Source organism: Syngnathoides biaculeatus, chromosome 20 (genome assembly GCF_019802595.1).
Source record: "Syngnathoides biaculeatus isolate LvHL_M chromosome 20, ASM1980259v1, whole genome shotgun sequence".
NCBI classification, from domain to species: Eukaryota; Metazoa; Chordata; class Actinopteri; order Syngnathiformes; family Syngnathidae; genus Syngnathoides; species Syngnathoides biaculeatus.
In genome coordinates, this window is record NC_084659.1 from 976,049 (window position 1) to 1,120,227 (window position 144,179).

At 43.2% G+C, this 144,179-nt stretch overlaps 5 protein-coding genes and 1 non-coding gene across 32 annotated transcripts in view; 4 read left to right on the forward strand and 2 right to left on the reverse strand.

The window, feature by feature from the left end:
• Positions 1–16,953: 16,953 nt before the first annotated feature.
• On the reverse strand, positions 16,954–70,262 carry LOC133493838 (uncharacterized). 18 transcript variants are annotated; one of them, XM_061807743.1, is made up of 5 exons: positions 20,176–20,545; positions 18,539–18,604; positions 18,367–18,394; positions 17,658–17,689; positions 16,954–17,561 (listed from the first exon to the last, which is right to left on the reverse strand). In XM_061807743.1, the coding sequence occupies exons 1-5, from the start codon at positions 20,543–20,545 to the stop codon at positions 17,434–17,436; spliced, it is 624 nt and encodes a 207-aa protein (XP_061663727.1). In that variant the 3' UTR covers positions 16,954–17,433. The 18 variants fall into 18 exon arrangements, 3 of the variants coding, with proteins under 3 accessions (XP_061663727.1, XP_061663729.1, XP_061663728.1); XM_061807745.1 differs by adding an exon at positions 17,890–18,120 and having other exon boundaries at positions 16,954–17,792; positions 18,313–18,394; positions 20,176–20,296; XR_009793185.1 differs by lacking the exon at positions 20,176–20,545 and adding an exon at positions 70,126–70,262 and having other exon boundaries at positions 16,954–17,792; positions 17,890–18,394.
• On the forward strand, positions 20,412–42,356 carry LOC133493817 (gastrula zinc finger protein XlCGF57.1-like). 2 transcript variants are annotated; one of them, XM_061807696.1, is made up of 4 exons: positions 20,412–20,565; positions 20,657–20,699; positions 27,521–27,666; positions 39,185–42,355. In XM_061807696.1, the coding sequence occupies exons 3-4, from the start codon at positions 27,540–27,542 to the stop codon at positions 40,558–40,560; spliced, it is 1,503 nt and encodes a 500-aa protein (XP_061663680.1). In that variant the 5' UTR covers positions 20,412–20,565; positions 20,657–20,699; positions 27,521–27,539; the 3' UTR covers positions 40,561–42,355. The 2 variants fall into 2 exon arrangements, with proteins under 2 accessions (XP_061663680.1, XP_061663681.1); XM_061807697.1 differs by lacking the exons at positions 20,412–20,565; positions 20,657–20,699 and adding an exon at positions 20,715–21,501 and having other exon boundaries at positions 39,185–42,356.
• trnad-guc (transfer RNA aspartic acid (anticodon GUC)) lies at positions 69,919–69,990 on the forward strand. Its single transcript has one exon. It is a non-coding gene; the product is annotated as a tRNA-Asp (tRNA).
• Positions 70,263–92,247: 21,985 nt separating the features above from the next.
• On the forward strand, positions 92,248–113,363 carry LOC133493821 (zinc finger protein OZF-like). The gene is made up of 4 exons (XM_061807719.1): positions 92,248–92,475; positions 95,143–95,299; positions 108,884–109,780; positions 113,141–113,363. Exons 1-4 carry the CDS (start codon positions 92,248–92,250, stop codon positions 113,173–113,175), a joined length of 1,317 nt encoding a protein of 438 aa, XP_061663703.1. The 3' UTR covers positions 113,176–113,363.
• A 3,306-nt stretch (positions 113,364–116,669) lies between these two features.
• The window catches only part of LOC133493833 (zinc finger protein 37-like), a 53,558-nt gene continuing 26,048 nt past the window's right edge, over positions 116,670–144,179 (forward strand). The window contains exons 1-2 of one of the 5 annotated variants that reach the window (XR_009793170.1): positions 116,670–117,127; positions 137,683–137,769. The gene's annotated coding sequence lies outside the window, so the exon portion shown is untranslated. The remainder of the gene's footprint in view (positions 117,128–137,682; positions 137,770–144,179) is intronic. The other 4 variants (XR_009793166.1, XR_009793163.1, XR_009793167.1 and 1 more) reach the window with 4 other exon arrangements.
• The window catches only part of LOC133493808 (gastrula zinc finger protein XlCGF57.1-like), a 25,603-nt gene continuing 12,905 nt past the window's right edge, over positions 131,482–144,179 (reverse strand). For 4 of the 5 annotated variants that reach the window (XM_061807650.1, XM_061807649.1, XM_061807651.1 and 1 more), the window contains exon 3: positions 131,482–134,932. In XM_061807650.1, the coding sequence (XP_061663634.1) occupies positions 133,533–134,932 (1,400 nt within the window). In that variant the 3' untranslated portion in view covers positions 131,482–133,532. Of the gene's footprint in view, positions 134,933–135,960; positions 136,181–144,179 lie in introns of all 5 variants that reach the window. The other variant, XM_061807647.1, reaches the window with a different exon arrangement.

Genomic DNA, 144,179 nt, shown 5'->3' on the forward strand with positions numbered 1-144,179 from the left:
TATTCCATAGAATGATTGAACTATCTTGTCTATTGTGACAACCAACAGCACAAAAGGTCTCGGGCATTGTGACAAAAATCTGCTCCGGTTCACCGACTCTCATATTGCTGAGCAGCCTTGTTTGACCGGCAATATGCCACAGTAAAAACAGTGACATCATGTGCACGATCTCTATATAATGCATGTGTTCACTTTCCATAGAATAACGTGTTACTTACTATTGTACAGTGTTCCCTCGTTTAATGTGGGCTTACGTTACAGAAAATACACGTGTTAAGTGAAATCCATCCATCCATCTTCTTCCGCTTATCCATGGTCAGGTCACAAGGGTAGTAGCTTTAGCAGGGACCCCCAGACCTCTGTTTCCCCAGCCACTACCCCGAGGCTTTCCCAGGCCAGCCAAGAGACTCATTCTCTCCAGCCTGTCCTAAGTCGCCCCTGGGGTCTCCTTCCTGTGTGAAGTGCCTGGAACACTTCACCAGGGAAGCGTCCAGGAGGAATCCAGATCAAATGCCCCAGCCACCTCATCTGGCTCCTCTCAGTGCGTACAGGGCACTTAACCACGCCTCCTGAAGTGACGTCACGCCACGTGCGCTGACGTAAGACAAACAGTAAAAATGGCAAATACAATACAATACATTCTGAACTGAGACAGACTCCATGCTTCTGATTTCATTCAAATCAACGATATATTATAGATTCTAAATACAATACATTCTGAACTGAGAGAGCTTCTGATTTCATTCAATCATTCACACGTAGCAATGTTATGCTAGCGGAGAACGTCTCATTCATTTATACTGGACGTGTATTAAAAATGAAATTTAGGGCATATCTTCATGCAAACACAGTCTGGTTAACTTTCGGCCGCGAGCCAGCAAGAAATCAATACGTTTGTGCAGTCCCATCATTGCTAAATATCGCTCAACAAAGAATAAGTGTGTCAATCGTTCACACGTAGCGGTGTTATGCTAGCGGAGAACGTCAATTGACCCCTACATACAGGGCACTTAACCATGTCTCCTGAAGTTACGTCACCCCACGTGTGCTAACTTCAGACAAATAATTAGCAAAAATGGCGGCGCAAGAAGAAAAGCCTAGAGCGAAATTGTCCGATTTACCAGCTGATTTCTCACTCACATTCTTAGTGAACAGTGAAATATCGTTGAGAAGCAGACAGCAGGGCTTCAAGTATTTGAGCGAGGGGTATTTGAATAGTATGTCCATGCATATCGACGTATAAACCATTGATATTAGCACAAAATCTTTCCGGAGTCAGAGGAAGACCGAGATGCCACATAATATAATATATTATAACCCAAAGACAAATTCGTCATTGACAGTTTCCTATTTTCATGTTACCTATCACACTTGTGTGCAGAATCTGTATGTGTATCTGTATAGCCGTTTGTGAACCGCCGTATGAAGCAAAAGAAGGCGAGGCTTGATTTACGAGTTGTTTCTTTTGTTTTGTTTGTGTAACATCACACGCTCTCCTCAATAATTATTCTTGAATTAGTGCCGAACCTACGTAAGTCCCGACAGAGTACGACAATCACTACTTTAGTGTCCTCAAACATCCATCCTTCAGTCTTGGTGTCTCGGTGCACGTCGAAGGCTTTTAGGACTGCTCGTCCGGTTTAGCTTAGCTCACCGCCAACAAAGAGACACGTTTGTGCAGTCAGATCATCGCAAAGTATCGCTCAACACAGATCAAGTGTGTCAATCATTCACACGTAGCTATGTTATGCAAGCGAAGAACTGCTAATTCATTTATATGAGACATGTATTGAAAATCAAATATAGGGCATACCTTCGTGCAAACAAACTAAGTCCGGTTTAGCTTAGCTCGGGAGCGCCGAACAGAGACACGTTTGTGCAGTCAGATCATCGCAAAATATCGCTCAACACAGATCAAGTGTGTCAATCATTCACACGTAGCTATGTTAATGCAAGCGAAGAACTGCTAATTCATTTATATGAGAGATGTATTGAAAATCAAATATCGGGCTTACCTTCGTGCAAACATATCTGTTCCGGTTGATGGATTCAGTTGATCATGTGGTCTTCCACAAAGTTTTATCCATCGAAGACATTTTTCGTACTAGGTCTTCGGTTTTGGAAAGGGTATGAGTTGAACTCCACCAACGGGCCTTTCAGGATACCTGTCGTCACTATTACAAAGTCCGTGACTACACCTCTTAACCATATCTATTGTTAAAGAACCCAAATGCGCGATAAAACGCTAACAAAAGCTATACTGGACCATGCAACGTTCTCTGAGGGAACGGCGGGTGCAAAAAGGGGCGTGGTTTATGCAGAGCTCTGGCCTCTGATAGGTCAGCAACGCGGATGACGCAATTTCTACGGAGGGGTCAATTCCTCTAGGGAGGTCCCAAGCCTGGATAAATGCAGAGGGTTGTGGCAGGAAGGTCATCCGGCATAAAACTGTGTCAAACATATATGAGCGTTCATCAAATGACTTCCATAACTCATAGGTCGTGGCCCGGGCTAACTCCGCCCGCCTCCGGCACTGTTAATTTGCAAGGCGTGGATAGAAATTCAGGTAATGTAGGTCGAAGACAAAAAAGAGGAGGAAAGTGACTTAGTCGGCAGAAGAAAAAGTGGCCTGCACAGTCCCTACAACTGTGTGTTGGGACTTTGAATGTTGGGACTATGACAGGAAAAGCTCAGGAGTTAGTTGACATGATGATAAGGAGAAAGGTTGATGAATTCTGCATCCAAGAGAGGAAGTGGAAAGGGAGTAAGGCAAGAAGCTTAGGAGCAGGGTTTAAATTCTTTTACCATGGAGTAGATGGGGAGAGAAATGGAGTAGGGTTTATTTTAAAGGAAGAGCTGGCTAAGAATGTCTTGGAGGTGAAAAGAGTATCAGATTGAGTGATGTGGCTGAAATTTGAAATTGAGGGTATTGTGTATAATGTGATTAGCGGCTATGCCCCACAAGTAGGATGTGACCTTGAGTTGAAAGAAATTTTGGAAGGAACTTTACGAAGTCGTCCTGAGCATCCCAGAGAGGGAGAGAGAGAGGGAAAGAGACTTGTGATTGGTGCAGATTTCAATGGACATGTTGCCGAAGGAAACGGGTGATGAAGAAGTGATGGGTAAGTACGGCATTCAGCAAAGGATCTTTCATGGTCAGATGGTGGTGGACTTTGCAAAAAGGATGGAATTGGCAGTGGTTAACACTTATTTCCAGAAAAGACAGGAACATAGAGTAACCTACAAGAGCGGAGGTAGGAGCAGACAGGTGGATTATATTTTGTGCAGACGATGTAATTTGAAGGAGGTTACTGACTGTAAAGTAGTGGTAGGGGAGAGTGTAGCTCGACAGCATAGGATGGTAGTGTGTAGGGTGACTCTGGTGGTGGGTAGGAAGATTAAGAAGACAAAGGTAGAGCAGAGAACCATGTGGTGGAAGCTGAGAAAGGAAGAATGTTGTGCGGCCTTCCGGAAAGAGGTGAGACAGGCTCTCGATGGACAACCGAAGCTCCCGGAAGACTGGACGACGACAGCCAAGGTACTGAGAGAGGCAGGCAGGAGAGTACTATTATTTGTGCTTTAAATTCTGAATCTGACTTCCTTACGTGAATTAAAATTTTAAAATACCTGTAATGTCATTTACTACAATAAATTAAAACATTTTATGTACGTGTAATGAACTGAGTCTGAAATTTTCCACAAACAGGTCACGTAGACCTTCATACGATCAGTGCTCACGAAGTAGCCCTCAGCCTCAAAAAGGTTGCTGAGCCCTGCTATACAGGATGCCATTCAAAACTCTGTTTAACCCACTGTTTAAGGATTCTCAGAGTTAGTTGACCCTCATTTGTAACGTTCACGTCTGGAGGGCCTGCCTTTTCTGTCATAATGAGCGACTCTCCAAATGACAAAATCCCGTTGCTGGTGTAACTGGAGGTCGCCAACGGACAAGGAAGGCAGCACATCTTGACCAGGTGGTTCCAGGGTGGAAATAAGAGTCATAAAGAGAGGCTGCACGATTCCTCAGGGCAGGATCCCAATCATTCACAGACAACAAGAGCGAGGAGTCCTCATCTTCAGACAGAGAATCCCCAACAGCTGAGAGACTGCCTGGGGACTGTGGTTGGCAAGTCAGGCGAAAAGTGTCCTGCACACATTCATTGTCGACTTCATCAGCCTGGTTGAGTAGCTCAGACTCAGACTAGCACAGCAGCCGCTCCCTCAATGGCTTCACAAAGGGGTCCCTACTCAGAGTATCTGCAACCACATTCAACCTGCTGGGGATCTGTTTGATATCGAATGAATATGAAGCCAGTTTTGAGACCCAATGCTGCTCGCAAGCATCAAGTTTGGGCTTGGTCAGGATGTATGCAAGATGGTTGTTGTCTGACCAAACAGTTAACTTGTGATCTTTAAGCCCACTTGATGCCTGATGCTGTATACTTTCACAAGGCACTGTATGGCTTTCTCCAGCGCCTGAACCCTGACCAGGGTGCAAACTTTGAAAGCGAATTAAGTGCTGAGGTTTTGGCGCTGACTGGAGTTGGCAAGTCGCGCACTTCATCTTCCTATCCGATGGGGAATGGCAGTACAGAGTGGTTCAATTGCACCCTGGGCAACATGATGAGGTCTTTGCCACTTCGCTCTAAACAGAAATGGCAACAAATGGTCCAGACCATGACCTTCGTGTACAACTGCACTGTCCATGAGACCACAGGGTTTGCACCTTTCTATCTGATGTTTGGTCAGGTGCCTAGATTGCCAGTCGACCTCCTCTTCAAGAACGTTCTCCATGATGAGACTGTGTTTCACTATAATGTCTATGTGAAACTTCAAGTTGGTGAGCAGGATGCTTTGCTTGGCCGTGAGTCAGGGATTTGCATGTAAATGCGATGGGTTTGGCTCTATCTCTTTCATCAGGCACTTGAGACAAGACAGCACCCAGACCATTATGGGAAGCATCAGGGGAGAGGATGAAAGGCTTGTCAAAGTCCGGGTGCGCCAACACCATACTGTTGAGGAGTGTAGATTTAAGATCCTCAAACGCCCTCTCACAGACAGGATTCCAATCCTGAGGAGTCAGTTCTCTGAAGGTGGCAGCACCTCTTCTGTTAGAAGAAGTTAAAGTGTAAAGTGGCTTTGCAATGAAAGAACAGCGAGCGATAAAGTGTTGGTAAAAAAGCACCATCCCAAGGAAAGATTTGACCTTCCGCTGAGAAGGAGTGCAGTATCTCGCATAGCACAGCAGACACCTTGTGCAGGCTGTTCCAACCTGCTTGGACCCGTTTTTTTTCACTTCCTTACCACACTCACCATTGCTCTGGATTGGTGACCCCATGTATTCGAAGTTATCCACCCTTGCTATCTCTTGCTATTGAAAACAAACTGTGCCACCTGCGATGGGTGATGAACAAGAGAGTTTGTGATTTTTCTGACTCCCCTTCTGAGACTGAAGCTCATTTCGAAGAAGAAAAAAATCTAAGAATCGAGTGAAGTGACCAGGGCAATGTTACCCTATTGTTACGAGCCATATTTAGATGATATGCGGATCACTTCTAATTAACAACAGACTTCCCAACAGACGGACAAGAAACCTGATGAAATATTAAAAACGACAGGCCTATAATTGTTCGATTTCCTAACTCTTTTACAAGTCTTGTGTATGTAGCGTAATCAGGAGGACCTATGCCAGGCTAAGTAACTACTTCAGTGGAGCCCAGACCCCAGTGGCCGGTGAGGGGGGAAAGCTCCTTTCTCCTCTCTGCACACGGCCAAACCACCTCCCCGCCTGATTCACCTCGCCGGAACCAACGCCGGCCGCCAGCAAAAAACAAAAACACCCGGCTGGCAGCGGACGACAACAACAATGCCTGGCCGCCAGTGGACAGAATGTTTTTGCAGCACTTCGGGACCTCCACTGGAATAGCATCTTAGCCTGGGGCTTTGCCAGTGGATAGGGAGTCCAGGGCTCTTGCAGTTCTTAGAACACTGGTTCACTGTCCAGCTCCTCCAGCATTGGCAGATACTCAAAAGCGTTGAGGGCATCTTCTCTCTGGTGTAGAGCTCGACCCAACGTTCCATTTGTTTTGCTCGGTCCTTGAGGATGTCCCCAAAAGAGGAGGGGGTGTTTTCATTTGTGTTGGTCCGAGAGCCTGCTTAATGCCATCATACATCCCCTTGATGTTGTCAGTGTCAACTGCAGTCTGGATCTTGGAGCAGAGCTGAAGCCAATAGTTATTGGCACACCACCGTGCAATCTGCTGGTCTTTGCTGCGGGCTTCCCGGAGGGTCAGCACGTTCTGTTCACTGAGGCTAGTTTTATTAGCAGACATTGCAGCCTTCTTCGCTTCTACTGCAGGTCTTATATCCAGGGCGTAAATTTCAAACTAGTTTGCTGATTTGTTGATTTGCTTTCTGAATGCTGACATTGCTGAGGTGTACATGATGTCCCTTAGGTTTTCCCATCTTTCCTGTTTTTTTTTTTTCCTCTCTGATGGCCTGGTAGATATTTTACCAGCATTTTGGCAAATTCTGCTACCTTAATTTGATTTCCTTTGTTGCTGGTGTTGATGCAGGGTCTGTCAGCTTTCTTTGAGCGAAAGATTCTTCTGGTCTGCAGTTTCACCTTGATGCACACTAATAAGTGGTCTGTATTGCAGTCAGCCCGCTGTTCCCTGCGGGTGGGCTTGGCTCGTGGTAGGCTGCGATGTCTGGTGAGACTCAGATCAAGTTTTGTGGCAGTGCTTTGACCTGGGGTTTCTCCTGGAGAGTCCTTGTTGTGGCCTGGTGTTGAAAAAGGTGTTCATAATGCTGAGGTCAAGCAGAGACTTTCCGTTTTCATTTGTGCATTCAACACCAAAGTGACCCAGACCAGGAGGGCAGGGTCGTGTGCAAAGCTGGAGTGTCCTCCCCAGTATGCAAGTCCCTGGGTAGAAGTGTATGGAGAACAGACTGTTACCCGCGCAGTAGCTCCCCCATCCACACATGCCAGAATGATCCACTGGAAAAGCAGATGCCAATACACATGGTTCCTGTGCCGTCGCAGGAGTTACCGGAATGGGCTGAGAACAACGGTGAATCGTTAAAGACTGCAGCTCCGTATTTTTTGTCAGGGTTTGCTCTCTTAACCTTCTTCTCTCCTGAGATTCCTACAGGCAGGAGAGGTATTTTCCCATCACTGGGGGTTTACTTTGTGAGGCGCCAGGGCGTACCCACACGCCAATGGTTCTGCATGCCGCACATCTGGGGGCCAAACCTCCAAGACTTTGGCAGTTCTGGTTGAGTCCACGAGATACTCAGTCGCCCAGGTGACGGTGGGCTGGACCTACTGAAGCATAAGTAGTGTGGTGGTGTGGTTATGTACTGGCAGAGGAATACTTAGACACTCTGCTCCCCTTTTCACAGAAATGCTAGCCACCAGTGTAAGGTGGTGTCAGACTCCGCTTATCCGCAGGACTAATCGGGAGAAATGTCCTGACTGACTCTCCAGTTAAAGGGTTAAGCTACCCCTTAACCCCAGCCGACTCTAACACCGTGCGTGCAGGAGGACGGGAGCTTCTTAAGTCGGTGTCGAGATGAATTCGCCTAGGTGTACTAACTGCCTTTTAGTTTTGCAGAGCCAATCCGGTCTGCCCCCACTTATTGGCCTTGTCGAGTAACCTTTCAGAGAAACAAGGTAACAAAGTGTTCGCTCTGCTTTTACAGCAGCTCCATCTCTTATGAATCGATTGCACTTGTGATTGACCTAGTAAATTTTAACAATCCTAATTAGGATCGTACGGATTTGTTTGATCTTAAGCCGGAGATTATCAATCAGTGACTGATTTAAAATATAATTTTTACTACTAAATGATGTTAATGTCGATGATGTTCGATCTTTAATGAGGTAGAATGGTAATAATGAGATAACTCAATATGAGAATGACAAAGATAGATGAAGATGGAAATGTTAAGAATTTAATAAAATGATAAAAATTGTTCAGATAACATTCATTACTACAGTCATTCCCGCCAGACGCGAATATGGTTGCGATGTCAAGGTAAAAATCAATGATAATTGAAGGTAAATCAAAAGTAAAAATGGTTAAAATGATAAAAATTGTTCAGATAACATTTATTCTACAGTCATCCCCGCCAGACGCGGGGTATGGTTGGGATGTCAAGGCAAAATTCAATGTTAATTGACCCCTCCATACAGAGCACTTAACCACGCCTCCTGTAGTGACGTCATGCCACGTGCACTGACGTAAGACAAACGATTCGTAAAAATGGCAAATACAATACAATACATTCTTAACTGAGACAGACACTGTAAGATAAGCTTACACATTTCACAGAGGCCTGTGAAATGTATCACCTCATGTGTCATAAATCTCTTTTAATAACTCTGTTACTGTGCAAAGATGCGTGTGTGTACTGTTTATCTATGGGAAGTTTAAGAGTTCAAAGTGACTGCAAATTTATGATAGCTGCATTCTTGTGGGTTTTTGTAACAGGAAGAACTATGTCTAATCAGAGGACACCCGGCCTTGAGAAGATTAACTGTCTCTGCAAAACAACTTTACTTGTCTTGTGAAACCTGCTCTCCCCCACCCTATGTGTGAAGCTCAATAAAATGTGTGGTTTTGGAAAAGCTTGGAGAGAGTCTTACGGGCGGGCGTGGAGGATATGTTCTTCTTCCCCAGAGCTTTCCCCAAACTGCAGTTTGGTAAAAAAACAACTCTGCCTCTGTCTCATCATTTTATCCTGGTGCCGGAGCCTCTGGGTCCACATTGAGCGAGAAGTCCGTGCTTTGGACCTAACATTTCTCTGGTGCCGAAACCCGGGACCCAACAGCTTGACGCCTGGAACGACGCGGGATCAACGAGACCAAGAATCTGGTACCAGTGTCCTCCATTGAAGGATTGGTCGCATCGCTGATCCAGCGCCGGACCAGGTGACGGGTCCCAACGGACCAGGGCCACGGCACTGAGGTAGGATAAAACTTATTTGGTCTCATAGGATGGTTATATGGTATAACTTAACATCTAAAAATAAAATAGAGCGGAAATAAACCCAGATTTAACAAGTAGTAAAATTACGTTAGAATAGGAGACTAAAAGTGGTGTGTGAGGACCGCTCCGATACTTCCTGCCTTTTAAACTTGTCTCTAGATGAGACACAGACAGAATAGGTTTCTGTAAAGAGTAAAATACGTGTAAGTCTCTAGGTGAGACCAAGCAGAATAGGTTTCTGCATACGCGAAGTTTCTAGGTGAAACTAAAATAGAGTAAAATACGTGTAAGTCTCTAGGTGAGACCAAGCAGAATAGGTTTCTGCATACGCGAAGTTTCTAGGTGAAACTAAAATAGAGTAAACGCTGCAGGACGCTGCACAAGTGAGCAGAGGAGGAGGAGGTTCGTGAGCCCCAACCACACCCGTCAAAATTCAGAATTTTCTAAAATAAATCTCGCCTTAGGAGCAACAAAGGACAAAAAATGGGACAAGCAGAGACAAAAGAGGTGGCTGAACCTCCTGATGTGAAATTTATGCAGAGACATCATCCGGGTAGTTGTGAGTATTTGAGAAAATGAGTCAATAAATATGATTTCCGACCCGATCTTAAAGATCCGGAGGAAATTAAGAGGTTAAAAGCATGCATGAAAACTCGATGGGAAGAGAAGGTGAGAAAGCGAAAGAAGACAGGGAAAGTTGAAGATGGAATTAAGTAAGTTGAAAATTTGGGAAGACCAGTGTGTTAAAAGGCAGAGAGATATAAAAGAAAAAGAACAGAAAAAAAAGAGAGACGAGAAAGACAAACAGGGGGGTTGATTGCCACCCTTGGCATCAAGCCAGATGAAGAAACAACCGCGCCACAGAGAAGATCAGCAACAGGAAACGCACACCAGCAAGCTGCAAGAGCAAGAGGAAGTGAAACCACCCAAGCAGTGGGCCAGAGCCCAGCAGAAGGCGGGGCTGAAGAGGAAAAAGAAGATTGGAGAGAAGCAACAGATCCTGCAGCCCCTGCATTCTCGCCGATCACCACCAGAGGGGGACGCCGGAGGGCTGATGAGACAAAAGTGAAGATCTACCCCAGCTTATCTGATTGGCAGGAGCAGACCCCAGCAAGGACACAACGCCACCCAGCGGGGCCAAGTGGAACTACAAGTGGAGCTGCAGAGATGTATCCACTGTATGCTGTTGCCAATCCTCATTATGGGATGGATGGAGATAACGAACCCACCATCCTAGTGCCAAGACCATGGACAGCAACTGAATGTTCTGAAGCCTGTACAGGCCTGGGGGATCCAGAGACAGACCCAGCTTCGTGGTGTTCCAATTTCAGAGAACTAAAAAGCTCTTTTCACTTTAATGGGACTGAAATGGAGACAGCATTCAAGACAGCGCTGAAACATCGTTGGGGAAGAGTGAGAGGAAATTTTAACCCCTGTGGAGGAAACAATGGACCAATCCTACGCCCAGATGACCCCCTCCTGACTACCAGGATGAATGAAGTACTGGAGCGAGTAATGACAGCTTACCAGAAGCCACCAGATTACAGCAAAATCAGACAGAGCCGCCAGAAACCAGAAGAATCAGTCCATGATTTCAAGATCAGACTGGAAGGAATATTCAAAACCAACAGTGGGCTGCCTGAAGATGCTAACGACAATGGTCCCTACCACAGCCAGCTAAGACAATGCCTTATGGATGGTTTCCAACCACACATCAGCGGGTTCATCCAAAAACACTGTGTGACTCACAGAACTTTGAACACCAACCAATTGATGGACTGGGCCAGTCATGCAGAGGAGAACCATAGAAGAAAGAAGGGAATGGACAGCACAACAGCCATGGCAGCGCTGACTGCAGCCATAAGAGGAATGGGGACGTCTACTGAGACACACGAGTCCTCTGAGGTGTACGCTATGCAAAGAGGAGAAGAAAGGAGAGGTCAAAGAAGAGGTCAAGGTCAACAAAAAGGGGGACCAAGCCTGAAGTGCTACAACTGTGGGAAACCAGGACACCTGACTAGAGAATGCAGGAGTCCCAAGAAGTGTTTCAACTGCCAGAAAGAGGGACACATGGCACGTGAATGCCCCCTCCCGGACAGCCGGAAGGGAGGGAGCGACCAAGAACCACCAAGAGACCCCCCATTCAATCCACAATATGATCAATGACTATTAGAGGGAGAAGAAGATGAGGGTGATGAGCCAGAAGAACCACCAGACCCGGAGGAAGCATCATCAATCCAAGTTTTTGACCTCTCCATCTTAAATCTGGAAGACCGCTTAAGACCCAAACCATTTCGGTGGCTCAAAGTTGGGCCATTTAAAAAACCAACAAAACTTTTATGTGACACTGGAGCAGACCATTCGGTCCTGATAGATCCAGTTAAGGGAGTAAAAGCTTCCAGAAGACAAATCATAGTGATAGGAGCTGGAGGCCTAGCACAACGCGAACTATGGTCTCACCCAGTGTTGGTAGAGGATGAAGATGGCCAACAAATTGAAACCAGGTTTGTTATGAGCAACACCTGCCCTGTGAATCTAATGGGCAGAGCCCTATTGACAGCACTGAGAATAAACCTGATTGCCACGGAAGATGGGATCAAACCAATCAAAACTATGGAACAGATGGACGCCTGTGTCAGCCAAGGAAACGGACCACCGGATGAATTTTATTCACTGGACCTTGACAACGTTGGTCCAACCTCAGTTGTCCGTGACCTAGAAAGAACTGCAACACTCTCAACCCTGCAACCCTGTTGCCAACTCCAGAAGATGGAGACCCGCACAGCTGCACAGACAAAACTGAAGTCTGCTGCAAGCCACGCCCAGATCTCAGAGACACTCCATTGCGAGTAGGTCACGTCGTCTATGTTGATGGGTCCTCATCCAGGACACCTGATGGAAAGAACAATACAGGCTATGCAGTGGTAACAGAAGAGGCAATACTCAAAGCGGGAAAGCTCCCTGGCAACTGGTCAGCGCAGGCAGCAGAAATCGTGGCACTCACAGAAGCATGCAAACTCTTCCAAGGTCAAGAGGTCACGATATATACGGACAGCCAATATGCCTATTCAACGCTCCACGTCTTTGCTGCACAATGGGCCAGGAGAGGCATGCAAACATCAAGTGGAAAACCAGTCCAGCATGCTGACCTGCTCAAAGCCTTACTCCAAGCAGTTCTACTCCCAAGGAGAATTGCTGTCTGTAAGTGCAAAGCCCACACGAAAGCCACAGATCCAGTCTCCCAAGGGAATGCTAAAGCTGACCAAGCAGCAAAACAAGCAGCGATGGGAACCAGCCACACCCATGTTCAAGAAGAAGCAGACAGCACAGATGAAGATAAGTGTGAACGAACGACACATCCTTCGGAGAAGCAAGACATCATCCCTCTCCAAGTTCTGAAGGACATGCAGGACAATGCCCCGCCGAATGAAAAGCAACAGTGGACTGCAGCAGGAGCAAAAATGGACGGCCTGGGCATTTACAGAGTTTTGGACAAACCCTGCCTCCCTCGGAGTCTTTTTCAAGCAGTGGCTAAATTGAGTCATGGGCCAAGCCATGTCTCAACAGGTGGGATGGTGGGGATAGTAGAAAATAACTTCTACTGTACCAAAGGCCTCATTACCTATTTTAAAAATTTTTGCAGATCGTGCCTCACATGCTGCAAACACAATGCTCAGGGAAATGTCAGACCTACAAGAGGGAAGTGCCCACAAGGGTCTTACCCATTTGAAATCATCCACATGGATTTCATAGAACTGAACAGATCCGGTCCACACAAATACTGCTTAGTAATAGTGGACTCATTCTCAAAATGGGTAGAAATCTTCCCAGCAAAAAAGCCAGATGCACTGACAGTAGCAAAAGCTATATGGAAAAACATCATCCCAGATCACGGTATTCCAAGAGTTATTTGGAGTGACAATGGGTCACATTTTGTTAACCAAATTATTGGAGAAATGGCCCAACATCTAGGGATCAGCCTAAAACATCACTGTGCTTATCATCCACAGAGTGCAGGACTAGTGGAGAGAACTAATGGCACTATCAAACTTAGACTCAAAAAGACCATGGAAGAAACAGGGAAACCATGGCCAGAGTGTTTGCCCTTAGTCAAAACATACATGAGAATAGTTCCAACAGTAACAGGCATCACACCTTTTGAAGCAGTAAAAGGAAGACTTTTTCATCTTCCATTATGGGAAGCGTCAGGAGTACAGGAGGAAAAAGGGGAACTTGACCCCATGACAGACTGGCTGCTTAGACTTTTCCAAAATGACAATGTGAAAAGAGCAAATGATCTGCCAAGTCCTTCTCTCCCTTCCACACAGGAATCGCTGACTCCAGGAGACCAGGTGCTGATAAAGGTCATCAAGAGGAAGTGCTGGTCCAGCCCGAGGTGGGAAGGCCCATTCACAGTGCTCCTGACCACACCCACAGCTGTCAAAATCGCGGAGAGAGACACGTGGATTCACCAGTCCCACACCAAAAAGGTCCATCCTGTCACTTAAAGCAGCTACTATGGGTTCCAGTGCGAGAGTTACAGTTGCAGCTGTAGCAACCGTCCTCCTGACCAGTGTAGGGACACTGATCTGGTTTAGTGGGGAAGGCCCCGAAGCATCGCATGACGAGACTACCATGGCCCTGACGGCCCTGGAGAGGAAGGCTCTCCACGAACCTGACGACCCGGTATAAATACTGACTGATTTCCTACTGTCTACGGGTGCGGTACTGAGAACCAAACCCCACCGGTGAGGACATGTGCTAGTAACCTCTGTCCTCCGCTTTCTTTCCCTCTTTATTTAGGTTTACTGTGTTCTCTGCCATATTTTATTTGATTCCCTTCTCAGCCAGGCCATATGAGGCTGTCGCTCCAAGCAGAGGGCAGGGGAGGAATTTTTCCCTATTAAGAGGGTTTTCGCCTCCCCCTGACTGGGTACCTATGTTGTGCATTATTATGATGTTGTGCTCTAAAACCTGTTATAGGACTGAGCTCAATTGATGTTCCAAAAATCCACAACAGGGGGGAAATGTAAGATAAGCTTACACATTTCACAGAGGCCTGTGAAATGTATCACCTCATGTGTCATAAATCTCTTTTAATAACTCTGTTACTGTGCAAAGATGCGTGTGTGTACTGTTTATCTATGGGAAGTTTAAGAGCTCAAAGTGACTGCAAATTTATGATAGCTGCATTCTTGTAAGCTTAAGAGCTCAAAGTGACTGCAAATTTATGATAGCTGCATTCTTGTGGGTTTTTGTAACAGGAAGAACTGTGTCTAATCAGAGGACACCCGGCCTTGAGAAGATTAACTGTCTCTGCAAAACAACTTTACTTGTCTAGTGAAACCTGCTCTCCCCCACCCTATGTGTGAAGCTCAATAAAATGTGTGGTTTTGGAAAAGCTCGGAAAGAGTCTTACGGGCGGGCGTGGAGGATATGTTCTTCTTCCCCTGAGCTTTCCCCAAACTGCAATTTGGTAAAAAAACAACTCTGCCTCTGTCTCATCATTTTATCCTGGTGCCGGAGCCTCTGGGTCCACATTGAGCGAGAAGTCCGTGCTTTGGACCTAACAGATACCATGCTTCTGATTTCATTCAAATCAACGATATATTTTACATTCTAAATACAATACATTCTTAACTGAGAGAGACGCCATGCTTCTGATTTCATTCAATCATTCACATGTAGCAATGTTATGCTAGCGAAGAACGTCTCATTCATTTATACGAGACGTGTATTGAAAATCAAATATAGGGCATATCTTCGTGGAAACACAGTCTAGTTAAGCTTCGGGCGCGAGCCGGCAAGAAAGAGACCCATTTGTGCAGTCGGATCATCAGTAAATATCTCTCAACAAAGAATAAGTGTGTCAATCGTTCACACGTAGCAATGTTATGCTCGCGAAGAACTTCGAATTCATTTATACGAGACGTGTATTGAAAATCAAATTTAAGGCATACCTTCGTGCAAATATCTGTTCCGGTTGATATTAGATGGATTTAGTTGATGATGCGGTCTTCCACAAAGTTTGATCCATCGAAGGCATTTTTCGTACTGGGTCTTCGGTTTTGGAAAGGGTACGAATCGAACTCCACCAACTAGCCTTTCAGGATACCTGTCGTCACTATTACAAAGTCCATGACTCCACATCTTAACCATATCTATTGTTAAAGAACCCAAATACACGATAAAACGCTAACTAAACCTATACTGGACCATGCAATGTTGTCTGAGAAAATGGGGGGAGCAAAAACGGGCTTTGGTTTATGCAGATCTCTGGCCTCTGATTGGTCAGTGACGCGGATTGCGCAATATCCATGGAGGGGTCAATTGAACATAAAATCAATAAAAGTAAAAATGGTTAAAATTATAAAAATTGTTCAGATAACATTCATTACTCGACAGTCATACCCGCCAGACGCGGTTGCGATGTTAAGGAAAAATTCAATGTTAATTGAAGTTAAATCAATAAAAGTGAAAATGGTTAAAATGATAAAACTGATGGTAAGAAGGATGAGATAAATGATAAAAATAGCAAAAAGCAATATAAATGAAGTGAGATTCAAAGGGTCTAAAAGCATCACAAATTAGGGAAAATAGACATTTTTGAGTGTGCCTGTTAGGGTTGATCTAGTCCTAAGTAGCTCGAAGCCTAACTTAATAGTAAGGGTTTTCGGGATTAAGGATAAATTGTCAAGCCAACTTGGCCTTCATAGGTAACCACATACTATATATTTTGGTGGAACATTCTGGAAAATGCTGGCTGAATCCACACCTAGTGGGAAGGGCCTCCCTTGGTTCATCCTATCGAGCCCCATTCACCATTCCTGGCTTGACTTGTCATGCCCTTCCTTAGCTTCACTCAATTTTGTCATTCTCCCTTTAATTAATAAATTTCTCTTTAAAAAATATAACCACAACTCTTGTTCGGTTTCACCCTAGTTTTGAACAATAGCATAAATGTATCAACATTCTTGTGAATACAATTCTCTCATGCATTCTCAGGCTTGTTTTAGTTGTTTGCTCATCATGTGTTGCGTTGTCTGAGAGAGACAGCCATACACAGGTTATATTCTTTTCACAAAGCTGTTTCAAAGCATCTTATTTTCTGCTAGAAGTTTAATGGAAAAATAGTTGAAATCTATTTCTGCTTGCAGACATCCTGCATGGTGATTCGAGTGTGACGGGCTTCCTGTTCGGTAACTTGATGTTGCAACCGTCTTGAAAAAACGTTGGGTGTGACCCAACAGCTGCATCCTGTTGCCGTCTTTATGTCAGAAATAAGATGTGAATACAAAGATATAACAATAATTGGGTTCTTAAGGTTGCTAACCCCGATATATGTAATACAAAGATATGAAAATTAATCAGGTTTATATAAGATTACTGACTTTGGTATACGTATGCAATGCAATGAGAAGCTAAGCAAGTAGGCTACGTCTATCAGAGAGATCTTTGCCGTGTTAGTGACCCAATCGAGTGTAATTTTGTTTGGCGACATCTGGTGTCCAATTTGAGAATTGGTGCTAGGGCTCAGCTCAACACATGAACCTAAGCCATACACCCCAAATGTTATCAATTCGCTCTATTGCTATTTGTGGTATGGCAACCTATATGACAGTGGAAACGAGAAGTCACAAGCACTACGTTACAAGGACACTAGGCTCATCACACCACCTTTGCCACGCAAGAGACGCTATATGTCATATCCAGTATTTTGATGTGAAAATAATTTCAAAAACATTGAATATTCCTTGCCACATAACTGAAAAATAGGAATAGGCAAGTCTTTGTGAGTGACAAATTGTAGCCCTCTGCCTAAAAAAAAACAAAAAAAAAACACGATTAAAAATAATCATTAATCATGTACATTACACATTTTTTTTCTTAGTCATTTTACCCATTATAGTCATGGATAGAGGTAAGTGCATAATTGATAGTCACACACACTTGAGCAAAGGACAGTTCAGATTTGAACTTTATTTTACACTTTTCATCTTGTTCTTGACCTTCACAGTTTTATTATTTCTAACACGTCATAGTCATCTGGCTTTCATATTAGCCTTAATTGTCAATATATATCATTTTAGACTTGAGATTCTGTGAGTTCCTGGATCCACCTGTCATCAAAACATGAATCCCAACCCGGGAACAATGAGTCCCTGGAACTGATCAAGAAAAAAAGATTTGGAAATCTTAAGTTAGACCATGGTTCTTTCTTCATGGTCTCATTGTTTTGCAGTTTTATAACTCTTTATAACTAATTGTATGCTTAGCACAGAGTGCAATGCATACAATTAGTTACCATATCACAAGATCTGAGGTTGCGAACCCAAGGTGACCAGAGAGTCCAAAAGTGTTCAGCTTCGAGCCAACCACTGGAGTCAATATCCACTCTTGCCAGTAGATGTCGGGAGTGGCGCATGCCACAGGGCATTCTTCAACAAGCGGGAACTGGGAGGTGGCACCGGATGCGCAGAGCAGCAGTAAGTGTTACCATCTGGAAATTCCAGGATGAGTCCATCAGGGCTGCATTTGATGAGAGGGCTTGTGGCGATGAAGAGATCTCTGCCCAAAAGATTGACTGGACAGTTAGATGCAAACACAAAAGAAGGCAAAAGAGTCTGTGACTGTTGGTTTGACTCTCTTGGAGTTGGTTGTAACCTCCTTGATTGTAGCCACATGCTCCATTCAGACACTTGAGGTCGCTGTCTGCACTCGTGGCCGCAATGACCAGGCTGTCCACAATTGAAGCACATGTTACAGCCACCAGGGGCGCACCTCGACCCATGAATGAACCTGCTTGATACATCATGCATTCAGAACCGACAGAGGGAGATGAGATCAGAGCAAGAGCTGTTTCTTCCTGCTTTTTCAGACTTTAGTGTTTGTCAACCTTGGAATCTTTTTCTTTAGCATGTCTCCTCAAATGATGTTTACCACCAGTCAACCTCAGCACCAGGAAGGTCCGGATTGGTCTCCATGGCTTGCACCACAGACTTGGGAACGCCCTTCAAAATGGCTGCTTGGAACACTTGCGAATGCAAAGCAGAGGCTGTAGGGGCGTGTCCTGTTTTCAGAGTGTGATCACTGAGGGCTTGGTCAAAAAAAGCTGCGGCCTCCTCATCTGCTTTGGGAGCAACCAAATCTGGAATGACACACTCGGGGCGGGAATAAAGTATCTAACGCTGTAGACAAGGTCAAATTATTTTCTCATGAAGAGCCTAATGACCGGGGAGAAAAGAAAAACCAGAATTTTGCATCAAAGTGTTCAACTGTGAAAGCGGACATGATTGTGTAAGGAGAACACAGATGTCACCTGCTGTTAACATTAGTCCCGTAACCGCTCTCTGCACTGCTTGAAGCCAATTGGCACCACCAGATTCCATGGGTGGAAGTTTCTGCAGCAACACACTCACATCAGTGGGAGAGAAAGATTTGTAAAACATAGCAGAGTTACCAGTAGCCGGGCCAACTTTGGCTTAACATGGGTGCCTGCAAGATTTGGGAACGAGTCACACGCTGATGAGGAGGAAAAGCTGGACCTTTGAAAGATTCCTCTGGGTTTTCAGGACCTCTGGTTCGATCCAAAATGGAGTCAGGGTGGGCACCTGAAAGATTGTAGACATGAGACTTTAATTCTGCTAATTCATTATAATTGAGCAACATACAACCCTGTTTTCTGCTTCCCCGTTCGAAGAGGCTCTAGCTGCGTGTTCCGCAGCATAGACAGCAACTCTCTGTTACTTCTTTCAGTCGGGCTGCTTGTTGTTTAGCGCGAAAGGGGCGGTCTTGCTTTTCCGATTCAGCGTTCGCTCTATCTTCATGTTCAGTAGTGGTTCTCTTAAAATTTATTTCTGATATTTTATGGAACCTCTTGGTGTCTATTTAATTCTGCCTTCTGCAGTCCTCGCTGAGTCAAACGTGTGAATGGGTCAACTCTCAAATTGGCCACTTTTTCCAATCTGCCTTCAAATTCTCTAATGGGGGCGGTCACTCCAAAGCCAAAGTTTCCGCAACTGTATTCATGTTCGATGTCTGTTGTGCATGAGTGAGAGACGTTTGATCTTCTACATTCGCAATTACATTAAATATTGGACCCTGAAATTCATTTAAAGCTTTCCTGGTTTATGGTAAGGTGACGGTACAAATGGGTTGGTGATGAACAACGCCAGATAAGGAGTGGAAAGTTACCATCCTGGCCCAGGACCAGACTGCGAGGGGGGGCAGCCACTTCTACCATGGACCAATACATATAAAAACCCTGTGTTACCGGGCAACCCTTGTCTTCTACTTGGGTCATTTTGTCAGAAGACACACGTCTCGTGTGCAGCAGATGCCTAGATAAGACCCGGACGTCTGTATTGCACATTTCTTTGTAATAAATCCATTTGCTGTTAACTTTGTATAATCATTGGTCATCTCTTCCTCAATCATCAAACACGCATAGGGTGCAAACTCACAAATACCTACACAAGAAACTTGTTGGACTCATTGTTCTCACTAAGTAAGAAGCACTTTAAATCTACGCTAACCCCAATGACATAGATTTGTTTGTTCATTTTTTTGTGTTCGTCAATGTTGGGTACAACAACAAAACCTACAGGATTGATGACATTGCTTCGGATCAAACTCCCTGCAGCATATTTTAAAGAGAGGACACAGATATCTCCTTCAAGTACAGTACTCTGGGGTGTCCATGGCTGAGACAACGTCGCAATAACGTACAGTATCATCTGAGATACCGTGAAGGGCGAATCAAGCCTCCGTCTGCGCGAACCATGCTGTCGCGGATGTCTCCGAAAACTCCGCCAATTTGAGGATGGCGGTTGCCATGTTCGGTTCAGTCTCGGAAACGCCGTGACTGACGTCGGGGTCACCTGTGTGGCTCGTACTCTACTGTGTTGTCATGTCAATTCTGCACTAAATTGCTCCTTAAACACTATTATTTCAGTCATCGGTTCATGTTGATGTAACTATAAATTACGTGGCGTAGATTACCAAGCAATGGATATTGGTTTTTTTTTTTTTTTTTTTTTTTTTGAGCGTTGGGGTAGTCGAGAAGTGAAATTCCTGCTACTTGGCAGCTGCTGTTCTGTGAATTTCCACAACTAAACCAAGACCAAACTTTAACGCACTGGCTAAATAAATAAATGAATAAGATAAATAAACGTTCCAAGACCGTCTTGATAGGATTGTGGTGATGATTTTGATCTCTCACTACCGCCGCCTGAGTTCGTGTCCGGGTCAGGGAAGTCTGTTTGGTAAAGTGTTGTTCGACATTGATCATGCTGTGGTTTGACTTCCTGTGTGGGCTCCAATCCTAACTCCAGCACCCCACCTAGAGTCAAAAGATAGGTTTTTATTTTGAAGGGGCAGCAGCGGTGAACTGTTGCCCTAAATATTTGGAGCGCAAGCGATTTATTTTTCCTTCTCGCCACGCTGTAGGAGACTCGATCGGTTTTCGTAAATCTTCCTGAATTTGGACCGAATGTTGTGAATCCTCGACGTGGGACGCCCCTGATAACTACTTCAGTGGACCAAAACAACATTCATGCAATCTTCGTGTCCGGTTGGAGTCGTCTCGTGCACGTTGAAGCTTCTCGACATAGCTTAGCTTGCTAACAAAAAGACACGTTTGTGATCAACACTTCTCTCATCAGAAATCAAGCCTGAAGTAAAGTGTTCTTCTTTCGTAACCGACTGGTAAGGATTGCCAAGACTGACACTTAAGTGTGCATACCCCTAGAGAACCCATGGGGTCACATATGACCCAGTGAAATGAAGGCTCACAACGCACCACAATTACACTTTTTACCCTTAAAGCCCAACGTCTCACATGTGTCTGCAATAAATGCATATTTATTTCGTCCACTGGGTCTTATGTGACCCATTATTCAAACCGGAAGTAAATTAGTATTTTTTCCCCCAAATGTGACGTTTTTGTGTTCCTTCAATGCTTATTGATTAATTTGGTTAGTACATGCAATTTTAAAAGAGGATTTAGATGTCTTCGGTTCTCTAGCGTTAAAAAACACACACCAACAACTAAATTCTTTCAGCTATTTTTGAGAGAAATAGGTCACTTGCACAGCTTCAGAGCAAGTGCATTGTGGGAAAGAATTTTTTGTGTGTCGGCCATTTTGGGAGGTTGTAAACAGTTCTTAAAGTTTGTCTACATAACAGCTTTGCGTTCATTGTATCAGAACTTTCTATGGCGTTTTCCAAGTATTTCGAGGATCTGAAACCCTACTACAGGCAGAAAATCAGTTTATGTGAGGATCTGGATCCGTATAGTCTATCGAAGGCTGATTTTGCGACTGAAAAATGTTGGCCAAGAGTGGAATACCCCGACATTGTGAACTACTTGGTGCTTACAACCAACTGTCTTACTAGCTAACAGATGAAGGCTTCCAAGTCCTTGGAGGCTTTCAATTACTTTGTAAGCGGGTGGATTCAGAGTGTCCTCTGCAAAACGTCTGAAGAAAAGGTTTTAATTGTTGCCCAAGTAAGTAACTTGTAATCACCCGGGACAGAGTGCGTAACTCACTGTTGTTGTTGTTGTTTCTGCTTAGCCATTATGCCCTTTTCAGGTCCGACAAATCAGACCGATTAGGGAAAAAGATCTATGACAAATAAATATTACACCATATTTTAAATTTATTTGAAGGAGCATTAAGTAATGTGACAATAATTAAAATGTTCAAGGTGTAAATTACTAAGTACTAACAAATTATAGCATCAATGTCTGAATGTAGCCCTAATAGTAATACTAGTCCTAATACAACAGTAGCGGCTTTCTATTTGCCTTACTCAAATGTCAGCATATAGAAAGCCGCTACTGTTGTATTAGGGCTAGCATGAATGATGCCCTGGTAGGTGGTCGGTGCTACATGCATACTCGTGTTGTTTTTAATATATTTACGGTATATTTCCTTCTTAAAAATAATTTGACTGTTTACAGACAGCAAACTCACAACACACATCCATACGTTTGTATCCTAAACTGGAGATGAAAAGCCTGTCACTGGCGACCGATTTCGATCGGCGGCCGAGTTGGATGTACATGTACATGTAGACCTATCAAACGCTGTTAGTCTTGTAATATAAAACACAGCAAACAACACTTACATGTAAAAATAGCGGTAGAAGGATATGGTCAAAGTGCAATACTAGGCTTAAACTTACCACTTATGAAGTGATCGCTGCACACATGACTTCAAACTGTGGGATGAGTGAGATCTGAACGCGAGATATTATTGAATCACTTCGCTTGCCGTTTGCTCGACATTTCTTCTGTTTGGGGTCCTTGGTGCGTAATTATTTTCGGAAATCGGAAAAAGCGTCTGTTCCCTTCTTTGCTGAACTTGTTATAGCAGCCAATAACACAACACGTGTGCACCATCGTCTCAGAAGTCAAAAAGCGTCTTATGTAATCTAATGTAACCAGCGAAATGAGACCTCCCAATATGGCGGCCAGAAAAAATTCAAAACGGATGTGACGTCACCTGCAAGTCACCTATATGTTCTCGATTGTCTGAGTCGTTCATTTTTGTTATTACCGTTTTCTGGCAGTTCTGAGCACCGGGGTTCAAATCCCTTCCTTGCCCGTGTAGCGTTTGGGTGTTCTCCTTGTGCCTGTGTATACTTTCTCCTAAAAACTAGGTTTAACACGATAAACAAATTAAAAAAAGAAAAACAAAACGATATGATCATAAGATGAAGCAATTATTATATTTAAATGACCTGTTCATTTACGATATACACTTATGGACTTAATTGCCTAAAAATATATGTATATTTACACAAAATAATGCATCTTTGTTCATTTATTTATGCCAATGAGGTAAGGTTACCGACAGAAATAATTCATGGTCTTACATTTGACAGCAATAAATTATTACAGCAATTAAGGCATCTACTTCTTATGATATTCTTGTATGTTGGTGTGTTGTGAGATTTTTGAACTGTAAAATATGTACCTTGAGTTAAAAAAGTTTGAATGTACTGTTCTGTGTTCTTCAGATAAAATCAAGATTACAACAAGACAGAAATAATGGGCACTAACCTACTGCATTGATGAAAGTCCTTTCATGAACGTAGCCATGTTGAGGCACTAACTCAAGTAACTGTAACGCCCCTCCCCTCGCATTCTCTCAAGACGTTGCTTATTTTGTGTAGTCTTGACATTAATTTACATGTTTATTTAATCAACGTTGTTAACTAAACAAGCTTGCCCTAAAACAACCAGTATTCACCCGGAAACAGGAAATTCAAGTTAACCGCGAGCACATTTACATGGAAAGTCATCAACATCTTGAGCCATATCAAAGGAAATTCAGTTGCACCAGGGGTGTTCTTTGCGTCGATCATGACGCAGTGTGACGGCGTACAAAACAAAACCAAAAAAAAAAAAACGCTACACTGTCATCAACCACGTCACTTGATTCAGGTGTGGCCAATACGTCGAGCGCATGCACATAAAGGAGTGTTCTTGCAAGCCGGCCACCTATTTACGGCAATCGCGGCGATGTGTGCTTCCCCCGACCCCCTCTCCCACAACAACACATCATGACTGGCGACAGAAATGTTTGTTCCAATGTATCGCTAGCTTATTGCCACGAACGCCAATTATGTTGAAATAAACTTTCAGCCTTTTCAAAACATTGTGGGTATAGACCATTCATCTTTATTGCTTGACAGGCCAGTGCATTGAACATTTCTTCAGATAAAGTTTGTCAGATCAAGAATTTTTATTGATGAAAAAATTTAAATACCATTTTATATCATGTTCTACAAATATCAGTTGAAATTGGAAATTATCATTTCTGACTTTGAAAATGTAGATTTCTATTTTAGTTATATCTTGATTTTATTTTTACTTTACAGTTATATTATAGTAATCCAGTAAGTTATTTTAAGGCCATCCCTAATCACACCCGCAACTTTATCTGCGAGCATGAATGACCACACGCGTACATTTTTCAAATGTGTGTGTGTGTGTGTGTGTGTGTGTGTGTATATATCCATCCATTTTCTTTGCCAGTTATCCTTCACAAGGGTCGCGGGGAGTTCTGGAGCCTATCCCAGCTGTCAACGTGCAGGAGGCGGGGTACACCCTGAACTGGTTGCAATCGCAGGGCTCATGGAGACAAACAGACACACTCACACCTCGGGGCAATTTAGAGTGTCCAATTAATATTGCATGTTTTTTGGAATGTGGGAGGAAACCGGAGTCCCCGGAGGAAACCCACTCAGTCACGGGGAGAACACGCAAACTCCACACAGGCGGGTCTGGGGTTGGTATATCTAAGGTAGTGAGCAATTTGGTCGAGTGTATCAGTACAACACGACGTAACAAGTTTGAGATTTAAACGTTAATAGTAATTACTACAGATCAACTTCTTTAACATGTTTTGCTGTACGGTGTTAAAATTCTAGGATATATTTTCGTGTATATTCTATATCTATACTATTATATGTATATGTATTTTTACTGAATAGTTCACTTAATTCATTTGTCTTGAGATAAGCTGTCATATTTTAAGCATATTTTAATGACAAATGTGATTTTGTGCTATACAGTGATAGGGGATGGGGGGGGGCTAAAAAATCTGGTCTTGGGGAACTTCTGCCCAATTTTTTTTTTTTTGTCAGGACTTCAAAATTTTACCTTCAATTTTCGTCTAGGTTGTTTCACAGAATTCGTCAGAATGCACCACAGCCATCCATTTTTTTCCAAAAAATTCAAGGGGGGCATGACCCCGGACCCCCCTAGCAGGACTTCACACATTCAGTGCTCGCATTTGTATTTTCAGGAATATTCATGAAAGTCCACTTTCATCTCTACTACTGTAATTAAATGACTTTATTGTAATTAAGGCTTTTCCCCACACCAAAACTTGAGAGCATGACTGGACAGTGCGGCAGCATGTTTACATACAACCGCTAGAAAGAGCGATAGCAATAGTTTGCTAGGCTACTTAACCTTTTGTTGCCTGCTTGTGAGCAATATCATATTAAAAGTACGTGAACATACCTTAAGCAAGACTTACACGAATGTGCTCCTCTGTCCTCAGCACCGATGGCCACCAATATGTTTTTTTTCTCCCATTTTCTTCTTATCCAGTCAGATTGCTCCACTTGGGTTGTCACCCCCATGTTAAGGAGTAACATTTGAGTTGACAAGGTAATGCCTAATGATGGTAAAAAACAGATGGTGGTGGTATTGGAATACAAGATTTTATTGCAGTAGTGTCACAGTACAGTCACCAAAGAGATAATTTGTCGCCTGATCCGCACAATACGTGTCATCTGTCAGCCACCTCATCTCTTCCATGTTGTCAGTTTTTTTAAACATTGGCTGTCAGATATTTACAGTACAAAATCAAAAGATACGGAAAAAAAACTATACACGAGACTTTATGATGATTTATTCGGTTTTAGTGTCATAATTCACAGATCTGATCAATGACATCATTCATGGATACTTTTCACTGTCGTCATGTCGACCACGTGTTTGTTCGTTTTGGACGGCAAGATCGTGTCTACATATAGTGGCTAGGAAGTGATAAATGTATCTTTGACAAACACTGTAACCAGAAGTGACTGAGCCAGTTGTGCTAGCATAAGGAATAAAGAAAGAAAGAAAGAAGCTTCACATGAAACTCGAGAGCATTGTGTCGACGTCTGCGGGAGAGATTGGAGGGAGAGAGGGGGGAGGAGAAGTGTCACGAGAAGGTGAAGGTAGCTGAGTCATTTGAGCACTTTGTGACAGAACTCAAGCTGTTGCTTAAAGACTGTCTGATTACCTCACTCTGAAAGCAAACCCCATTTTTCCTCGATATACTGTAAGTTTCACAAAAAGGCGCAGGATAACTGAGTTATCTGAACACTTTGTGACAGAATTCAAACTGTTGGTTAAAGACTGTACCTACACAAACATCGATGAGATGGTCAGAGACCGCATACTTTTTGCTACCAACTCACTGAGTGGGCGCGAAAAGTTACTCGGCCAAGGGCTGGCCCTCACGCTTGAAAAAAGTGATTAACACAGCCAGCTCCCAAGAGTTATCAAAAGTGCAGCTAAAGGCTATGCCTAGCGACAGCCATGAGGTTCACGTTATCCACTGCAAACCTGGAAAGCAGACTTTCACTGCGGGTGCAAGTAGGCATATGGACAGCCCAAAGACCTCCATAAAGATATGTAAAAAGTGTGGAGGATACTTCAGCAAATTAGCTGAATGCCCAGCAAAAGGTAAACAATGCCTAAAGTGTCAGACCCCTTTTTCTGTCTGTTCTTACAACCATAAGTGACATGAAATACCATGATGAAAAAGCCGTAGGACGCTTATAAGCAAGCCAATATTCACCAAAAGATCACTAAAACACGCGAGTTGTATTGTAGTTTTGCCATCCACTGGGCGTGGTAAACAAAAGTCATGTGACTCATGACATCATGTGGAAAAGTATCTATTGGCTCCGAGAAAGACATTTACTCTGCATCACCATCATGCACAGTATATCGCAATCTTAAAGCAATTTTATTTTTATATAGTAGAATTTATATAGTTTTTTACACGTTGTTTGACGCAGTACTTTAAATATCTGATGGCCAATAGAATAAAACAAATGATGCGAGAGATGAGGCACATGCGAGACGGCACATAATGCGCAGATCAGAATACAAGACAAATTTGCTCTTTCACGATTGCACGATGTCAGACTACTGCAATAAAATCTTGCATTCCGATACCACTGCATCCATTTTTTTACGAACTGTGGGTTTTTATCTTGTCAACTCAAATGCGACTTTATACACTCCTTTCCGTAGCGACAACAACAAGAGTGGCTTACGTCAACTGTATTATCAAAGAAAAGGGGAGGAGGAATTGTGTTGGTGGATCCTGATCTTGTAAAGCCAAATAAATAGTACTACATAAAAATAAACTGGGTTTTGAATTCAGATATAGTGTCCAAGATGTCGATGACAAATGTCTTTTACAGACATGACATGAAAACTGAGTGGCTGATCAGCTGAAAATGCTAATTATTGGCCGATTCCAAACTGGCTGATACAATTGGTATAAATTCTAAAAACATGTATGGTAGGCTAATTGAAGACCCTAAATTCCCCATAGGTGTGAATGTGAGTGTGAATTGTTGTTTGTCTCTATGTACCCTGCGATTGGCTGGCAACCAGTTCAGGTGTACCCTGCCTCCTTCCCGTTGACAGCTGGAATAGGCTCCAGCACTCACCGCGTCCCTCGTGAGGATAAGCCGCAAAGAAAATGGATGAATGGATTCCAAGTGCTTTTGTTGAATAATGTCTGTTTCATCACAAACTGTCTCTCCCAGAGTAGAAGAAAAAAAAGCTTTATCTCTATCTTTTTGGGTTTCCTTTTATTGACTTTTTGGTGCTTTACCATTTTCACTAATGTACTGTTTAACACACAATGTCCAAATCTAAATCTTGATACAATTAAGGTGTCCGATTTTCACTTGATGTTCTCATCCCTCTTATGTAGCGCGAAAAGTGTTGTGAAAATGTGTGCAATAAGGACTGGAGAGTACAAGGAGGAAGTTCGTCGACCAAAAAAGGAGGAGGAGCTACAACGTCAACTACTGGACACAGTGTTCAATCTGCAGCCTCGGCTTGTCCTACGCAGAGCAGGTTGGTTCACTTGTTGTATGCAATCTAATTTGAATGTTATTCTTCTTTACAGACCTTGTTTGATTATGCATTTTACGTAACATATTATTCACATCCCGCCCTGTGACTGACTGGCGACCAGTTCAGGGCGAAGTCCGCCGTTCGCCCAAGTCTACTGGGATAGGCTCCCTCACTCATTTGACCCTTGTGAGTTTAAGCCAGGGGTGTCAAACATACGGCCCGCAGGCCGGATCCGGCCCGTCTGGTGGTTTGGTACGGCCCGGGGAAGAAAGCTGCATTGTATAAAAAAAATATGAATTTTCTTTAAAATTTGTAGTTCTTGTATTATCCGCTAGGGGGCGCAGTGTTTTAGTACGTGCAGACAACATGAAAGCAACACTGCGGCGGAACTAGGACCACCTTGACCTGGTAAAATTGAACGTCTGTACAGCGTCTATTGGCGACAATTGCATTATCTACTTTTCCGTTTGCCTCGCACCCTCATCAAAAAGGAGAAAAGTAGACACAGAGTGTCGGACTTTTCAAGAAAAATGGACATGTTCTTATATGTTCACGGAGGTGAATGGAAACCCGTGTGCCTGGTGTGCCAGCAGCAAGTTTCGGTGCTTAAAGAATAAAATATTCTGCGCCATTACGAAACTCAGCATGGTGAAAAATACAACAGTTTGCATGGAGAATTGAGAAAACAGAAGGTAAATGAAATGATGGCGCGTCTGAAGAAACAGCAATCTGTTTTCACCCGGAGCCGAGAAGCCAGTGATGCTGCGGTGAAAGCCAGCTACCTAATTGCGAGCCAAATAGCAATGGCATCAAAGCCGTACAGTGATGGAGTGTTCATCAAAAACTGCTTGCTGACGGCTGCTGAAATTGCGTGTCCTGAGAAGAGACATGCTTTCGCCAATATAAGCTTGACAAGAAATACCGTGGCAGACAGGATTTCGGAACTCTCTGCAGATTTGGACCACCAACTAAAACGCAAAGTGGGGTCATTTGTGGCATTTTCTGTTGCGATCGATGAGAGTACTGATATCACGGACGTCGCTCAACTGGCCATATTCATTCGTGGAGTTGACAAGACTTTGAATGTCACAGAGGAGTTTCTCGAGCTGGTGCCGATGATCGACACCACAACAGCTGAGGACATTTTCAGCTCCGTCGTTGGAGCGCTGGACAGAGTCGGAGCGGACTGGTCACGCGCCGTAAGCCTGGCTACTGATGGTGCGCCGTCAATGATCGGTAAAAAGGCAGGTTTTGTGACAAAGTTCAGAGATAAAGTACAAGCCGCAAATGGGGGAGGTAATTTTTGGACATTTCATTGCATTTTGCATCAGGAGGCATTATGCAGCAAATCGCTAAGAATGGATCACGTCATGGAGGTCGTTAATTTCGAACTGTTAATTTCATCCGAGCCAGAGGTCTCAATCATCGTCAATTTGACAGATTTCTCAGTGACTGTGACATTATCCATGGTGTGCCTTATCACACGAACGTGCGATTGTTAAGCAGAGGTGCTGTGCTAAAGCGCTTCTTTGATTTACGTGATGAAATCAGACAATTCATGGAGAAAAAAGGTAAACCTGTTAAGGAATTACAGTGCCATCTGTGGCTGCAGGACCTTGCGTTTATGGTTGACATCACTGAGCACTTGAATATTCTTAACAAAATGTTCCAGGGACGCAAAATAATCGTAACACAGTATTGTGACAGCATACGTGCATTCAAGTTAAAGCTCGGGTTATGGGAGACGCAGGTGGCAAGCGGTGACCCTGCTCATTTTCCCTGTTTAAAAGATATGTGCGCAGCAAGCGTTAATTCTGACGTGAAACGGTACAAAGAGAAGATTTCAGGGCTGTTGATGGAGTTTGAGAAAAGATTTCAGGTTTTTAGCGAACTCGAAACAGATGTTGCAGTTTTTCGCGCACCATTCACAGTCAAAGCTTCTGATTTGCCCGTTGCCATGCAACTTGAAATCATTGATTTGCAGTGTGGAACTGAAGGACAGATTTGCCTCTGTAAGCTTGGACACATTTTACAAGTACCTCCTACCAGGCTATCCCGGATTAACAGCACTAGCTGCTAAAACATTGTCCATGTTTGGGACAACCTACCTTTGTGAGCAAGTTTTCTCACTAATGAACATTAATAAAACAAAGCTGCGCTCAAAGCTCACACATAAGCATTTGAATGAGATTCTGAAATTGGCTTCTTCTCAGGACATGATGCCTCATATTGATGCACTTGTGCAGGATAAACGATGTCAAGTTTCAAGGGCAAATTCCAAGCAAGACGAATAATTGCTGTGAAAGTTATTCATTTGTTCTAATTGCTTTCCAGATGTTGAAAAACAGTGTTTTTAAGTTCCACAAGGCTGGTACTAAATGTTTTTGGAACATTGTTACTATTTCTGTGATCAGTTTTATGTACAACACACTTAAATATATGTTTAACTGTGTAAAAGTGTTGTTAAAATTGCACATACTTTATTTATGTTCTTATGTTATTCTCTTGTTCATAATGTAAAAGGAAAATTCTGTTAATAAACATTTTGATAATTTACTCATTCTTTGCACTAATTATTAGTATTAGTGACTAATACAAAGGAAAAAAGTGGGCTTATTGTTAGTTCTATGTAATTTTGCAATGAGTTTACTGGTCCGGCCCGCTTGATCTCAAATTAAGCTGTATTCGGCCCGCAGACCAAAGGGAGTTTGACACCCCTGGTTTAAGCTTTTAAGAAAATGAATGGATGGATGTATATTTATGCGTGTGTGTGTGTGTGTGTGTGTGTGTTTGTCCTGTTCAGTTGTTACAGTAGATCAAGCAGAATAGGAATCAGTATTCCTTATATGCCAAAACAATTTTACTGTGTCACAGTGGAGTTTTTGAACTTCCTCTGTGATTTCTTCCCATTTTAAATGAGGTTTTGTTGAGCAATTCGACCAGAATTTCCAGTGGCCTGAGAGAGAAAATAATGATAAGTGCCAACTATAAACAGAATGACAATAGCAAATCATTCCATGTATGCAACAAAGAAACATTCAATATGGATGTTGCATGAGACCAAAGTGCTCCACTCTGGGAAGAAAGAACAGGACAAGATAGGACAGGACAAGGACAGGAGAAGAAGGATGCAAGACTAGGATCGTGAACAGGCATATGCAACTGGAATGTGGTGGGACTGACTAAGCAAATTGGCAAAGTCTATAGAACGAGAATATAAGTGAGGTGGTAAATAAGCTCTTCATGTATATATGAGTTGTCTGTTTCAATAAGTGAGTAGTCCCACACCGAATGAAAGAATCCCAGGGGTGTCAGCCTCTGGACGCATGCAAGTGAATTCAGACCATTGTGCATGCAAAAAGACTGACAGAAATGTCCTGTGATTTCTGTGATTGCAACACGTAGGATGAAAACCCCTTATTAATTGAAGACAGGGCCAGGACCAGGGGTCCACTCCAGAAAAATCCTAGGGCAGGACATATTCCACACCAAGGGACCCTTGGTGGTCCCCCAAGGTGCCCCAACAACTTGGCAGCGCAGCTATATTGCATGCACAGCTTGCATGCGTACATCTATCCATCCTCTAACCCACCTATTGTCATGAGGGTCATGGAGTGCTGGAGCCAATCCCAGCTGTCATCGGGCAGGAGGCAGGGTACACCTTGAACTGATTGCAAGCAATGTTGCCTCTGAGCTGTGCAACTGTGCATTTGTGCACTTGTCGCACACTCTCACCGCAGAGGAAAACGGATCCAGTGCGGTGGACTACAGCCTGATGTGTATTTTTTTTTTTAATTTTTTTTTAACGGTAGCACGCTGCCTCTCACAAAGAGCTGCTGCTTGGCCACAACAGGCCACACACTCTACTTCCTGGTTTACCTGACACCGCCCCCCTCCATTTTAAAGGGGTACACTGTCAGATTCCGCTTATCCGCAGGACTAATCGGGAGAAATGTCCTGACCAACTCTCCAGTTAAAGGGCTAAGCTACCCCTTTACCCCAGCCAGACGAAGATAGATGAAGATGGAAATTTTAAGAATTTAATACAATGACAAAGATTGTTCAGATAACATTCATTCTACAGTTATCCCCGCCAGACGCGAGGTAAGGTTGCGATGTTAAGGCAAAATTAAATGTTAATTGAACATAAATCAATAAAAGTAAAAATGGTTAAAATGTAAAAAATTGTTCAGATAACATTCATTCTACTGTTATCCCCGCCAGACGCGAGGTAAGGTTGCGATGTTAAGGCAAAATTCAATGTTAATTGAACATAAATCAATAAAAGTAAAAATGGTTAAAATGTAAAAAATTGTTCAGATAACATTCATTCTACTGTTATCCCCGCCAGACCCGAGGTAGGGTTGCGATGTTAAGGCAAAATTCAATGTTAATTGAACGTAAATCGATAAAAGTAAAAATTATTAAAATGATAAAACTGATGGTAAGAAGGATAAGATAAACGATAAAAATAGCAAAAAGCAATATAAGTGAAGTGAGATTTAAAGTGTCTAAAAGCATCAGAAATTAGGGATAATAGACATTTTTGAGTGTGCTAGGGTTGATCTAGTCCTAAGTAGCTCGAAGCCTAACTTAATAGTAAGGGTTTTTGGGATTAAGGATAAATTGTCAAGCCAACTTGTCCTTCATAGGTAACCACGTAATATCGCTGGTATTATCCTGCCATTACCTTATTATAGTTGTTTTACTTGCGCCCAATCTCAAAAAGAGTCGTCAATTTAAGCATCCCAAGTTGCCAAATTCCTTCTCCCCGCCAGCTTGCCACACGACTATTACACCTATAGAAAGACCTTGTCTCTTTGTCAGCGAAAACTGAACAAAAAGCCCCGAACTTCCGTATCCAAGGTTTTTATAGCTTTTTGGTGGAACATTCTGGAAAATGTTGGCTGAATCTACGCCTAGTGGGAAGGGCCTCCTTTGGTTCATCCTATTGGGCCCCATTTGCCATTCCTGGCTTGACTTGTCATGCCCTTCCTTAGCTTCACTCAATTTTGTCATTCTCCCTTTAACTAATAAATGCATCTTTTTAAAAAATATAACCACAACTCGTGTTCGGTTTCACCCTAATTTTGAACAATAGCATAAATGTATCAACATTCTTGTGAATACAATTCTCTCATGCATTCTCAGGCTTGTTTTAGTTGTTTGCTCATCATGTGTTGCGTTGTCTGAGAGAGACAGCCATACACAGGTTATATTCTTTTCACAAAGCTGTTTCAAAGCATCTTATTTTCTGCTAAACGTTTAATGAAAAAATAGTTGAAATCTATTTCTGCTTGCAGACATCCTGCGTGGTGATTCTAGTGTGACGGGCTTCCTGTTCAGTAACTTGATGCTGCAACCGTCTTGAAAAAACATTGGGTTTGACCCAACAGCTGCATCCTGTTGCGTTCTTTATGTCAGAAATAAGATGTGAATACAAAGATATAACAATAATTGGGTTCTTAAGGTTGCGAACCCCGATATATGTAATACAAAGATATGAAAAATAATCAGGTTTATATAAGGTTACTGACTTTGGTATACGTATGCAATGCAATGAGAAGCTAAGCAAGTAGGCTACGTCTATCAGAGAGATCTTTGCCGTGTTAGTGACCCAATCGAGTGTAATTTTGTTTGGCGACATCTGGTGTCCAATTTGAGAGTTGGTGGCTCAGCTCAAAACATGAACCTTAAGCCATACACCCCAATTATTATCAATTCGCTCCATTGCTATTTGTGGTATGCCAACCTATCTGACAACACTCATAATTACAAACACTGGGGTATGGGAATCATAGAAGAAAAAGTGGTGAAACAGGATGAGATTTTCTCTTTTTTCTTTTCTTTGAGTGAGAGTTGTCTGGTCTGAATCCAAAGTGGACAGTGCAGGATGAGATGGTGTGTAATGTTCAAATTCCACCTTGGGGCAGCCTGATTGAGGATGAAAGCAGACGATACATTGCCCAAAAAGCTAATTCTGTATTTTAAATATAGGAGGCAACATAACATTAACCTTAAAACAGTTTTGGAGCATCATTCAGCTTTCAACATGCATTGCCAAAGATATTCTGGGATGTAACGCAAATAATTCAGTTTTACACCAAGAAAAAAAGACGGGGATATCATTGCGGGTTAAAAAAAAAAAAAAAAAAAAGTTGGAAGCTACATTTGCAATTTATAGTTAATAGTTCGCTTGGTATGTATTTGTATTGTAATGTATTTTTTTGTTTGTTGACATTTTCAGTGTAAGTTTGCAAAAACACAAAATTGTTCTTAAAAATGTTCTGATGGCAATGCAATCTTAATCTTTAAATGAGGCATGTAACTTCAATGGATGACACTGATTGACCGCAGTGCATACGTCTGTTAGTCACAGTGGTCAAAAGGAGCGCTCATGGCCTTAGTGTGTTTGCTCAGACACATAAGAAATTAAAGGGAACATTGGTTGCCAGCCAACGGCAGGGCACACGGAGACAGACAGCTGTTGTACTCACAATCACACTTAGAGACAATTTAGATGGTCCAATGAATGCATATTTTTGGGATGTGGGAGAAAACCGTTGTGCCCAGACAAAACCCGCACAGGGAGAACATGCAAACACAAGAGAGGTGGGGCCAAGATTGAACCTCAGCCCTCAGAACTGTGAGGCCAATGCAATACAGCTGCACAACTGTGCCACTGAATGGCATACATAATTTTCTTTTTAATCTAATTTATGATCTGCTTTACTCGGGCTAGCCATAGTCATCCATCGGGCCGAATGTGGCCCATGCCTTGGAGAATGCCCAGGTCTAAGTGAAACTCTACTCACACTGGCCACTCATGTGCCTGAGGAGCATGTGCAACATTTGCACATTTGACATTGTCCCAAATTATTGCACTACTAATCACTTTAAAGTGCATCCATTTCTTGATTTCTCAGTGCACTTTGCACAATGGTCTTTGCAATGGACGATTTTTCATTGAGTCATTTCCCACTCGTGTCATCGCTGAAGGACTGCATCTTTTTGTACAATTGTCCCAAAAAAGCGGCATGACCACGTTACTGCCAAACTTTTATTGGTCAGTGGCTATTATTTTATTTTATTTTTTTTTTTTTTTTTTACCCCTTCCCTCATTGTCTCAAAAGTACTTTTGTCAATTGACTGTCTTGTTGCAATTGAGTGGCTCCTACTAGCAGAGACAAATTCCTTGTGTGTTCTTCACATACCTGGAAAATAAACATGATTCAGGTTGTGTACAAAAGAAAACTAAATAATTTGGTGGGAGAGTAGGGAAGGAAGTTATTTGTTGTGGTTTTCCTGTATGTTTTGAGTGCATTGATAGAAGGTCCGATGCCCGGATGTGTTTTTCTTCCCATGACAGAAACAGGAAGTTGTTTTCTTGGGTAATGGTGAAGGAGTGAAGAACTAAAACAAAGATACACAAAGACAATTGACCCCTCCGTACAGGGCACTTAACCACGCCTCCTGAAGTGACATCACGCCACGTGCGCTCACATAAGACAAACAGTAAAAATGGCAAATACAATACAATACATTCTGAACTGAGACAGACTCCATGCTTCTGATTTCATTCAAATCAACGATATATTATAGATTCTAGATAAAATACATTCTTAACTGAGAGAGACGCCATGCTTCTGATTTCATTCAATCATTCATACGTAGCAATGTTATGCTAGCGGAGTACGTCTCATTCATTTATACGAGACTTGTATTAAAAATCAAATACAGGGCATATCTTCGTGCAAACAGTATGGTTAAGCTTCGGTCGCGAGCCAGCAAGAAATCAATACGTTTGTGCAGTCCGATCATCGCTAAATATCGCTCAACAAAGAATAAGTGTGTCAATCGTTCACACACAGCAATGTTATGCTAGCGGAGAACGTCTCATTCATTTATACGAGACTTGTATTAAAAATCAAATTTAGGGCATATCTTCGTGAAAACACAGTCTGGTTAACTTTTGGCCGCGAGCCAGCAAGAAATCAATACGTTTGTGCAGTCCGATCATCGCTAAATATCGCTCAACAAAGAATAAGTGTGTCAATCGTTCACACGCAGCAATGTTATGCTAGCGGAGAACGTCTCATTCATTTATACGAGACTTGTATTAAAAATCAAATTTAGGGCATATCTTCGTGGAAACACAGTCTGGTTAAGCTTCGGTCGCGAGCCAGCAAGAAATCAATACGTTTGTGCAGTCCGATCATCGCTAAATATCGCTCAACAAAGAATAAGTGTGTCAATCGTTCACACGCAGCAATGTTATGCTAGCGGAGAAGGTCTCATTCATTTATACAAGACTTGTATTAAAAATCAAATTTAGGGCATATCTTCGTGCAAACACAGTCTGGTTAACTTTTGGCGCGAGCCAGCAAGAAATCAATACGTTTGTGCAGTCCGATCATCGCTAAATATCGCTCAACAAAGAATAAGTGTGTCAATCGTTCACACGCAGCAATGTTATGCTAGCGGAGAAGGTCTCATTCATTTATACAAGACTTGTATTAAAAATCAAATTTAGGGCATATCTTCGTGCAAACACAGTCTGGTTAAGCTTCGGTCGCGAGCCAGCAAGAAATCAATACGTTTGTGCAGTCCGATCATCGCGAAATATCGCTCAACAAAGAATAACTCTGTCAATAGTTCACAAGCAGCAATGTTATGCTAGCGGAGAACGTCTCATTCATTTATACGAGACGTGTATTAAAAATCTAATTTAGGGCATATCTTCGTGCAAACATTGTCTGGTTAACTTTCGGCCGCGAGCCAGCAAGAAATCAATACGTTTGTGCAGTCCGATCATCGCTAAATATCGCTCAACAAAGAATAAGTGTGTCAATCGTTCACACGTAGCAGTTTTATGCTCGTGGAGAACATCTTATTCATTTATACGAGACGTGTATTGAAAATCAAATATAAGGCATACCTTCGTGCAAACATATCTGTTCCGGTTGATATTAGATGGATTTAGTTGATGATGCGGTCTTTCACAAAGTTTGATCCATCAAATGCATTTTTCGTACTGGGTCTTCGGTTTTGGAAAGGGTACGAATCGAACTCCACCAACTAGCCTTTCAGGATACCTGTCGTCACTATTACAAAGTCCGTGACTACACCTCTTAACCATATTTTTTGTTAAATAACCCAAATACTTGATAAAACGCTAACAAAACCTATACTGGATCATGCAATGCTGACTGAGAAAATGGCGGGAGCAAAAACAGGCTTTGGTCTATGCAGATCTCTGGCCTCTGGTCAGTGACGCGGATTGCGCAATATCCACGGAGGGGTCAATTGTTTAAGATAAAGGAAAGAACTGTTATTAAATGATTATAGTGTTGGTTGAGATGGGAGACAAGAAAGGAGAGAAGTCCTCATGTTGGTCATAGGAATGGCAGATATTCAAGTCCATTTGGTAATGTGGGTGTGCAACGGTATATGATAGCAATGTAAAGTATCACACCAACTGGAACAAAGCGATGAAACTCGAGCAAGATAATTTTTTTTTTCCTTCCCCCTAAAACTGGTCAAATTGGAGGTGGGCAGATCCTGCCCGAGAGTGACTTTACAGAAAGTATGAGTATACTCAGCTGGTAAAGCGTTGGCCTCACAGTTCTGAGGTTCCGGGTTCAATCCTGCACCCACCTGTATGGTGTTTCAATGTTCTCCCTGTACCCACGTGGGTTTCCTCCGGGCACTCCGGTTTCCTCCCACGTCCCATAATCATGCAACATTAATTGGACACTCTAAATTGCCCCGAGGTGTGATTGTGAGTGCGGCTGTTTGTCTCTGTGCTCTGCGATTGGATGGCCACCAGTTCAGGGTGTATCCCGCCTCCTGCCCATTGACAGCTGGGATAGGCTACAGCACTCCCCGTGATACTCATGAGAATAAGCGGCGAAGAAAATGCATGCATGGATGGATGAGTTAATACTGCCACTTGAGTAAATTGTATTTTTTTTCTACCCTAGCTATGCAGTGAATATGGCCTCCACTTCTGCCACTGATGTTGCAAAAAGAAGGCCCGATGAAAAGGGGGCAAGTTTTCAAGTACAATTAGCGATTGACAAAACTGATTGAAACTAATTTTTTATGTGTCTGAGCAAACACACTAAGGCCCTGAGCGCACCCTTGGATCACCGTGAGCAACTTAAGATGTATGCACTGTGGTCAGATCAGTGTCATCCATTGAAGTCACTTGCCTCATTCAAAGATTCAGATTATAGCATTTACATTCCCATCAGAGTATTTTTAAGAACAATTTTGTGTTTTTGCAAACTTACAATAAAAATGCCAACAAACAAAAAAATACATCGCTAACCAAACCAAGCCAACTTTGAACTGTAAATTTGAAATGTCGCATCCAACTTTGTTGACAATGACAATGATATCCCCGTCTGTTTTCCTTCGTGTAAAACTGAATTATTGCTTGCAGAATATCTGTAGCAATGCATGTTGAAAGTTTAATGATGCGACCAAACAGTTTTAAGATTAATGTATGTTGGAAGGGCATCCAGCGTAAAACTGTGCCAAATATGTGTTCATCTAAGATGACACACTGTGGTGACTCCTAACAGGACAAGCCGAAAGGAAAAGAAGTTATGAGTTCTATTTTTAAAATACAGAATTAGCTTTTTTTGCACTGTATTGTCTGTGCTTTCATCCTCGATCAGGCTGAGCCAAGGTGGAATTTTAACGTTATACACCATTCCGTCCTGCACTTTGTACTTTGGCTTCTGACCAGACCTTTCTCACTCAAAAAAGAGAAAATCTCGTCGAGTTTCGCCACTTTTTCTTCATTATTATTATTATTATTATTATTATTATTATTAACATACGCCGACATTCATTGAAGCAACTGTTTCTTTTTTTTTTTTGCCATTATTATCTACAGTAGACATAAGCAGCATGTCTAACTTGTCTTTGCTCTACGTCTAACTAAAGCACCGGTGATGGTTGGTGTTTGTAATTATGAGTGTACCCCTTTAAGAGCGGGAGGTGGGCAGTGTCAGGTAAACAAGGAAGTAGAGTGTGGGGCATGGTGTGGCCGAGCAGCAGTTTGTTAGAGACCGCGTGCTGCCGTGTTAAAAAAAAAGTCAGGCTATGGTGAACTGCGCTGGATCGGTTTTCATGTGCGCTGGATGTGCCCTACAAGTGCGCAATTGCGCAGGTGCGCATCTTAGAGGGAACATTGGCATTGAAAATGATTGACAATTTCATTGTCTTAAGCGAAAAACAAAATTTTTAGCCTCATTATGGTCCATGTAAACTCCTTCCCCATTTCAGTTCTTTATTATTTTTTTTTTTTATTGGTGGCTAAAACTGAGCCTCTTTGTCCTCGATCACTCCATTTTATTTTACAATTTTATCAGTGGCTATCTGCCACAATTGTGAGTTACTTAGTAATAATAACAGCCCATTTCTTCTACTAAAGTATGCAGTTACATTTGCTGTTAAATATTGCTAACAAATTAGACCTGACCCCTTTGTGTTATTTGTCTTGCAGATGTCAGTGAAAATCTTCATCCAGAGCAACAGCAGTCAGTGTCGTGTCACATCAAAGAGGAAGGGGAAGTGGTTCAACACATCAAAGAAGAGAAGGAAGAGTTTTTACACTTGAAAGAGGAAGAGCAGGAGGAATTCATCCAGGTTCCAGCCACCGGTGTCCATTTGAAGAGTGAAGATGAAGGTCAAAGTGAAGCGAGACGAGGGGCGGCACTTCCAAGCAGGAACTGCTCAAGTGATGGAGAGTGCCACAGGCGAGGATTACAAACAGACGGTCATGATAATGATGAGGAACAGTCGGAAGGTGGTTTGACATGTCAAAGTCCCAACAAAACCTGGAAATGTTCTCAGTGTAGGAAAGCTTTTGCTACTATGAGCAATTTCAAACGACACATGAAAATACACACAGGTGAGAAGCCTTTTAGATGCTCAGTTTGTGGTCAAAGATTGTCTCAGAAGGGACACTTAAAATCACACACAAGAACCCACACTGGTGAGAAACCTTTTTCGTGCTCAGTTTGTGGTAAACGATTCAGTCAGAAAGGACATTTAAAAAGACACACAAGAACACACACTGGTGAGAAACTTTTTTCCTGCCAAGTTTGTGGTCAAAATTTCTCTCAGAAGGAAAACTTAAAAAGCCACACAAGAACTCACACTGGGGAGAGACTTTTTTCCTGCTCAGTTTGTGGTCAAAGATTCACTCAGAAGGGAGCTTTAAAAATGCACACAAGAACGCACACTGGTGAGAAGCCTTTTTCCTGCACCGTGTGTGGTCAAAGATTCTCTCGGAATGGAGACTTAAAATCTCACACAAGAACACACACTGGTGAGAAACCTTTTTCCTGCTCAATTTGTGGTCAAAGATTCTCTCAGAAGGGACCCTTAAAATTACACACAAGAACCCATACTGGTGAGAAACCATTTTCCTGCTTGGCTTGCAATCAAAGATTCACTCAGAAGGGACATTTAAAAAGACACACAAGAACACACACTGGTGAGAAACCATTTTCCTGCTCAATTTGTGGTCAAAGATTCGCTCAGAAGGAAAACTTAAAAAGCCACACAAGAACGCACACTGGTGAGAAGCCTTTTTCCTGCGCAGTTTGTGGTCAAAGATTCTCTCGGGAGGGACATTTAAAAAGACACACAAGAACACACAGTGGTGAGAAATGTTTTTCCTGCTCAATTTGTGGTCAAAGATTCGCTCTGAAGGAAAACTTAAAAAGCCACACAAGAACACACACTGGTGAGAAATGTTTTTCCTGCTTAGTTTGTCGCCAAAGATTTTCTTATAAATACCAGGCTCAGACACACAAGTGTGCTGGTGAGAATAGCAGTGACCAAGAAGGTTTTAATGAATGTTTGAAGATTTAAAAAAATAGTTACTATGTTACTGACTTGGGTAAGATTACATTCTTCTGTGTACGAACTTCTGAAAAGTTTTAATTTTGAAGGTGAGCAGATTACACTTGACAACTACACAATGTAAAATGTGACTAATTATTAACACTTTATTGGAGAGTGCGTACATTTTGCCATACCTGCTATGCCAGTAGTTTTTAATTTTCAATTTTAAAATGAACCTGTTTGTGAAATACGAACCATGAAAATCCATACTTGCTTTAAGCAATGTATGCATTTTGTCAGTTTTTATGATGTTTGTATCAAAGAATTGATTGATTGAACTCAGACTGTCAGGAAACTTGGACTTTGACCTGAAATGGTTGTGTATATGTGATCTTGAATGAAATACACTCCCTAAAACAATGAGGTTGACTTTGTGTATCAAATCTATTTCCCCCCAATTTAAAAGTTATTGAAATGTCTTTTATCAATTGGATAAACTCGAACAAGAAATGCTCACACCTTAAAGCAAAACATGGTACAAGCAACAAGACTGATGTTGAAAAACAGCAAAGCTGGTTACTGTGACAAATGAGGAGTAAAAAGAAAAAGTCCAGGGATAAAATGACATCTCACACAAACAAACAATGGAAATGTTCTCAGTCTGGGAAAATGTTTGCTTGTAAAAGCAAATACCACATGAGAAGACACACAGGAGAGAAAACTTTTAATTCCTCAGTTTTTGGTCAAAGATTCTCCTATTAATATTAGGCGCCACAGTGATGAGGTGCAAAGCATTGGCCTCACAGTTCTAGTGACCTGGGTTCGATCCCAGCCCTCCCTGTGTGAAATGTGCTTGTTCTCTCCGTACCTGTGTGGGTTTTCTCCGGGCACTCCGGTTTCCTGCCACATCCCACAAAAATGCACCGGATGGATGGATTTAAAAAAAAAAAAAAAAAAAAAAAAGAATTACAGTGATACCTCGGTTTTCCAACGTCTTGATTTTCATACAAATCGGTTTTCAAAAGAAAATTTTGAGATTTTTTTTTATTTCGTTTTCGAACGAAAATCGGTATTCGATCACCTTGACCTGACCCATGACGATTTGTTATTGTGCTTTCCAACGCACCCCCCCAAAAAACGGAAAAGAGTATTAGGGCGCATTGTAACGCACATTCTTCTGCTTGTGGACGTTTCCCTGTACTGTAGTGACATTTATTCTTCAAATTGAGCAACATTAACCCTCGATCATGGCTCCAAAGAAGGCAAGTGGAAATGGCAGTTGCTGAAAAAAGGAAAGAGGTCCGTAAAACTGTCGCCTTCAAGAAGGATTTGATACCCGAGGATGAATCTGGTGTGCGTGTTTCTGAGTTATCGAAGAAGTATGGCATGGCGAAAACGACGATCAGCACCATTCTGAAACTTAAGGATGCCCTCAAAGCAAGTGATGTTGCTAAAGGAGCAACCGTGTTGACCAAGCAGAGGCCACAGATCTTGGAGAAAGTCGAAAAGTTGCTTCTTGCTTTCGTGAAAGAGGCGCAGTTAGCTGGGGATAGTAATGACGAGGAAGGGAGGAGATGTCGTCTGATGAGGCTGAAGGTAGGAAGGATGTCTCAAGTGCTGATATTAAAGCTATCTGCGCTAAATGGAACGGCATCCATAATTTTGTAAAACTTCATCACCAGAACAAAGCTGAATGTTGCAGAGCACTGTAAAATGTTAATGTTATGAGCCACTTCAGAAAAGTCCTTACAAGACGGCACAAACAAAGAGATTCATTCTTTGTGAAAAAGGGGTGAGCCACCCCCACCGAAGACATCTGAAACTGTTTTAAATTGTTTTTTTTTCTTGTTCCATTAACCAGAGCTCTTGTTGCAAGTTGTTTTTTTTTACGTTACATACTTGCTGTGCAAATAAAAAAAAAATTTCCCCCCTCCCTATTGCTTGTTTAAATTTATTCTGCACTTTTGTTGATTAAAAATAAAAGGTTTATAAGGCTGGGGCCTGAGTTGCTAAAGATACAGCAATGCACTCCCAGCCTAGCATACTCTACTAGGCTAAAGCATACATTTTAAGCAAAAAATAAATATATTTCTTAAATGATTTAATTATATAAAGTATTTAAACTGTAAATGTATTTCTACTGTGCTGTTTATTATCAGGAAAAGCTAAAGAAAAATTGCTTAAATATTTTTAGGCTTGGAACGCATTATTTCATTTTCCATTTATTGTAATGGGAAAATGTGCTTCAGTTTTCAAATGTTTTGGTTTTCAACCAGCATGCTGGAACGGATTGTGTTTGAGAACCAAGGCACCTCTGTATTACAAAACTGTGAAATTCAAATTTTAAATGACAAAAGACTGTCAAATCCCTTCAAGACACAGTTGCTTTGCAGCAGTTTATAAAGCAGCTTTGTTTTTGCCTGATACAAATACATGTTATAGCTTTTTGGGGCAGGGGGGGGGGGGATCTTTCAACCTGATCCACATTTGAAGCTGAAAATGAAAAAGTCTTAAAGCGATACTTCAGAATGTTCACTCAAAATATTGCCTTTGAGCACTTTCATGTACCACACATTTTCTTTTTTAGGGTTAGAGCGCAGCAGGAGACAGCGCTTGAGTATAAAGAGCGACTTGTTCAAACAATCCAATCTTTTGAGTGAATGTACTGAAGTATCACTTATTAAATTAATTCCTTCCTTCCTCACTTTAGTTGAGCAGAGCCGCAAGTCTGTGGCACTTGTGAAAGTTACCCACAAACGGCGCTAAATTCACTGAAGCCAACAGAAGCTGAGTGTTCACACTGAATGGTGCCATAGAGGGTTTTGTGGGGCTTGCAGGTGTCTGAATTTTCCTGGACAGCAGCTGTGACGCTTCGTCAAAATGTCTTTCCGTGAAAACTGACCTGGTTATCAAAATGTTCAGGGTTACAGTTCTAGAAAAGTGCGAAAAATCAGTTAACCACATTGTCCTGTACTGCAAGTCAGAGGCTGTGGTAGCTTGAATTGGACCCTGTGAGAGACCGCTTGATGCCTCAGGCTATGGTTTCTATTAATCAGGACTACCGTCAAATTTGTGGCCATTTATTCTGATGGTAACAAGGAGATAAAGGGACTACGGCGTGACTTGATTCTTGGTGCCTGTCATATTTGTCAAGGGACAGATTTCCTCAATGATTTTAGCAATGTGAGACAAATGGTCAGTTTATGAGCATCGTATATGCAATTTTATACATTTTCAGTCAAGTGGTGTTGGTGAAAAAATGTTTTGTGTTTCCTTTCAAGCAGTCTTGTCATCATTGTTGTTCTGATGTAAGCTTATAAATGTACAGCCACAAATGCCTTTTTTTTTTTTTTTTACAATCACCATTCACCATTTTTTACAATCAAGACCACCTGGTGGTCAGTTGGCTCCGATGGTGGGGGAAGATGTAAGTAAGACGTGGCAGGCCCAAACTTATTGTGAGGATCTGCTGGGAACGGCTGGCAGATTCCCCTGTCAGAAAAATTTTTAACTCCCACCTCCGAAACAACTTTGCTCTTGTCCCAGAGGAGGCGGGACACATTGAATCCGAGTGGACGATGTTCCGCACCACCATTGCTGAGGGGCCAACCGGAGCTGTGGCCATAATGTTCCTGCGTGGTGGCAACCCACAAACACGTTGGTGGACACCAACAGTGAGGGATGCTGTCAAGCTGAAGAAGGACTCCTGAGGCAGCTGATAGGTATCGGCTGGCCAAGCGGAATGCAGCTTCGGTGGTTGCCGAGGCAAAAACCCGGGTGTGGGAGGAGTTCACTGAGGCCATAGAGAAAGACTCCAGTACGGCTTCGAGGAAATTCTGGTCCACCGTCCGGTGTCTCAGAAGGGGGAAGCATTCCAACATCAACACTGTGTATAGTGGGGACAGGGTGCTGCTGACCTCAACTCGGGATGTTGTGAGTCGGTGGGGAGAATACTTCAAAGACCTCCTCAATTGACCCCTCCGTAGAAATTGTGTCATCCGCGTCGCTGACCAATCAGAGGCCAGAGATCTGCATAAACCACGCCCCTGTTTTGCACTCGCCGTTCCCTCAGACAATGTTGCATGGTCCAGTATAGCTTTTGTGAGCGTTTTATCGCGTATTTGGGTTCTTTAAGAATAGATAAGGATAAGAGGTGTTGTCACGGACTTTGTAATAGTGACGACAGGTATCCTGAAAGGCTAGTTGGTGGAGTTCAATTCGTACCCTTTCCAAAACCGAAGACCCAGTACGAAAAATGTCTTTGATGGATCAAACTTTGTGGAAGACCGCACGATCAACTGAATCCATCAACCGGAACAGATATGTTTGCACGAAGGTAAGCCCTATATTTGATTTTCAATACATGTCTCATATAAATGAATAAGCAGTTCTTCGCTTGCATAACATAGCTACGTGTGAATGATTGACACACTTGATCTGTGTTGAGCGATATTTTGCGATGATCTGACTGCACAAACGTCTCTGTTCGGCGCTCCCGAGCTAAGCTAAACCGGACTTAGTTTGTTTGGACGAAGGTATGCCCTATATTTGATTTTCAATCCATGTCTCATATAAATTAATTAGCAGTTCTTCGCTTGCATAACATAGCTATGTGTGAATGATTGACACACTTGATCTGTGTTGAGCGATACTTTGCGATGATCTGACTGCACAAATGTGTCTCTGTTCAGCGGCTACAGAGCTACGGTAAACCATACTATGTTTGCATGAAGGTATACCCTATATTTGATTTTCAATACATGTCTCATATAAATGAATTAGCAGTTCTTCGCTTGCATAACATAGTTACGTGTGAATGATTGACACACTTGATCTGTGTTGCGCGATACTTTGCGATGATCTGACTGCACAAACGTGTCTCTTTGTTGGCGGTGAGAGATGCTAAACCGGACTAGCAGTCCTAAAAGCCTTCGACGTGCACCGAGACACCAAGACTGAAGGAAGGATGTTTGAGGACACTAAAGTAGTGATTGTCGTACTTGGTCGGGACTTATGTAGGTTCGGCACTAATTCAAGAATAATTATTGAGGGGAGCGCGTGACGTTACACAAAGAAAACGAGAGAAACAACTCGTAAATCAAGCCTGGCCTTCTTTTCCTTCATACGGTGGTTCACAAACGGCTATACAGATACATATACAGATTCTGCACACAAGTGTGATATGTAACAAGAAAATAGGAAACTGTCAATGACGAATTCGTCTTTGGGTTATAATATATTATATTATGTGGCTTCTCGGTCTTCCTCTGACTCTGGAAAGATCTTGCGCTAATATCAATGGATTCTCCGTCGATATGCATGTAAATACCATTGAAATACCGCTCACTGAAATACTTGAAGCCCTGCTGTCTGCTTTTCAACGATATTTCACTGTTAGCTAAGAATGCGAGTGAGAAATCAGCCGGTAAATCGGACAGTTTCGCTCTAGTCTTTTCTTCCTGCGCCGCCATTTTTGGTAATTGTTTGTCTGAGGTTAGCACACGTGGGGTGACGTAACTTCAGGAGGCGTGGTTAAGTGCCCTGTACAAAGGGGTCAATTCCACCAACATGCCTTTCCACGAAGAAGCTGAGGCTGGGTCCTCTGAGACGGGCTCTTCTATCTCTGGGGTTGAGGTCACTGAGGTGGTTAAAAAGCCCCTTGGTTGCAGGGATCCGGATGTGGATGAGATTCGTCCGGAGATCATAAAGGCTCGCGTTGACATTGGATTGGCAGACTGGGGTGGTGGTCCCCTTTTTCAAGGAGCGTGACCGCAGGGTGTGTTCCAACTATAGAGGGATCCCACTCCTCAGCCTCCCTGGTAAGGTCTACTCAGGGGTACTGGAGAGGAGGGTCTGTCACGAAGTCAAGTCTATGATTCAGGAGGAGTATGGTTTTCATCCTGGCTGTGGAACAGTGGACTGGATCCTCGAGGGTGCATGGGAGTTCGCCCAACCAGTCTACATGTGTTTTGTGGACTTGGAGAAGGCATTCGTCTTGTGGGGGGTTCTTCGGGAGTATGGGGAACCGAATCCCCAGATACGAGCTATTTGGTCCCTGTACGACCGCTGTCAGAGTTTGGTCTGCATTGCTGGCAATATGTCGGACTCCTTTCTGGTGAGAGTTGGACTCCGCCAAGGCTACCCTTTGTAACCGATTTTGTTCATAATTTTTATGGACAGAATTTCTAGGCGCAGCCGAGGCATAGAGGGTGTCCGGTTTGGTGGCCTCAGCATCACATCTCTACTCTTTGCAGATGATGTGGTTCTGTTGGTTTCATCAAGCGGTGATCTTCAGCTCTCACTGGAGCGATTTGCAGCAGAGTGTGAAGCGGCTGGGATGAGAATCAGCACCTCCGAATCCGAGACCATGGTCCTCAGTTGGAAAAGGGTGGAGTGCCCTCTCCAGGTTGGGGATGAGATCCTTCCCCAAGTGGAGGAGTTCAATTACCTTGGGGTCTTGTTAACGAGTGAGGGAAGAATGGAGCGGGAGATTAACAGACGGATAGGTGCACCATCGCAGTGATGTGGAGTTTGTATCAGTCCATTGTGGTAAAGAGGGAGCTAAGTCAAAAGGTGAAGCTCTCAATTTACCAGTCGATTTACGTTCCTACCCTCACCTACGGGCATGAGCTGTGGGTCGTGACCGAAAGAACAAGATCCCGGATACAAGCGGCTGAAATGAGTTTTCTCTGCAGGGGGTCCGGGATCTCCCTTAGAGATAGGGTGAGAAGCTCGGTCATCTGGGAGGAGCTTCGTGTTCAGCCGCTACTCCTCCGCATTGAGAGGAGCCAGATGAAATGGCTGGGGCATCTGATTTAGATGCTTCCTGGACGCCTCCCTGGTGAGGTGTTCTGAGCATGTCCCACAGGAAAGAAAACCCATGGACGACGCAGGACACGCTGGAGAGACGACATTTCTCAGCTGACTTGGGAATGGCGTGAGATCCCTCCGGAAGAGCTGGAAGAAATGGCTGGGGAAAGGGAGGTCTGGATATCCCTGCTGAAGCTACTTCTCCCGAGACCCAACCTGGAATTATTATGGATGGATGGATGAATGAATATCCACATGTCAACTTCATGTTCCAACTTTGTCATCATTCAAAATTTCACCATTGATGTTTGTTTTCGTGAAGCAATTGCTGAAAATAGCTGAGAAATGTTCCCATTGCTCAGTCAAGGCATAAAGACCTGAGACTGGTTCTTTTTTGGGGACCGGTATAATGGTGGAGTGATGGAAGCAGGCTGGTAATTCACACAGTTCTAGAGACCTGTTGAAGATTTTTGCGAAGACAGAAGCAAGTTGGCCTGCGCAGACTTTGAGGCAGGATGGGGACACAAGGTCTGGGTCCGGTGCTTTATTGATCTTTTGTTGTTTGAAGATCTGTCTAACATTCCTTTTATGGATGCTAAATGATGGAAAAGGAAGGTGGAGTGGACGATGATGCAGCTTGGTGAGTGTGTAGTGTGGAAGTGTCAATTTCGAATCTGCAGTAAAAGCTATTTAGGTCGTCGGCGAGCCCGCTTCAGTTTTTCTACCGGGGGTGAACGTCGCTTGTCGTCAGTGAGCAATTTTAGACCGTGCCAAACTGATTTGGAGTCATTAGCGCCGAGATGTTTTTCCAGTTGAACTGCAAAGTCTCTCTTTGCAATGTCATCTGATTTCTAGTGCGATTGTAGAGGGCTCTGTCCCCACTACGAAATGCAATCTCTACACCTCCTCACAAAAACTGACATACGCGGTAACAATATGCGTGTATTCATCTAGGCTGCACGCTGAATTTTCAAAGACACGCCAGTCTGTACAGTCAAAGTTTTAATTTGGCCTCGTGAGTCCACTTTTGAACTGATTTTATTAAAGGCTGCGCACATTTAAGTGCTTGCTCGTATGTAGGTATTAAGTACAGCAAGCAATGATCAAAGGAGGCAATGGGTGCGCGAGGGATTGCACGATATGCGTTTTTTGATGGATGTATAAGAATGATCGCGGGTGTTATTTGCCCACGTTTGACATTTAGCGTGCTTCTTATATATAGGGAGTTTGTGGTTAAGTTGAGCTGTGTTAAAATCTCCTCGGATAATGATCAGCCAATCTGGGTGTTTTTTTTTCTCAATCTCGTTTATCTCCTCGACGGGTTTTTGCAGTGCTGCGTTCATGCTAGCTTGAGGTGGAAAGTAAACACCGACTAAGATGAAAGATGTGAACTCACGTGGCGAATAAAATGGCTTACAGTTCAAAACCAGCAACTCGAAAAGCAGGCTGCAGTGTGTGCTGAGCTGTGTAACGTCTATTCACCATTTCTCGTTGACATAAAAGCATATTCCACCATCTATTGTTTTCCATGTTAGCTCAGCGACACGGTTCACAGACAGACACTCATCCACAAAGCCAAGTCTCCAAAAAGCAGAGAGCTGCAGAAAGTCCAAAGTTTTGTTCATAGACTGGATGAATTCGGGGTTTTGATCATCTCATGGGCAAAAAAAATCTCCCCTCAAAATGTGAGAAAATTGCCCACTCCTGACTTGAAAGACAAATACTGTGCAATCTTTTTTGACAGTAATTCACCAGTCGGGCATGTCAGTGACTTGTATTGGTTGCCAACGATATTCCCTCGTTTTGAGCTTGCACCTTTACAGAAATCCCATTTCATAGGCTCTGTGGTGCAACGGTAGTGTATCTGACTCCGAAACAGAAGGTTTTGTGTTCAAATCACATCAGGGTCATTTCTTTGGCATTCTGGTGGATATCAAAGGTTCTGCTTTAAATTCACATACCATTCCACTGGACAAGACATACCATGGGTTTGGAGCTGACTCCTCGTGCAATTGACTGTCTTCTGCTTTTGTCAGGAATGTTTCATTTGTCACTGAGGTGTAAACTTCAATTTATTGGGTGAAAATCCAAATGTCCACTTGTTCCAAGTTTGTCGACGTGCAAAATTTCACCGTTGATGTTTGTATTCATGAAGGAACTGCTGAAAATAGCTGAGAAACGTTACCATTTTTCAGTCTTCACCACTTTGAGTGTGTTTACTATGGTCACAACTGACATCATTTTGACTTTCACCAATGTTCGTCTGTAACGGAAACGACCCCATCGTGAACTTAGAAACTTGAGGGTCTGACATGCACCACAGAGGTGACTTTTCAATAGCTTTGTCCAGGGACCAAGAACAGAGGAAGGGTCCTAAAGCAGATCAACAGGAGACGTGAGTGTCAGAAGTAAAACATTACTCACAATCAGGGATTAAACTAAAATGATCTTTTGCAGCGGTTAGGCACAAATCCTTTGATCCTAACAGTTCTCAATCATATACATTTCACAACTGGAACGAATGATGAATATTGTCTACAGAACTAAGAGGTAGCAGGAAGACATGGGAGTGTAGCTCAGTGGCAGAGCATTTGACTGCAGATCAAGAGGCTTCCAGTTCAACTCTGGATGGCCCCTTCCTGCTGTTTTATTCAGAGACTGCATGAATTGAGGGTTTTGATCTCATGAGCAAAAAAAGCCTCCCCTCAAAGATGGGAGAAAATTGCCCACTGCTGACTTCAATGACAAATACAGTGCAAACTTTTTTGACACTGATTCGCTGGTCGGGCATGTCAGAGACTTATATACCCTACTATTGACTTCATGTAATGGTGTGATGTTATTGTGCTATCATCGGGACAGGATGTGGAAGCGCACTTTTATTTCGAAAGGCAGCACTTTCTCTGTCATTTATTCTTTTTCATTCTTTTCAACATCATTGATGGTGTAAGAAATTGTGTGTTTAAAAATGTTCATTGTAGGGAGGAAAAAGCCGTTGAATTGTTGGTGGAAGATCTGAGGAACACAGGAAGTGGACTGCATGCTTTATTTTGAAGCCACACTTATTGTGAAATAGAAATATTTTGTCTCGTTTGTGAGATTCCTGGTGGAAGGTACACATTTTTGTTCTCCTCATTGTTTTGTTGTAGAATGTGAATATCAATTTGTTGAAAACGTTTGTAAAGCGGGTGTAGTGCAGAGGCACGGTGTTGCATGCGTTTCATTAATTTCAAACATAAACTCGTGAGCTGGAGAAGTGGAGACGTTGTCGAGGTCCGTGTGCGTCGTTGGGCGACCATGTGATCTGTGCGGTTTGAATGAGTGTTAGCAGAAGCCGCGTGGTGACCGTGTTCTTGACGTTGCAGAGTTTGAGAGTAATTGTGAAGAGAAATCTATGAACATCCATGAATGTGTCTCCTTTATAATACAGGTATGTGAGTTTATGCAAGTTTTTTATATTCTTTTCATCTGTTGCAATGTAAATCATATGTTATTTGTTATTGTGATATATTTCCTCTTGTTTGTGAGATTCCTGAGTGTAAGAGTTTTGAGGGTAATTGTGAAGAGAAATCTGTGAACAACTGTGAATCTCTCTTTTATAACATAGAGGAGATTAAACCAGGTTGAGACCAGCCAACGTGTGTGTCTTCTCATTCATCATCCGTAAAAACACACAACGCAGAGTTAGACCCAAGACAAACTGGTGCCGTGACCCGTCGACTGGTCGGTTGCTGCAGCACACATCTCTTCTGGGCCCAGTGCTTTGCTGACTGATGTGTGGGGATGGATTATCACAGCTGCTGTTCTGTCTGTTTGAGAGTCGCCTGGTGTTGTCTGCTGGCAATCGGGAGTGACCCATCACTGCATGCTGATTCCTTTGCCGGCGGTTGAGGAGCAGCCTTCGGACGTTGCAGCGCTACTCAACTCTCATCCTGTTGTCAGCTGGTTGAAAAAGCCTTATTCTTTTCAGTGACTGTCAGTAACTAAATTTTTAAGTTAGTGTGCACTGTTATGTATGGATGTTTTTGTAAGAGTTTGTCAACCGGGAATGAAAGGAGAGTGTAAATGAAGCGTGCAGTCCTGTACATGACTGGCTTTAATGATGAAACCGGAAATGAAAGAATATCTAGAAAATATTCAACTCAGTCCCTTAAATGCTGAAACAGAAATGGACACAATTTTCAAATGATCCTACTTTGTTCCCTGCCTGACGATGGCAGTTGGGGGTCTTCAGGATGAGACTTGAGACGTGAGGTGGGGGATGGGGGAGGTGTCTGTGAGGTGAGGCCTGCAGCCAGACTCTCTCAAGTGCAAGAGGACCAGGAAACCGAGAGAAAGGAAAGGAAAAGCAAATTGAGCGTCCAGGCGGCTTTCTGCCACTAATATTTTGTTGTTTTTGTCTCAACACTAATTTCTCTAGAGTGTTGTTTTGATTTCTGTTTTTCGCTTGAACTTAAATTTCCAAGGAAAGTCAGACCTGAAAACTTTTTTTCCCCTGAATGAGAATGAAAGGATTTTTTTCTGAAATAGTTTCATGTTTTTTTTTTTTTTGCAGTCAAACAACATGGTGGTTACCAATGTAGTGGTTATCTCGTTTGCCTCGTCCTTTCTTCATTCATTGGTTCCTCCAATCCTTGTTTTCTTTGTTCTTTCCTTTCTTTTTTCCATCATTTTATCCTTGTTTTTCTTCCTCAATTCATTATTTGCTTCCTTCCTTCGCTGTTTTTCCTGTCTTTGTCAGTTCCTGTTCCCTTCCTTCCTCATTTTGTTGTGTTCCCTCCTTCTTTTCTTTCTTCCTCCAACAGCTCCCTTACAAGCAAGCAACAAAACGATGCCTGTTTCCTCCCGGGGACCATTCGCATGTGAGGCGAACATGATAACCACTACACTATGGAAATAACAGCGCTGGTTGATAGCCTCTCCTGCGGATGACCTCTGCCATACCGAAATTATCCCCGAAAATCATGTCCCAGCCTCGTAGGCCTGCATTTGGGTCCTATCCCTTGCCGCATGCTCGTGACACCTTTGTACTTCGGGGACAAAGCAACAACGCAGTCTACATCTTGTTGTTTACGTGTGTTGCTTTCTGATCTCGACTCAAGTCCAACTCAATCATTGTCAAGTTTTTTTTTCCCTGTAAGATACAAAATAAGCATGTTTAATTGTACAAATTTGTTTTTAATTGATAGTCATGCTCTGATTTAAAGAAAAAGACGTTACTCACTCGCCTGTGCACCTTAATTGGTAAATGACCTGGCCCTGGAGATTACCAGGAGGTTGTAACCTTTGTATAATAGTTTTATGCATTTATTTATGACTTGTGTTCATGCAGTTTAGTATCTAGGTTTGGTCAGAGATACACAATGATGTTAAAATGTAATCAAAGGAAATGTACAAGTTCCTTCAGACTAGAAAAATGTAAAAGAGCCCTTTTCATGTCATGTCATGATCCTGCCGCTCCAGCCCGGGCTGTGCGGGTGCTTGCGCTAATTGGGAGGCACACACCTGCGCCTCATGCGGGCTGATTATCCCGTGTATATATAGGACCCCGATGACGACTGGTGCCCGCCAGATTGTTGAGCTTCATCCCCCGTTCGAGTACTCACGTATCCCTGATCGACAACCCGTGTATACCGGCCTGATCTCCGACCGACCCCGTAAGCCTGACTCCCTTGACACTTCTGCCTTCCTTGATCGATCTCCCGTGTACCGACTCCTGTCTGCCTGCTCACCTGCTCTCTTCGCCCGACGTCCCAACTACCGCTGCTGCACCTGACGGCCTGCCCGATCCCCGACCATTTAATAATAAACGTTTTTCTCCGAACTACCTTGCATCTGCATTTGGGTCCTACCTCCGTTCCGATGGGTCGTGACAGCGGGGGCATCTTGTCATTGATCTCATGGATTCAACAATCCTTGTTAGGATCGTACGGATTTGTTTATCAAGTGTAGTTTCTCAATGAGTTACTTCTTAGAATGGAATTTACAACTAGGTGTTATTAATGTCATCGATGATCAATCATTAATGAGGTAGTATGGTAAAAGATGAGACGACTCATTATAAGAATGAAAACGATGGATGAAAATGGAAATTTAAGTATTTAAAAAAATGATAAAAATTGTTCAGATAACATTCATTACGTGACAGTTACTCCTGCCAGATGCGGGGTACAATTACAATGTTGAGGCAAAATTGATGTTAATTGAACATAAATCAATAAAAGAAAATAATGATTTAATATCATGGCACTGATGGTAAGTAGGATTGAGTAAATGATGAAGGTAATAAAAAGCAATAAAAATGAAGTCCGGTTAAAAGTATTCAAAAGCATTAGGTTATCAGGAAAGTATACATTTTGGAGTGAATCTTTTCGGGGTGATCAAGTCCTATGGAGCTCGAAGCCTCATTCAGTAATAAGGAATCTTGAGACGAAGGATTAATTGTAAAGACAACTTGTCCTCCAGGGTGACCATGTAATATCAATGGTATCGCCCCGTAATTACCTTATTATAGTAGTTGTTAGACTCGTGCCCAATCAAAGAAGAAGTAAAAAATAAACATCCTAAATTGCTCAAAGACTTCTTCCCGTGAGCTTGTTCTTCTGATATTACTCCCTAGAGAGGACCTTTTGTCTCCCTGCCTGTGTGAAACAAACAGAGAGCTTCGTATTTCCGTGTCTAAAGCTTTTATAGCTTTTTGGTAGAACATTCTGGAAGATTTTGGCTTGCTTACGCCCAGTGGGAAGTACCTTTTGTTCTTCTGTCAAATACCTTTCGCCATCCCTGGGTTGTCTTGTCATGCCCTTCTCAGCTCACTCAAAGTAGGGCATGGCGCCCGAAAATGCAATCATTACTTCCCTTAACATTAATAAGCAATAATTGTATCTCGTAGATATAGTCACTATCTCTCTTTTTCGCTTCACTCTAGTTTTGAACCAATACCAATAAATGTATCAACATTCTTGTGAATACAATTCTCTCATCTATTCAACAGGCTTGTTCTCGTTGGTAGCAAATCATGTGTTGCCTTGTCTGAGAGAGACAAGTCATACACAGGTTAGATTCTTTACACTAAGCATTATCAAGCATCAAAGCATTATCTTCCGTCATGTTCCTGCCAGTCCAGCCCTGGTTGGGCGGGTCCCAGCACACCAGCGCTGATTAGGAGGCGCACACCTGCGCCTCATCCTCGTTGATGATTCCCTGTATTTATAGGACCCAGGGGACGACTGGTCTTGGCCAGATCGTCGCAACTCATGCCCCGGTCCTGCACTCCCATATCTCTGATCGTAAACCCTTGTGTACCGACCTCTGCCTGTTCTCCGACCGACCCCGTAAGCCTGACACCTTTGGCACTCCTGCTATCTCTGATTGATCTCCCGTGTACCGACCCCTTCCTGCCTGCGGACCTGCTCTCTCCGCCCAACGTCCTGACTACCGCTGCTGCACTTGACTGTCTGCCTGATCCCCGACTGTGGGCCGAATAAACACTTTTCCCGAACTACCTTTGCGTCTCCGGAGGCCTGCATGTGGGTCCTCCCTCCCTACCGATGGGTCGTGACATCTTCCTCAATATAAGCGAGATACAAAGACTATCAAAACAGCAAGTTAAAACTGCATTAAAAAAAGTGAGATCAGTGCTTGCAAACATCCTGTCTGGTAATTCAAGGGTGTCGCACGCTTCCTGTTCAGCAACTCGCCGATGTTGAAACATCCTGTTTGTCGCTTGCATACAGCTTTGCGTCGCCTTTGAAAACCGCAGGGTGTGAACAGCTGCTGAAATTTATCCTGTTGATGTGTTTGTTTTAAAAACAAAGGTGTGAATACAAAGATGTAAAATCAATTGGGTTTTTAAGGTTACTGACTTTGGTATATATATATGTAAAGTGGTAAAATGATAAGTGGGAAGGCTATGTTTATTTGAGAGACTTTTGCTGTGCTGGCGATCCGCTCAAAGTATAATTTGGTTTGGCGACATCTAGTGTTCAAATTGAGAGTTGGGTCTTGGGCTCAGCTCAACACATGAACCTTAGCCACACAAGCCAATTGACCCCTCCGTGGATATTGCGCAATCCGCGTCACTGACCAATCAGAGGCCAGAGATCTGCATAAACCAAAGCCCGTTTTTGCTCCCGCCATTTTCTCTGACAACATTGAATGGTCCAGTATAGGTTTAGTTAGCGTTTTATCGCGTATTTGGGTTATTTAACAAAAAATATGGTTAAGAGGTGTAGTGACGGATTTTGTAATAGTGACGACAGGTATCCTGAAAGGCTAGTTGGTGGAGTTCGATTCGTACCCTTTCCAAAACCGAAGACCCAGTACGAAAAATGCCTTCGATGGATCAAACTTTGTGGAAGACCGCATCATCAACTAAATCCATCTAATATCAACCGGAACACATGTTTGCACGAAGGTATGCCCTATATTTGATTTTCAATACATGTCTCGTATAAATGAATTTGAAGTTCTTCGGTAGCATAACACTGCTGCGTGTGAACGATTGCCACACTTATTCTTTGTTGAGCGATATTTAGCAATGATCGGACTGCACAAACGTATTGATTTCTTGCTGGCTGGCGGCCGAAGCTTAACCAGACTGTGTTTGCACGAAGATATGCCCTAAATTTGATTTTTAATCCACGTCTCATATAAATGAATGAGACGTTCTCCGCTAGCATAACACTGCTACGTGTGAACGATTGACACACTTATTCTTTGTTGAGCGATATTTAGCGATGATCGGACTGCACAAACGTATTGATTTCTTGCTGGCTCGCGACCGAAGCTTAACCAGACTGTGTTTGCACGAAGATATGCCCTAAATTTGATTTTTAATCCACGTCTCGTATAAATGAATGAGACGTTCTCCGCTAGCATAACACTGCTACGTGTGAACGATTGACACACTTATTCTTTGTTGAGCGATATTTAGCGATTATCGGACTGCACAAACGTATTGATTTCTTGCTGGCTCGCGGCCGAAGCTTAACCAGACGAAGATATGCCCTAAATTTGATTTTTAATACACGTCTCGTATAAATGAATGAGACGTTCTCCGCTAGCATAACATTGCTACATGTGGATGATTGAATGAAATCAGAAGCATGGCGTCTCAGTTAAGAATGTATTGTATTTAGAATCTATAATATATCGTTGATTTGAATGAAATCAGAAGCATGGAGTCTGTCTCAGTTCGGAATGTATTGTATTGTACTTGCCATTTTTACTGTTTGTCTTACGTCAGAGCACGTGGGGTGACGTCACTTCAGGAGGCCTGGTTAAGTGCCCTGTACGGAGGGGTCAATTGACTTCGATGGATCAAACTTTGTGGAAGACCGCATGATCAACTGAATCCATCAACCGGAACAGATATGTTTGCACGAAGGTAAGCCCTATATTTGATTTTCAATACATGTCTCATATAAATGAATTAGCCGTTCTTCGCTTGCATAACATAGCTAAGTGTGAATGATTGACACTCGTGATCTGTGTTGAGCGATATTTTGCGATGATCTGACTGCACAAACGTGTCTCTGTTCGGCGGCTAGGGAGCTAAGCTAAACTGGACTTTGTTTGTTTGCACGAAGGTATGCCCTATATTTGATTTTCAATACACGTATCATATAAATGAATTAGCAGTTCTTCGCTTGCATAACATAGCTACGTGTGAATGATTGACACACTTGATCTGTGTTGAGCGATATTTTGCGATGATCTGACTGCACAAACGTGTCCCTTTGTTCGCGGCTAATGAGCTAAGCTAAACCGGACTAGCAGTCCTAAAAGCCTTCGACGTGCATCGAGACACCAAGACTGAAGGAAGGATGTTTGAGGACACTAAAGTTGTGATTGTCGTACTCGGTCAAGACTTACGTAGGTTCGGCACTAATTCAAGAATAATTATTGAGGGGAGCGCGTGACGTTACACAAAGAAAACAAGAGAAACAACTCGTAAATCAAGCCTCGCCTTCTTTTTTTCCTTCATATGGCGGTTCACAAGCGGCTATACAGATACACATACAGATTCTGCACACAAGTGTGATAGGTAACACGAAAATGGGAAACTGTCAATGACGAATTCGTCTTTGGGTTATAATATATTATATTATGTGGCTTCTCGGTCTTCCTCTGACTCCGGAAAGATCTTGCGCTAATATCAATTGTTTCTCCGCCGATATACATGTAAATACCATTGTAATACCGCCCGCTGAAATACTTGAAGCCCTGCTGTCTGCTTTTCAACGATATTTCACTGTTAGCTAAGAATGCGAGTGAGAAATCAGCCGGTAAATCGGACAGTTTCACTCTATTCTTCTCTTGCTGCGCCACCATTTTTGCTAATTGTTTGTCTGACGTTAGCGCACGTGGCGTGACGTTACTTCAGGAGGCGTGGTTAAGTGCCCTGTACGGAGGGGTCAATTACTATCAATTTGCTCCATTGCTTTACGTGGCATGGCAACCTATTTGACATCCTTCACAACATCCATCAACCTTTTCTTTGGTCTTTCTCTCGCTCTTTTGCCTGGCAGCTCCATCCTCACCACCCTTCTACCAATATACGAGGACACAAGGACATGACCAGTGGTGTAATTAGTGCTTGAAAAGTGTAGCGCTGTGTGGCACATTCGGAAACCAGGGACCTTTTAATATTCAGTCTCACACTCTCCCAACTAAGCTATTTCAGCATTGAGTCTTCGGGACCATTTCCTGGTTGTAACTCATTCAAAGGGCCTAAAAAGTCAAAGATAATCAGACATGACCAGTGATAAAATAACAACAAAAAGAAATCTGCCAAAAACTTTGCATCATAAGGGAAGGTAATATGTGCTATCACAACAATATGAGGAGAAGTGGCGTGAGTCAGGACAATTTGATCTTACATTTACCTGGTTGAAACTCTTTCAGAGAACCGATACATAAACACCGCAAAACACAACCAGATGTTTAACCATCCATCCAATTTCTTTGCCCCTTACCTCACGAGGGTCGCGGGGAGGGCTGGAGCCTATCCCAGCTGGCAATGGGCAGGAGGCGGGGTACACCCCGAACAAGTTGCCAGGCAATCGCAAGTCACATGGCGACAGTCGCACTGAGGTTCTTGGTATTCTCTGGCTTCAAACTACAGGAACCCCAATAGATGGTACTGATTTAACTATCACTGGATGGAGTCCTCACAGTCATTCCCATTGCCTCCTTTCTGCTGCTCCAAAGACGCTCCACCTGTAGCCCCCCCTCCAGTCGAGGTCTCTTAAGTTCCACAAGAATATCGTGACCTCTCACCAGTCCCCCACTTTCCCGCACATCATTCATGATTCCAGATTTATTGAATAAGTGTCTGTATAGGCCTTTTAAAGTATAAGCATTTGCCCATGGGAGGCAAAGATAAATCACATGAAGAAGAAGATACAATAAGAACTGGTCCACAAAATACAAGAATGTATATTTTTGTAAGTCAGTAATATATCAGCGGTGTCCCACGTTGAGGGTTCACAACATTCGGTCCAAATTCTGCAAGAGTTAGTGAAGCCCGACCGTCCCTCCGCCAACATCGGAAGAAGGGACAGGAGATGTATTACTCATGATCCTCTACAGCAGAAATATATTAAGCGATAGCCACCCACTCGAGAGGACTGTCAAACCAAAGCGCTTCTCCTCACCACCACCACCTCACATCTCAAGTCCCATCCTGCAGCCCTCAACCGTCACCATCAGGCAGGGAACGAAGTAGAATATTTTTGTGTAATATTTCTCCTTCCACAGAAACCATATTAAAACCAAAAATGTTTTTTCCTCCCCTATTTTTTTCCAATTTCATCAATTTCTGAAAAACCACTCACTTGTCATGCTGGCCACTCTGTGACAATGACAAAGGATTCCTGGCTGTTGACATTTCCAAAGAGAGCTTGTCGTGAATTTCAACCCCGGGACTTCTGTTAAAGAAATCATTCATATGTTCTCATTTTGTACATACTGTAGTTGGTTACACATCACCAAGCTTGTACCTTTGAACTCACTGTCTTGGAAACAGATGTCATCAATATAACTTGATGTAATCAATCTAACAGATGTAAACAATCCCCCCCCCCACATCTCTCAAGTTCCACAAGAATATCATGATGACCTCTCACCAGTATTCAGTAACGATTTAGCAGTCGCTCTCATTAATATGCTCACTGCCGAGTATGTGGTTCCTCTGGGAAACTAATGACTCATCGTACTAGTTCTAGTACAAATACAAGTACATCATTAGTCAGTTCACTGAAGTCTTCTCCTCTTCAGGATATAAACGAGGGATGATGCCATTTTCGAATGTTAACAAACATTCTACAAGCTTCGATAATGGTCCATCTCAATAAATTTCAATGATGTCAAAGGTTTTATTTCAATTCAAAAAGGGAAACTCAAAGAAATGCACTCCACATTGAATTATTTCCTGATTTTTTTTTTTTAAACATGTATAATTTTGATGATTATAGCTTACAGCAAATGACAACTCCAGATGCACCTCCCCTAGAAAGAAAAATCTAACCTAAACCGGGGGTGCCCAGACTTTTCTACCCCAAGATCTACTTTTCAAGCAGCCAGACTCTCGCGATCGACCAGGGGGGTGAAGTGTTTTCTTTTTTTAAAATGACCAATGATGAAATAGAATGCCCAAGTCACAAAGATCTACCCACTACAAAAATGCAAAACATTTATTTTAAAGTATATTGAGAATTCTTTACGTGTAAATTTATGTTTGTGTGCCTTGCATCACCATCTGAGCCAATATTGCACAAAACAACATTATTAACTAAAAATATTTTTTGTAACTGTCTGAGTTCATGTGGTGGCACAGTGGGTCAGCTGGTAAAGTGTTGGCCTCACAGTTTTGAGGACCCCGGTTCAATCCCGGCCCCGCCCGTGTGGAGTTTGCATGTTCTTCCCATCCCTATGTGGGTTTTTCTCCGCGCACTCTGGTTTCCTCCCACATCCCAAAAACATGCAACATTAATTGGAGACTCCTAGGTGTGATTATGAGTGTGGCTGTTTGTCTCGATGTGTCCTGCGATTGGCTGGCAACCAATCCAGCCTCCTGCCCATTGACAGCTGGGATATACTCCACCACTCCCTGTGACCCTCGTGAGGATAAGCGGCTAACAAAATGGATGGACGGAAGTACTTAAAGCTTTCCCAAACAGGAATTTTCCATGGTTTGTTGTCAGTGTGACATGTCAAATCCCCTTCAGACTTTTTATCATCTCTTCATCAGTGGGGAGAGTACGACATCATGTCGTCACTCATAGTGGAGCTCAGAGGCCGTCTGCTGGTGACCCTCCACAGTGCCCCAGATTTGCAGATTTTTTTCACTTGGGCCACATTTGTGTGAAGTTGAGGGCATTTTGTTCACGGAAGCTTCCCATTAACTGAAAGACATTCATTTCTTTTTAATGGGGAAAATGGCTTTGATATACTGGACAAGCAAATAGAGTCATACTCACTGCTTTAACAAGCGTCATTTTTTCAAGATCACAAATACATTTGGCAGTCTACCACCCCATATTCTCATCAATCATTTGCTCATTTGATGTTGACATCACTACAACATTGGACAAAATCCATACAGTATTCAAAGTATGGGTTTTCATTGTTTATACTTTTTTTGTTGTTGTTTTTGTATTTTGGCTCAAGAACCTATCTGGAAATTTAAAAAGAAAACAACTTGGTTGAGTTTCCAAACACGGCTTTGTTCAAATTGGCATGACAGTATATCATACATTGCTGTCATCTATCATTGCACCACATGAATAACAGCTAGCACCCAAAAAATATGTAAATCACTTATTTAGTATGTGAACAAATCTATTTATTTGGGTGTAATCATTAAAATCATAAAAACTTGGCGGGCAAGTGCCACATCCTCTCAGGCCTCATGCATGAACCCAAAAACTGTCAACAATCATCAACAAAACTTATGCAGACATCTCGGCTCTTGGCAACTTCAGTCTCTGAAAATTATACAACAATCAGCCGGATATTTCAGTTTCTATGGATCAAATAAGATCAGCTGCAGTTTCGGGACATTAAGTGACACAACGAGGTCAATCCCCGTCGTGGGTCATGCGACGTTATGACAGCCAGCCAAAGTATTTCTGTCACAAAATGAAATTGACAGAAAAGTTTTTGTATTCTATATAGTACATACACACACACACACACGCACACACACACACACACACAAAACAGTATATTTGTGGTGCAGTCAATTAAAAATTGAACTGAGGTATGTGGAAATCAATCAGCTAGAATTCCTGTTTTACCTTTTTGAATTACTAAAGACATGTTTGTCTTCTTTCCTCCATGAGACATTTCACTGCTCTTTTTTTTTTTTTTAAATAAGTGCTCTAACAGATTTTTCTATCACTATTTTTACTCAAAACTACCCCCCACTATAAAAAAAAGTTAATCATAAAACTTTCAACATGGAAAGAATTACACTTTAGACACACGACTGCATCTATCTTGCTGGGCTTTCCCCTCCTCCTCCCGCAGACATCATTCATGATTCCAGCTTTATTGAAGTATCTATATAGGACTTTTAAAGTGTCAACATTTGCCCAGGGGAGGCAATGACAAAATACATGAACAAGAAGATACAATAATTGCTGGTCCACAAAATACAAGAATGTATAATTTTGGACTTCATTAACATATCAGTGGCATCCCACGTTGAGGTTTCATTCAGTCCAAATTCAGCAAGATTGACTGAAGTGTGATCGTCCCTCCACCAACGTTGGCAGAAGGGAGAGTGGTTGTATTACCCATGATCCTCTACGGCAGAAATACCACCACCCCGAGTATCTCAGCTGGTTGGTAAGAAGTGACAGATCTATTGTCTAATTCAAGGTCAAGATGTTCAAGCTTGGTGGGACTCTGGCTCATAAGTGACAATTATTGATGAGGTTTGGAAATAAATATACCTGGCAGACACAAAACTCAGAGATATTTCAGAAATTTTGGACAGAGTGGGCCCTTTAGTCACAGTTGCAGCCAATGAAGAGAACATGTCGTACGTGGGGTGGATAGAAGGAACCTTTAGTTTAGCTTCAGGGGACGCTCCCACCACGTCAGTGAAAGTCCATAGTCTCGGAATGGAAGGTGACAAGCTTGGCCGACCAATCATTGGATCAAATGTTATTGAGCTGATCATAGACAACAAACTAAAACAATCTAATGTCACTGACAGAAAATGTCCAAGACAAATGCTGAGAACAGCATTTCCCAATCTTGAACTCAAACAAGCACAGTTGGCTGGAAGAACTGTCATTGTCCAAAACATTCAAGCTTTATATCCTGCCTCCTCTTGTTTGCTTGAGCCACGTCCGACTCGAAGAAAACAAAACAACTGACCAATGGGACCCATCAGTCAGTTTGAGTCACCTCAGTCACCGGAGTGCCCAGAGAAAACCCACGCAGGCACGGGGAGAACATGCAAACTCTACACAGATGTGGCCAGGATCAAACCCGTGTCCTCAGAACTGTGAGTCCAACGCTTTACCAGGTGAACCACCCATCCACCTACACACCATCCTATAACAGAAATCTGTATTTTTCAATTTCATGTCATCATATTTCATATTAATTGTTTTAGATACCGAGGTCTTTGAACCTGGGACCTCTTGCAACCTCAGCAAGAATCATGCCCCCGACCAATGGACCACAAGATGACACCTTTGCTTTCATGTCGCATGCAACTTTTTGGCACCTTCAAAGTGAAAATGATGAACAAAAATAAATGTTTTCTTTTTTCTACATGGATCAATATCTTTCTTTTGCCCTTTCTTCAATGATTACAAGAATAACATTAAAGTACCCCTTACGTACAATGTTATGCAGTGTGGGGGGCTCTGGGTGAGTGTTTTTTTTTTATTTTTATTATTTATTTTTATATCTTTATTTATTGTTTTTTTTTTCTCTGTCACAGAAAACCATTGAAAGTCACTGCACAAAAACAAGTAGCCAAAGTATTAACCATTTTGACACATAGTATACCAAGTGACAAGTGGAAATTCTCAAGGCAGAGCTTTTACAAGGGATCGTCCGGGAACCCGGAACCTCTCGCACCCTATGCGAGAATCAAACCCCTAGACCAATGAGCCACAGACCTTGAACCTTGAGACTCATTTTAGAATCATTCCAGAAGACCACGAGGAGGCAACCCACATTTCTTGAGCTTTTTTTTAGTGCCACCCAAGTGGCTCACTTGAGCTTTTTCAAAAATCCATGAAATTGGAAAAAGATGGGGGAGAAAAATAATTTTGGGGTTTTCATATAGTTTTTGTGGAAGGAGAAATGTTACACATAATTATTCTACTTCTTTCCCTACCTGACGGTGGCAGTTGAGGGCTACCGGATGGGACTTGAGATGTGAGTTTTGCCGCCAGTCGAGTGCAAGAGGACCAAGAAAAAGAGAAAGACAACATGAAACTCGGCATGTGGGTAGATGTTTGCCAAGGCTTTTCATCACTGATTTTTTTTTTTATCCTAACACTAAATGCTTGACAATATTATTGGTGATTTCAACTTTTCACTTTTTGACACAAGTTAATGGCCAAAAGGATTTAGCTGGACTGCCACCATGGGGACCTACAGTAGGTTCAAGATCCCACCCAAACTCACTGCTGTTGTGTCTATGAGCAAGACACAGATACCCTGAACTGCTGCCCGGTTGTTTCAGTTGTCCCCTGCTCCGGTGCGTTCCACTAACAAGTGTGTGTGTTCACTGTGATGAGTAAAATGCAGACAACAAATTTTGTATACATGCATGCATGCTCATGAAAATTAAGATGAGTCTTCTATTTCCAAGTGTCCTCATGAAGACCTGATGACTTGTTCCTCCTGGATGTGTTGGTGGTGACTCTCTTTTGTCTTTGTTTACAATTTTTAGTGATTGACATTTTTTTATATTGTAGACTCTGCAATGATTTATGGTCACAACCATCTTTTCCATCCATTTTCCAAGCTGCTTATGTACACAAGGGTGACAGGAGTGCTGGAGCCCATCCCAGCTGTTATTGGGCAGCCAATCAGTGCTCATTTTGGACAACTCTGTCTCCCTTCCCTCACTGCTGTTTTGTGTCCATATGGCTGACATTTGGAACATCAGAGAGGTCATAAGAATCATACTGTTGCATCCCTTGAGCTGTACAACAGGACCAACAAACCTCAAGAGTCGCACTCACAATCACACCTAGGGGCAATTTAGAGTGTCCAATTAATGTTGCATGTTGTTTTGGGAAGAAACCGGATTGCATGGGGAAAACATGCTAACTCCAAACAGGCGAGTCCGGGATTGAACCCGGGACCTCAGAACTATGAGGCTTTCCAGCTGATCCACTGTGCCGCCCATATGACTTCTAGAAACATCAATATTTGAATCATAGAGTTAGCACAGACCTGGGTAAATATTTTGACATGAAAACTCAGAAACTGTTGTGTGCTTGTGTGTGTTTCAGTGTTTGTGTCCTTTTGTCCATGTGAGCCACACGCCCCCTGTAGTGTTGATCAGGACAATTTGGAGGAGAGAATCTGATCACGAACTGAGTAGGGAAAAGATTTCTCTCCAGTGTGTCTTCTCCTGTGCCATTTGGTTTAAGAGGTAAAAGATTTCCCTCAAAGATAATTTCCATTGCTTGTTGTCAATGTGACGTGTCACATCAAGTTTGGACTTTTCATCTCTTCATCATTGATGAGAGTGCGACATCACTTCATCACGATCTGATAGTGGAGCTCAGAGGCTATCTGCTCGTGATCCTCTTTGCCACATTGGCGCAGCTGTGCAGTTGTTTTTCACTTTGGCTATTTTGATTGGGCCACATTTGTTTGAAGTTGAGAGCATTTTGTTCACGGAAGCTTCCAAATGGTTCAAAGGCATTCATTTGTTTTTAATGGGGAAAATTGATTTGATATACTGTCCAAGCAAATTGAGTCAAACGCACGGTTTTAACAAGTGTCATTTATTAAAGATCACAACTACTCAATCAATCATTTGCTTATTTGATGATGACATCACTAAAACATTGAACGAAATACACAGTGTTCAAAGTATGGTCTTCATGGTCCGTATTTGAAAAACTTTTTTTTTTTCAAGAACTTTTCTGGAAATTAAAAAAAGAATACAGCTTTCTTGAGTTTCCAAAGAGGGGTTTGTTCAAGTTGGCATTATATCATACATTGCTGTCATGTATCATTGCACCACATGAACAGCTAGGACCCAGAAATTATGTTATTATATAATTTAATATGAGAAAAAATCCATTTATTTGGGTGTCATCATTAAAATCCTAAAAACAAGGCGGGTGAGTGCCACATCGTTGCAGGCCTCACACATGAACCCAAAAAACTGTCAACAATGACCACAATTTATGCAGACATCCTGACTCTTGGCAACTTCAACCTCTGAAATATTACTACAATTAGCCCAATATTTTATATGAATCAAATTATGCCAGCATGGTGGAATACCTGTAGAGCGTTGGCCTCACAGTTCTGAGGACCGGGGTTCAAATCCTGGCCCCGGCTGTGTCGAGTTTGCATGTTGTCCCTGTGACTGTGTGGGTTTTCTCAGGGCACTCCTGTTTCCTCCCACATCCCAACAACGTGCATTCATTGGAGAATCTAAATTGTTCTTGACTCTTGTCTCTCTCCATGTGCCCTGCGATTGGCTAGCAAGCAGTTGAGGGTGTACCCTGAGTCCTCCTTGAAGATTGCTTGAATTGGCTCCAGCAACAATTCTGAAACCCTGGTGAGGATCAGCGGCTAAGAAAATGGATGGATATACCTTGAATGGGTACCTTGAGAAGCTCTTATCCTGGTAAAATGTTTAAAGCATTTAAGTTGTGAAAATGTGAACTTGCATTGAATTTATCTTCACATTGTTACAGAAATAAGAGCTCTTTGTGTTTCGCTGTATTTTTCAGAGATATTTGTGCGTTGGATTTCAATTTTGAAAAATTGTTAGAAATTTGAATTCATACTCTGATGGCAATTAATTACTTCCATATTTGTATTTTGTCCATTTGTTTTTGAAATTTCAAAAATGTTCTTGTTTGTTTTGAGTTTTTTGGAATGTTAAAATGTTTCACGATTTATTATGTTTAGCCCTTTCAGGCCATTGTAGTTACGAGCGTAATTCCGGCGAATGAATCGGTTTGCTGGTCCTGCTGACAGTTGTGTAGAACTGGAGGTATGATATTCCCTTGATATGCGTGAGGTCCTTGTTTGGAAACAAAACTGCTTGGCTTGTTTTCCGCAAAGAAGAGCCCCGCTAAAAATATTATTTAACTCCCCGTCGGGGACTAAAACTGACAGTCTTCCACGTGATAGGTGGAGATACTGTCCACGATAGTAATGAGGAGACGCTTACACAGGTTTCCCGTGAACAGATGGTCTTTGACTGAGTTTCTTTTTTCTTTTTTTTTTTACTTTTTTCGTCATCAAGGAGCTGTTGTACATGGGGTGCTGGTCATATTGGACATGTTGAGTCGAGCGCCACCATAGTAAAATATTGTTTGAAAATATTCTGTGCGCGTAACTCTTTCCAAAGTTGTAATAATCAGACACGGCTAAAAAAAAAAAAAAAAGAATATGTTAGTAGAAAACTGATTTCAGGTCTCACACATATTTATGAAACACTTGGAAATATACTTTTCAGAGGGGAAATTACTGGCTAAATTCTAAATTTAAAAATATTTGTATTTTGTTTCATAATAGGTTGTTACATTTTTATTTCTAGAAGTGGTGTATTTGGAGTTGTCATTTGCTGTAAGATATAATCATCAAAATTATACATGTATCAAAAGAAATGGTGCATCTCGATGAGTTTCACTTTTTGAATTGAAATGCACCATTACTGAAGCTTGTGGAATGTGTTTGTCACCTTTGGATGCAGTTGTAATTTTAGAATCCGATACTGATGAAATATTTGCTTTTCAGCCAGATTTTGTCCAAGTTATATTTTGGATATGTCAGCCTGTCCAATCGAGCAGGAACCAATTACTTTTTGTGATTTAACTTTCATGTTTTCCTTGGTGTAATTCTTTCCATATTGAAAGTTGTATGATTAACTTTTTATAGGGGTCACGGGGATAGTTTTGAGTGAAAATAGTGATAAGAGAAATCTGTTGGAGAACATATTAAAAAAAAAAAAAGACCATTGAAATGCCTCATAGAGGAAAGAAGACTAACATCTTCAGTCATTCAAAAAAGCAAAGCAGTCATTATAGCAGATTGATTTCAACATCACTCAGTTCAGTTTTTAATCGACTGCACCACAAATATATTGTGCTTGTGTGTGTGTGTGCATGTATGTATGGACTATATAGATCACAAAGACCTTTCTGTCGATGTCATTTGTGACAGAAATACTTTGGCTGGCTGTCATAATGTCGGATGACCCACGACGAGGATCGAACGCGTTGTATCACTTCCTGTCCTGAAACTTCAGCTGATCTTATTTGATCCATATAATCTGAAATATCTGGCTGACTGTTGTAATATTTCCAGAGGTTGAAAATGACAAAAGTCGAGATGTCTCCATAAATTTTGGTAATGATTGTTGACAGTTTTTGTGTTCATGCATGAGGCCTTTTTTATGATGATGTTTTTTTTAATTTTAATGATTAGTGGGTCGGTAAACCTCTAAGAATGTCTTACTCAAGACACCATTACACACTGACTACCGATCACCCGTCGCCGTCCATCTTGAACCCATCCACTTACAAAGTCATTGTAGGCTTGTTGAGACTTGTAAGCCATTAGTCCATCAAGGGTATATACGCTCACAGAATTCACGAGATAATTAACGATGACAGACATGTAATGTCAGGGTAGCCATTGTTGGAGAACGCTTTTTTCCTCCCCGCGTGTTCGTTTAGTTTCGGATAGTGAGAATGTTGGTTATCCAAATACAGGCTGGAGATGAACAGTTTCTTCGAAGCTTTTACTTACAGAATATTCTGGGCACAAATGAGTGACAGACAATGGCTGTAGCAGATCAGAAGTGCAAAGATACAGAGGACTTACAGCATTCTTATACTATCAGAAGGGTCCGCATCACAAACGCATAAAAGGAAAATAAAGAGCATCACAAATAAAGAGCATAACAAAGAGAACCACATCATAAAATAAGAGCACCACAAACTATCCTCATCATAATGACCAACCTGGTAATAACTGGCACTTTCCCATGCGGTCTCTCCAGTAAGGTTAACTGATGATTTGGCATGTGTGAGCAATGTGAGCAAAAGATATGCATCAATAAAGAGATACACATCAATAATAAAAGAGATACACATCGATAATACACTTCACCTTCCACACTCCACTCGCTTGCTTGAAATTCACATGGCTCTTTGCCGATGTCCTTCAATTTCTCCTAGTATCTGGCTCTGCTTAAAGCATCCACATGTTTTTGTCCACTACGGTGGCATTTGCTTTGAACGATGTCATAACTTTTACACCAAATGGAAAAATTAACGATAGAAAAAAAACTTCCTTTCACCTATGTTCCGTGAACTCTAAGACACACAGTGTGGCATCCGTCGCAAGGCATAATGGGTAATCAGAAACCTATCCATCCCTCTGACAAACATGGCTGCTCGTTAGTTTGTGTTAGATAATGTGGTCTCTAGTCCGTACGTGCGTGTTTTTTCCCCCCAACTATATTTGGGTCAATATCAGACATTGTGGTGCCCACTAAACACATCGGTGACTGGAAGAAAAACACTTTACCTTTCCTCTTCAGAAAAGTATTAATCAAAAACGCGTCTCTTTGTAAGCAAGCTCAGCTAAACTCAGACGAGAAACGTAAACGAGACGACTGCAACCGGACACAAAAACTGCACGAAGGATGTTTTAGTCCACTTAAGTTCCGTGTCAAGGACTCAACATTCTGTCCAAATTCAACAAGATTTACTGAAGCACGATCGGGCATCCACAGCAGAGCGAGAGGGGAAATGAGTGTCATTACCCATGATCCTTTGGGCAGAGATATTTAAAGTGACGGGATGCCGTCTGGAGCCTCGCGGGGGCTGTCAGGTCCTTGTGAGGAGGCTGCAGGCGTTCTTGATTACTGCTCGTTCCGTGTTCACCACGGGAACGCTTGTCTCTGAGTTACACAGGAGCTGCGTGTCGTGTCATGAGTGGCAAGCCGAAACACGAGCAGTCAAAAACATGAGATTTATGACAACGGAAACACTGAATGGCCAAACTTCTCAGTTCCTCAAAACCAATCAAATATTAGTAGAGCAGCTCACATCATCAGAAGCTATGGACTCTGAGGTGTAACGTCAACATGACTTAGCATAGTTCTTGGAAAAAGTACAAAGCCGTTCTGCTTGATGTCATGGAATATTCATCCTGGCCGTTGAGCATCGAATTGCGTCATCGAAGTGTCTACCAACGTGCAGATGACCTCCGAAATAAGTTACATCTGCAGGTCAAACCGCGATATTATTCGAATGTCTAAGGTTGTACTTACTCACTCCTTCTTTGACATCATTGTGATGGCTAAAACAAAGCGAAGCAAACACTTCCTCGTTAGTATAGTGGACAGTATCTCCGCCTGTCACGCGGAAGACCGGGGTTCGATTCCCCGACGGGGAGTCATCAAGTGCTTTTTTTTCCCGTTGGGATCTCTTTATGGAAAAAAAAAAGTCGAACAGCCATGTTCGAAACACGGACCTCACACGTGTAAGGCGAGTACAACTATAATATAACAACTGGACGAAGACCAAATACCTTCCCATGGTGTCCCGCAAGGGGCTCTCCTCCTGGGTAGCCTGACGAAGCCTGGTCACTTCACTCGCCGTGGGAAGCGCCCTTTTCCCTGTGACTTCGCTTCGATCACCTGTACCCCCTGCTTACGGGGGTTCCACAGGACCTGCTCCGGCCAGACCGAATATTCAAAGGGACTTAAAGGCTTCGTTTGCTGTTTCTGCTCGCCATCTTGGTACTCCCAAAACGTGTGGAGGAGATGGTTTACAGGTTGGATTATGGCCGGGTTTTTCTCAATAAAGTTTAGCATGTAGAATTCAAAGAGTGTAAGCTTGACATGTTTTCAGTTCTGGTAACATGAAAGATTTTTAATTGGACTTGGTAAGCCAAAAAAGGCTAAGTGCAAAGGAAAGACATATAACACCGTGACTACCAAGAAACATTGCATATTACCCAGGGCCCGATATCCATGACACGCTAACTCTTCCCAAAATACGCTGTGAAGCACTATGTGAAATAAAAGCATTCCTTCCAAGAGTACAGACCAAATTTCTAACAGATATATATTCATTAAGCCAGGGAGGGCCCAGGAATTGGATAACGTAGACCAAATTAATGCCCCCCCCCCCCCCATTTGAATATCGACACTATATCAGCACTTCAAAGCAGAAAGAGAGTTTGCAGCAAAATTCCAGATGCTAGTCCCGATGTCAAGATTTTACAGAAGTGAACAGGAAAAGAAAAAAAGGTACTTTCAAAGAGTGAAATCCGTAGACTTGCTGCCACTCAGCCCAACATACTCCAGCATGATCCGCAACTTAACTTCAAAACATACCAGCAAGATCGGCTTTAAGGGACATCCATGTATGTTTTATTTAGAAATATATTTCCAAAGACATTTAGTCCCAAGTGTTAACACTGAATTGGTAAATACATATTCATAGTCAGGAAACTGCTCGGGTGTCTTTTTTTGCATGTGGTTTCAAAGCTAGTTCAGGATGATGTTTTAGATATGTTCACCTTAAATGTCTTCTTTGAAGGTGAGATCACGAAGATATATTTCCTTCTTGATTCCTCGAGAACTCCTTTATAAACGACATCTGCCATTTTAAAGTAATTATATAGCAGAGATGCATCAATGAAATCACAAAATATGATGCAGAATGCGCACAAAATATGATGCAGAATGCGCATTCTGCTTTTTGCAAGATATTCGTCTCTTTCCGGTGCTGTGACGTCACACAAACCATACATCCTGTTCATTTGCTGTTGTGTGCTATTGTTCTAGCTGTTGTTCCTGTTCTTGTCCTTATTTAGTGTCGTATGGTTTAAAAACGTCATATTAGTTTATCACTGGGGTGTCACACTCATTTTGTCAGGGGCCAGATGTAGCTATGGTTTCCCTCAGAGGGCTTTTATGAAACCATAAAAATCTTTAATCGCCTCATCATATTTACACATAAAATTTATGAACTTGTTTCAGAATTTGAAATCAAGGGTCATGGATTTTTCAACTACTGTTGATGTTTGATCACAGAAAAATGTTTGTAATATCTCAACATTGTCATTTATGATATGACTATTTGAAATTTTGCTCCAGATTTTAACAAGAATAATGGAATTTGGCACACCTAATTTGCCTTCGCGGGTTGTACAATATCATGTGGTGGACACCTGTGATTTATGGCGTGGCATTTGGTTTTACAAATGGTTCAGGCAGCGGCAAAGGTTTTTTTTTTTTTTGTTTTTTTTTTGGCAGGCTTTCCAAGTAAAGAAGTAATACCACCGGCGGATAGTGAAAGCAACACAACAGGGGAAGAAACGTACTCAGTTATGTGTGCCTGGCAAGGATTCCAAACTCTGTGCCAATTACTTTTGAACCGGCATATTTTGCAACAGCATTAGATACAAAAGTGTAGTTAGCCAGAGGCTGAACCCAGATGCGATGCCAACTATTTTTTCCTGCGACCATTGGGACCTCCACTCCCAGCTGCAGAACTAAATCTTGCTGCCGCCATGATGCAGTGCAAAGACAGAAAAAATAATATTAATGACCACAGATACATGGCAAGGATTTTGTGCAGCGTGTTATAAAACAGTTTTAACAACGGGAGCACACTATATAGATGGTGGTGCCGTTTCACTAAAAACTATAGGAGAACATAATATTTATAGCTGTGGTCAAAAATATTGGCATCCCCGGGATGGAATGATTTCAAGCCATGACTGTATAAAAATAAATACCTTTGACATACCGTCACTTGGAGGCAGTGGCCACCTTTTCTGTTTTACAGCTGCTATTTGGCAACTCTTCTTCATCATGGTCAGGTTTGGACAACTCTGTCTTCTCTCTTTATGCACTGCCGGTATGTGTTGAAGACTATTTTACTTTTATTGCACTTTCATTATTTGCTTAAATATGACATTTGATCAACAGATAAAGTGTTGTCCATTTGCTAATCAGACAAGGATGTATTGTGGAGCCGGTGGTTGTCCTTGATCTTTGTATGCAGAAAACCGGCTGGCGGCATCCTCCTCTACCAGGCATTGCCGTGCAGATGAACGACACCAGATAAGGAGCGGAAAGTTACAATCCCGGGCTAGGACCAGACTGCAGGGGGGCAGCCACTTTTACCATGGATCCATACATATAAAAACCTTGTGATACCGGGCAGCTGTTCTTCTTCTTTGGGCTATCCTGCCAGAAGACACACATCTCGTGTGCGGCAGATACCGAGATAAGACCCGAATGTCTGTATTGCACATTCCTTTGTAATAAATCCATTTGCGCGTCTAATCATCGGTCATCCCTTCCTCGATCAGCCAACACGCGTAGGGTCCAAACTCACAAATCCCTACACCTGCCACCTGCACGTTGACAGCTGGGATAGTGTTGGCGCAGCCATCCCGTGTGGAATAACTTTTGTTATTTTATCTTTTGAACGGAGGAAGAAACACGCTGCTCACTTCAGTTAACATGGAACCGGAAAGAGGAAGAACTTTATTGACACACATTTACAGAGAACAGTGCAGTGACATATGCGATCACCTGTCAACACCCCCACTTGATCACGTGCTATACAGCCTGTTCTACTTATCGTTTATACAACTTATATGCTTACATATATTTTCATATATTCTTATGTCTGTAGTTTTACACACCGAAGAGATATTTCCCAAATGTCTCTATTTTGAACTTCAAAATCAATACCTAAGAAATGTTTGATTTTCCCAAGGTCCTTCATTTTGAATTTTCTTAACATCTGACAGTAAATCTTAGTTGCAGTTGGAGAGAAAGTTTCCTTGTAGTCTACTCCCATAATGTGGTTAGAACCGTTAGCAACAAATGTTGCGTTGGAGGTCTTTGTCTCATCTGCATTAGTTTTGATGGTGTAGACCCACCTACACCCCACTGCATGTTTACGTTCTGGTAAACAAGTCAAGGTGAATGGATCATTCTCCTTAAGAGAATCCATCACCTCTTTCATAGCTTTAGTCCAAGCGTCTGAGTTGGATGAACTAATAGCTTCTTTGAAAGTTTGGGGTACATCGTACATTTGTAACAATAGTCTATATTATCTATCAATATTTGGTCACTTGTTTCAGATACATAGTCAGAGAGGTACAACGGTGGTTTCCTATCTCTTTTAGGGTGTCGAGACTGTTGGTCATCAGAAGTTTCTGTCTGAGCAATTTCTCTGTCTTTTTCATTCTGGTCTGTCATATCCACACCTGACATGGGAGACTCCTCCCTCCTTATATCATCATCGTCACAAGTTTTTGTCTAATCAGTCTGGGTTTCATGTTCAACAACATTCTTGGCAACAAACTTGCCCAGTCTATGGTTCATTACCTTCTTTTGGTCTGGGTAATAGACTAGACATAATGAACTATTTTTGTCGTATCCCACAAAAATTTCTTGATCACATCGCTCGTCTAATTTCTTTTTGTCATGTCTGTATGCAAAGCATGTCGAGGCAAATATTCTCATCCGGGAAAGGTTAGGTTTCTTTCCTGTTCACAAAGAGAAAGGGGTTTGTTTCATCCTCTCATTGAAACACCCGTTGCTTATGACTGCAGCAGTTATTACAGCGTATGTCCACAACTCTTTTGGTAGGTTGCTTTCTATGAGCATGCACCTTGCCATGTCAAATAAGGTTTGCCAATGTCTCTCTGCTGTGCCATTTTTATTTGGCAAATATGGTGCAGAAGACTCATGTCTTATGCTGTTTTTGTTCAGCAAAGTTTGGAATTTTTTTCCTGTGAATTCTGTGCCGTTTTCAGTTCAAATACACTTCACACTTCCAAAAGGAGCAATATCTGCGAAAAATCTTTCTGTCGCTTTTACTGTGTCGCTTTTAGCTTTCAGGAAAAATACAAATATAGTACTTGAATAGTCGTCAGTAAATGCAAGCTCGTATCTGAATCCATCTTTAGCAACTGGATCAACAGGGCCAGCTAGATCGGCATGGACTAGCTCAAGTGCTGATTTTGCACATGTATCTGTCTCCCTATTCCTGGTTTGAACAAATCTTCCTTGTGTGCAGATGTCACAACCCAGTTTGGATTTATCCATTTTACCCTTAATCTACATCCCCTCTACAACATCTTGTAATGTACCAACACCTTCAGAATTACAGTGTCCCAGGATTCTGTGCCATGTCTGGATATCGTTACAACTGTTAGAACTCTCATTAGTCACATCATTTACAGTGTTCAAAGAATCGAGTCTGTTGTAGTCTTTAATGTCAAACGTTGTTGCACTTTTGTGAATGAGTTCACTGCGACCTTCTCGGAAGTTGACTGAAGCTCCATTGGTCGTCGCCGCCTTTACTGAGAAGATGTCCTGTGAACATAGAGTCCCTTCTTCAGCATGGCTTTGAGCCTCTTCCACTCACGATCCACCAGCGTCACCTCGGCATCGCCTCTCTCCAACACCACACCATTTCTTCTCGTGCCATTGGCCAGTTCAACTGTGTGATCTTTGGACCGGAATGAGTCATCAAAACTTCGGAACTTCTCTATCTCCGTTATTATATGTGAAGTTGGTCCAGTGTCGACTATGAGTTCCCTGTGCTTCAGCCCAACAAGTTGAGATTCACTCCCTTTGAATGTGTACGACGGTTCCTCGCGGTTGTCAGCTGCTGCTTGTTTCACATTGTACCTCTTTTTGCGTTGATAGGATGCATCTTTGTGTGTCGAACTTTTACAATATCCAATACAATATAGGACAGGTCAGGAGGACGACCCGGACGCCAAGCACCAGGGTCCCCACGGGGCGATTCGGGCGGACGACCTCTGTGAGGAACCAAACGGCGAAGCAGGAACCAGAACGAGGCAGGCCACTGCTCCGGACGAGAACCTCCCATGCCGTGGTTGCAAAACGACCAGGGATTGGTCGCCACCGAGGCTTGATCAGTAGGCAGCCGTGGATTGGTCACCAATGAGGCCAGGTCATGAAGCAGCTGGGAGCCATCAGGAGCGAATAGGATGATGGAGAGAAGGACCAGAGCCATGACCGCCACCATTACCATCACAGCCATCCCGAAGTCTCTCCAGCTCCGGGGTGGCTCATCAGAACTCCCCAGCTCTTGTCGCCATTGAAACAAGGGTGTGGGACGGCCGCGGACCGGTCGCCGCTGGTACTCCTGGACAGGAACGTGCTGCTAGTGCTGGAGCGGCAGGATCATGACAATGTCCTTTTTCTCCACGTGTAGCATGTAATATCTTGATATGCGTTTCTTTCTCTGCCTCTCCATTTTGAGACAGGTGCAGCCACTTTCATGATGTTGTCCTTAGAACCAAATGCGAAACTTTTCTATGTCCTCAAAACTTCCAAGTTTTGTCTTGAAGTAACTGAACCACTGATCTAAAAAAAAGACTGGATAGGTCATTGGCCACCGTAGGTGAAGTCGCCGGAAGCAGATATCCACCATCTTGATACTGTAGCGCCGGAGAAAAGGAGTCGGAGGCGGAGTGTCGGACACAGAAAAAGAACTTGCTTTATTGTTCGACATCACCAAACTAATCGCATAACGGCGGGAACTCTGTTAACCTTTTACTCCGGAAGCGCAACAACCAAAAACAGTCCGTGCGGAACCCCGCACCCCAACTCGAGGTCCCGCGGGTGAATTATGTAAACACCACACAAGCCCCCCCAGAATTCACCCATAGTCAAAATCCTTGTGCCGTGGAGGGATGATGACCCGACCCCGGCGGGTGTGCACTGTAGGGGCCGAGGGGGGCGGGGCCGCACTGTCCATTGAGTCACGGGACAAGGGCTCAGGCGGGGTCAAGGGTACCCCGGCAGGCGCAGGGGCACAGGGCAAAGGGGGACGACCCCGGCGCGGGGGGAGGGCCAACCCCAAAGGCTGGGCAATGTCCAGGTGCGCGGGTTTGACCCTGTCCACGGAAACAGTCTCGGGTCTGCCGCCAATGTCCACGAGCAGGCTCTTGTCCCCGTGCTCCAGGACCCTGAACGGCCCGTCGTATGGGGGGCGGAGAGGTCCACGGTGGGCGTCATGACGAACAAACACAAAATCCGCAGAGCGCAGGTGACGGGGCAGCCGGGCAGCTGGGGTGCCATGTTGCGACGTGGGAACCGGCGCGAACCCTTTTGCGGCCTCCAGCAGGGAGGACCGTTGCCTGGCTGCGGACCAGGGCGCTGTGGCGTCCGGGATGAATTCGCCGGGGACCTGCAGTGGCTGGCCGTAGACGAGTTCGGCGGATGAGGACAACAGGTCCTCCTTGGGGGCGCACCTGAGGCCGAGCATGACCCACGGGACCTTATCCACCCAGTTGCCGTCCGTCAAGCCGGCACGCAGGGCTGCTTTCATGGAGCGGTGGAACCGCTCGCAAAGACCGTTCGCCTGGGGGTGATAGGCGGTAGTGCGGTGCAGCTTGACCCCCAAACTCTCGGCGACTGCGTTCCAGAGTTCAGAGGTAAACTGAGGGCCACGATCTGAGGAAAGGTCGCACGGTGTCCCGAAGCGTGCAACCCACGTGCCGATGAACGCCCGGGCCACGTCTGACGACGTTGTCGAGGAGAGGGGAACGGCTTCGGGCCAGCGGGTCGTCCTGTCCACCATGGTGAGCAAGTAGGTGAATCCGTGCGAGGGAGGAAGTGGACCTACCAAGTCGACGTTGACGTGGTCAAACCTCCTCTTGGGGACAGCGAAGGGCTCCAAGGGGGCTTTTGTGTGGCGATGCACCTTAGCCCGCTGACAGGCCACGCATGAGTCGACCCAGGCCTGCACATCTTTCTTGAGACCGCGCCACACGAAGTTCTGGGCCACCAGCCTCACGGACGGTTTCCTTCCGGGGTGGGAGAGGTTGTGGACCGCCTCGAAAACAGCTCTTCGCCAGTTTGGAGGGACCAGCGGCCGAGGCTGGTCAGCTGAGAGGTCGCACAGCAACCTGACGCCCGAGTCACCAACCGCGACTTCCTCCAGGTGCAAACCCGTGTCAGAAGTCTTGAGGGCCTGCACCCCGTGGTCCGAGGCCTGGTCTGTGCTCATGCGGGAGTAGTCGAGACCCAGATGCACAGTGCCGACGATCGCCCTGGAGAGGCAGTCCGCGACCACATTGGATTTGCCGGCGATGTGTTGGATGTCCGTAGTGTACTCAGAGATGAACGACAGTTGGCGTTGCTGGCGGGCGGACCACGGCTCGGCCACCTTGGACATGGCGAAAGTGAGGGGTTTATGGTCCACATATGCCGTGAACTCACGGCCTTCCAATAAGGAGCGGAAGTGGCGGATCGCCAGCCAGAGGCCGAGGAGCTCTCTATCGAACGTGCTGTATTTGCGCTCCCTGGGGACCAGCTGACGGCTGAAAAAGGCAAGCGGTTGCCAGGCACCGCCGACCCACTGTTCGAATACGGCTTCAACAGCGTAGTCCGATGCATCGGTAGTGAGAGCGACAGGGGCCCCGTGAGTCGGGTGGGCCAGCATAGCGGCACGACTCAGTGCGGCCTTCGTAGCCTCGAAGGCTTCCATCCTCTCGGCAATTTGAGGATGGCGGTTGCCATGTTCGTTTCAGTCTCGAAAACGCCGGGACTGACGTCGGGGTCACCAGTGTAGCGCCGGAGAAAAGGAGTCGGAGGCGGAGTGTCGGACACAGGAAAAGAACTTGCTTTATTGTTCGACATCACCAAACTCTGTTAACCTTTTACTCCGGAAGCGCAACAACCAAAAACAGTCCGTGCGGAACCCCGCACCCCAACTCGAGGTCCCGCGGGTGAATTATGTAAACACCACAATACTCCCAAAACAACCATGCCAACCTGTGTAGCAATTAACCGTGTAAATCACCAGTTTCGTGGCTGTTAAATTCCGGATCATGCCAGAGTATGTTGGGCACTGGTGAGAAACCCTTTTCCTGTTTAGTTTGTGGTCAAAGATACTCTCAGACGATAAGCTTAAAAATACACCTAAGAACGCACATTGGTGAGAAACCCTTTTCCTGTTCAGTCTGTGGTCAAAGATTCTCTTATAAATATCAGGCTCAAACACACAAGTGTGCTGGTGAGAATAGCAGTGACCAAGAAGTGCAGTGAATGCATATGTGAATATTTAATTCAGTAATTACTATGTTACTGACTTGGAAAAATCAACCTTCTGTGTACAAGCTTGTAGTTTCAGCATTTTAATTTTCAGTTTTTGTGATGAAAAAGTAGCATTTGAAATGGAATTACTTATTTCTCAATTACGCCATGTACTGATTTCTTGGAGGGGGGGGGGCATAAAATGAACTTGTGAAATATGAGCTATGAAGACCTATACTTCTGTTGAGCAATGTATGCATTTCGTCCAATGTTTTAGTAATGTCTATCAAATAATTGAATTAAACTTTTTGCTATAATTGTGTTTTTGTGATCCTAAATGAAATACACATCTTAAAACAATGAGGTAGACTTCATTTAACAAATATATTTCCTCCATTAAAAATAACGGAAACATCTTTTGTCCATTGGGAAAAACCTCCAAAATGAAATGCAAAACCTGGCCCAAATGACAAGACTGATGTAGAAAAACTATAAAATGTGGAGGATCACAAGCAGAAGGCCTCTTAGCTCCACAATCATCATGACGCTTCCTTGTAAAAGCAACAAATGACACATGAGAAGACACACTGGAGGGAAAGCTTTTGCCTGCTCAGGCTTTCATTGAAGGTTTAAATGTTTCACAACAAAAATAATGACTATTGTAAAGATTTAGAAGAAAAATACATTTATGTATTGACCATAATTATCTTCATGATGCCCTTGTCTTTTCTAAAAAATCTCCTGCGGACAAATGTTAAAAATACATGGCTTGTTGGACAGTATGAGGAAGCCTGGGTAGTTTGACAGTCGCCACTACCCCAGTCACTTGTGTCAAGTTACCCAAAAAACCTTGATGACTCTGATGAAATTTTACAAAACTATCTGACGTACTCATATGCGTCTTCAAAAAATCAATGCATTGGTTGTTTTACCTCCAAATTTTTTGGGAGCTTAAATTAGCTTGTTCTATGAAATCAAGGCATCCGGTGAAGATCTTGAGCCTGCTGGCATTTTTAACTTGCTAACTGCGCACTGGAGTTAAATGAGTTTAACGGAGCTAAGCACAGCTAACTCACAACTGAGGAGCACAGTCCAATCAAAAAACATCACTTTGTGCCACGAGAGCTGCTTAAGTGGCGGCATTGCCCGGTCTGTGCATTGGGTGACATTCTGGACACAGCCCCAGAACCTGCAGCTCTGTCCTCATCCAGGTCTCCTGGTGTTAAGAGCAGGTCCATCTCTTGGTGTCAGGTGTAGGTCTAGGAGCAGGGTTGAATCCCTTATCTGAGGAGATGGACTGAGAGAAACAAAATCAACAAGAGCACAACATTTGTTTGAGAGCGCAACTCCAAATGCTAATTGGAAGCAGCATGTTGTTACTTGTTTCAACCTCCCACTTTTGCGAGGGTTTGGGGTGAGGTGGAAACTGCGCTTGCTTATGGTGGTCATTATCAAACAGAGCAGACATTTTGTTTCTCCCTGTTGCAGGTGTAACCCAGTTAAAAATTGCTACAGTTAAAAGTTCAAATAAACTGAGTAGCAATTAGGTTATAGGTTTTCTTTATACAACATAGGAGAATATTTGTGTGTTGATTTAATTGTCTTTTGGAGGGATTTGTATTTAAATGTGTTTTTAACGTGTTTTGTGTGTGTTTATTAATGTGTTTTATTAGGGCCCCGGGGATGGATGAGATTCGCCCAGAGTTCCAAAAGGCTCAGGATGTTGTGGAGCTGTCCTGGTTCACACGCCTCTGCAACATTGCGTGGACATCAGGGACAGTGCCTCTGGATTGGCAGACTAGGGTGGTGGTCCCCCTTTTCAAGAAGGGAGACCGGAAGGTGTGTTGCAACTACAGGGGGACCACACTCCTCAGCCTCCCTGGTAAGTGTCACGAACGGGGCACGAGGGCGGATCCAAATGCACGACTCCAGAGACACGCAGACGGTGCAGAGGAAACCTTTATTCAGTCCAAGGTCAGTGTGCAGGTAGGCAGTCTAAACCAGGCAGAAGTATTCGTGCGGCAGGCTCAATAGCGGGGTCAAGGAACAGGCGGAGGTCAGAACACAGAGAGCAGTAGTCAGGCGAACGGGAGTGCAGGAACGAAGCATCAAAGACGACGATCTGGCGAAGGACAAGTCGTCCCCCAAGTCCTATATATACTGGGAGGCATCAGCTGGAACAAGGTGCAGGTGTGCTCTGACTAATTGGCTGGCCACACCCAAACTGGGCAGGAAGCCAGGAGCATGACAGTAAGGTCTATTCAGGGGTGCTGGAGAAGAGGGTCCGTTGGGAAGTCGAATCTCAGATCCAGGAGGAGCAATGTGGTTTTCGTCCTGGCCGTGGAACAGTGGACCAGCTCTACACCCTCGGCAGGATCCTCGAGGGTGCATGGGAGTTCGCCCAACCAGTCTACATGGGTTTTCTGGACTTGGAGAAGGCATTCGATGGTGTCCCTCGGGAAGTCTTGTGGGGGGGTTCTTTACGAATATGGGGTACTGAGCCTCCTGATACAGGCTGTTCAGTCCATGTACGACTGCTGTCAGAGTTTGGCCCGCATTACCGGCAATAAGTCAGACTTGTTTTGAGTGAGAGTTGGACCCCGCCTGGGCTCTACGTTGTCACGGATTTTTCTCCACAACTTTTATGGACAGAATTTCTAGGCGCAGCTGAGGCGTAGAGGGTGTCCGGGTTGGTGGGCCCAGCATCGCATCTCTGCTCTTTGCAGATGATGTGGTTCTGTTGGGTTCATCAAGCCATGATCTCCAACACTCACTGGATCAGCTTGCAGCCGAGTGTGAACTGACTGGGATGAGAATCAGCACCTCCAAATAAGAGACCATAGTCTCAGTCGGAAAAGGATGGCGTGCCCTCTTCGGGTCGGCGATGAGATCCTGCCCCAAGTGGAGTGGTTTAGTCCCAGATACAAGCAGCCAAAATGAGTTTCCTCCGCAGGGTGTCCGGGTTCATTCTTAGAGATAGGGTGAGAACCTCAGTCAACTGGGTGGGGCTCAGTGTCGAACCGCTGCTCCGCCGCATTGAGAGGAGCCAGATGAGGCGGCTGGGGCATCTGATCCGATGTCTCCCAGACGCCTCCCGGGTCAGGTGTTCCGGGCATGTCCCACTGGAAAGAGACCCCGGGGACGAACCAGGAGACGCTGGAGAGACTATGTCTCTTGGTTGGCCCGGGATCGCCTCGGGATCCCTCGGAAGAGCTGGAAGAAGTGGCTGGGCAAAGGGAAGTCTGGGTATCCCTGCTGAAGCTACTTCCCCTGTGACCCAACCAAGAGAATCGGTAGAAAATGGATGGATGTGTTTTATTAATTTGTGGAAAAAAATACTTTTGTTTGTCAATTTATTGTTAGAACCTGTGTCAAAGTATTACACACTAGAGAGGTGCTACATACATTGGAGGCACCGCTGGGATTCTAGTGAAATTTATTTGTCCATTTATTTTCTTAAATTTTGGGCCGGAATATTTTCAGTGTTAGTTCTAAAATACATACACAGACTGAGCTGATAAAACAATTAAAAGAATGGTGCCAATGGGAGTCGTTAGATCAGGCTGATGCTGTCTTGGTGCTCATGTATGAAAAGGTAAATACTTATGCTATCCAAGAGACAATGGATACAGTGAAGACTCTTAGATGTGTGCGTGTCAGAGGGCGAACTTCCAGTCTGCAGCAGAATCGGTACCTGGTCTTGTGTTAATGTAAAAAAGCTGTAAAGAGAGACCTGGTTCCCTTTTAATGTGTACCTCATTGATGGTGGTTGACCGTGGGCTGTTGTCACAGTAGATAAAGCCCTGGAGACCAGTGTACCAAGCCAGAAGCCAGGGGTTATCCAGACAACAGCAAGCAGATGGCAGATACAGAAATGAGACACCTGCATCATCTTGGCCAGAAGAGAATGTGACCAAACCTACAGCAGCCCTGCTCCACGAAGTAAGCAAATTACCATTAAGTGATCACGGAAGCTACCCCCAATTAAGATTTTTTTCTGGATTGCTGCCCACTCCACTTCGAGAGGAACCTTTTAATCACTGGTTAGGTCAAGCACGGCTCATGGTGGAAGAGTGTGAATGCTCTCCAAAAGAGAAAAGGCGTAGATTGATGGAGAGATTAAGAGGACCAGCACTTGATATTCTCCAGGTAGCCCGGTCTGGCGATGCTTCTGTGAGCCCAGAAGAGTGCTTAGAATCACTTGAGTATGCTTTTGGGTCAGCTGAATCAGGTGAGGAGTTGTATTTGGCCTTTCGTCTGTTACAGCAACAGACAGCAGAGAACCTCTCTGACTTCTTCAGGCGTCTAGAAGAGTCATTGAATAAGGTGATTGTGCTGACAACGTAAAGTTAGAAGAGCTGTTACTTCATTGCAACCACCTGCACAGTTTTGACAGCCAACAGTGCAACAAAATAGCTAAACCAAACGTATTTCGATTTTCACGTGTAAGAGTACCTAAAGCAACGTTTTGCCATGACCGGGAGTTGTCCACGTGAAAGGGGCCTGTGCGCTGTCCACCTTTTATTATACACCATTGGCTTGATCACACGATTGAAAGTCTCTGACTTTTTTTTCCTCATTTTGTGAAGAAAACTCAAGGGATTCATGATAAGTAAAGACTTCAGTGTGAAATGTGGTAGTACCTAAGTACACCTCAAAATGCTGCAAAGCTAACAGAAGACCCAAGGTTTGCTTTTCAGTGGTTGAATAATTTAATGCTTATATAACTTTTTGGAAAAGTAACACTGGATGATCAAGACCTGAATCATCTTCTTGCATCAGGACACCACCTGCTGCACGAACATCACTTGCATCAATTTGCAATTTCAACGCTTTCTCGAAGTTTGGTGCTGTGACGTCCCATCGGAACGAGAGTAGGACCCAAATGCAGGACTCGGAAGATGCAAGGTAGTTCAAGGAGACACGTTTATTATATGCAGAGGTCGGGGATCGAGCAGGCAGTCCGGTGCAGCAGCAGTAGTTGGGACGTCGGGCGAAGAGAGCAGGTGAGCGGGCAGGCAGGAGTCGGTATACAGGAGAACAATCAAAGCAGGCAGAAGTAACAAAGGAGTCAGGCTTACAAGGTTGGTCGGAGAACGGACGAAGGTCGGTACACACAGGTTCAATCAGGGATACCGGAGCACACGAACGGGACATGAAGATCAACGAACTGGCGCCGGCCAGTTGTCATCGCGGTCATATAAATCCAAAGCATAATCAGGCTGGATGAGGCACGGGTGTGCACCTCCCAATCAGCGCACCTGCGCGGCCACTCGCACAGCTCGTGCTGGAGCGGCAGGATCATGACAGGTGCCTGCAACACTGGAGAATTCATGAGTATGGCTTTGACTTTTTCAAATGCAGCTTGACAGCAGCTATCCCACCGCAATTTAACTCTTTTCCCCAAAAGTTAGTAAGAATAGATACAACAACAAAGAAATTTTGAGAAAATTTCCTACAATAGCCTGCCATACCCAGGAATCTCATGAGTTCTTTCTTACACTGTGGAATTGGGAAATGTACAATAGTCTCGACTTTAGCACTAACTGGTTGTACCAGACTGTGCCCTACAACATGCCCAAAAAATACAAATTGTCCCTTTCCAATTTTACACTTCACCACATAGACCACTGGTTGTCCCGTGCTCGACGGCTGGTGATGGGGGTGACATTGTCAGTGATGGGCCAGGCCTAGGCCTATCCAGGCAACTTCGCCGCTATGTGTCAGATTCGGGGCCCCTCATGTCTACATCATTTCTGCCATCCTTCACATTACCTGTTGGACCAGCTGATTGTTCCTTGAGTGGGCTGCTGCACCCCGACGGGCTGTCTTGTTCTGGATAACTATTAAAGTCACAACGTTAATTAACGTCACTTCCTGCTTCTTCTCCAAAACAATTCCCTCAAGAGGATTTTCATGGCGGGGGTCACAAAAAAACCCATGTACATCAAAATTATGTTTTGTGGTGTAAAAACGAATGGGTCCATTCCCACTGCCTTTTTCTCATTTATAACAAACTAAAAATCATTCATTTCATGGCAGTGAACCTTTAAGCTTTCCTTCTGAGAGAATCTTTGACCACAAACTAAACGGGAAAAAGGTTTCTCACCAGTGTGCGTTTTTGTGTGTTTTTAAGGTTCCCTTCCAAGGGAATCTTTTACCACAAACTGAGCAGGAAAAAGGTTTCTCACCAGTGTGTGTTCTTGTGTGTATTTTTAAGTGTTCCTTCCGAGTGGAACTTTGGCAACAAACCGAGCATGTAAATGGCTTCTCTCCTGTGTCTATTTTCATGTGTTGTTTTAAATTGCCCTTAGAAACGAACGTTTTCCCATACTGAGAACATTTCCAGCATTTGTTGGAAGTGAGACATGTCATATCACCTTCTGACTGTTCATCATCATCACAGTCTGTTTGTGATCTTCTACAGTGGTCTTCATCACTTGAGCTGTTCCTGTTTGGAGGCTGCGGCCCTCGTCTCTTCTCACATTGACCATCTTCACTCTTCAAATGAACACCAGCGAATGGAAGCTGGATGATTTTCCTCCTCAACTTCTTCTTTCATGTGTACAATTTCTTCCTTGTCTTTGACGTGTTGAACCTCTTCAACCTCCTCTTCCTCTTTGATGTGACTGGACACTGACTGCTGCCTGGATGAAGATATCCACTGACGTCTGCAAGACAAAAGACAAACACAAAGTGGTTAAATCTCATTTATTCACAATATTGGACTGCAACTGCACAATGTAGTAGAGGAAACGGGGTGTTATTACTCAGTAACTCACAATTGCGATAGATCACCACTGAATGGATTAATGTTGTGACAGAGGACAAGCGTTCAGTTTGGAAGAAAGTCCAAGTGGGCTTGGTTTATCCACAAGTATAAAATCCAGAACTGAAATGGGGAAAGAATTTACATGTTCCATAATTCCCTAACATACCTTAATGTATTTTAGCCCAATACAATGTAATTGTCAGTCCTTTACAACACCCTTCAGTTTTGATTGAGCTTGAAACGTTGCTTTTTCTCTGCAAAAATTAAACAGTCTTGATTTTGATCTTGTGTGTATTTTTACTTTTCCTTTCTGAGTGAATCTTTTATCACAAATTGAACAGTAAAAATGATTCACTCGAGTGTGTTTTTGTGTGCCTTGTCAAATTTGAGTGAATGAGTGAATCTTTGATCACAAACTGAGCATGCAAATGGCATTTCTCCTGTGTCTTTTCATGTATTATTTGAAACTCCACATAGAAGCAAAAGTTGTCCAACACTGAGAACATTTCCAGCATTTTTTGACAATATGACATGTCATATCACCTTCAGAGTGTTCAGCATCATGTCTGTCTGTTTGTGATCATTCACAATGGTCTCCATCACTTGAGCTGTTCCTGCTTGAAGGCTCCGCCCCCCATCTCTCCTCAGTTTCAGCATCTTCACTCTTCCACTGGACATTAGTGGCTCGAACCTGGATGATTTCCTGCTGCTCTTCCTCTTTGACAAGGAGGATGTCTACTTCCTCTTCTTTAATGCATTGAACCCCTTCACTCTCCTCTTCTTCTTTGATGTGACCGGACACTGACTGCTGCCGCTCTGGATGAAGATATTCACTGATATCTGCAAGACAAAAGACAAAGAGGACTAAGGACGACGATGGCTGTTGACTGAGCTTTTTATTAACACTGCTGCTTTTGGACAAGTACACATAAACACGGACACCACACTTCCTGTTTGACATTTCCAGAATATTCGCATGTAGCAAGAATCACAGAAGTTGACAAATATGATTTGCATTTGTGGGCCACAGAAAAAGAAGTGGTGCGTCACATAAGACTCCCGGGCCTTGTGTTTGACATCGATGTTAAATTCACATTGGGCAGAAAACTTAATTTCTCAAAATATTTTCACAAAGGTAATTTCAAATATCAAAATATATAAAACCTATTTAAATTTTAACTTACCATTTATTCTTCAATGCATTTCTTAATTGTAAAGAAATAAATAAAATACATTTGTGGCTGCACATTTATGAGTTTACATCAAAACAACAATGACTGCTTGAGAGGAAACAAATAAGCACATTACATTTTTTGACAAACAATGAAGCCCTATGGGGGCACAAGCCAGTGCAATTTGTAGGCCGGTCCCAAGCCCGGATAAATGCAGAGGGTTGCGTCAGGAAGCCATCCGGCATAAAACTGTGCCAAACAAATATGAGTGTTCATCTAAAGAATCCCACACCGGATTGGTTGTGGCCCAGGTAAACAACGCCCGTCCCCGGCACCGCTAACCAGCAGAGTGTCGGTGGAAATGCAGCTACTGAGGGTCGAAGACAAAAAAGAGGAGGAAAATGGATTCACCATCAGAAGAAGAGGAATGCTCAGACCCTACAACTGAGTGTAGGGACTTTGAATGTTGGGACAATGACAGGAAAAGCTCAGGAGTTAGTTGACATGATGATTAGGAGAAAGTTTGATGTATTGTGCATTCAAGAGAGCAGGTGGAAAAGTAGTAAGGCTAGAAATCTAGGAAAAGGGTTTAAATTATTTTAGCATGGAGTGGATGGGAAGAGAAATGGGGTAGGCGTTATTTTAATCCTTTAAAATAGCACTGCCAGGGGCGGTACCACCTTTGACAGCTGTCACACAGCTGTGTTATATTTTGGACACGAATTGACCAAGCATTTAAGTGGTGAATGTGTCATCGGCATTTGCCAGTTCATTGCCTTATGCTTTACTGCATCCTGGGATACTCCGCTACTGTGCGTAAGTTTGCAAGTTGAGTGTAGAGGATTGCTTTGTCACCGTGAGCCTGTGCCTCCTTAGTTTGACCAAGTTTTATGAATGTTTCTAAGTTTGCCTCGTAATCATCGGACCTTGTGCACGTTTTTGGATCTTGCCCGTTTCTTTGTGTTTTTGTCCTTCCACTTGTTTTGGACTGCCTTTTTGTGTTTGACCTACTTCTGGAATAAAACCACTCTTAATATCATACCCTTGCCTCGGAGTCCTGCATTTGAACCTGCCCATGTGCCGCTGGCTCATGACAAGGGTCAACAATCCAGAGCAATGATGAATGTGGTTAGGAAGTGAAGAAATGGGGCCAAGCAGTTTGGAACTGCTGGTGGGAGGCATCTGGTGTGTTATGTGACATAAGAGTTGTTGCTAGGATAAAGGGCAAAATTGAGAAAACAGTGGTAAGGCCAGCCATGATGCATGGATTACAGACAGTGGCGGTGAAGAGACAACAGGAAGCAGAACTGCAGGTGCCAGAAATGAAGATGTTCAGGGTCTCTCTAGGAGTGAGCAGGTTGGATAGGATTAGAAATGAACTCATTAGAGGGACAGCCAAAGTTGGATGTTTTGGAGACAATGTTTGAGAGAGCAGACTTCGAAAGTTTGGACATGTCCAGAGGCGAGAGAGTGAGTATATTGGTTGAAAGGTGCTGGGGATGGAGATGCCAGGCAAAAGAGCGAGACGAAGACCAAAGAGAAAGAAGGGACGTGTTCGACTCCCACAGTTGGGGCCACAGCGTGTTTTCAATGGGAATGTCCGGGGTGACGTAACGGACCGGAGATGCAGCCAGTATGGCGACCACTTGGATGTTGAATGACACTTCTGCAACTTTGCGCATGGATGAGGCGCTCTTCGCTCATATTTATTTTTTTGTATAGACATTGAAGTAAATAATGTTAAATGTATGTTTTATTAAAATATCTGTTAGAATGTTTATACGGATGACATTTGACCTTTAAAAACGTTATAATAAATACATCATCAAACAGGGCCCGCAAATAAACAGGAAATCAGTATCACTAAAATTAAAATGCATACAAGACATCAGGCACTTGCCCAAGTAATTGGTAATTGAGTTTTATACACTTGGTTATGCATATTTTTAATACATTGCACAGAATGCTTCGTAATTAGAGGCTTTTTTCATAAAATGTTATCGACTCCAAGCAACACAGCCTGTATACACAGTGTGTAAAAGCCATTTTGACAGGACTGAGCAGTGACAGGACTGACATTTGGACAAACAGTTGGTGACTTTCATCTCGTGGTCAACAGTCTTGAAATTAAGGACTAAAGCAAGTTGTGGACCTTCCCATAAAGTTGTAGACGTTCCCTAAGTTTAAAAAACCGGGGCGCTGCCATTTTCGGGAGTCACACGATTTACGTGGGCATATGTGACGTGTATCGTGCCGTTCCAAACACTGGATTACATGGGACACCATTATGCCCAGCGCTGATTTCTCTAATTTATCCTCATCTGATGAAAAAATAGCAGTATCGGTTGATCAGGAAGGAGGAGGAATACTTCCATACAGATTTGAACCTGTGGATGTAATTTATGTTGAATATTTGGATGGTTCTTTGGGCGGAATGACGCCGAGTCTGAATAGTCGGAGGCCTACGCACGACATAAGTGCGTAAACAAAGCCCCCGGGAGCTCTGGGCCAGCAGCCGCGGATGGTTCTTTGGACAGGAATGACGCAGAGTCTGACGAGTGAGCTCCGGCGGAGGCCTTTAGCTGAGCTTCGGTGGTGGCGGAGGCCTTTAGCCTCGTTTCGGCATCTGGGGCTAACGGCCTCCGCCGCATGGAAGCTCGCTCGTGGCCGCCGCCAGAGCTCGCTTGTCATACTTTCCATCATTCACGTCCAAAGAACCATCCGCAGCTGCCGACCCGGTACTCTTGTGGGCCTCTGTTTATGCACTTATGTCACGCGTAGGCCTCCGATTAGTCAGACTCCGAGTTATTCCGCCCGAAGAACCACCCGATTATTCAACAGTAATCACAGCCCACAGGTTCAAATCTCTATGGAAGTATTCCTCCGTCTTTCCGATTAACCGATACATCTATTTCTTCATCAGATGAGAATAAATCATGACCAATTGATACATTTTTCATGCAAAGCACTGGATTTCCCCTTTAAGAAAGTCTATTTTTTGCTAAATGTTCATGGGCGAACTTCGGGAAAATTCACATGTAACCCATTTCTTGTTGGATTTTGAATAATATTTCATATAGCGATGGAATAATTCATCATCTGATGTATTAATGTCTGACCTGAATGAAAAGTTAAAACACGAAACAAACAGAATACTCATTTTATAGCATTAAACAAGCTCGGACCATTTTTTTTTCATGTTTTTGCAAAAAAGCAAAGACCAACAATATTAATGGATTGGTTTCCAATGACGTCACTACAGTCCTTAGACCAATCGGATAAATTAACGATAGAAAAAACTTCATGCTTCACCCATCACCTGTCTTCTCTGACCCCTATGACACACAAGATGGCATAATTGGAAACCTATTCACTGATAATGAAAAAAAGTTATTTTGTTATTACCCACAGTCCAAGGAATGATTTGGTACCTAAAATACATGATTTGAATGTTGTTGTTTATTTTTTTAATACTTGGCGGTCCAACCATTAATTTGTTCCGTCAGTCACTTGGCCTCACAAGCACAAATAAATGACCAAAGATGCGTTTTTAATCGTATATATATATAGTAATTGAGTACACAAGTATATATAGGAAATGAAAAAGTAATTTAAATTGCAAGAACTCAGTGCTTCATCTTCTCATCGATTTTTTTTTTTTTTTTTTAACTTGGTGATCGGCCTCAAACATTTTGAAAAGGAAACCAGAGTGCCCGCAGAAAACGCACACAGCCACGGAGAGAACATGCAAACTCTACACTGGCATGGCCCGGAATTATTAGCCCCAGTCCTCAGAACTGTGTGTCTGACGAGCAAACCAGTCGTCCACCGTTACGGCGTAATTCAGAATACAGATTACGAAAATAATAACAACGACCCATACAAAAACGACAGATTTGAGTCATTAGTGATAGAGTTTTAAACAGTACGTGTCACTTTTGTCAAATGTTATTAGTAGGTAGCGGAAAAAAAGACTTTACCTGACACTTGATCTCTGCTTCGCGTAATGTCGATCGTCTCTCTTTGTTAGCAAGCTAGGCTGAACAAGACCGACAATATTCAATGTGCACGAAACGACCCCAACCGGAAACGAAGATTCCACGGATGATGTTTTAATCCACTAAATTAGTGATCAGGTACATCGCAATGTCGACGATTCACAACATTCGGTTCAAATACAGAAATATTTACTGAAGCCCATCAAAACTCTTTCCGCCTTGCCAGAAGGAAAAAGCCCGGAAATATTTGAACGACGGACCACCGACTCGAACCAGGCGTCCCTTCAAAATAAAAGCAAGTTTTAGCCCTACAAGGACGTTCATGCTCCGAGTTTAAAATAATACGATTAAATAAGACCTCTGTTACAATCCAACCATTTCACTGCTGAGAGTAACTAACTATGCCAGGATTGGTAAACCAGCAATGTTCATTCGAATCTTGATATGCATTAAAAATTGAAGTTTATTTTAAATCTATATACATAACTGCTATTTTAAAATTATATATATTTAAAATAAAATATTATTAGTTTTATACGACATTCCCAGATCTGTGGGCCACTAAAAGAGGTTTGGTCAAGATCTGATATTGTATTTGCAAATAAAGGTCAGGATTAAAACAAACAAACAAAAAAAAAAACGACAACGTAGAAACAAGCGTAAAAACAGAACCTTGACACCTATGACTTGTATTACCCATGATCCTTTACACCCAAATCGGGCTCCATTAAAGGGAACAAAGCTGTGTCAACTCACAGCATTATCAACGTTGAACAGCACTTGACCAAACAGGGTCAAGAATTTACGCAGCCTGACTGGGATAGGAACCTTAACCACGAGACCACCATGGACTAATGCTGACTATCCTTAAACCTGTCGGGTGTAGCTCAGCATCCGTTCTTGCTGCAGTGTACAAGCTTGAGACAGTCAACTTTCGTGGCAGTTTTCACCAAGATGTGATCACATCCTGGTTTGCAGAAACCCTCGTTCAAGTCTGGGTCACGGCAGGGATAAAGTGGTGTGTTGTATACAATGACAAAGAATCAAAAACTGGACTGCGCACTTTGTATCGATGATTGGTTCTGGTATGGTCAACAGGCTCTGACTTCCGGTCAGGGCAAAAAGCATTGTAAACATACATACATTATTGTTATGGATAACGTTGCGATAAATATATAATAATTAATTATGAACGGTCACGCTGAAGTACAGTAACCAGTGAAAAGTTGCATCTTTGCGACCACCTCCAAGGTTTTGACAACAAAATCGACACGAAAAAAAAGCTAACCCTAACGTATTCCAATTAAATTTGATGTTATGACTTTTAACAATGGACAATTGTAAATATGTCAAAAGATGTCAACGTTGACGTAAAATAGTGCCCCAAGCAATGTTTTGCCCTGACCGGTACGTGTGGAAGTGCCGTATTGGAAACGATACTGTTTTTTTTTTCTTTTTTTTTTTTTTACATTGGTAGCAATAACATTCCTCCTTCAATATGATGAGCACCTGTCTCTCCTTTTAATGCCAGACATACGTAGATCTATATGTATTGCATTTTTCCAGATTAATTTTGTGACAGGATGACACGGCGGTGCAGCTGTTAAGAGTTGGCCTCAGTCCAGGGTTCAATCCGGGGCCCACCTGTGTGGAGTTTGGATGTTCTCCCTGTGCCTATGTGTTTTTTCTCAGGGTCGTCAGGTTTCCCCCCTCATTCTAAAAACATGCAACATCAATTGGACACTTTACATTGCCCCTCGGTGTGATGGTGAGTGCGACTGTTGCATGTCTCTATGTGCCCTGCGATTGGCTGGCAACCAGTTCAAGGTGTACCCTGCCTCCTGCCCGTTCACAGCTGGGAGAGGCTACAGCACTCCAACTGCCCATGTGAGGACCAGCAGCTCAGAAAATGGATGGATGGATTTATGTGACATGATGGTGTTATTAAGAAATGGATTCGGTCATTTTCAGAGCCAGCCACCTTGTAAGATTGAACGCTTGTGTCCCACTTCCAAATTAGTATTTGTCTCGAAAAAGCGGCACGGTGTTCATTTTTAGATGCGTCACATTAAGGAAAAAGGAAGGAAGAACATTTTATTTATCAGTCTAAAAAATAGGAAGGTTGCGACACGTTAAATGGTGAAAGTGTTTCATTCGATTTAGAGAAAGCCACACCAACTGATGCTCTATTTGTTGTGACGCCGAAGATTGGATTTTATATTGAAAAGGGGCAGCTGGCTTGACTTCAGTAGGGTGGAGTTGGTGGTGTGTCGCTTTAAATATTACTGCCGCAGGGGATCCTGGGTAATATTGCTTTTTCTTTTGCTTCTTTGTCTTCTCGCACTGCGGTAGGATTGTCGCACTAAATCTGAGTAAATCTGGGACCGAATGTTGCGAATTATCGACGTGGGACGCCTTTGATCACTACTTTCATGGACAAAAACATAATTCGTGCAATCTTCGTGTCCGGTTGGAGTCGTTTCGTGCACGTTGAAGTTTCTCGGCATAGTTTAGCTTGTTAACAACGAGACGCGTTTGTGAAAGTAAAGTCATCTTCTTTCCCCCACCGACAAGTAAGGAATGACAAAACTGACACTTAAGTGTGCTTTAAAAACACGCCAACTAAATTCCCTCGGCGTTGTTCTGGAGAAGAATATTCTCCATTTTCGGAGTCGTCGTTATCCCCGTAACCTGGATTCTGAATCCGGCGGATTGGTGGACGATTGGTTTGTACACAGTTCTTCGGACTGGGGTTCAAATGCCTGCCCCGCCAGTGTAGTGTTTGCATGTTCTCCTCTTCCCTGTGTGGGGCTTCTCCTAAAATCTCAGTTTAACACGATCCGAATTTCTGGTGGCGAAAAGATCCGATCACACGATGAAGCAATGACAAAATGACGTGTTCATTTACTACATACACTTTTGGATGTAATTGCTTAAAATATTTATTTACAATAAATAATGCATCCTTCTTTTATTCATGCAATCTAATTATCTTATCTATCACAATCTGTCTCAGAGTAAAAGAAAGAGACCTGTTCTGTTTTCTCTTTTTCTCTTTAAAGTGTGGCAGCAAATGCTTCCGTGTATGTTCCGTGGAGACGACTCCGTCCTCTTTTTTTTTTTTTTCCAACCATAGTTAATGAATGCGAGTTTGTGCAAAACCAGGGGTCATTTATTAAATATTGGTATTTGTACTGAATACCATCTGAAAAGATCGGTGGATTTTGGCAAAGGTTAATACGCCGAATACGCTTCGGCGTTCATCAGCAATCAACCCAAACCTATGTGGGATTTATTCCTGATTGAGAACAGATCCAGCAACAAAGAGTATTTGTCTGTGTCCAGACTTTTATACGCTTTAAGAATTCTCCGTGTAAATCTCGACGACTTACTTACCACCTACATGTCTATATCCTGTTGTCCAATACAAGCAGAAGCGAATTAATAGTCCAATTTCTTATTGATGAAAACATCGACTTCGCCATTAAATATGGGTCCTCTATGCTAAGTATGTCTAATTTTTCCACGTATCTTCATTCATGACCACCTTCTAAATGTCTAACGGTATCTGACAAAACTCTGGGAGTTGTGCTATAAGACATATATTCGTTTCGGCTCAAACCAACTTAGCATTGAACAATGCTTTGTTTGACCGGCAATATGGCCTGTCATGTGATTTCGTTGACGTAGGTGCACGTGTGCTATAAACCTTCCTTAAATCCACGCTTATGCCTCAACTTCCTGCATCTGGATCCTACACTCCACTTCATTCGTGACAAAATCAAGTTTATTTATCATCTCTGCTGATATTCCGGTGTTTTGCAATGGGAAACACTATCATGAATTTTGATCACGTTATGCATGAGAGAGCATGAATTAACCAGAACTGACAAGAAAATGGCACCACCACGGGCTGGAGACGGGGTAAAGATATTTTGGTTAAAAAAAAAATAAATATAGACCAGATTTAGAGAAATGTAGGATGTAGGAAATTGGAACCACAACATAGCCTAACGCACAATTTCCAAATTGTGTCATGTCCCATCGGAACGGGAGTAGGACCCAAATGCAGGACTCTGACGATGCAAGGTAGTTCGGGGAGAAAGTTTATTACTTTGTGGTCGGGAATCGGGCAGGCAGTCAGGTGCAGCAGCGGTAATTGGGATGTCGGGCGAAGAGAGCAGGTGAGCGGGCAGGCAGGAGTCGGTACATAGGAGAACAATCAAAGCAGGCAGAAGTGCCAAAGGAGTCAGGCTTACGAGGTTGGTCGGAGAACAGGCGAAGGTCGGCACACACGGGCTGTCGATCAGGGATACGGGAGTACTCGAACGGGACATGAAGCTCAACGAAATGGCGCCGACCAGTCGTCATCGCGGTCATATAAATACACCGGATAATCAGCCCGCATGAGGCGCAGGTGTGCGCCTCCCAATCAGCACAACCGCGCTGGCACCCGCACAGCCCGGGCTGGAGCGGCAGCATCATGATAAATTGGAATCTTCATAGAATTAAGATGTCTAATTTTCATTTGGTGTTCTCATCGCTCTTATGTAGCGCAGAAAAAGTGGTGATCGTCGTGTGAAAATGTGTGCAAGAACGACCGGAGTGTTCAAGGAAGAAGTTTGTGGACCAAAAAAGGAGGAGAGGCCACAACACCAACTACTGGACGCTGTGTTCAATCTGCAGCCTCGAATTGTCCTACGCAGAGCAGGTTGCTTCACTTGTTGCATGCGTTCTAATTTGAATGATGTTCTTTTTCACGGTCCCCGTTTGATGATGGATTTTACGTAACATTATTAACAGATTAACTTCGCCCAAAGTTAGCTGGGGTAAGATCTGGGACTCCCACAATCCCTGTGAGGATAAGTAGCTTGGAAATGTATATATACGTGCACACACATACACAGTGTGCCCTTGCCCATTTACGATTCACCATTCACTGTCCTACATATTTGCAGATTTTGCGCTCCCATGTTTTTTTTTTTTAAATATACCATAGTTTTAGTTTCACAATCGTAAAGGTCTTAAATTCTTGTCTAAATAAGCAAGGTACCACATTAGAAAGGGTGCCTTACAATATGGTTCAGACATTTGGTCATGTTGTGTGACTTGTCCAATAAAGCAAATTTAAAAACAGTCATTGCACTGTCAGCATTAACACCAGTATGTGTTTGAGCAGGTTTGTAAGCTACCACATGATGGCACTCATGAGGCAGCGGGGAGCATTTCACATCTGTAAGCAGAAGCTTACATTTCCCCACACACTGCCTGCATTAACTATCATTGGAAAAAAAAATTAGGACAGAGAGTCATCAACTCTGTACACGGAAGCATATTGCATCTCTGACAAATGGTTTATTTATTTATTAATTTTTAAATCCAAATTGTTCTCAAATGAGTCACTGCCACCACCATGTTTGACAGTGGGGATCATGTGTGTTGCTTTTACGCCAAACATATCGCTTTGCATTGTGGCCAAAAAGTTGGATTTTGGTTTCATCTGACCAGAGCACCTTCTTCCACATGTTTGGTGTGTCTCCCAGGTGGATTGTGGCAAACTTTAAATGAGACTTTTTATGGATATCTTTGAGAAATGTCTTTATTCTTGCCACTCTTCCATAAAGGCCACATTTGTGCAATGTACGACTGATTGTTGTCCTCTGGACAGACTCTCCCACCTCAGCTGTGGATCTCTGCAGTTCATCCAGAGTGATCATGGGCCTCTTGGCTGCATTTCTGATCAGTCTTCTCCTTGTTCGAGGTGAAAGTTTAGAGGGACGGCCCGGACTTGTTAGATTTGCAGTGGTCTGATACTCCTTCCATTTCAATATGATTGCTTGCACAGTGTTCCTTGAGATGTTTAAAGCTTGGGAAATCTTTTTGTATGCAAATCCGGCTTTAAACTTATCCACAACAGTATCTCGGACCTGCCTGGTGTGGTCCTTAGTCTTCATGATGCTTTCTGCACTTTAAACAGAACTTGAGACTATCACAGAGCAGGTGCACGTTATGATCAGAACACGGGGTGGGACCCAAATGCACAACTCGGGAGATGTAGAGGCGGTCCGGGAAACTTTTTTTATTCAGTCCAATGTCGGGGATTAAGCAGGCAGTCCACGGAAGCAGCAGTAACAAAGTCGTCAGGCGTGAGAGGCAGGTCAGTGGGCAGGCAGGGGTCAGTACACAGGAAATGAGGAACAGAATCAAGCGAGCACAGGAACGAGTCATGAGGCAACAATCTGCCAAAGGGCAGATCGTACAAAGACTCCTATTTGTATCAGTCGTAATTACGGGGAATGAGGCGCAGGTGTGCCTCTCACTGATTGCTGCCAGTGTGTGCCATGTGAGGGACTGGCACAGTCAGGACAAGGACCGGCAGGACCATGATAATACCCCCCACACCCTCCATCCTAATGGCCAGCATCAGACGGCCCAGGCACCTCAGGGTGGGAGGCGTGAAAGTCCCCGAAGAGTTTGGGATCGACCACGAACCGGGATGGGATCCATGAATGTTCCTCGGGACCGTAACCCTCCCAGTCCACCAGATACTGAATACCGGCGGCGGGACATCAAAAGATGGTGCACAGAGTAGACTAGGCCTCCATCAACCATGCGGTGGGGCGCTGGGGGATCAGCCGGAGAGACCAACGGTGATGGCCGAGCCGGTTTGAGCAGGCTCACATGTAACGTTGGGTGGACTCGCATTGATCTGGGGAGCTTCAGAGAAACCGTGACCGGGTTAATCACCTTAGTGATTGGGAACGGGCCAATGAACGTGGGAGCCTGCTTGCAGGACTCCATCCGGAGTGGGAGGCCTCTTGTCGACAGCCAGATACGCTGGCCCACTTTATAGGTCGGTGCCTTCCTCCTTTTGTGGTCCGCCTGGGCCTTGTCAGTGCATCCTTCTAGCTAGCTCCCAGGTTCACATACAATGTCTTACTATTGCTGATGCACACAGCATCTGGGACACAGCACCAACAGACGGGAAGAGAGAAGGGGGGTAGCCATGGACAACATGGAAGGGGGCCAGACCTCTCGATGCCAAGGGAAGAGAGTTGTGAGCGTATTCCACCCAGCAAAGTTGCCGACTCCAGGTGCTGTGGTCACGACAGGCCAGGCATCGAAGTCCGGTCTCTAAGTCTTGGTTGACCCGTTCGGTCTGGCCGTTGGACTCCGGATGCTGGCCTGAGGTCAGACTTGCCGTGACCTCAGAAAGGGAACAGAACTCCCTCCAGAACCGGGAGATAAATTGAGGGCCCCTAACCGACACCACGTCGTTGGGCAAGCCGTGGTAACGGCTGTCTGTGTGGTGGAGGGACTCTTCGGCAGTGGAATGAAGTGGACCATTTTTGAGAACCGGTCCACCACCGAGAGGACTGCAGTGTGACCCTGCGAGCACGGGAGACCAGTCACAAAATCCAGGCATATATGGGACCATGGGCATTAAGGAACGGACAAGAGACGTAGCTCCCCAACAGGCCGCTGTTGAGAGGGTTTGTTGGCCGCACAAACCAGGGATGCAATGACGTATTCTTGTATGTCCTTTAGATATACGAGGGGGAACGAGCTGGGGAACGAGCTGAAGAATGATGCTGATAGAGCACCGGGCTTGCCGTTTTTGGTCCCCGGTCGGAAGGACATCGTGAATCAGAAATGAGTAAAGAAGAGTGCGAACCTGGCTTATCGGGCATATAGTCTTTTGGCAGTCTTGAGGTACTGTACTATAGTAATATATTTCTCCGCCACACCAGACTTGCACATGAAGTACCACAGTTCCTCGCTTGGTACTTTTTCATAGGCTTTCTCTAGGTCTACAAAGATACAATGTAGCTCCTTCTGACCTTTTCTATACCTTTCCACAAGCATCCTCAAGGCAAATGGTGTATCTGTGGTACTCTCTCTAGCCATTAAACCATACTGTTGCTCGCAGATAATTACTTCTATCCTGAGTCTAGCCTCCACTACTCTTTCCCATAACTTCATTGTGTGGCTCATCATCTTTATTCCTCTGTAGTTTCCGCAGTTCTGAACATCACCTTTATTCTTAAAAATTGGGACTGGGACACCTTTCCGCCATTTTTCTGGCATCGTCTCTCCTGCTAGTATTCTATTGAATAAGTTGGTCAAAAACTCCACAGCCACCTCTCCAAGTTTCTTCCATACCTCCACTGGTATGTCATCAGGATCAACTGTCTTTCCATTTTTCATTCAGTTCAGTGCCTTTCTAACTTCCCCCTGACTAATAATTGCCACTTCCTGGTCATTCACACTTGCCACTTCAACTCTACCTTCTCTCCCATTCTCTTCATGCATTAACTTCTCAAAGTATTCTTTCCATCTATTTAGTACACTACTGGCACCAGTCAACACATTTCCATCTCCGTCCTTAATCACCCTTACCTGCTGCACATCCTTCCCATCTCTATTCCTATGTCTGGCCAACCTGTAGAGATCCTTTTTTTCCCTCTTTCGTATCCAATCCTGGGTACATGTCGTCATATGCCTCTTGTTTAGCCTTCACCACCTCTACCTTTTCCCAACGTCACATCTCAATGTATTCCTTCCTCCTCTCCTCAGTCCTCTCCATGTCCCACTCCTTCTTTGCTAATCTCTTTCCTTGGATGACTTCCTATATTTTGGGGTTCTACCACGAAGTCCCCTTCTCCCTTTTCCTACCAGAAGGCACTCCAAGTACTCTCCTGCCTGCCTCTCTGAGTACCTTGGCAGTAGTATTCCAGTTTTCTGGGAGCTCTTCCTGTCCATGTAGAGCCTGTCTTAACTCTTTCCGAAAGGCCACACACACATTTGTCCTTCCTCAACTTCCACCACCTGATTCTCTTCTCTACCTTTTGTCTTCTTGATCTTCCTACCTGCTACAAGAGTCATCCTACACACCACCATCCTATGCTGTCGAGCTCCACTCTCTGCCACCACTATTTTACAATCAGTAACCTCCTTCAGATTACATCGTCTGCGCAAAATATAATCCACCTGCGTGCTACTACCTCCGCGCTTGTAGGTCACTCTATGTTCCCGTCTCTTCTGGAAACAAGTGTTCACCACTGCCAATTCCATCCTTTTTGCGACCACCACCATCTGACCCTCGAAGTTCCTCTGCTGTATGCTGTACTTACCCATCACTTCTTCATCGCTCCTGTTTCCTTCGCCAACATGTCCATTGAAATCGGCACTAATCACAACTCTCTCTCTGTCTCTGGGATGCTCACAACTACTTTGTCTAATTCCTTCCAAAATTTCTCTTTCAACTCAATGTCACATCCCACTTGTGGGGCATAGCCGCTAATCACATTATACACAATACCCTCAATTTCAAATTTCAGCCTTATCTCTCCATCTGATACTCTTTTCACCTCCAAGACATTCTTAGCCAGCTCTTCCTTTAAAATAACCCTACTCCATTTCTCTTCCCATCTGCTCCTAAGCTTCTGGCCTTACTCCCTTTCTACCTGCTCTCTTGGATGGACAATATATCAACCTTTCTCCTAATCATCATGTCAACTAACTCCTGAGCTTTTCCTGTCATAGTCCCAACATTCAAAGTCCCTACACACAGTTGGACAGAGGGACTGTCCTCTTCTTCTTCTGCCGATTAAGTCGCTTTCTTCCTCTTTTTTTTGTCTTTGACCTACATTATCTGAATTTCTACCTACGCCTTGCAGATTAACAGTGCCGGGGGCGGGCACTGTGAGCCCGGGCCACGACCTACCCTTACGGAAATCCTTTGATGAATGCTCATATATGTTTGGCACAGTTTTACGCCGGATGCCCTTCCTGTTGGAACCCTCTGCATTTATCCGTGCTTGGGACTGGCCTACAGGATGCACACGAATGGACTTTTCCGATTGGCGATCTTCAGCTCCGCCCCCCTTAGTTACAGTTGCCATGCCCCACAATCTTCCAAAATGGCGACTGAACATAATAGGTTTGAACTGGGTCCTCTATTGCCTATTCCATATAATATTGGGGTATGTTTTTTGTCAAATGCATCGGACTTGTCCAAGAAAGTTCTACAGAGTGGTCTCAACTATTCCACGCAAGGATATGTACACAGAATTAAGATTTTGGACGGAGCAGGATGCAATGTCAGAGTTACAGCTAAACGTTGGCGATCGATGCAAAAAAAGTCTGACGCCTCATGAACTTGCATGTAAAGCAGGGTGAGTAGTTTTTACTTGGAAAAGATCACGAGTAATATCATTATAGTCTTTATAAGTAAGTGTGTGTATTCATTTGACTTCGCTTGTAATGGAACCCAGTGCTATGTCTTAAAAGTCCGATGTGATACAAATAGGGAAATGGACATTTCTCTTGCATGACATGGCGCATTTACGTATCATGAACCCGACTCGTCGGCATAAAACATGACACACTTCATTCAGCAGGTCAGTGATACACTAACAAAGTGAAAGTTGTTCTCCTGCAATGTATAAAGCACTGATAATAATGAAATCAAACTCAGAAGATACTTCTCCCCCACTTGTCTCTGAAGATACAGCCTTGTGTTTGTTGATACTTTTCACACTGAGTTGTACGTGAGGTCTTTCCCAAGCTTTCATCCATCAGAGACACTTCGCCAACTGTCTTTTAGGCTTTGGACAATTAATCAACTGGGCCCCTTGTAACCTAGCAGGATATCTTTCATCAGAATTGCATGTTACCAAAGTGCACCTGAGGGTAATTTTCTTTCTAGCATTAACTTTTCAAAACGCACGCTACCGACAAACAGTGTTGTTTGTGGGACGTGGCTGCGGGAGGGGCAGTACAAGCCAGGGGTTAAAACATTGCGGTTATCTGATTGGCTGTTATTGTACGAGTGATTGACATGTCGGAAAGGTCCATTGTGGCACCCTTTGGGCTGCAGATAGTCAAAACAAGGAATCAAATAAACAAAGTCAGCACACAAGATGCACAATTCACACAGTACCTAGTCTATGTTAAAGTTAAAGTCAGATAAAAGCAATCAAAAATACAAAGTCAACACATAAAATACACAATTTACATACTACCTAATCAATGTTAAAGTTAAAGTCAGATAAAAGCTGTCGAACACAGTCAGCACATAAGGTACACAAATCACATATTATCTGTGTGAAAATATAATGGATTTGACGATTCAAAGGATATATGGATGTAAGGGATTAGGTATGGTTATTAGCGTGCTAGGCTAGGCTAACTTGGGCCTGTTATTAACTGTTATTAAAGTGATTAATATTATTTGTAGTTTTCATAACAATACCTATTTTAAAATGTGATTTTCACGTCAGTGGAAAGGTCAACTGACAGCCATATATACATTTTAAAAAAGATATTGTTATGAAAATTACATATAATGTTATTCACCTCAATGTCTATAAGAGAAAAAAAAATGGGCGGAGAACGTGTCATTAATGCGCAAAGTTGCGGAATTCTCACTCGACATTCCAGTGGCGGACATATGGCCTGCTACGTCATTTGCAGATATCACACCTGCTATGGGAGACGAACAAGAGAGATTTTCTTTTTTTCGGGGGTTCGTTCGAATTGACAATAACAAAGCGCGTTGTGGGTGTGTCAGCTCGTCTGGCTGCACGTGTTTGGTTATTTCCAGGATTTTTTCGGCGGGATGGGAATTCACAACAAAGCACATTGTGGGTCAGCTGGTCTGGCCGTGTGTTTAGTTATTTCTGGGTTTTGTTGGGGGCATTCGAGTACCAATTTTTGTTCGAAAACAAAAGGGAAAAAAAATCTCGAAATTTTCATTCGAAAACAAATTTGTACGAAAACAGAGACGTTCGAAAAACCAAGGTACCACTGTGCGAAGTTTTCAGTCTTGTTTTAAAATTATGCAAATGCTGTGTATGTAGTAAATAGGTACGTGACCACCCGGCCATTCATTGTACAGCGTGATGGATCTTCCTGTGCTTGTATGAGACACTATCTGCAGTACGATGTGTTTACCTGTAGTGACGTCAGAGGTCATCCACACACGTTTTTCACACAAAGGACACTAGGTCAAAGTTTGCGGACTTTAATTCATAAACACTTGTATTTTTTGGTTAAAACATTGAAAAGGTTATGCATTTTAGGGGACAGTTGAACACATATTTTCATATAGATAAGATAATTTGCATTAGAAATTAGACATTCCATACACTTTAAGCCTTGTGTTTGTCTCTTGCATTGGCCAGTTCATTGTGTTTTCTTCCAACAAGGCTCTGTTTTTTTTTGGCCTCTCCTACCTAGCCAGCTGCACCACCCATGTGTCATGATTATTTCCCATGCACGACCCGCTCACCACCACATTTTGCTCGACTCAGATTTTGAGGAGGACCTGGACCTGTATGATGGCCTGCATGATTCTGAATCGGAGACTTATTTGGGTTTTTCCTTCCCTGTTTTTAGTCCCAGTCAATTTATTTCGCCTTCCCCCATTTCCAGCTCCCGTATGCCTAAATCCTGTGTGCCCATGTCCTCTTCTCTGACATTTTTTGGGGCACCCGTTTAGCCATCTATCCGGGGGCCCCGCTTGATGGCGAGAGGAGGCGTCCGAGCTTCAACCGACTCTCGTCCACATCTTGCCGGCAACCGAGCCACAGCCAACTCGCCAACGTAACACCGGCAACCGTTCCACAGCAGACTCTTGCCCACGCCTCAGTGGTGGGCAACCCCAAGCCACTTCTTGCTCATGCCTCGGTGTTGACAAACCCCAGGCCACCTCTTGCTCAGGCCTCGGTGGCGACCCATCCTCGGCCGCCTGTCTTGGAGGCAACTCATCCACGGCCACTTGTCTCAGCAGCGACTCATGCACAGTGGCCTGTCCTGGCGGGGACTGATCCACGGCCGCCTGTCTCGGTGGAGACCCATGCACAGCCGCCTGTCTCGGCAGAGACCCACCCACGGCCGCCAATCTCAGCGGAGACCCACCGTCGGCCACCTCTTGCTCCTGTCCTGGCGGCGACACCTTCACGGCCTCCTCTCATCCACGCCTTGGTTGCCCTCGATCCACAATGGCCTCTAGCCCTGGTCTCGGCGGACTTTGATTCACAATGGCCTCTTGGCCTAGCCTCGCAGCCCTCTACCAGCGTCAGCAGCTGGTGGCTCTTGACCACGCCTCGGCAGGGCTTCGTCCTCAGCTGTTACCCGCTCCTGTCTGGTTCCTGCTCTGCCATTGGGAGTCCCCCCACCTTGTGGACGCCCGCTTGAGTTGCCCCATAGGGACCCTGGTGCTTGGCATCCAACCTGACCTCCTGAACTACTAAGCCATGCTCCTCACTTAGGGTGGCCTGTACAGCAACCTGACAGACTGGGGTCGGGATTTGTGTCCTCCTCCGGGTCCCCGACGCCCTCCCCTAGTCAATTTTGTTTTGTTTTGTTTTGCCTGTTTGCCTGGTCCTGCATTTAGGTCCGGTCCGTCGCCGCATGCTCATGACAGTTGGACAATCAGAAGAAGTGGTGCCTGCCCTTCACTGTCTCTGCTTGGCTTGAGACCATGATGCTTTTCATGTGTGAGTTCACGTTGTGGAATAATTTTTTTCTCTCTGTGGCACCCTGTACCCACCCTCTTTTTTTTGGGCAGTGATTGGACAATCAGACCAAGAGTTCTGGCCCTTCACTCTCGGCTTTTGCCTTAGAGACCATGATGCGTTCCATAAGTGCTTACACTATTGGCACAATGCGCAGTACGCCTAAACGCCGCAGAGGATCCCCCTGCGCGGCAATTTAATACTTAAAAAGTTGACAATTGTCTACAGTCCTTTAGCCATTCGGTATGCACCACACAAAGCGTGGCTTTCCTTAGCGAATCAGGATACAGAACGCTATGTCCATTCATACACAGTAAAAAAAAAAAAAGCCTGCTACACTAAAAAAATTACACAGGATCCCCCAAAAAAAAAAAAAAATCTGTGGAATAGCAAGGTCGTGTAAAGTGAACCAGGCTGTAGCAAGGGGAACATTGTAATAGAGGGCAGCCCAGACATTCTTACCCCAAGATCTACGTTTCAAGCAGCCAGCCTCTCGCGATCGACGGGTGAGGGGTAGGGGACGACATCTGTTTTTTTTTTTTTTTTTTTTTTTTTTTTTTAGAATGACCAATAATGAAATAGAATGACCAAGTCACAAAGATCTATCCAGTACAAAAATACAAAGCGTATTTATTAGTATATTGAGGATTCTTTGTGTAAAAAAAAAAAAAAACAGATGAGCCAATATTCCACAGCACAACATAATTGACTGTCAACATTTTTTGTAACTATCTGAATTCACGTTGATCACTAAACACCATACGAATGAAAATGCACACCTGGGCTATGTCACTCACGTCAGTGGATTCGTCCAACTGCAGTGAGAAACACTCACAGTCTCCGATGTCCTTCCACACATCAGCCATGGCTTCACAGCGCCTTTACAGCTGCAGAGATTTTATTGAAGATAATATTTCCGCCTTATTTTTAAAAGATCGGAACAACGAGTCAGCTATGCCCCTTTTACCATCTCTTCATCTTAGAAGGACTTCTTGATATTAACAATGATGTGACGAACCTCGAACGATGCTTCAGTGGCGGCTTTCGCTGTTTAACTATATTGTGTGAAAAGTGACTGCTGTGCAATGGAAGTAAATTAGTGCCACCAGGATTTGAATTTGAAATGTAAAGTGATCACATTTTCAATAGATGGATTTCAGTGTAACTTTTCAATGTTAATAATTCAACTGGCTGCAATTCGCTGTCTAAAATTCACCGTCTGTGCCACCTGGCAGGGTTACTTTAGGTCAGAACCGATCACCCAGCTTTGTTACGCTTTCTTAGTATGTGACATCACGTGACTAAGAAAGTGTAACTGCGATTGGCTGGGTGTTTTACCTGATGGGACAGTGAATTTTAGACAGCGAATTGTAGCCAGTTGAATTTCAGACAGCGAATTGTAGCAGCGATTGAAAATGTGATCACTTTACATTTCAAATTCAAATCCTGGTGGCACTAATCTACTCCCATACTGTGCGGGCAATTGGGATTTTAGTTCGTTCACTTTTCTCATTCTCATCTTGCTTTTCAGTGGAATGTCAGTGTATTCCATAAACAGTTCGAAAATGCCGCCACACATTTCACTACACTGGCAGCTCCCGTTCCGAAAGAAAGTGACACATTTTTGTCTTCTTTACTTCAGTATCCATAATCATGTTTGATAAGATTTGTTAAGCGAGGTCTTAAAATCAGGGGGAACTCGCCAACTAGCGTGTTTTCCTGTCCTAAGTGTCGTTGTTTGCACATGCACGGTGAGCTTAGGGTCAGAAAAATACGGCTGACATATTTTTTTTTTCTCGGCACGCCATCGCAATTGACCAGAAGTGCCAGTTGATTGCGATCGACGCATTGAGCACCCTTGCTGTAATAGATGTAACCATTGAACATATTGACAAAGGCTTTTGAAAAGTTGTACAAATCTCGAATCAAAACAGGTTGCTTTATCTACTTATTGTACCTCCCGTGGAGGAGTGGTCACCTACCTTCAGTACCGGGGCCCAGCCGGCGCATCCCGCACAGTTCTCAAACATAATTGTAGCTTTCATGTCTGTTTATGAGAATATGCTCGCTCTGAAGAAAACAAAGGGGACCAACAACGACCCATAGCTGTTTTTCACTCACACACGCACACACGCACACACACACACACACATGCACGCACGCACCCACACACACACACACACACACACCTGCAACAAGGTGTCACAAGAAAAAGACTACAGCAGAGCTGCACCAGGAGGAAAAGGAATGGCCAGTTACTATTAATAATTTCTTTTGTGTCCAACTTCAGAGTTTGGTCATTAAATAAAAATTCATAATTTCTAAAAAGCACAGTATATTTTTCTTTTTAGAGGAAAACTATTATACCGGTCCTAGATAAAGCAGAACAAAATGGATGGTGGTATGTTTATATATTTATTTCTCACATAAATGTTTTGGGCTCAATCAGGTTGACCTTTTACAGTGGTGTATTTTTAAAAAAAAATGTTTATGAGAAATGTCAGAAAATATTAATGCCTGTCTCAGGTTTATAAAGTGTTTGGTTAGGGGTTTAAGGGCCTTCAAACATAGAAAAGAAATTAAAAAACATACTGTAAATTAAAAAAAATGTAAATGAAAAAAATATGTCATGAATGAAAAAGCACACGGGGAGTCCTCGGGTTACACTGCCTTTCATGGTCTTTAATAATCAGAAAGGTCAAGGCAAACGTCATTGAAGTGAGTGATAAGGAAAGCAAATTTTATTTGTATAGCGCATTTTATAGACGAGGTGACAGGCCGACTAGTAAACACATTTTCCGGATAATTCTTTTAAATAAATTCAGAAATGTCAGGGAATTTTGTCAACCCTTCCTTTATTCTGTTGTCAGAGATGTTCCTGCAAAAACAGCTGAGACAAGCCCATGGGAAGTGAATCACACCAACCAAGATTTGTCTTTTTCCACTCGTGAGGGACAGCAGAACAGAGCCACGCATTGAGTGCGCTCCCCACGTCTGCCAAAGTGTTCTTGTACCTCGTTTGCCTTTATTTAAGCAAAGCAGGATGCAACACAATGGAACTTTCAATGTGCAGATGCAGCTGCACTAAGAAAGTGCTTACTCTGTTTCCTGCTATTCTACCAGTTTCTAAAAGTCAGCATAGTCACTTCTGCTTAAGTAAGTGTAAAACAGACAGCTTTCCTGTCTCAACCACACATCTGAGTGGGGAATTTCTCCAAAATGTGAATATGCTTTAAACGTGATAACTTTTAATAGTAATGAATTCTTTCACATCTGTCTGACGGGATAGTGGCTACGTCTTTCTCTACGCCGCAAACTGCCCCTGCACTGTCGTGTGTTTTATCGCCTCCAGCCTTTCACGTCTCCATCAAAAGATCCTTGTGGTGCTCCTGAACCAACCCGTTGATGACCTCTGCCTTTCTCAGTGAAAGTTTCCTCAACGTCAGGTTCAACCTCCACTTCGAACCGCTCAAGTCAAAGAGCACAAGCACTAAGCCACATGCACACGTCTCTTTCATATTTCTGAACGATTTCTTTTGTTTTAATAGACCAAACAACTCTCATCTTCTTCTCACTGGCACTGGCCATCAATTTTGGGGGCCCATGGTGAAAATAGAAGAAAAAATCCACGAAGTTGTACAGAACGTGTACACACGCCCCCACCCAAAAAATAAAAGTCGCTCCTACCAAATGGAGGGATGTGACGCCGGAAGATCCTACATGATAGCCAATAGGGGAACTGCTGTATTGCGCCACACAAACCAAGAGACAGGAGACGCATCATGGCTCAAGATTGACATATCTCCTAGCCAATGTGATGCCAGGAAGATTCTCTGATGGGTGTCAATGGGAGAGCTGCTCTATCGCGGCACTTTCAAACCAAGATACACGTACAAGTACAGGATGTTTACATTCGGTGAAATCTAGCGCCGGCGGCATGGTGGATCAGCTGGTAAAGCGTTGGCCTCACAGTTCTGAGGCCCCAGGTTCAATCCCGGACCTGCCTGTGTGGAGTTTGCATGTTCTCCCCGTGCCTACATTGGTTTCCCCTGGCCACTCCGGTTTCCTCCCACATTCCAAAAACATGCAACATTAATTGGACACTCTAAATTGCCCCGAGGTGTGATTGTGAGTGCGGCTGTTTGTCTCAATCTGGCTGGCAACCAGTTCAGGGTGAACCCCGCCTCCTGCCCGTTGACAGCTGGGATAGGCTCCAGCAATCTCCGCAATCTTCGTGAGGATTAGAGGTGAAAAAAATGGATGGATGGATGGATGGATGGATGGATGGATGGAATCTAGTACCATTTTTTCGCTTTCTTATCCTGAACTTCTTTTGTTACTAGAGAAACTAATTTTCTGGAAAGAATTTTCATATCCTGAATCTTTCATTATTAGAAACTTTAGTAAGTAGAGGTAGCACTGAAAAGGGGACAAGTTTTCAAGTGCAATTAATGATTGCCCAAACTGGTTGGTGGTGTTGAAAATAATTTCATTGTATTAAGCAAAAAAAAAAAAAAAAGATTTGTAGACAAATTATGGACTGTGTAAACTCCTTCCCCATTTCAATTCTGGATTTTTTCTTTTTTACTGGTGGCTAAAACCAACCCCATTTGTACTCCATCACTACATAAGTCACTCTATCAGCAGTAATTGTGAGTTACGTAGTAATAATTTCAGCCCATTTCTATTCCCACAGTGTGCAGTTACATTTGCAGTTAAATATAGCAAACAAATTAGATTTGACCATTTTCTGTTTGTCATTTGTTTTGCAGAGATCAGTGAAAATCTTTATCCAGAGTGGCACCAGTCAGTGTCCTGTCACATAAAAGGGGAAAAGGTTCAACACATCAAAGAGGAAGAATTATTATACTTGAAAGAGGAAGAGCAGGATGAAATCATCCAGGTTCCATCCACTGGTGTCCATTTAAAGAGTAAAGATGAAGCTCAAAATGAGGAGAGACGAGGGGCGAAGCCTCCAAGCAGCAACCACTCAAGTGATGGAGAGTGCAACAGTGTAGGATTACGAACAGACGGTCAAGATAATGAACAGTCAGAAGGTGATTTGACATGTCACACTTTCAACGAATGCTGGAAATGTTCTCAATGTAGGAAAGCTTTTGCCTCTTTGAGGAATTTGGAACGACACATGAAACTACACACAGGTGAGAAGAAACCTTTGGCATGCTCAGTTTGTGGTCAAAGTTTCACTTGGAAGGAAGATTTAGAAATACACACAACAACACACACAGGAGGGAAGCCTTTTTTCTGCTTAGTTTGTGGTCAAAGATTCACTCGAAAGGGAAACTTAAAAATCCACACAAGAATCCATACTGGAGAGAGACCTTTTTCTTGCTCAGATTGTGGTAAAAGATTCTCTGAGAAGGGAACGTTAAAAGTGCACACAAGAACACACACTGGAGAGAAACCTTTTTTCTGCTCTGTTTGTGGTCAGAGATTCACTCGGAAGGAAGACTTAAAAATACACACAATAATCCACACTGGAGAGAAACCGTTTTCCTGCTCAGTTTGTGGTCAAAGATTTGCTGAGAAGGGAAGCTTAAAAATCCACACAAGAATCCACACTGGAGAGAAACCTTTTTCCTGCTCACTGTGTGGTAAAAGATTCGCTGAGAAGGGAACGTTAAAAGTGCATACAAGAACACACACTGGTGAGAAACCTTTTTTCTGCTCAGTTTGTGGTCACAGATTCACTCGGAAGGAAGATTTAAAAATACACACAACAACCCACACAGGAGAGATACCTTTTTCCTGCTCAGTTTGTGGTCAAAGATTCACTCGAAAGGGAAACTTAAAAATACACACAAGAACACATACTGGTGAGAAACCTTTTCCCTGCTCAATTTGCGGTCAAAGATTCTCACGGAAGGAACCCTTACAAATACACACAAGAAGACATACTGGTGAGAAACCCTTTTCTTGCGTAGTTTGCGGTCAAAGGTTCCCTCGGAAGGGAGATTTAAAAATACACACAAAAATCCACACTGGAGAGAAACCTTTTTCCTGCTTAGTTTGCGGTAAAAGATTTGCTGGGAAGGGAAGCTTGAAAATCCACACGAGAATCCACACTGGCGAGAAACCTTTTACCTGCTCAGTTTGTGGTAAAAGATTCGCTGAGAAGGGAACGTTAAAAGTGCACACAAGAACACACACTGGAGAGAAACCTTTTTTCTGCTCTGTTTGTGGTCAGAGATTCACTCATAAGGGACACTTAAAATCACACACAAGAATGCACACTGGAGAGAAACCTTTTTTCTGCTCCGTTTGTCATCAGACATTCGCTCATATGGGAAACTTAAAAAAACACACGAGAACGCACACTGGTGAGAAGCCTTTTTCCTGCTCAGTTTGTGGCCAAAGATTCTCGGACAAGAATGACTTAAGAATACACACAAGAATGCACACTGGTGAGAAGCCTTTTTCCTGCGAAGTTTGTGGTCAAAGTTTCACTCGAAAGAGACATTTAAAAATACACACAAGAACCCACACTGGAGAAAAACCTTTTTCGTGCTCAGTTTGTGGGCAAAGATTTTCTTCTAAGTATCAGGCTCAGACACACAAGTGTCCCAGTAGGAAAAGCCATGATCAGGAAGCTTTTAATGCAAATGTGTAAAATGAAAGTAATTACTGGGATTGACTGACAATTAACATGCTTGATTTCTGTGTATGCACTTTTATTACTCTATCTCGACCCATAACAAAAGTCTCTTGTCCTTAAACGGCAGCTGATCTGATTTGAGCTCATCTGATCCGTAAAAGGTTGGACTGATAGTTCAAAATATATATTGATCGATCCATTTTCTGAGCTGCCGCCCAGCTGTCATCGGGCAGGAGGCAGGGTACACCCTGAAGTGGTTGCCAGCCAAACGCAGGGCAGAGAGACAGACAACAGGAACAATCACAATAACACACTGGGGAAATTTGGAGTCTGAAATGAATGCATGTTTTTGGTACATAGGAGGATACCCACGTAGGCACGTGGAGAATATGGAAAATTCACACTGGTGGGGCCGAGTTTTTAACCTCAGTGCTCGGACCTGTGAGGCCAACGTTATTCAGTCGTGCCACCGTGCATTCCCTGCATCACATACACTAAATAAATTTCCCCTCAAAAATGAGACTTGGACTCTAGCGAAACTCATGTTTTTTTCCTTCTTTATTATCCATTTTCAACTGGTGTGACTGAAACTCCAGAGTGACTTATAGTCTGGAAAATACAGGAATTAAATATTGGGTGACTTTTCGGGTGATTTTCAGAGTATAAAGATGCCCTGAGTAGAAATGTCTGCATATATTTTGGTGAAGATTGATGACATTTTTAGAACATGAAGCCATGTTTCTTGAATTCATTCATGAGGCTTGTAAGGATGTAAAACTTCCCCACCATATTTTTGTGTAATTTTAATGCTCCCTATGCACCAAATGGCAGATTGTTTTGCCTTGCGTTCTTCGCTTGAGTTTGCCCGCATGACACATTTGGACACATTCATCAATGCTGTAAACTCAGCAAGGGGCGGGGCTTTCCTCTCTGTGAGGTGCCAACATTTCTTCCTGGACTAGTTCAGCTGTCCCAGCCTTGAGCATTCAGATGAAGCAGGCGAGTTGGGGAATTCCCGCATCATCCGTGTCATTCACGCTACCGTGCACAGATTCTCATCTGTCTGCGCAAACTGCATCGACTTTCTATGCTATCACACCACATGAAACACGCAATATGGGCACTTAGCATAACGATGACAACAATCTCCACCCCAATCCATAAATTTGCCCATTTGTGCACAGTTAAACTTGTGATTGAACATAATTTCGGGGTGCTAGCTGTTGTTCGTGTGTTGCAACGATACACGACGAACTTAAACAAAGCCGTTTTTGGAAACTCAACCAAGTTATATAAGATGTGATTTCTCAGCGCAGTTCTGTCTTATTAAATTGCATTGGTTAAAAAATATATATCTTCTCCAATTTTCTGTAATATTCTGACCGTAACCCATGCCAGAATCCACACTCATTCAAATGTCAGTCCGACTTTTGCAAGGGAGGTGGAAGATTAGATACACGTCTGTTGATTGGTCGAATGTGTTCCTCCTGACCAATGAAAACGCTTGTTGTATATGGGGCGGTTCATAGGGCCATTTTGAAGTCAACGGTGCTCAAGGAAATATGCCTCTCGAGTAAAAGAAATTGACGTCAAAAATAAGTTCCAATGGGATTGTATGGAACGAGAAGTCGTCCATACAGCTGGAAAGAAGGAAGTTGCCACTCTGTTAAGCGACTTCATTCGCAAAATCGATTGACCTGGTAAAGTATAGTGCATATGGTGTCAGAATACTATTGACTATGGTTCAAGAGGTTTCAACGCATTGGAAGTACACGCGAAACAACAAAAACATGTCAAACAACTGGAAGCAACAAAAACGAACTTTTCCATAGCTGGCAAATTCGGATGTCAACCCAACGCCAACAACTGACCCCAGTTGCAGACAGGGTAGACAATTATGAGGTGAGAGTTCAGAACCTTGTAAAAATGTCTGTATTATTTACTTGACATAACTAATTGTTGTCAAATTCATGCGTTTCAATCATTTACAAAAACAAGAAATTAAAACGTTTTTTAATTGATACGATATACACGCTATAAAAGCACGCTTACATGCCATGACGCAAATCTGAATTCAATTTAGTTTCACTTCTAGTAGTTTACTTAATTGAATTTGTATTTGAATTTCTTGGAGGTAAACGTATGGGCCTAAATACTGAACAATCACATTGTATACATTTTGAAAACAGAATAGCATTTATTTATAGATGTACTAGATATATTTAGTCCATAATACAATTTACAAAACTTGCACATTAAAATTGGTGACCTTCCTTTGATCATGTGTGCAGCCCCCAGTCCCAGTCCACTGGCTATTTTCTTTTTTTTTTTCTTTTCTTTTTTCATTCAGTTAAATCAGGTCTGCTGTATTTTTTTCCTTTTTTTAATTTCTCGAAAATTTGTCATTTTGAAGGTGATGGGAATCCATCTACCAGCTATGATGGGTGAAATATGACTGACTACTGATACTTCATAGTGTGATACATTCCTTGTCCCACACGTCCTCTGGCAGGCAGTGCTTTTTAATTCTGTTGATGACAAAGGTGCGTTTGAAATGGAATTAGTTATTTACCAATTGCTCCAAAGTATAAACATTTTCTTGAGCATGCATATATTTTGTCCAATGTTTTATGTCAATATCAAATAAGTGAATTGTTGTTTTCCTTCCAGCTTGTCCTTTTCGGGGTCGCCACAGAGTATCATCTCAGATGGACCCATTTACGCCGGATGCCCTTCCTGACGCAACCCTTCTCAGGGAGTGGAGGCCCCAGTGGGATATGAACCCACAACCCCTGGTTTACCAAACCGGTGCTCTAACCACTGAGCTACGGGGCCTCATATCAAATAGGTGAATAATTGATTGAAATGCTTGAAATAAACTGACTTTTGATGGTAAGGTGTATACCATATGTGATTGTTAATAAAATACACTTCAAACAGTGAGACTGACTCCATTTGCCTGTAAATCAAATCTATTTTCCCTATTGAAAAGAGTTTAAATGCCTTTAATCCATTCAAACCCTCCAAAACCAAAATGCTGGCAACACAAAGTAAGAAATGGCCCAAGCGACAAGGCTAAAGTGTGAAAACTGTTCAGCTGGGTCACTATATCCATCCATTCATTTGCTTAGCTGCTTATCCTCAGAAGGGTCGCGGGAGTGCTGGAGCCTATCCAAGCTGTCAACGGGCAGGAGGTGGGGTACACCCTGAATTGGTTGCCAGCCAATCGCAGGGCACATGGAGACAGACAGCCACGCTCGCAATTTAGAGTGACCAACTAATTTTTATTCATTGTTATATTGAATAATAATATGAAAAGTGTTAATATGAGACAATTCTTCTATTTCATGATCATGATACAGTCCTTCAAATCCTTCTTGAGGATGACTAGTTAACAAGGAATCATCTAAACGCTTTGTGTCATTGGCTTGAACAATAATCAACATCTAATATTACATTATTTACCTTTTTTTTTTTGTATACTCACTTTCTGGTGATGGAAAAGTGTCACTCATGTCACTCTGCTGTCATATGGTTTTATGTGATAAAATTAATATTGGCGGAATAATAATAATACTGTGGCAAATTCACAATATGTGGAATAATTTTTATCCTGTACTGCAAAAACTGTCCTGCAGTCATCAAGAGCAGACGTGCATCCTCGACGTCCATGGCAGAGAACTTGGACCAAAAGTCCCAACTAAGTCCCAGGAGCAAGGAGGTTGAGAGCCAAAAAGGCCAACCAGCCCTTGGACATCCATGGATGGACCTGGAAGATTTTTTTTCAAATGGTTGAATGACAAAAGAACTCCTTTCAAATGTGCTGCACTTAATATAATTTTTCCCTCCCCTGATGTTACTTTTACTTTTATACTTAGTCATTTAACTTTCCCTCCCCTGATGTTATTTTTACTTTTATACTTAGTCATTTAACGGGTTTACTTGGGAAACAAATTTGGATTGCTACAAAAAAATAAAATTCTACAGAGGCCTCCTTAAACCCGAATATCTAATTCTCTTTGATTATAAATGTGATTACTTTTTAAACCTCATGGCAGTCCTTGTCCACTTGTTTTGTTTAAATCGTGCCTTCATGTTTACAGCGAGTTTTGAGTTTTGGTAGGAAATGTGGCAAAAGCTCTTGCAATCCTTCGTATCAAATTTGTTTGTATAGTCAATAATGCAACAACAACCAACGTGTTTGCTTTCAACTTGATATCTGGTAAGAGACAATACTTTAAATCACAGCTATATAAAAAACAATGTGCCGTACGCAAGATACAAAGACGAGCAGAGGTTAACCCTGAAGAAGAGAGCCGATGCAAATTCAACACTTCTTGAACTATCAAACTAAATATTTTCCCAGTAAAAGGTAAATATTTCATTTGACTTTAATGTTTGACACACATTTTAAAAGTATAGAGTGTTTAAAGGAAACATTTTAATACTGTGGTTGAACTCACGAAAGAAGGCAAGACAGACATTCATGATAATGATCTTTGCATTGAAAAATAGCAAACTGAAAGTTGAAAACCAACAAGTTTAAGAAGAATTTGGTAGACTTCACACAAAAAATGAAGACGAAGAGCTGCAGTCTTGTACTGTTACCATCGAGAGCTCCAGACGTGTGGTTCCTCCTTCTGTTGTTGTGCGTTGCCAGCATGTAAGTAATGGCACCAAATGGCATCTACAGTGCCTCGTGAAAGTGTTGGTCCCCCTTGAACTTTTCAACCTTTCGCCACATTTCTGGCTTCAAACAAAAAACAATTAATTATTTTTTTCATCAAGAATCAACAACAAGTGGGACACAATCGTGAAGTGGACTGAAATTTATTGGATGTTTTATACTTTTTTTTTTTAACAGATAAACTGAAAAGTGGGGTGTGCAATATTATTCGGCCCCTTTACTTTCAGTGCAGCAAACTCACTCCAGAAATTCAGTGGGGATCTGTGAATGATCCAATGTTGACTGATGATGATAAATAGAATCCACCTGTGTGTAATTGAGTCTCTATAAATGCACCTGCTCCGTGATAATCTCAGGGTTCTGTTTAAAGTGCAGAGAGCATTATGAAGACCAAGGAACACACCAGGCTGGTCCGAGATACTGTTGTGGAGAAGTTTAAAGCCGGGTTTGGATACAAAAGATTTCCCAAGCTTTAAACATCTCAAGGAGCACTGTGCAAGCAATCATATTGAAATGGAAGGAGTATCAGACCACAGCAAATCTACCAAGACCTGGCCATCCCTCTAAACTTTCACCTCAAACAAGGAGAAGACTGATCAGAGATGCAGCCAAGAGGCCCATGACGACACTGAGCCCCTCCCGGATGACCGAGCTTCTCACCTTATCTGCAAGGGAGAGACCGGATAACCTGCGGAGGAAACGGAAAGGGATCTTGTTCTTTCGGTCATGACCCACAGCTCGTGCCCATAGATGAGGGCAGGAACGTAGATTGACTGGTAAATTGAGAGCTTCACATCACTGCAGACGCTGCACCGATCCGTCTGTCGATATCCCGCTCCATTCTTCCTTCACTCGTGAACAAGACTCCAAGATATTTGAGGGGACAACATCATGGAGCCTACCCGGATAGAATATGTTTGGTCCTGTGGGAGGCGGTGTGTCTGGCGCCGTCCCAGGCGACACCCCGTCTTTCCTGCTGGGTCCTGTAATGGCCAGTTCATTCTGTCACGAACCTCCAGTGCGGGGCTGGACCCAAATGCAGGACTCCGGGACACGGACATAACATTAGGCGTAGTTTTATTCAAAGCAGTAAGCAGTCCGAGAACGCAGAGGTACAAAAAACGCTAGGTTAGGCAGGATCCAAAAGACATGAGGTCTGATGACGAGGAGACAAACTACTGAAAGGTTATGTTAGGACAGCAACCTGCACCAATACCCGGTTCCAGGAACTGCCTTATATGGAGTTCTTTTTCAGCAGCCTTCGACCTTGTGTGACGAGTCAAAACAGAGTTGCTTTTTCGCAGGCACCTGCCTTGAGTGTCGAGTCACAACGGAGGTGTTTGTCAGCAGACTCAACAGCCCTGGGTGTCTAGTCACATCAGTTAGATCCTGTTTTGAGACTTGTCCCCCAACGGCAGCTTTCCAACATTGCCTATATAATCTTTGATCTGCTTTCACACACACACACTCGGTGTCAGACTACAGTCTTTGCCTGTGTCACACTGTGTGTCACAGAGTGCTCTGTTCATTAAACTTTGAAGGGTTTGTCACATTCCACGCCTCTGGGGCCCAGTCATTGACCGAACCTGGAATTGGACGAACACGCAGAAGGACCACAAAAGGACTGTCTTCCAATAATTGCTGACCCTGACGTGAACCGGAACCATCCATTGGACTGACTGACAGAAATTTTGGCGCGCCACAATTGACAAGGTAAGATGACATTTATCTTCTCAATTCAATTTCTATCTGTCGGCCAGTGCGTGGTAAGGTTTCACTTCCTATTGTTTGAAATTGAATAAGAGGCTGTGAAATGTGATGTTATGGCCACAAAGTAAAGAGAATGAAAGCGCATAAGTACAAAGAGAAACAGAGAAATAACCAATACATTAAGTGTTGTAATTAGCACAAAGAGAAGGCGGATTGGCTCTTCAAGTGAGTTTTAGAATCAATAAGTCCTGTTTTGTGTTAAGAGGCGGTATCGTTCCCTTACTGAATCTGAGATACCACAATTTCCTCGAACCAACAACTTCTTAATGTGTGTGGACTAAACTGTCGGGGACAGAGAGAAACAGTAAACTGTCCGGTACAGAGAGTAATCACACAGGATACATTATCCAGCAAATAGAGGTGGTTTCATTCTGTTAGAGAATCATAAAAACGGTAATTCCTAATTTTGCGGTGTAAGAAGCGACATCGTTCTTCAGAAGAATCTTAGATGTCTTAAAATTCCTCACGTTACGGTGTGAAGTAGTTAAGAAAAACGAGCTCGAGTCCCATTGTGTTGAAAAAAAAAAAGAGATTTGGATCCATTATACAATAATAATATAAATAAAATATATAAACAATAAAATAATAATAATAAATATTATCAATGAAATAATATACGACAATTAAAGTAATCGACTGCGCAACCAAGTGATCACTAAAATTACAGAATGGATGGGGAATTTGACAAAGAAAAAGAATGGTTTGATTTACATGTCATCCCTGATGACGATCAGAAAATTCCACTTGGTGACCAAGTAAAAAATGCATGCAAAGTATGTGTGGAAGGCCTTCCTGAGCGTGAGAGAAAAAAGTAAGAAAAAAAGAGTTGTGTGAGTGGATCAAGGAATATTTGTATGTTTGTATGAATGACTGGCTTCCAACCTCCAGCATAATTGGTCATGTTGATGAAAGGAGTGGGAAAGTGTTCTGTGGTGAAAAAGGACAAACTTAAGAGTGATGTTAAAAAAATAAATAAATTAGCGGGCACTCCAAGTCCAATATCAATACAGATTCATAGTCAATTACAGGCTAGAATGCACTAAAATAGCATTTTGTGCAAGAAAAACATGGCATTTAGTGATTTCTGCCTTTAACAAATATTGTTCAGAGCAATATTTATATAATATATAATATAGATATATTTATCACATCTCAGAAGAGTTCTAACCTATGCATTACAAAAAAAAATCATGGTCCAACCAATTCGTCACCTTTGGATGTGCCTTTATTTTCTTGTAACATCTCAATTGTTGTGCATGTCAGATCTTGCCATGGATGAATGATGTTACGATACAAACAATATTCCTGTCTAGGATGAGGAATTATGAGACAGAGAAAAATGGTTTACCTGTTGATTCAATGACTACTTTAAATCTTATGGTTGAAAAAAATGTCACTTTTTTGACTGTACGTATATTTATTTAAAATATTAAATTGATTTTAAGGCCCACAAAAAAAAAAAGTCTGTTAGACGGAGAAGAGTAAGAGAGTCATTGAAAAGGGAGACATGTATGCTGGAAAAGGCTAGATTGTTAAGCATGGGAATTTCAGTGGAGGTTGCGAGAAAGCAAATGTCTCTGTCTGTGTTGGGAGAAGCCAAGCCACCCGTTACACACATTCTGCCACCTTATTCTATCGCAGCGGAATCGCCGTACTCTGAATGTAATAAAACGTTGCAAAATGCATCCGATTTGTCTGGGGGGCTTTTCTGTGTGATTTGAAAGAAACTAGAGACACAATCCCCAATTGCGAGCAGCCCCTGACAAATGCCACAATAATGCTGCAGTGGCTCTCGGGGCTGGTGTCGGCACCTCAATTAATCACTTGCAAGACACTGTTAATGATTTATTACTCACAAACCATTCACTCCACCCGATTTGAGAATGTTGTTACAGGAACTCCCTCCGATGCAAAGTGGAGGGGCGAATTTGCTGAGGGCTGTTCAGCGTAATACAACTGGGCAACTGTTGACTGCTGGTGATTTGAAAATGCTGATGACGCAAGCGACCCCCTCTCTCAGCTCGACATCTTGAGACTCCACTGTCGGCAACCTGCTTGACGGTAACACACTCACGGTCGCTGACTTTGATAACATACTGGGTGCTTTGAATGCATTGTTTCCCCTCCCTGAGATTGTACTGTCCGACCTGGTCTTTGCTCCAAAATCTAATGAGAATGCTGATTGATTTATTTACTGTGCTTTGGTTGAGTTCGCTCAGCGAATTGGGCACCAGCCCACTGACACCGTACTATATTCTCCAATTTTCCATGCTTCCATATTAAAGGGGGTACATAAAACTATCGCTCATGCAATGGAGAATAATCCCAATCTCCCTGGAGCCACCCATGATAGATAGTTGACTCATGTTAAATTTTATTTGAGGAAGCACACCAAAGAAATTGACACAAAAGTAGAAAAACGTAAAAATGCTGAATACCAATTGGCCATGTTACAATTACAAACTTTACAGAAACAAAATGATTCCGAGGTCCAATTTCAAACTCCTCACGCACCTAATAGTGGCGAGTGTCATGTGCATCAATCCGACCCTGTCACCGCGCAGGGCAGCTCCCTCGACACTGGGCCAACAGAAGAAGAGGACAGTATGCTGGGCGGGGCTGTAGCGGCCATCGTCAGCAAATTCCACTTGGAGCTCCACCCGTGGCTCCACCTCCACAGCCACCACACGCTCCCCCACCCATTTAGCTGGTGCCACCTTCTGGCCAATACATGCAACCACTGAACCAGCAGTATTTGCCGCCACCTGCTGGCCAATGCATGCAGCCCTGATGGGACTTTTTCTACAGTTTCCGGATGGAAACACTTCATTGCTCTACGAAAAATGAGTATTCTGACTCAAGAGACCCCGACATCTCTCATTGTTGCCCCGATTCTGCTGATATCTATTGGGCACACGTGGACATTGAATCTGAAGGATGGAAAGAGGCAGAAAATTTTGGGACATTATGGCTGCCATGGATTCGACACCTTCACGCTTATGACATGGTTTGTGATTGTATACACTGCTCTCTATACTATGACAGGCCCGGCGACGAGGTTTATGCAGATTCATTTCAAAACAATGACGGCGATGTTTGGCTATAGAACATCGGCAATTTATTTGTGGGAAAACCTGGTTTGGCATTGAACACTTCATTGAATGATGAACAAGAAAAATGGTACATAATGGATGACCAACCTAACCTCACCATGCCACCATATAGTTCTTTGATGGTGTCTCCTGCACATTCAGCCAGAGATATTGGGCCTCTTGTCAGAGAATGCATGATGGCTATCCAATACGTTGTTGTATTCTCCATCGCTTGATGCATAATGGATTCAATCTAACGAATTTCACCCATTTTCCATTTTGGAGCATTGCCTATTGGACAGACACCATAATCAAGAAACAGCGATTTGACCCCACTGGCATTGGCTGATATGCCGGAAACCTTTTGGTCTACCGATTCCACCAATGTTGGCCTCTGCGACCTGAGTCCAGTCATGTTTCAAATGACACCCGCCCCGATTTATGTTCCACAATACCCAATCAAGAAGCAGAGTTTGATTGGCATTTCCGATTTGATGGATTGATAAAAACTGGATTGTTGTGTAAAATTCCACACTCCCAATACAACACTCCAATTTTGCCGGTCAAAACAAGAAACACTGGTAAATACCGAATGATCCATGATTTGTGTGTCATAAATGCGGCTGTCATAACACCCACACAACCTAATCCCTAATCTTAAATCCTTAATCCTAATCCCCACTCTGCCCTTTCCCAAATTTCCCCCTCCCACACCCATTTCACTTGCATCCATTTGGCAAATGCCTTTTTCTGCATCCCATTGGATCCAAGCATGCAGAAATATTTTGCGTTCACATGGAATGGCGAATGTTATTCATACACTCGTCTCGTCACAAGGGTTTGTGTCGTCACCTGGACTTTTTAATGCCTATTTGAAACAATTGTTGGCTCCTTTGCAGCTTCCGGACGGAGTACTGCTGGTACAATATGTTGATGACATTTTGCTTGCTGCTCCTTCTGAAATAACGTGCATTGATGCCAACCGCGCACTTTTGGCTCATTTGGCCACAGTTGGCTTGAAGTGTTCAAAAAGCAAGCTTCAAGTTGCCGGCCCTCAAGTTTCATTCTTGGGCCGGTTTATTTCACGACAAGGTACGGCCATGTCTCCTTCTCACGACGACGACATTCTACACCATCCGCAGCCTCCAAACATCAAACGAATGCTCGCCTTTTTAGGCTTGTGCAATTTCTCACGACACCATGTACCTGATTTCACAGAGTTAACACACTCACTGCTCTCACTTTTCATCACTATCCAAGATTTGAGCATAAAAGCGGTTGGACTGGTATTCTGGATCAAATATTGATATTTATGAGTGCCAGTGTTCACTTGTTTGAAACCTCTTTTCTAGATTTCGAAATGCCGTGATCGTATAGTGGTTAGTACTCTGTGTTGTGGCCCCAGCAACCCCGGTTCCAATCCGGGTCACGGCAGGGAGGTCTCCGTGAAGTTAATACTTTTAGTCCTTGTGGTTGAAATATGCATGGGACAGTGACAATCCTCGAGATAGGCTTGGGTTGGGCTTGAAGACATTGTGAGGCTAATAGTGTAATGGATAACATGTCTGACGAGCGGTAATGGCCAAATGAAGCTTTGCAGCCGATTAATTTCCACATGGTTCAAAAATACATGGTGCTTTATTTGCTCTAGGGGTCCATCAAGTGGTGGAGAAGCCCGAGAGGTCAACAGTATGAAGAATTCTATAGCTATTTGTTCAAGAAAATGTTGTGAATGTGCTTGTGTTACTATATGAACAAAATACAAGTGCTCTCAGGATCATTTGTTCTCTGTTTTTATTTAGAAATACACAGTCTTTGGTGTGAAACGGTTTAATTTGAGGGGAAGTATTTCACCAGTTTTGTTAAATATTCTTTCACAGGGCAGAGCAGAGATGAAGCTGTTATTGTTGTATACAGCAGTGATTTTGAACCTTTATAGAGCCAAGGCACATATTTTACAATTGTAAAATCCTACGGCACACCAACAAAAGTAAATGTCACCAAAACTGGATAGTTTAATTACTGTATGTACTTCCTGCCATCTAATAGAAAATTATTTTTTTGTTTGTCTGTCATTGTGCCTCACTAGCATAAATAGATGAATAAAGATACATTCTTTCTTGGAAATAAATGTTTTTGTTTTAGCAATTATATAAAATTGGTTAACTTCCCACGGCACACTTGAAGAGCGCTCAGGGCACACTAATGTACCCCGCCACAGTGTTTGGGAATCACTGATATACACTATATCAATCAAGCGACAGGGTGATAAGCCGAGGTCTTTCTTTTTTTTTTTTTAAAGCTACGCGATGTCATGCGATCTACCAATTCTACCTTCCTCTCGACTGGTCGACTGCGATCAATGCGTTGAGCACTCCTTTATTTTGGCAACTGTAGTTAAAAATCGTCATCACTCTTTTTCAGTATCCTAACATCCATTTTGTGTCCTGCTTATCCTCACAGAGATCACTGGAGGATTTTTGTTGGCTAAATATAGAATTATGCCATTTTCACAGAAATAAGTTACTTTGAAAATCTTGCTTCTGTGTGTCATTAGTGTATTTGAGTCAAATTCCACTTGTAGATGATTATGTTGGATTGGGAAAAAATCCATCCATTCATTTTATGAGCCGGTTATCCTCATGAGGGTCGCTGGAGTGCTGGAGCATATGCCAGCTGTCATTGGGCAGGAGGCAAGGTCCACCCTGAAGTGGTTGCCACGCAATTGCAGGGCACATGGAAACAGACAACAGTCCCACTCACAATTATGAGTTACTCAAGTAGCTGTAACTGAGTAAATGTACTTCATCAGTACCCACCTGTGTTCTTAAGCCACTATTTAACACTATGTATGTCCTGAGCTCACCCAAACTTGTATTTTCACAAAAGCATTCTCGTTTTTAACACTGTGCCATCTCTGTCCACACCTCAACCCAGATTCGAACCAGCCTTGCTGCGGCCATGATGCAGAGTACGAACTACTATATGGTCAGGGCAGGCGAACTTTGGCAAGGTTGATTCTCTCAATCTGTCAACAAGGCAAGAGTGAAAGGCTCAATAGGCAAAGTGTCAATCATGGGAATAATCTAAACTTTTTACTGCCTATTAATCAACATTTGATACAGATTACCATTTCAACCACTTTTATGCCCAAATCTTGGACAGTGATTAAAAGTGACATTCAGGTCACCCTCCACATAATCATCCAACCATCCATTTTCGTTGATGCTTATCCTCACAAGGGTCATGGGAGTGTTGAAGCCTATCCCAGCTGTCATCTGGCCTGAGGCGAGTTACACCCTGAACTGGTTGCCGGTCAATCACAAGCCAAATGAAGACAAACAGCTGCACTCACAATCACACTTCAGGGCAATTTAGTGTCCAATTAATGTTGCATGTTTTGTGGATGTGGGAGAAACCCGGAGTGAAAACCCACGCAGGCATGGGGAGAACCTGCAAACTCCACACAGGTGGGGCCGGGATTGAACCCAGGACCTCAGAACTGTGAGGCCAGCACTTTCGAGCTGATCCACTGTGCCGCCAATACCAGTTCTACAAACATCAATATTTGAATCATACAGTTAGTACAGATCTGGGTAAATATTTTCACATGAAAACTGAAACTTTTGTGTGCCTGTGTGTGTGTGTGTGTGTGTGTGTGTGTATATGTGTCTGTGTGCTTTTGTGCATCGGTGTCTGTGTGTGAGCCACACACCCCCTGTAGTGTTGATCAGGACAATATGGAGAAGAGAATCTGATCACAAACTGAGCAGGGAAAAAATTCTTTCCAGTTTGTCTTCTCCTGTGCCATTTGGTTTTACAGGCTAGAGATTTCCCACAAAGATAATTTCCATCGATTGTTGTGAGTATGACGTGTCATATTAAGTTTGGATTTTTCATCATCTCTTCATCAGTGATGAGAGTGCGACATCATGTCATCACTATTATGATAGTGGACCTCAGAGGCCGTCTGCTGGTGATCCTCCACATTGCCCCAGCTGTGCAGTTCTTTTTTACTTTGGCCATTTTGCTTGGGCCACATTTCCTTGAAGTTGAGAGCATTTTGTTCATGATGGTCCCCAATGGTTGAAAGACGTCCATTTCTTTTTAATGGAAAAATGGATTTGATATACTGTACAAGCAAATTGAGTCAAACTCACAGTTTTAACATGTGTCATTAATTAAAGATCACAAATAAACTACAACTCAATCATTTGCTTATTTGATGTTGACATCACTAAAACATTGGCCAAAATACATAGTGTTCAAAGTATGGGTCTTCATGGTCCATATTTGAAAAAAAAAATTTTTTTTAAACTTTTCTGGAAATTAAAAAAAAGAAAACAGCTTTCTTGAGTTTCCCAAGAGGGGTTTGTTCAAGTTGTATCATACGTTGCTGTCATGTATCATTGCACCACATGAACAAGAGCTAGTACCCAAAAATTATGTCAATCACTTATTTAATATGTGGAAAAATGTATTTATTTGGATGTCATCATTAAAATCATATAAAAATGGCAGGCGAGTGCCACATCCTTGCAGGCCTCACGCACGAACCCAAAAAAGACAACAATTTTCTCTTCTTCCTCTTGGCTTGTCCCGTGAGGGGTGGCCATAGCATGTCATCTCAGATGAACGCATATTTGTTTGGCACAGTTTTATGAAGGATGCCCTTCTTGACGCAACCCCTCTGGATTTTAGCCGGGGAGAGAAGCTTACAGCACCTGATATTCTCAGGCGGTCTCCCATCCAAGTATTAAAACTCGCTTAGCTTCCGAGATCTGACGATATCAGGCATTCTCAGGGTAGCGTGGCCATAGGCCCAAAAGTCCTCAAAAATCAACACCTACATTTATGCAGACACCTCTACTTTTGACTTCAACGTCTGAACTATTACTACAATTATCCCAATATTTTATATGGCTCAAATAAAGGCAGGACGGTGGTCTACCTGTAGAGCATTGGCCTCACAGTTCTGAGGACTGTGGTTCAAATCCTGGCCCCGGCTGTGTCGAGTTTGCATGTTCTCCCTGTGACTGCATAGGTTTTCTCCGGGTACTGCGGTTTCCTTCCACATCCCAAAAACATGCATTCATTGGAGAGTCTAAATTGCTCTCGACTGCTGTCTTGTTTCCATGTGCCCTGCGATTGGCAAGCAACCAGTTGAAGGTGTACTGAGTCCTCCTTGAAGATTGCTCAGATTGGCTCCAGAAATAATCCTGGTGAGGGTCAGCGGCGAAGAAAATGGATGGAGGGATATACCTTGAATAGGTACCTCAAGAAGCTCTTATTCTGGTACAATGTTTAAAACATTTAAGTTGTGAAAAGGTGAACTTGCACTGAATTTATCTTCACATTGTTCCAGAAATAAGAGCTCTTTGTGTTACGCTGTATTTTTCAGTTGGATTTCAATGTTGAAAAATGATGTTAGAAATTTGAAGTCATACTCTGATGGCAATGAATTACTTCCATATTTGTGTTTTTTCAATTTGTTTATGTAATTTTAATTATTTTCTCATTTGTTTTGTGTTTTCTGGAAGGTTAAAACGTTTCGCGATTTGTTACGTTTTGCACTTTCAGGCCACTGTAGTTCCGGATGCAACTTTGGCGAGTGAAGCAGTTTGCTGGTCCTGCTGACTGACAGCACGCGAGTAACAATTTCAGTTGTGTAGAACTGGAGTTGTTATATTCGCTTGATACGCGTGAGGTCCTTGTTTGGAAACAAACCTGCTCGGTTTGTTTTCCACGAAGAAGAGCCCCACGAAAAACTCTTCTTCTTCTTCTTTTCCTTTCGGCTTGTCCCGTTAGGGGTCGCCACAGCGTGTCATCTTTTGCCATCTTAGCCTATCTCCTGCATCTTCCTCTCTAACCCCAACTGCCCTCATGTCTTCCCTCACCACATCCATAAACCTTCTCTTTGGTCTTCCTCTCGCTCTTTTGCCTGGGAGCTCCATCCTCAGCATCCTTCTACCAATATACTCACTCTCTCGCCTCTGAACATGTCCAAACCATCGAAGTCTGCTCTCTCGAATCTTGTATCCAAAACATCCAGCTTTGGCTGTCCCTCTAATGAGCTCATTTCTAATCCTATCCAACCTGGTCACTCCGAGCGAGAACCTCAACATCTTCATTTCTGCCACCTCCAGTTCAGATTCCTGTTGTTTCTTCAGTGCCACTGTCTCTAATCCGTACATCATGGCCGGCCTCACCACTGTTTTATAAACTTTGCCCTTCATCCTAGCAGACACTCTTCTGTCACATAACACACCAGACACCTTTCGCCAGCTGTTCCAACCTGCTTGGACCCGTTTCTTCACTTCCTGACCACACTCTCCATTGCTCTGTATTGTTGACCCCAAGTATTTGAAGTCATCCACCCTCGCTATCTCTTCTCCCTGTAGCCTCACTCTTCCCCCTCTACTTTTCTCATTCACGCACATATATTCTGTTTTACTTCGGCTAATCTTCATTCCTCTCCTTTCCAGTGCATGTCTCCATCTTTCCAATTGTTCCTCTGCATGCTCCCTGCTTTCACTGCATATGACAATATCATCTGCGAACATCATGGTCCAAGGGGATTCCAGTCTAACCTCATCTGTCAGCCTATCCATTACCACTGCAAACAGGAAGGGGCTCAGAGCTGATCCCTGATGCAGTCCCACCTCCACCTTAAATTCCTCTGTCACACCTAAGGCACACCTCACCATTGTTCTGCTGCCATCATACATGTCCTGTACTATTTTAACATACTTCTCTGCCACACCAGACTTACGCATGCAGTACCACAGTTCCTCTCTTGGTACTCTGTCATAGGCTTTCTCTAGATCCACAAAGACACAATGTAGCTCCTTCTGACCTTCTCTGTACTTTTCCACGAGCATCCTCAAGGCAAATAATGCATCTGTGGTACTCTTTCTAGGCATGAAACCATACTGTTGCTCGCAGATACTTACTTCTGTCCTGAGTCTAGGCTCCACTACTCTTTCCCATAACTTCATTGTGTGGCTCATCAACTTTATTCCTCTATAGTTCCCACAGCCCTGAACATCCCCTTTGTTCTTAAAAATGGGAACTAGAACACTTTTCCTCCATTCTTCAGGCATCTTTTCGCCCGCTAGTATTCTGTTGAATAAGTTGGTCAAAAACTCCACAGCCATCTCTCCAAATTGCTTCCATACCTCTACCGGTATGTCATCAGGACCAACTGCCTTTCCATTTTTCATCCTTTGTAGTGCCTTTCTGACTTCCCCCTTAGTAATCATTTCCACTTCCTGGTCCTTCACTCTTGCCTCTTCAACTCTTCCTTCTCTCTCATTTTCTTCATTCATCAACTTCTCAAAGTATTCTTTCCATCTATTTAGTACACTACCGGCACCAGTCAACACATTTCCATCTCTATCCTTAATCACCCTAACCTTCTGCACATCCTTCCCATCTCTATCCCTCTGTCTGGCCAACCTGTAGAGATCCTTTTCTCCTTCTTTCGTGTCCAACCTGGTGTACATGTCTTCATATGCCTCTTGTTTAGCCTTTGCCACCTCTACCTTTGCCCTACGTCGCATCTCGATGTACTCCTTTCGCCTCTCCTCAGTCCTCTCAGTATCCCACTTCTTCTTCGCTAATCTCTTTCCTTGTATGACTCCCTGTATTATGGGGTTCCACCACCAAGTCTCCTTCTCCCCTTTCCTACCAGATGACACACCAAGTACTCTCCTGCCTGTCTCTCTGATCACCTTGGCTGTCGTCGTCCAGTCTTCCGGGAGCTTCGGTTGTCCATCGAGAGCCTGTCTCACCTCTTTCCGGAAGGCCGCACAACATTCTTCCTTTCTCAGCTTCCACCACATGGTTCTCTGCTCTACCTTTGTCTTCTTAATCTTCCTACCCACCACCAGAATCATCCTACATACTACCATCCTATGCTGTCGAGCTACACTCTCCCTACCACTACTTTACAGTCAGTAACCTCCTTCAGATTACATCGTCTGCACAAAATATAATCTACCTGCGTGGTTCTACCGCCGCTCTTGTAGGTCACTATATGTTCCTCCCTCTTTTGGAAATAAGTGTTCACTACAGCCATCTCCATCCTTTTTGCAAAGTCCACCACCATCTGCCCTTCAAAGTTCCTTTCCTGGATGCCGTACTTACCCATCACTTCTTCATCGCCCCTGTTTCCTTTACCAATATGTCCATTACAATCTGCACCAATCACAACTCTCTCGCTGTCTGGGATGCTCAGAACTACTTCATCTAGTTCCTTCCAGAATTTCTCTTTCAACTCTAGGTCACATCCTACCTGTGGTGCATAGCCGCTAACCACATTATACATAACACCCTCAATTTCAAATTTTAGTCTCATCACTCGATCTGATACTCTTTTCACCTCCAAGACATTCTTAGCCAGCTCTTCCTTTAAAATAAACCCTACTCCATTTCTCTTCCCATCTACTCCGTGGTAGAATAATTTAAACCCTGCTCCCAAACTTCTAGCCTTACTACCTTTCCACCTGCTCTCTTGGATGCACAGAATATCAACCTTTCTCCTAATCACCATGTCAACCAACTCCTGTGCTTTTCCTGTCATAGTCCCAACATTCAAAGTCCCTACACTCAGTTGTAGGCTCTGTGCATTCCTCTTTTTCTTCTGACGCTTGATCCGGTTTCCTCCTCTTCTTTGTCTTCGACCCACAGTAGCTGAATTTCCACTGACGCCCTGCAGGTTAGCAGTGCCGGGGGCGGGCGTTGTTAACCCGGGCCACGCCCGATCCGGTATGGGATTCTTTAGATGAACGCTCATATTTGTTTGGCACAGTTTTTACGCCGGATGCCCTTCCTGACGCAACCCTCTGCATTTATCCGGGCTTGGGACTGGCCTACAGATTGCACTGGTTTGTGCCCCCATAGGGCTGCATTAAGAGCCCCACGAAAAACAAAGGATAATATTATCTAGCTCCCAGTCAGGGAATCAAACCCAGGTTTTCCACATGACAGGAGGAGAGAGTATCCACTATACTAACGAGGAGACTCTTGCACTGATTTCCGGGGAACAGACGGTCTTCGACTGAGGGTTTTTTTTTTTTTTTTTTTTTTGTCATCAAGGAGCTGTTGTACATGAGGTGCTGGTCACATTCGACATGTTGAGTGGAGTGCCATCAAAATAAAATATTGTTTGAAAATATTCTGTGCGCGTGACTCTTTCCAAAGTTCTGGTAATCAGACATGACTAAAAAAAAATGAATATGGTAGTAGAAAACTCACCTGATTTCAGGTCTCACACATATATTAATGAAACACTTGGAAATTTAGTTTTCAGAGGGAAATTACTGGCTAGATTCTAGATATAAAAATACATCTATTTTATGTTTCTTAATAGGTTGTTACATTTTTATTTCTAGAAGTGGTGCATTTGGAGTTGTAATTTGCTGTAAGATATAATCATCAAAATTATACATGTATCAAAAAATGGTGCATCTCATTGAGTTTCACTTTTTGAATTGAAATAAAACTCTTGACATCGTTATTATTTATTGAGATGGACCATTATCGAAGCTTGGATGAATGCGTTTGTCAACTTTGGAAAATGGCATCAACCCTCATTAATGTCCTGAATAGGAGGGACTTAAGTGAACAGTTATTTATGCTTCAACTTTTGTACTAAAAAACTCTAAATTGATTCATTTGGTTGTGATCTGCCAAGGCATGATGTACTCATCCAAGTAAGAGTACAATGAGTGATTCAATTGACCCCTCCGTGGAAGTTGCGCAATCCGCGTCACTGACCAACAGAGGCCAGAGATCTGCATAATCTCGGACTCAAATCTCAGACAATGCTGGCTGGATGGTCCAGTATAGCTTCTGTTGGCGTTTTATCGCGTATTTGGGTTCTTTAACAATGGTTAAGATGTGTAGTCACGGACTTTATAATAGTGACGACAGGTATCCTGAAAGGCTAGTTAGTGGAGTTCAATTCGTACTCTTTCCAAAACCGAAGACCCAGTACGAAAAATGTCTTTGATGGATCAAACTTTGTGGCAGACCGCATGATCAACTGAATCCATCAACCGGAACAGATATGTTTGCACGAAGGTAAGCCCTATATTTGATTTTCAATACATGTCTCATATAAATGAATTAGCAGTTCTTCGCTTGCATTAACATAGCTACGTGTGAATGATTGACACACTTGATCTGTGTTGAGCGATATTTTGCGATGATCTGACTGCACAAACGTGTCCCATTGTTTGCGACTAATTAGCAAAGCTAAACAGGACTAGCGAGTCCTAAAAGCCTTCGACGTGCACAGAGACACCAAGACTGAAGGAAGGATGTTTGAGGACACTAAAGTAGTGATTGTCGTACTCTGTCGGGACTTACGTAGCTTCGGCACTAATACAAGAATAATTATTGACGGGAGCATGTAACGTTACACAAAGAAAACGAGAGAAACAACTCATAAATCAAGCCTCGCCTTCTTTTCCTTCGTACGGTGGTTCACAAACGGCTGTACAGATGTACAAGTGTGATATGTAACACGAAAATAGGAAACTGTCAATGACGAATTCGTCTTTGGGTTATAATATATTATATTATGTGGCTTCTCGGTCTTCCTCTGACTCTGGAAAGATCTCGCGCTAATATCAATGGTTTCTCCGTCGATATGCATGGAAATACCATTGAAATACCGCTCGCTGAAATACTTGAAGCCCTGCTGTATACTTTTCAACGATATTTCACTGTTAGCTAAGAATGCGAGTGAGAAATCAGCCGGTAAATCGTACAGTTTCACTCTATCTCACATATACATATTACCACCATTAGTCAGATTCTTTGCTGTGTTTCAATCAATTACTCACTTATTTGATATTTACATCACTAAAACATTGGAGAAAATTCATGCATGCTCAGGAAAATGAAAAATTAAATTTTGGAGTAATTGTTAAATAACTACTATACTTCTGTCTTCCTGATCAACCGATACTTCTATTTCTTCATCAGATGAGGATAAATCAGCGCTGGCCATAATTGTGTAGGAACGTAACCGAGCCTCAGTTTGAGCACATGACACATCATATCTGTGAAAATAGGTCATGTGACTCGCCCAAAATGGCAGGGCCCATGAAATTGCTGATATAAATATCCTCAACACAACCTTAAATGATATTTGATGAAAATCTTTATTTTAAAGTTACAGTACCAATGACATGACCTATTTGATACATTGTTATTTTCAACGAGTGGACTTCCCCTTTAAAAAAACTAAATACAGCTTGCCTGAGTTGATAAACACCCCTTTCTTCAAATTGGTAGTGTATCTCACATTGCTGTCAAATATTGTTACGTCGCATGAACATCAGCTAGTGACCCCAAAATGATGTTCCCTCACAAATATTCTGTGCTTAAAAAAATGACAACAATTTCTGGACTGGGATGGAAAAGGACGTCATCCTAAAAATGACAAACACAGCAACCTATCACTTCCTTGCAAGACTCACTCAACAAATGTGGCTTCATGTCTGAAAACTGTTTGTCATCACAAAAACATATGCAGACATTCTACTCAAAGCAGCTGAACACTCTGCAAATTATTTAACGACTAGCCCGATATTTTCATTTTACGGATCAAATAAGCTCAAATCCGGTCAACGGCTGATTGGAAACAAGAGACCTTTGTTACGAGTCAAAGATAGATTCAATAATAGCTGGGACACAGAATACAAGAAAGTTGACTCTCAGCCAATAACACAATAGTTACTTTCATTTTACACATTTACATTTTCTTTTGATCAATCCTTTTCTCACTAGTACACTTGTGTGTCCTAACCTGATACTTAGAAGATAATCTTTTCCCAAAGTGAGTAGGCAAAAGGTTTCTTTCCAGTGTGTGTTCTTGTGTGGCTTTTTAAAGTGCCACTGACACCAGAATATACATGTTAAAATAGGTATTGTTACCAAAGCTACATAAAATATGAATCACTTTGATGATAATATGAGTCAGAAAAAGTGAGCTGGGAACATTTTATTTAAGCGCTAAGTTGCCAAAGTATGACTTGACATCCCAGTGGCGGCCATATTGACTGTGACCTCTTGTGACGTCTCGTGCAGGTATCACACTGGGGCAGTCACTATTGACAACACGCTGTGCCAAATGCAATGGCAAATGAACAAGAGCAATTTTCGGATTTTTCTGATGCCCTGAAACTCTTTTCGGGGAAGAGAACATCTCAGAAGCGAGTGACGCGACTGGGGCAATTTTACCATATTGTTTCGAGCCATATTTAGATGATATGCGGATCGCTTATCCACTAACATCAGACTCCCCTATAAACGAACTAGGAGGACGAGGGACCCATGCCGGGTGGATTAAATATGTCAGTGGTGCAGACACCAGTGGCCGGTAATCCGGCCTGCGGCGCTGGCCTTCCCGCCCGTCCCACCTCCGTGTTGGGGAAAATGGCGGCCCGCGTTCATCGACACATTTAGCACTCCTAACTTACGTACTTTATTAAGTTATGACGCGGTTCTTTCGTTACATTCGGAGAAAAGGATTACGTTGTCGGACGAGGATTGCTAAAATGTTCCTATAAGGACGAGGGTGGCTGTTGATGAAGCTTTTTATTAATACTGCTGCTTTCGCACAACTACATAAGTCTACGAACACTGCCACCCTGCCTTCTTTCTTTTTTACATTTCGGGAGCATTCACGACAAATAACATTCACCTATTTGGAAAATTCGACTATGGTGACTATACGTCCTTTGACTCATTAGCTAATGTTACACACTACTAAACTATTGTTTTAATTCTATTTTATGCCATAAACTGTGAGACAAATTATTCCCCCACAAATATTTTTTTTAAATAGCTTTACACACAACTACCTGTCATTTAGAACTCACATAGCTCTCATCCTTTGCACCTGCGCAATCCATTTTTCACAACGAATCAGGTCTTTTGTAAACATGTGAAGTGATAAAGTTATCACGCAAAATGCATCAACACGAAGAGCCGGCATTTTGGCTAACATGCAGAAAAACAGCTAATTTCTCACCGGGACAAGGTAAAGATACTCTGCCGCTGTCGGTGTCTGTAAAATACGTCACTTCCGGCTTCTTGTTCAACCAAAACCCGAGAGAGATTTTTCGTTGCGGGGAAAAAAAGGAAAAAAAAAAACAATGTACGGCAAAATTCTGCTGTGCTGTGAACAAACAGATGACTCTATTCCGGCTGTTTTTTCTTGGTGAACGACATACTAAATTTCATGTTTTAGGTGTCAGTGGCATTTTAAGCTTTCCTTCACACAGGATCTTTGGCCATATTGAGCAGGAAAAGGGCTTCTCACCAGTGTGGATTCTTGTGTGTATTTTTAAGCTTTCCTTCTGAAAGAATCTTTGGCCACAAACTGAACAGGAAAAAGGTTTCTCACCCATGTGTGTTCTTGTGTGTCTTTTTAAGTTTGCCTTCTGAGTGAATCTCTGACCACAAATGGAGCACAAAAAAGGTTTCTCCCCTGTGTGTGTTCTTGTGTGTATTTTAAAATTTCCCTTCTGAGAGAAGCTTTTATCACAAACTGAACAGGAAAAAGGTTTCTCACCAGTGTGGATTCTTGTATGTCTTTTCAAACCTCCCTTCCTAGTGAATCTTTGACCACAAACTAAGCAGAAAAATGGTTTTTCACCAGTGTGTGTTCTTGTGTGTACTTTTAATTTTCCATTCTGAGAAAATCTTTTATCACAAACCGAACAGGAAAAAGGTTTCTCACCAGTGTGTGTTCTTGTGTGTATTTTAAAATTTCCCTTCTGAGAGAATCTTTTATCACAAACTGAACAAGAAAAAGGTTTCTCACCAGTGTGGATTCTTGTATGTATTTTCAAATCTCCATTTCGAGTGAAACTTTGACCACAAACTAAGCAGGAAAATGGTTTTTCACCAGTGTGTGTTCTTGTGTGTCCTTTTAATTTTCCCATGTGAGTGAATCTTTTATCACAAACTGAACAGGAAAAAGGCTTCTCACCAGTGTGGGTTCTCGTGTGTATTTTTAAATCTCGCTTCCGAGTGAATCTTTTACCACAAACTAAGCAGGAAAAAGATTTCTCTACAGTTTGTGTTCTTGGGTGCCTTGTCAAATTTCCCCGCTGAGTGAATCTTTGACCACAATCTGAGCAGGAAAACTGTTTTTCTCCATTGTGGGTTTTTTTGTGTCTTTTTAAATTTTCTTTCCGAGTGAAACTTTGACCACAAACTTGGCATGCAAAAGACTTCTCTCCTGTGTGTATTTTCACGTGTTTTTTTAAATTCCCTACAGAAGCAAAAGTTTTCCTACACTGAGAACATTTCCAGCATTTTTCGACAGTATGAAATGTCATATCACCTTCTGACTGTTCATCATCTGTTTGTGATCGTTCACAATGGTCTCCATCACTTGAGCCATTACTGTTTGGAGGCTCCGCCCCTCGTCCCTCCTCACTTTGACCATCTTCACTCTTCAAATTCACACCAGTGGGTAGAACCTGGATGACTTGCTCCTGCTCTTCCTCTTTCATGTGTAGGAACTCTTCCCCTTCTTCTTTGATGTGTTGAACCTCTTCACCATCCTCTTCTTCTTTGATGTGACCAGACACTGACTGCTGCCAGCCTAGATGAAGATATTCACTGATGTCTGGAAGACAAACGACAAACACAAAGTGGTTAAATCTCATTTGCTGACAATATTCATCTGCAACTCCTCCAGTTCAATGTACCTCACACTGTTGAGCAGCTCTTTTTGACTGGCAATATTGCGCCGTGAAAATGGTGACGTCGCATGCACGACCACTATAGGACCCGGAAAGTGTTGTGTGCTAAGAGCCAATAAAGCGAGTATAAGAGCGGGTCGGTGCTGTGTTATTACTGCTCCCGCCATTGAGCATACAAAACAAAAATAAATGTACAATGTTTAAGCCTATGCGTTTGAACCAGAATACACACAGGCGGAACTTGGCATGTTGTAGAGGGGGCGTGATGCTGACAAAGCAACACAACAGTCACATAACATGGACCTCAGAGATGTTCCAGACGGGCTTGTTTTGAAAAACTTTTGTTCGTGTTCTCTAATGCCAACTGTGGCGGAATGCCATTGTTGTCGTGAGTTTGAAAAGCTCGAACAAAAAATGGAGCGAATCGGAATGAACTTGGATTATGATCAAAATATCTGCATAACTTCCTGGGAAAAATACAAAGTTGTTTGTTTGGACGAAGATGTGTTACATATCAATTTACTTACGATCCATGACAGTTTGATAAAAGGACCTAGTGGAAAATCGTGAGTACGCATTTTTAACGTTCTTGGAATGCTATGTGAGCCATATGAATGCTATGGGCTATATCCAAAGTTTAGCAAAAATGCAAGTTTATTTTCCGGATCAGATGCCCCACCCACCTCCTATGGCTCTCCTCAATGTGGAAGAGTATCAGCTCGACACTGAGCCCTATCTCTAAGGAAAACCCCGGACACGCTTCAGAGGAAACTCTTTTAAGCCACTTGTGTCCGGGATCGTGTTCTTTCGATCACGACTCACAGCTCATGGCCATAGGTGAGGGTAGTAATGTAGCTCGACTGGTAAATTGATAGCTTCGCCTTTCAACTTCGCTCCCTCTTTACTACAATGAACCGATACAAAAGTCCATATCACTGCATTCAGCCCTCACCTGTGAACAAAACCCCAAGATATTGGAACTCCACTTGGGGCAGGAGCTCATCCCCGACCCGGCCCGACCCGTAGAGGGCACGCCACCCTTTTCCAACTGAGGACCATGGTCTCAGATTTGGAGATGTTGATTCGCATCCCAGCCGCTTCACACTCTGCTGCGATCTGCTCCAGTAAGCGTTGGAGATCACAGCATGATGAAGCCAACAGAACCACATCATCTGCAAAGAGCAGAGATGGAATGCTGAGGCCACCATCCAGGACACCATCTGTGCCTCGAAATTGTGTCTATAAAAGTTACAAACAAAATCGGCTACAAAGGGCAGCCTTGGCAGAGTCCACTGGAAACAAGTCCGACGTATTGCCAGCAATGCAAACCAAACTCTGACACTGGTCGTCCAGGGACCGAACAGGCCGTATCAAGGTTCGGTAACCCATACTCCCAAAGAACGCTCGCCCTGGAGCCCCAATCCCAGGCCTGGCTCCAGAGAGGGGCCCCAGTGATCCATGTCCGGGCAAGGAGAACAGAGATCCAATACTTGTATTCGTCATGGGTTTTTTGGAGTCATACTTTGTCTGGACCCTCACCTAGGACCTTCTTTGCCACAGGTGACCATCCCAGGGGCGTGAAGCCCTAGACAACTTAGCTCATAGGACAGGTGTGGGCAAACTTTTTGGCTCGGGGGCCACTTCGACTTATAAATTTGACAGACGGGCTGGGTCATCAGAAGATACGATACTTATAAACTGCATTTTTTAACAGTACATATCAAACATACCCAGAAAAAAAGCATTGAAGTATTAACATACCTTTTAATGAGAATGGTGTTGTTGATTATACATTTCAGCCAATGCATCAAAGTCTGGTGGTAATTCTGTTGTGACAATTCTCAGAACAGATCTGAGGTGTTCCTCACTCATCTTGGATCTATGGGATGCTTTGTTGGTGCTCACACAAAGCCTGTTCACAAACATATGTAGTGCCAAACAACACCAGCATCCTCTGTGGCATCTTCTGGATGTTTGGAAATTTGGCTGGACTTAATGAAGCATAAAACTCATCCAGTTTCAGAGAGTTGAACTTGTCCTTTAACACCATGCGTCAGGTTTAACCAATTGTGACATTCGTTGAACAGCAAACAATGAGGAGAGAAGGACACCGAATTCTGTTGCTCAAACCTTGGAGAACGAAAAACTGCAATGTACAATTTTTGAAGCAGTCTTCCACGAACCCTCTCTTTTGATTAGATTTAGGAAGTCCCTACCAACAGTTACAATCTAAAAGGGTGGGGGGAGCGCAAACTTGTACGTGTGACTATGTGTGGGCAATGTTGGTGGAAAATTACGATGTGCATTTGTGAATAAAAAATGTTCAGCAATCAGTAGCAACAGATCTTCTGCAATCTTGTCTCAAACTGTCCGACTGCAGTTGCCTCACAGGATGGAAACCATCTTCTGTCGGCCTTTAAACCTTCTTAACAAAAAGAGAAGCAACTCAAAACAACAATATGTATATTAACCCTTTACTTGCCAGCGTAGCAGGTCTTCATTGCGCCATCTTAAATCCTATGATATTTATGTGTGAGCAAAGCAAATAGTTTGTTGCGAGGCAAAGCAAATCCTTCATTGCAGCAAATGCATGATAAATCAATAATAATTCTCACACCATGTCACATTGGAGATCAGTCAGTTCCAACTGCAACTTCTGTGGCACTGTTTCCAGGTCACGTGAGAAGGGACATGACACCAGCTGAAGTGCCCTGTCAATTTTTCTAAAATCACAAAATCGATGGCAGAAATCCTCATGCAGGTAATCCACTGATTCTCAATATTTTTGACACGTCGCAACGCCACTTTTAAGGTAGCAAGTTTTGGGAAACGAGAAAATTACTTCTGACATTTGCTTTGAAAATAAAACATGCTTGGTTTTGAAGGCTCTGACGTTTGCTTGCATTTCATGAACAAACTGGTTTTTCCCTTGTAGTTTAACATTCAGATCATCTGTGTCTGTCAGTATGTCCACAGTAAAAGCTGAATCACAAAGCCAATCTGTGTCATTCAGCTCAGAAAAATTGTCAATATTCTAAAGCAGCTCCAACAATGAAATAATCTTCTATTTGAGCTCCCACACACTTTTCCTAAACGTAACCAGCGGACATTAGAATGGTAAAGTAAGTCCATGTGGTCTGGGTCAGTTTCCTCAAGAAAATCAATAAACTGACAATGGTGAAGTCCCCTCGCTCACAAGTTCCACAACTGGCTTAACTACGTGGTCAAGCTGCATCATGGATTTACACAGTGCTTCCTGGTGAATTATGCAATGTAGAAAAATAATCTCCTGCTCTGGGTTGTCCTCTTTCGCCCTGTCCTGAATTCTCTTGAGCATCCCAATGTTTTTTCCGGTCAGATTTGGTGATCCATCAGTGGTAACGTTGGCGAGCATGCTCCAAGGTAACTTGTGCTTCCATATGACCGCAACACGCTGTTAAATAAATTCATCCATCCCTTTTTATAAGCTGCTTATCCTCACGAGGGTTGCGGCATTGCTGGAGCTGCCAACTGTCAACGCGCTTTAGGTATGATACACCCCTAACTGGTTGCTAGCCAATTGCAGGGCACATGAAGACAGACAAATCACACTCACAATCACAATCACACGTAGACGTAATTTACCGTGTCCAATTAATGTTGTATGTTTTTGGGATATGGGTGAACAACGGAGTGCCCACGCAGGCAGGGATAACCCTAACCCCACACAGCCGGGGGAGGGATCGAACCCGTCTCCTCAGAACTGTGAGGCCAACACTTTCCAGCTGTTCCAACGCGCCTAAATAAATTAATCAATTCATCCATTTTCTTTTCCTCACAAGGGTCGCGTGGAGTGCTGGAGCCTATCCCAGCTGTCAACAGGCAGGAGGCGGGATATATCATGAACTGGTTGCCAGCCAATAGATATTTTTCACGTGACTTCATGAGTCACATGACTTTTGTTTACAACGCCCACTGGACAGCAAAACTACAATACAACTCGCGTGTTTTAGTGATCTTTTTGTGAATATTGGCTTGCTTATAAGCGTCTCACGGTCATCATTGTATTTCATTATGTGGCTTATGGTTGTAAAAACAGACTGAAAAAGGTGTCTGACACTTCAGGCATTGTTTACCTTTAGCTGGGCATTCAGCTAATTTACTGTGGTGTCATCCACACTTATTACATATTATTACGGAGGTCTTTGGGCTGTCAATAAGCCTCCTAGCATCCGCAGTGAAACTTTGCTTTGCAGGTTTGCGGTGGATAAGGCGAACCTTATGGCTGTCGCTAGCCATAGCCTTTTGCTGCACTTTTGCTAACTCGTGGGAGCAGACTATGCCGATAGCTTTTTTTTAGCGTGAGCGCAAGGCCCTGGCTGAGTAACTTTTTGCACACACTCGGTGAGTTAGGAGGGAAAAGTATGCGAGCTCTGACCATGTCATCGCTGTTTGTGCAGTTATAGTCTTTAAGCAACAGTTTGAGTTCTGTCACAAAGTGCTCACATGACTCACAGTTACCTTGTGCCTTCCCGTGAAACTTATATTTAGCAAATACAGGGTTTGCTGTCGGAGTGAGGTAACCAGATAATTTTTTAAATAACTTTTTAGCAACTTATCTTCGTCTCCGGTCAGTGTCAACATATTGCTGACATCCGGTCCTTTATCGCCGATCCACAGCAGGAGAAAAATGCACTTTTCCTCTTAAGCTCTGTTTTTAAGCGGTCCCGTGAACATGAGTTCAGCGTGTTGCTTGAATCTCCGCCACACATCTGGTAGATTGGATGAGTTGGAACACGTAACACCTCCTCGCTGTCTTCAGGTTTTATTTTCCCGTGAGTACATTTTATTTTTTCCCTGAGTCCCTCCCCCCGCTCCCCCGAGTCCGTAGTTGTACGACCAGCACTCTGACACCATGTTATGATCTTGCTGTTGTGTTATTGAATAACGTAGATGTGAGTCCTTTTTAACGTGGATGATAATTATTTCGCTTTTCCCTGACAACCTCTGTAGCTCACTTCCATATCATCCTGTCTTGTCGCGCCCCGCTGACGTTGCCACAATCACAATTACACCACAATTGCTATTTTCGAGAAATAGAAGAAGCCAAGAAGCTCAATCTAATAATGAGACAAAACTTGCTCTCGAATTTCACACGTGGCTTCTTTCTTTATTTCTCACTCCAGGACAAGTGCCTCAATCACCTCTGGTTACAGCGTTCATTTGTCGAAGAAGGACTTTCAAGATAAAAGATCAAATGATAACCGTAGCCAAAACATTAATACACTAATCGCTTCCTAGCCATCATATGTAGACATAATCTTGCCGTCCAAAATGGCGTTGTAAACAAAAAACACGTGGTCGGTGTGACGTCAATGAAAAGACAAACAGCCACAATCACAATCACAATCACACCTAGGGGCAATTTTGAGTGTCCAATTATTGTTGCATGTTGGGATGTGGGAGGAAACCGGAGTGCCCGGAGGAAACCCACACAGGCACAGGGAGAACATGCAAACTCCACACAGGCAGGGCAGGGATCGAACCTGGGTCCTCTGAACTGTGAGCCCAACACTTTCCAGCTAGTCCACTGTGCCTAAAAAAATCCTCTCCACGTATTTTTCCTTTCAGGGATTCCATATTCCCCCGTGACCCTTGTGAGGATAAGCGGCAAAGAAAATGGATGGATGGATTCCCTATTCAAAAACTCCTCAGTTATCTTGAAATTCTCATTAATCCATCTGATAAAAATTCAAATCTGAGCGGTGTGCTTTTTTTCATTGCTTTCATGGTGAGCCTGCAGGCTAGCTCCCAACCTGTCAGTGGTAGCCGTACGTTGTTGTGTTGAAAAGTTGCTGGCGTAATTAACATGCTTGGTAGAAAAGTGACGGGTAATGATAAATTCTTTTAAAAGTGCAACAGTTGCTTGGCAAATAAGACATACAGCTTTCGACGGGATTTCAGTAAAAAAGTATTTAACCATCAATTCTTTCTTAAACACCCGGCACTCACTGTCGACTTTTCTTTAACATTGTTGTAGATGGCCCAGCTCACATTGCATCCAATTGTGCAACGTGAGCTGGACGATGGCCAAAGGCAGGGACCTCGACGATCCTATCCCCGGCTACAGAATCTAGCTTTAGGGACATGGAATTTCACCTCTTTGGCAGGGAAGGAGCCTGAGTTGGTGCGTGAGGTCGAGAAGTTCCAACTAGATATAGTCAGACTCGCCTCTACGCACCGCTTGGGCTCTGGTACTACTCCTCTTAACAGGGGTTGGACTCTGTTCCACACTGGAGTTGCCCACGGTGAGGGAGGTGTGGGTATACTCAATGCCCCTGGCTCGGGGCCTGTATGTTGGGGTTTACCCCGGTGGATGAAAGGGTAGCCTCCCTCCACCTTTAGGTGGGGGGACGGGTTTTGACTGTTGTTTTTGCTGATGCATCAAAAAGCAGTTCAGAGTATCCACCCTTTTTGGAGTCCTTAGGGGGGGTGCTAGAGAGTGCTCCCTGTGGGGACTCCATCATTCTGCTTGGGGATGTCAATGCTCACGTGGGCAATGACAGCGAGAACTGGAGGGGCGTGATTGGGCAGAATGCCCCCCCCCCTGCTCAGAACCAGAGTGCCGATTCTGTTATTGGACTTCTGTGTTCATTACAGATTGTCCATAATGAACACTATGTTCGGGCATAGGGATGTGCACCTGGCACCAGGATACCCTAAGCTGCAGTTTGATGATCGACTTTTTAGCCATAACATCGGACTTGCGACCGCATTTCTTGGACACTCAAGTGAAGAGAGGGGCAGAGCTGTCAAGTGATAAACACCTGGTGGGGAGTAGGCTCTGATGGTTGGGGAAGATGCCAGTCTGACGTGGCAGGCCCAAATGTATTGTGAGGGTCTGCTGGGAACGGCTGGAAGATTCTCCTGTCAGAAGGAATTTCAACTCCCATCTCCGAAAGAACTTTGCTCGCATTCCGGGGGAGACGGGGGACATTGCGTCTGAGTGGAGTATGTTCCACGCCTCCATTGCTGAGGCAGCCGACAGAGCTTTAGCTTCTCGTGGCAGCAACCCCAGAACACGTTGGTGGATGCTAACAGTGAGGGATGCTGTCAGGCTGAAGAAGGAGTCCTATCAGGCATTTTTAGCCTGCGGGACTCCCGAGGAAGCTGGTCGGTACCAGTTGGCCAAGCGGAATGCAGCTTCGGTGGTTACTGAGGCAAAAACCTGGACATGGGAGGAGCTTGGTAAGGCCATGGAGAACGACTTCAGGACGGCTTCAATGGAAATTCTGGTCCGGCATCTCAGGAGGGGGAAACAGTGCACCGTCAACACTGTGGATGATAGTGGGGATGGGGCACTGCTGACCTCAAGGTGGGATGTTGTGAGTCGGTGGGGAGAATACTTCGAAGACCTGAACTCCACCAACACGCCTTCCCATGAGGAACCTGAGTCTGGGTTCTCTGAGGCGGGATCTTCTGTCTCTGGGGTTAAGGTCACTGAGGTGGTTAAAAAGCTCCGTGGTGGCAGGGCCCCGGGGGTGGATAAGGTTTGCCCGGAGTCCTGGTTGACATGCGTCTGCAACATCATGTGGACATCGGGGACAGCGCCTCTGGATTGGCAGACTGGGGTGGTGGTGCCCCTTTACAAGAAGGGTGACTGGAGGGTGTGTTCAAACTATAGGGGGATCAGACTCCTCACCTTCCTTGGTAAGGTCTGTTCAGGGGTGCTGAAGAGGTGGGTCCGTCGGGACGTTAAATCTCAGATCCAGGAGGAGCAATGTGGTTTTCATCCTGGCAGTGGAACAGTGGACCAGCTCGACACTTTCGGCAGGATCCTCAAAGAGTGCATGGGAGTTCGCCCCAACTAGTCTACATGTGTTTTGTGGACTTGAAGAAGGCATTTGACCATGTCCCTCTGGGAGTCTTGTGCAGGGGTCTTCGGGAGTATGGGGTACCGAGCCCCTGATACGGGCTGTTCAGTCCCTGTACGACCGCTGTCAGAGTTTGGTCCGCGTTCCCGGCAATAAGTTGGACTCATTTCTGGTGAGAGTTGGACTCCAACAAAGCTACCCGTTGTCACCGATTTTGTTCACAACTTTTATGGACAGAATTTTTAGGTGCAGCCGAGGCGAAGAGGGTGTCCAGTTCGGTGGCCTTAGTATCATATCTCTGTTCTATGAAGATGATGCGGTTCTGTTGGCTTCATCAAGCCATGATCTCCAACGCTCACTGTAACGGTTTGCAGCCAGGTGTGAAGCGGGTGGAATGAGAATCAGCACCTCCAAATCTGAGACCATGGTCCTCAGTTGGAAAAGGGTGGCGTGCCCTCTCCAGGTTGGGGATGAGATCCTGCCCAAAGAGGAGGAGTTCAATTATCTTACGGTCTTGTTCACGAGTGAGGGCAGAATGGAGCGGGAGAACGACAGACAGATCGGTGCAGCGTCTGTAGTGATGCAGACTTTGTATCGGTCCATTGTGGGCAAGAGGGAGCTAAGTCGAAAGGTAAAGCTCTCAATTTACCATTCAACGTTGTCTGAGAAAACTGCGGGTCCAAAAAGGGGGCGTGGTTTATGGAGATCTCTGGCCTCTGATTGGTCAGCGACGTGGATGACGCAATTTCTACGGAGGGGGTCAATTGGTCCAGTATAGCTTTTGTTAGCGTTTTATCGCGTATTTGGCTTCTTTAACAATAGATATGGTTAAGAGGTGTAGTCATGGACTTTATAATAGTGACGACAGGTATCCTGAAAGGCTACTTGGTGGAGTTCCATTCGTACCCTTTCCAAAACCGGAGACCCAGCGCGAAAAATGTGTTTGATGGATCAAACTTTGTGGGAGACCGCATCATCAACTGAATCCATCTAAAATCAACCGGAACAGAAGACCGAGTTCGAAAAATGTCTTTGATGGATCAAACTTTGTGGAAGACCGCATGATCAACTGAATCCATCAACCGGAACAGATATTTTTGCACGAAGGTAAGCCCTATATTTGATTTTCAATACATGTCTCATATAAATGAATTAGCAGTTCTTCGCTTGCATAACATAGTTACGTGCGAATGATTGACACACTTGCTCTGTGTTGAGCGATACTTTGCGATGATCTGACTGCACAAACGTGCCTCTTTGTTGGCGGTGAGCTAAGCTAAACTGGACTAGCAGTCCTAAAAGCCTTCGACGTGCACCG

What these genes read in the sequence shown, in the direction of transcription:
- LOC133493838 (XM_061807743.1), bottom strand. Translation starts at nt 20,545, where the DNA reads ATGTTGTTTTGGTCCACTGAAGTAGTTATCAGGGGCGTCCCACGTCGA. An exon ending in CCCAGAGGAATCTTTCAAAG is followed by an intron (nt 18,395 to 18,538) that starts GTCCAGCTTTTC and finishes GTGTTGCTGCAG; the next exon opens with AAACTTCCACCCATGGAATC. An exon ending in ACCCATGGAATCTGGTGGTG is followed by an intron (nt 17,690 to 18,366) that starts CCAATTGGCTTC and finishes CGACCTCAAGTG; the next exon opens with TCTGAATGGAGCATGTGGCT.
- LOC133493817 (XM_061807696.1), top strand. Translation starts at nt 27,540, where the DNA reads ATGTGTGCAATAAGGACTGGAGAGTACAAGGAGGAAGTTCGTCGACCA. An exon ending in GCTTGTCCTACGCAGAGCAG is followed by an intron (nt 27,667 to 39,184) that starts GTTGGTTCACTT and finishes TTTGTCTTGCAG; the next exon opens with ATGTCAGTGAAAATCTTCAT.
- LOC133493821 (XM_061807719.1), top strand. Translation starts at nt 92,248, where the DNA reads ATGTTCTCCCTGTGCCTATGTGTTTTTTCTCAGGGTCGTCAGGTTTCC. An exon ending in ACAGCACTCCAACTGCCCAT is followed by an intron (nt 92,476 to 95,142) that starts GTGAGGACCAGC and finishes GCTCTTATGTAG; the next exon opens with CGCAGAAAAAGTGGTGATCG. An exon ending in AATTGTCCTACGCAGAGCAG is followed by an intron (nt 95,300 to 108,883) that starts GTTGCTTCACTT and finishes TTTGTTTTGCAG; the next exon opens with AGATCAGTGAAAATCTTTAT.